The following is a 144179-nucleotide window of genomic DNA, read 5'->3' as shown; positions in this document are numbered from 1 at the left end:
CAATGGGAATCCCACACTCTGTAATTATAGTTATGCCGCCCTGTCGATAGGAGCCTCACACTTTATAACTATAGTTACTGGATCCTGTTGATGGAAGTCTCACATTCTATAGCTATAGTTACTGGGCCCTGTCGAATAGAGCCCCACTCTCTGAAACTGCAGTTATTGTGCCATGTGAGTGGGAATCCCACCCTCGGGAGATACAGTTACTGGGCCTGGTCGTTGGGAATCCCACGCTCTGTTACTACATTTAATGGGCCCTATCATTGGGAGACCCACACTCTGTCACTATATTTAATAGGCGCTATTGATGGGAGATCCACACTCTGTAAGTATATTTAAAGGGCTCTTTAGATGGGGCTCCCACACTCTGTAAGTATAGTTACTTGGCCTTGTCAATGGAAATCCCACTCTCTGTAACTATGCTGACTGGGCCCTGTTGATGGGAGTCTCTCACTCTGTAAGTATAGTTACTGGGCCCTGTCGATGGGAGTCCCACACTCTATATCTATTATTATTGGGACTGTAGATGGGTGTCTCAGCTCTGTAACTATAGTTACTGGCTCCTGTTTCACAGTCTGAGCTATAGTTAATGGGCCCTGTCTTGGAAGTCCCACATAGTGTAACTATAGTTACTTGTCCCTGTCGATGGGAATCCCACACCCTGTAGCTATCATAAAGGCAAGAAGTCACTTGTGGGAGTGGTGTACAGGCCACCACATGTTAACCATACTGTTGGACAGGAGACAAAGGAAGAAATAATGGCAGCTTGTCAGAAATGTAGGGCGATAATCATGGGGGATTTTAACCTACATATAGACTGGAAAAATCAGATGGGCAGTAGCAGCCTAGATGAGGAGTACATAGAATTTTTTCAGAATAATTTCTTGGAACAGTACGTTCTGGAGCCAACCAGAGAGCAGGCTATACTAAACCTGGTATTGTGCAACAAAATAGGGTTAATTAATGACCTCATAGTTAAGGTGCCCCTAGGCAGCAGTGATCATAATATGATTGAATTTTACATTTAGTTTGAGGGAGGGAAGAGTGGGTCCAAGACTAGTATTTTAGACTTAAATACAGGCAATTATGAGGGCATGAAAGTAGAGCTAGCTAAAGTAAACTGGAAAATTAGTTTAAGGGATAAGTCAATAGAGATGAAGTGACAGACATTTTAGGGGATATTTCAGAATACACAGAATAGATACATTTCAATGAGAAAGCAAAATTCCAAGGGTTGGGCCCGCCATCCATGGTAAACTAAAACAATTAAAGATAGTATCAAACTTAAAGAAAAAGCATATAATTGCGCAAAGGTGGGAGGCAGGTCAGAAGATTGGACAGAATATAAAAAACAGGAAAGAATGACTAAAAAATTGATAAGGAAGGTAAAATTAGAGTATGAAAGAAAGATAGCTAGAAATATAAAGACAGATAGTGAGAGTTTCTACAGAATTTTTAAAAAGAAAAGAGTTAACAAAGTGAGCATTGGTCCTATAGAAAGTGAGTCTGGTGAATTAATAATGGATAATAAGGAGATGGCAGATGAATTGAACAGATATTTTGCATTGGTCTTCACTAAAGAGGATACAAATAACATTAGGGTGGCACAGTGGTGCAGTGGTTAGCACCGCCGCCTCACAGCTCCAGCGGCCCGGGTTCAATTCTGGGTCCTGCCTGTGCAGAATTTGCAACCTCTCCCTGTGACTGGGTGCTCTGGTTTCCTCCCACAGCCAAAGACTTGCAGGTGATAGGTAAATTGGCCATTGTAAATTGCCCCTAGTGTAGGTAGGTGGTAGGGAATATGGGATTACTCTACGGTTAGTATAAATGGGTGGCTGTTGGTCGGCATAGACTCAGTGGGCCGAAGGCCCTGTTTCAGTGCTGTGTCTCTTAAAAAAAAAAATCCCAGAATTAGCTGTAAGTCAAGAAATGGAAGGGAGGGAGGAACTCAAGAAAATTATAATCACCAGGGAAGTCGTACTGAACAAATTGTTGAAGCTGCGGGCTGACAAGTCCCAGGGTCCTGATGGACTTCATCCTAGGGTGTAAAAGAAGTGGCTAGTGAGATAGTTGATCCGTTAGTTTTAATTTTCCAAAATTCCCTAGATTTGGGGAAGGTTCCGCTATACTGGAAAATAGCGAATTCAAAAAGGGAGGGAGACCGAAAGCAGGAAACTATAGGCCAGTTAGCTTAACATCTGTCTTAGAGAAAATGTTAGAAACTATTATTAATGATATTATAGCAGGGCACTTAGAAAAATTGAAAGGAAAGAGGCAGAGTCAACATGGTTTTGTGAAAGGGAAATCATGTTTAACCAATTTATAGGAGTCCTTTGAGGGAGTTACATGTGCTGTGGATGAAGGGGAACTGGTGGATGTATTGTATTTAGTTTTCCAGAAGGCATTTGATAAGGTGCCACATCAAAGGTTATTGCAGAAAATAAAAGCTCATGGTGTAGGGATAACATATTGGCATGGATAGAAGATTGGCCAGCTAACAGGAAACAGAGAGTAAGCATAAATGGGTCATTTTCTTGTTGACAAGATGTAATGAGTGGTGTGCCACAGGGATCTGTGCTGGGGCCTCAACTTTTTACAATTTATATAAATGACTTGGATGAAGGGACCGAAGATATGGTTGCTAAATTTGCTGACGACACAAAGATAGGTGGGAAAGTAACTTGTGAAGAGGATGTAAGGAGGCTACAAAAGGGTTTAGATAGGTTAAGTGAGTGGACAAAGATCTTGCAAATGGAGTATAATCTGGTATGTGTGAAATTGTCCATTTTGGCAGGAAGAATGAAAAAGAAGCATAATATCTAAATGGTGAGAGATTGCAGAGCTCTGAGTGATACAGAGGGATCTGGATGTCCTAGTGCATGAATTGAAAAAGGTTAGTATGCAGTTGCAGCACGTAACTAGGAAAACTAATAGAATGTTATCATTTATTTCGAGGGGAATTGAATACAAAAGTAGCAAGGTTATACTTCAGCTACTCAGGGCATTGATGAGATGACATCTGGAGTACTGTGTACAGTATTGATCTCCTTATTTAAGGAAGGATATAAATAAGTTGGAAGCAGTTCAGAGAAGGTTTACTAGACTAATACCTGGAATGGGCAGGCTATCTTATGAGGAAAGATTGGACAGGCTAGGCTTGTATCCGCTGGAATTTAGAAGAGTAAGAGGTGACTTGATTGAAACATATAAGATCCTGAGGGATCTTGACAGGGTGGATGTGGAAAGGATGTTTCCTCTTGTGGGAGAATCTAGAACTAGGGGTCACTGTTTAAAAATAAGGGGTCGCCCATTTAAGACAGAGATGAGGAGAAATTTTTTCTCTCTGAGGGTGGTGAGTCTTTGGAACTCTCTTCCTCAAAAGGCAGTGGGAGCAGAGACTTTGAATATTTATAAGGGAGAGGTAGATAGATTCTTGATAAGCAAAGGGGTGAAAGGTTATCGGGGTAGGTGGTAATGTGGAGTAATCAATTCAACCATGAACATTTGAATGCCAGATCAGGCTCGAGGGGCCGAGTGGCCTACTTCTGTTCCTAATTTGTATGTACGTATGGGCCCTGTTGATGGGAATCCCACTGCTGTAACTATATTTGAAGGGCCCTAACGATGGGAGATCCACACTCTGTAACTATAGTTACTGCGCCCTGTCAATGAGAGTCCCACACTCTCTAAATATATTTAATGGGCCCTTGTTGATGGGAGTGCAACACGCTATAACTATAGTTATTGGGTCTGTCGATAGGAGTGTAACTCTCTGTAACTATTGTTACTTGGCCTGTCAATGGGAGTCCCACACTCTGTAGCTATAGTTACTGACTCCTGTCGTGGGAGTCTCACACACTGTAACTATAGTTACTGGGCCCGCTCGATTGGAGTCCCATACTCTGTAAGTATATTTAATGGGCTATGTCGATGGGACTCTCACACTCAGTAACTTTAGTTACTGGGCCCTAACAATGGGAGTCACAAACTTTGTAGCTACAATTATTGGGCCCTGTCAATAGGAGACCCAAACTCAGTAACTATAGTTACCGAGCCCTGTCGATGGGAGTCCCACACTCTGTAACTGTAATTACTGGGCCCTGTCGATGGGCGTGCTACATTCTGTAACTATAGTTACTGAGCCCTGTCGATGGAAATCCTGCACTCTGCAACTATAATTACTGGGCCCTGTCGATGGGACTGCTACACTCTGCAACTATAGTTAATGGACCCTATCAATGGAAATCCTGCACTCTGTAAATATATTTAATGGGCCCTGTCGATGGAAGTCCCACATCCTAGAACTATAGTTATTGGGTCTGTTGATGGGAGTCTCATACTCCATAACTATTGTTATGACCAGGTGAGAAAGGTGTCTCGGGGTCTTTTACTGTCTTCACCTGGTCTTATTATAACAGGATTTAATTTTAAACACACTGTGTTTTTAGCTCCCCCTTGGTGAATCCTTGTTCACCACTTTCCAATTATAAGGCAAAGAAATCAGCATCAACATCTTTCTTGGGTTTAAAGAAGAAAAGTGAAATTTTATTAAAACTTAAATACTCGAATTAGGTTAATGCCTACGGATACACGCTGCGCCACACCCAAGCAGGCATACACAACACACACATGCAAATGGAGACAGAAAAGAGCGGAAGAAAAATAAAGGAAAAAGTTTGAGGCAATCTCTGAGGAGGGGTTTTTACTGTGCTTCGAGCATTCTGTGGTCCTTGATTGTAGGTAGACTTGCTTTTTGTTGGGTCTCAGTATTCTTCTTAAACCTTATTTACTATAGGATACTTTTCTGTCTTGGGGTTGATGTGTCTTCAATGGGTCTTCAGTTCTGTGAGAAACAGATGGGAGCAGACAGGAGAGAAATCTTTTCAGCCGAGAAGCAAACAGCAAAAACAAGGAGCTTGCTGAGTTTTAAAACTTTGTGGCAAGTTCAAATTCAAAAACTCCAACTGCCAGTTAGTCATGTGACTAAACTGCTCTGACCAGATATTCTGTGTATTGGGGAAGCAGGGACCGGGTCCTTTGTTCCAACACTGTCAGCCAGTATGCCAAAAAGGTTTTTTCGGTGAGGGGCCTGGAAATTCGTTGTGATAGGCCCTCTTTTCTTCCCAGTAGCAATTTTAAGTTTTAATGTTCATGTGGCAAAATAATGTGTGCCCCATTCTTAGCAGGTTGGGCCTGCATGACACCTCCGGACCAAGAGCAATGAAATGTGATTTGGAAAAAAAGGCGCATTTCATTATAAGGTTTGAGAGAAATATAAGATACAGAAAGAAAAACCATGCATTTCTCTCATTCATTTTCATTCATTCATCAATCTTAAAGCCTATTAAAATGGTCTTTCCTGGGTGCCAGTGCTGCTTTAATTTTCCCTTTTATTGGCATCTTAGAAGCCATGAGGTTCTTTGGCAAAGCTTTTCTTCAGTTTGCCCATCGCCATAACTGCCTAGGGTTTTTGTTCCTGTTGAGATCATGTTTTTCTTTCAGGAGAGTCAGGAGTGGATGGATCTATTCTGAACTCTCTGAGTCATGCAAAGACTTTTGACTTCAGAGGATGGGTGGTTCCCTTTTCATCTGACTGTGGGGGAGGATTCTTTGTTGATCTCCCCTTTGTTCTCTGGGACACTCCTACCTGCAGGTATGTGAGCAGACTTGACTGCCCTCTCCTGTGGCACTTTGACTAGGGGAAGCATTACCCTCACAGTTTCTGTGCCCCCTTGATGGTCCCTCTTTGTCTCTGCAGGTTCCTGTAAATGCTGTTAGCAACTCTGGTGGGATGCTTCTGGAGTCTGCATTTACATAGGAGGATGTGGGTCTAACTCTTCACATTTTTCAGGGTTGGCTGACCAGAAAGTAGGGGTTTTCATCCAGGATTCCTCCCAAACCTCCTTTAACCTGCCCTCTTGGTCACTTTTTCCCCTTCTCTTTCCAATCCTTTGCCAGCCGTGTGCCTGCCTGTCCTCTTTTGTTCTCGGTGGAGGTCCCTTACAGTTCACCAGCCCTCTGCTGGAGGGTCCTCCTAACACTGGTACAGGACTTAGGGGTGTAGGTTTCACTGTAGGTTAGGGTTTTCCCCTCAACCTGGTACATGTGGCAACTCCTGCAGTCGAGGCCTGCTACCCAACCCGAACCTGAAGGGACCCAATGACATGTGTCGTGTTTGGGTTGGGTCGGGTCGCAGTTCCGGGTCCAACATTCGGGCTCGGGTCGGGTCGGGCCGGATCGGACATGCTCTATCACCACCTCAGGTAAATGACTTTAATGCTAATTTACTTTTTGGACTTTAAAGGTGGTTTTGCTACAGTTATTTTAAGCGTGTGCAGGTAAGGAACAAAGTGAAAAACAAAAGGTAGGTTAACTGATGGTCGGGTCATGTCGAGTGCGGGAAAAAATGGAAGGACCCGGGGCCAGGTCGGGCTCAGGGTTGGATGGGGTTCTGTCGGGCTCAGGTTGGGTCTCATTTACAGACCCAAGCAAGCCTTTATCCTGCAGTACTCCACCACATCTTTGTGGAGTTTTGGCCTGTCTTATGCAGGCTTTGGTCTTTCATATACCAGCATGTACAGCCACTGTAGTCTCATGGGCCCTTCTTAATATTTCTCCCCAGTACCTCTGTGGCACCACTAACTGGTGAACTACTGTCCACTCCTTGTCCTCAGCTCTATGAGGAGAACTCCATTTCCTCATCAGTACCTCATTCTTTAAACCAATCAGGGACTCCCTCTGCTTCACTTTCAGACTGGGCAGCCTGTGCTAACTCTCGTAATACTGGGTCGGCTCGCTGAACCTCAGCTAGGGAAAATCCATTTAATTCATTCCCTAGGTCTCCTAACTTTCCAAAGAATGTCTTGGATAGGCAGACCTCATGGTGATTTGCCTGCAGTGCCAATGCAGTCTCCTCTGGGGGAGCTGGTTTGATCATGCCCTGATCCATTACACATTCAGGAAAACCGCAGGGGACCGTCTCCTGCTACCACCCTGTCTCTGTGACCTCCTGCGGTCTTTCTTTCACTACTGGCGGGGCTACCATCTTCACCCCCGCCAGATCATTACCTAGGAGCAGGTCAACCCCGTCCATAGGCAAATGAGGGACAATCCCTTCGGTCACCGGTCCTGAAACTAGGTCGCATTCCAGGTGCACCCTTTGTACAGGTACAGGCATACACTGCCCTCCAATACCATTCACCACCATTCTGGTGTTCACTGCACTCTCTGGGGGGAGGGTCAGGCCTTTTCCCAGTAAAAGGATCTAGTGGCCCCTGAGAATCACTATAGGCTTGCTTGCCCCCCTCGAGGGGTATGGGGTTACTTTCCCTTCTGACACGAAACACTGATAACCTTCAGGAATCCTATTAACTTTTCCTGCATTGGCTATTGTGAGCTCCCTGGGTTGCACTCTTATTGCAGTTAAAGCCACAGCTTGTTCTGTGCCTTCCATCAAGGTCCCGACTGCACTGAGCGGGTGTGCCCTGATTAACCCTACAGGTTTTCCCTTTAGTTTCCAGCGGTCAGCTTTTAAATGCCCTGCTTTATTACAATGGAAGCACACAGGTCTCCGGGTCTCACTCTTGGTCACAGCACTTTCCTTTTTGGCTGGAGGAGGGCCCCCTGTGTCTCCTGCTTTTCTTTCTCTCCCAGGACTGCCTGGGCTTCTATCACCTTCCCACCCTTTGTCCTTTTTGGATTTGTGGGGGTGATTAGGAAAGGTTCTCCCCTGGGAAATCAACTTAGAAATGAAAGCAAACTTATCGGCTAGAATGGCCGCTTCCTGGGCTCACTGAACCCGCTGCTCCTCTAAATGCATCTTTATGGAGAGTGGGAGAGAGTGTTTAAATTCCTCTAACAGAATTACTTCTCTGAGATTCTCATAACTGAGCTGTATTTTAAGACCCCTCAGCCACTGGTCAAAAGCCAGCTGCTTACTTCTTTCAAACTCCAGATAAGTTCGATTCGCTTGCATCTTGAGGGTTCTAAACTTTTGGCGATCGGCTTCAGGTACCAATTCATATGCCCCGAGGACAGAATTTTTTCAGTTCATAATTTGATGAACTCTCATCTGGCAACAAGGACTAAACCTCATGGGCTTTTCCAGTTAGATAGCTTTGTATTAAAAGGGACCAGATCTCAGCTGACCATTTTAGCTGCCTTGCCAATTTCTCAAAAGACACAAAAAAAGGTTCCACATCTTCCTAATTGAATTTTGGAATTAATTGAGTGAGTTTTAGCAATTCTGTACCCAGCCCTGAATTATGCTCCTCCATATTGGCCATGCTGTCACTGGGATTACTCTGTCGCCCTCTAGTTAACTCAAGCTGCTTCAGCTCTCTCTCCTTGGATACTTTTGGAATATTCTTTCTCTCTCTTTCTCCTCTCTTATTCCTTCTCCTGTCTTTCTTTTTCTTCATGTTGCTTTTGGAAGGCTCTCTTTCTCTTCCCATTCCTTCTAGAAGGCTCCGTCTTTCTCCCTCTCTCTTTCCCCAAATACAAGTTTCCTCTGTTCCAATTTTCTCTTTGCTAGCAGTACCCTGTCTGGGTCTGCTTCTAACCCTGTTTCTGCCTCTTCAGATTCAAGGGAAAAATGGTTCACCACTAGCCTTAGGAGTTCAGACTTCCCAGCCTTGCCACATACAGTTATCCTACACTGCTCAGCCATTTTCCTCAACTCCTCCATGGCCAGTGCTTTTAACTTATCCCAAGTTACTTCACCCTGGCTTGGAGAGCTACCAGCTTCAGTTGCAGAATGTTAGTATACAATCACACACAACCACAAGAAAACCTGTATTAATCTTGCTCTTTTTTGATTAGGAATAAACTGGCTTTCCACTTCCAATTTATCTCGTTTGTCTGTGGTAAAATCCCAGATGCTAGCAAATTTCTGTTACGACCAGTGTCTCGGGATCTTTTACTGTCTTCACCTGGTCTTATTGTAACAGGATTTAATTTTAAACACACTGTGTTTTTAGCTCCCCCTTGGTGAATCCTTGTTCATCACTTTCCAATTACAAGGCAAAGAAATCAGCATAAACAGCTTTCTTAGGTTTAAAGAAGAAAAGTGAAATTTTATTAAAACTTAAATTTAAACTCTAATTCGGTTAATGCCTACGGATACACGCTGTGCCTCACCCTAACATGGATACGCGATACGCACATGCAAATGAAGACAGAAAAGAGAAGAAAAATAAAGTAAAAAAGTTTGAGGCAATATCTGAAGAGGGGTTTTTACTGTGCTTTGATCTCATTGTAGTCCTTGATTGTAGGTAGTCTGGCTTTTTGTTGGGGCCCAGTATTTTTCTTATACCTTGTTTACTGTTGGAGACATTTCTCTCTTGGGGTTGATGTGTCTTCAATGGGTCTTCAGTTCCGTGAGAAAGAGATGGAAGCAGACAGGAGAGAAATCTTTTCAAGCGAGGAGCAAACAGCTTGCTGAGTTTTAAAACTCTGTGGCAAGTTCAAATTCAAAAACTCCAACTGCCAGTTAGTCATGTGACTGAACTGGTCTGACCAGGTCTTCTGTGTATTGGGGAAGCAGGGACCGGGTCCTTTGTTCCGACACCATCTGCCAGTATGCCAAAAAGGTCTTTCAGGTGAAGGGCCTGGCAATTCCTTGTGATAGGCCCTCTTTTCTTCCCAGCAGCAATTTTAAGTTTTAATGTCCATGTGCTGAAATAATGTGTGCCTCATTCTTGGCAGGTGGGGGCCTGCATGACATTATAGTTATTGGGTGTATCAATGGGAGTCCCACACTCTGAAGCTATAGTTACTGGGCCCTGCCGATGGGAATCCCACACTCTGTAACTATAGTTACTGGGCCCTGCCGATGGGAATCCCACACTCTGTAACTATAGTTACTGGGCCCTGTCGATGGGAGTGCGACAGTCTGTAACTATAATTACTGGGCCCTGTCGATCGATGGGAGTGCTACACACTAACTATAATTACTGGGCCCGATCGATGGAAATCCTGCACTCTGTAACTATAATTACTGGGCCCTGTCAATGGGCATGCTACACTCTGTAACTATAATTACTGGGCCCTGTCGATGGGAATCCTGCACTCTGTAACTATAGTTACTGGGCCCTGTCGATGGAAAACCTGCATTCTGTAACTATAGCTACTGGGCCCTGTCGATGGAAATCCTGCACTCTGTAACTATAGTTACTGGGCCCTGTTGATGGAAAACCTACACTCTGTAACTATAATTACTGGGCCCTGTTGATGGAAATCCTGCACTCTGTAACTATAGTTACTGGGCCCTGTCGATGGAAAACCTGCACTCTGTAACTATAGCTACTGGGCCCTGTCAATGGAAATCCTGCACTCTGTAACTATAATTACTGGGCCCTGTTGATGGAAATCCTGCACTCTGTAACTATAATTACTGGGCCCTGTCAATGGGAGTGCTACACTCTGTAAATATAATTACTGGGCCCTGTCAATGGGAGTGCTACACTCTGTAAATATAATTACTGGGCCTTATCGATGGAAATCCTGCACTCTGTAACTATAATTACTGGGCCCTGTCGATGGGAGTGCTACACTCTGTAACTATAATTACTGGGCCCTGTCAATGGGAGTGCTACACTCTGTAAATATAATTACTGGGCCTTATCGATGGAAATCCTGCACTCTGTAACTATAGTTACTGGGCTCTGTCAATGGGAATCCACACTCTGTAACTATATTTACCGGGTCCTGTCGATGGCGAATCCCACACTCTGTAATGATAGTTGCTGGGCCCTGTCGATGGTACTCCCACACTCTGTAACTATACTTTCTGGGTCCTGTCGATGGGAATCCCACACTCTGTAACTATAGTTACTGGACCCTGTCGATGGAAAACCTGCACTCTGTAACTATAGTTACTGGGCCCTGTCGATGGAAAACCTGCACTCTGTAACTATAGTTACTGGGCCCTGTCGATGGAAATCCTGCACTCTGTAACTATAATTACTGGGCCCTGTTGATGGAAAACCTGCACTCTGCAACTACAGTTACTGGGCCCTGTCGATGGGAGTGCGACAGTCTGTAACTATAATTACTGGGCCCTGTCAATGGAGGTGGCACAGTGGTTAGCACTGCAGCCTCACAGCTCCAACGGCCCGGGTTCGGTTCTGGGTACTGCCTGTGCGGAGTTTGCAAGTTCTCCCTGTGACTGCGTTGGTTTCCTCCCACAGCAAAAGACTTACAGGTTGATAGGTAAATTGGCCATTGTAAATTGCCCCTAGTGTAGGTAGGTGGGTGGTAGGAGAATGATGGGGATCTGGTAGGGAATATGGGGTTAATGTTGGATTAGTATAAATGGGTGGTTGTTCGGCACAGACTCGGTGGGCCGAAGGGCCTGTTTCAGTGCTGTATCTCTCTCTATGATGGGCATCCCACATTCTGTAACTATAGTTACTTGGCCCTGTCAATGGGAATCCCACACTCTGTAGCTTGAGTTACTGGGCCCTGTCGATGGGAGTCTCACACATTATAGCTATAGTTACTGGGCCCTGTCGATGGGAGTCCCATACTCTGTAACTAGCCCACTCAAGGGGTATGGGGTTACTTTCCCTTCTGACACAAAACCCTGATAACCTTCAGGAATCCTATTAACTTTTCCTGCACTGGCCATAGTAAGCTTCCCGGGTTGCACTCTTACTGCAGTTAAAGCCACAGCTTGTTCTGCTGTGCTTTGCATCAGGTTCCTGTCTTCATGGAGTGGGTGTGCCCTAACTCTACCAGTTTCCTCTTTAGTTTCCAGTCAGCTTTTAAATGCCCTGCCTTATTAGAATGGATGCACACAGGTCTCAGGGTCTCACTCTTGCTCACAGCATCTTCCGTTTTAGCTGGAGGTGGGCCCCCTGTGTCTCCTGCTTTCCTTTCTCTCCCAGGACTGCCTGGGCAGTGATCACCTTCCCACCCTTTGTCCTTTTCGGATTTGTGGGGTTGATTAGGAAAGTTTCTCCCCTGGGAAACTGACTTATAAATTAAAGCAAACTCATTAGCCATAATGGCCACTTGCCGTGCTCCCTGAACCTGCTGCTCCTCTGCATGGGTCTTTATTGAGAATGGGAGAGAGTGTTTAAATTCCTCTAACAGAATTACTTCTTTGAGAGTCTTATAGATGAGCTGTATTTTAAAGCCCTCAGCCACTGGTCAAAAGTCAGCAGCTTTCTTCTTTCAAACTCCAGAAAAGTTTGATTGGCTTGTTTTTTGAGGGTCTAAACTTTTGGCGATAAGCTTCGGGTACTAATTCATATGCCCCGAGGATAGCATTTTTGGTCAGTTAATAATTTGAAGAACTCTTATCTGGCAACAAGGAATAAACCTCGTGCTTTTCCAATTAGCTTGCTTTGTATTAAAAGAGACCAGGTCTCAGCTGACCATTTTAGCTGCCTTGCCAGTTTCTCAAGACACAAAAAACGCTTCCACATCTTCCTCATTGAATTTTGGAATTAATTGAGCGAGTTTTAGCAATTTTGTACCCAGCCCTGAACTGTGCTCCTCCATATTGGCCATTCTTTCGCTAGGGTTACTCTGTCGCCCCCTAGTTAACTCAAGCCACCTCAACTCTCTTTCTTGAATATTCTTTTTATTTCTCTCTCCTGCCTTTCATTCTCTTCACTTTCCTTTAGGAAGGCTTTCTCTTTCTCTCTCTCTCTTTCCTCAAACTCAAGTTTCCTCTGTTCCAGTTGCATCTTTGCTAACAATACCCTGTTGGATTCTGCTTCTAACCCTGTTTCTGCTTCTTCTGATTGAAGGGAAAAATGGTTGGCCGCTAATCTTAGGACTTCAGACTTCCTAGCCTTGCCACGTACAGTGATCCCACACTGCTCAGCCATTTTCCTCAACACCTCCATAGACAGTGCTTTTAACTTATCCCAAGTTATTTCACCCTGGCTTAGCTTAGCTTCAGTTGCAAACATGTTAGTATTCAAACACACTCAAGCACAAGAAAACCTGCATGGAAATTTGCTCTTTTTGATTGGGAACAATTTGTCTTCCAACTTCTAATTTCACTCGTACGCCTGTGGGTAAAATTCCGGATTCTAACACCCAAATTTCTGTTACGACCAGGTGAGAAAGGTGTTTATTGGTCTTTTACTGTCTTCACCTGGTCTTATTGTTACAGGGTTTTTTTTTAAACGCACTGTGTTTAATCTCCCCTCCCCCTTGGTGAATCCTTGTTCACCACTTTCCAATTATAAGGCACAGAAATGAACATAAACAGGCTTTCTTAGGTTTAAAGAAGAAAATTGAAATTTATTAAAACTTAAACTTTAATTCGGTTAATGCCTACGGATACACGCCACGCCCCATGCTAGCGTAGAGGCAGAAAAGAGCAGAAGAAAAAGAAAGTAGAGAGGTTTGAGGCAATATCAGAAGAGTTTCTTGTTACAGTGTTTTGAGCTCATTGTAGTCCTTTTGTGGGTAGTTCTTGCCTTTCGTTGGGGCCCAATATTCTTCTTAAACCTTGTTCACTGTAGGAGACTTTTCTCTCTTGGTTCATGTGTCTTCAGTGGGTCTTCTGTCCCATGAGAAAGAGACAGGAGCAGACAAGGGAGAGGTCTTTTCCAGTCCAGGAGCAAACAGCTTTCTGAGTTCAAATTCTCTGTGGCAAGTTCAAATTCAAAAAACTCCAACACTCAGTCAGTCATGTGACTAAACTGGTCTGACCAGTTGTTTGTGTATTCGGCCATCTTAGCAGTTAACCTTGAATGCTAGCCTCTCCACTTTCAATGTCTGGTAATCAAAAGTCCATTGTGGGTTAAATTGGGGGCAGGAAGTGGCCCCTTTGTCCGTTCTAAGTACTGTCTGTTAATCTGCAAATGTCTTTCCAGTCAGGGGCTTGGCAATTCCTTGTGATAGGCCCTCTTTTCTTCCCAGCATTAAGTTTTAATGATCATGTGGCGAAATAATGTGTGCCTCATTCTTGGTCTGCATGACATAAGTCATTGATATAAATTGTAAAAGGTTGAGGCCCCAGAGCAGTCTCCTGCGGGACTCCACCCGTCACATCCTGCCAATCAGAAAAGGACCCATTTATGCATACTCTCTGTTTTCTGCCAGCCAGCCAGTCTTAGAAACATAGAAAATTGGAGCAGCAGGCCATTTGGCCCTTGGAGCCTGCTCCGCCATTTATTATGATCATGGCTGATCATCCAACTCAGTAACCCATTCTCGCTTTCCCCCCATATCCTTTGATACCTTTCGCCCCAAGAGCTATATCTAATTCCGTCTTGAAAACATACAATGTTTTGGCCTCAACTGCTTTCTGTGGTACTGAATTCCACAGGCTCACCACTCTCTGGGTGAAGAAATTTATCCTCATCTCAGTCCTGAAAGGTTTACCTCGTATCCTTAGACTATGACCCCTGGTTCTGGACTCCCCCACCATCAGGAACATCCTTCTTGCATCTACCCTGTCAAGTCCTGTTAGAATTTTATAGGTTTCTATGAGATCCCCCCTCACTCTTCTGAACTCCAACGAATATAATCCTAACCGACTCAGTCTCTCTTCATACGTCAGTCCCACCATCCCAGGAATCAGTCTGGTAAGCCTTCACTGCACTCCCTCTATAGCAAGAACATCCTTCCTCAGATAAGGAGACCAAAACTGCACACAATATTCCAGGTGTGGCCTCACCAAAGCCCTGTATAATTGCAGCAAGACATCCTTGCTCCTGTACTTGAATCCTCTTGCTATGAAGACCGACATACCATTTGCTCTTTTTACCACCTGTTGCACCTGCATGCTTACTTTCAGCGACTGGTGTACGGGAACACCCAGGTCTCGCTGCATATTCCCCTCTGTTTATACCTATTCAGAAAATAACCTGCCTTGCTGTTTCTGCTACCAAAGTGGATAACCTCACATTTATCCACACTATACTGCATCTGCTTCTATCCATGCTAACATATTACTCCCTGCACCATGAGTTCCTACTTTGTGCAATAACCTTTTATGTGGATCCTTGTCAAATGCCTTCTGGAAATCCAAGTCCAGTACGTCAACGGGCTCCCCTTTATCCGCAGCACATGCCACTCCTTCAAAGAATTCCAACAAATTGGTTAAACATGAGTTCTCTTTCACAAAGCCATGCTGACTATTCCCAATTACCTTGAGTTTTTCTAAGCCCAGCTACAACCTTCTTAATGATCGATTCTAACACCTTCCCCATGACAGAAGTCAAGCTAACTGGCCTATAGTTACCAGTTTTCTGCCTCCCCCCTGCCCCCCTTCTTGAATAGAGGGGTTATATTTGCTAATTTGCTAGTCTGATGGAACCTTGCCAAAGTCTTGCTAATTTTGAAAATTAACACCAGCGCATCTACTACCTCATTAGCCACCTCTTTTAAGACCATAGGATGAAGTCCATCAGGACCTGGAGACTTGTCAGCCCACAGCTCCTTCGGTTTGGTCAGTACCACTTCCCTGGTGATTGTAATTTCACCAGGTTCCTCTCTTCCTTCCACCTCCTGATTTACAGCTATTGCCGGAATGTTTTTTGTATCCTCGATAGTGAAGACAGAAGCAAAATATTTGTTCATTGCATCTGCCATTTCCTTATTATCTACTATTAGCTCCCCATTCTCACTCACTTTATTTACTCTTTTCCTTTTTAAATACCTGTAGAAACTCTTGCTATCCATTTTTACATTTCTAGCTAGCTTCCTCTCATAATCTAATTTCTTTCGTCTGATTAACCTTTTTGTCATTCTCTGCCGTTCTTGATATTCTGACCAATCATCTGAACTGCCACTCATCTTTGCGCAATTATATGCCTTTTCCTTAAGTTTGATGCTTTCCTTAACTTCTTTAGACCACCAGATGGTGGGTCCTCCCCTTTGAATTTTTCTTTATAGTAGGAATATACTTATTCTGAGTATTCTGAAATATCCCCTTAAATGTCTGCCATTGCTTCTCTATTGATCTATCTCCAAGCCTAGTAACCCAGTTCACTTCAGCTAGCTCAGCTTAGTTGCCCACATAGTTGCTCTTATTCAAGTTTAAAATACTAATCTTAGACCCACTCTTCTCTCTTTCAAACTGGATGTAAAATTCAATCATATTGTGGTCACTGCTGCCTAGAGGTGCCTTTACTCTGAGGTCATTAATCCTATCACATTATACAATACCAAGTCTAATATAACCTGCTCTCTGGTTGGTTGCAGAATGTGCTGTTCTAAGAAACTATCTTGAAAACATTCTATGAACTCCTCATCCAGGCTACTATTGCCAATGTGATTTTTCCAGTTCATATGAAGATTATAATCACCCATGATTATTGCCATCCTTTTATCACAAGCACCAAATATTTCTTCTTGTATACTTCATCCTACATTATGATTACTGTTTGGGGGCCTGTAGACCACTCCCACTAGTGACTTCTTTCCCTTACTATCCCTCATCTCCACCCAAACCGATTCTACATCCTGATCTCCTGAACCAAGGTCATCTCTAACTACTGCACTAATGCCATCCTCCACCTTTACCTAGCTTCCTATTCTTCTTGAATGTCACATACCCCTCAATATTTAAGACCCAATCCTTGTCATTCTGCAGCCACATCTCCGTAATGGCTATCAGATCATATTTATTTACTTCAACATGCGCTATCAGTTCGTCTACTTTATTATGAATGCTACATGCAGATATAGAGCCTTTAGTTTTGTCTTTTTGTTATCTTTGTACCATCTAGTCTTGACTGATGGTGTGTTCTTAGGTTTTTTTCTCTCTGTACCTTCCTGCCATTCTCTGACCTTCATTTCCCATATTACTATTTTGCTCTCCTGCCTTGACTCGACCCCTTGAGTTGCTACATCCACCCAAGCTTGATCCCTCTCCCTGCTTGTTTATTTTAAAACTCTCTCTACTTCCCTAGTTATACGATTTGCAAGAACACTGGTCCCAGCATGATTCAGGTGCAGACCGTCCCAACGGTACAGCCCCCACTTTCCCCAGTACTGGTGCCAGTGCCCAACGAACCGAAACCCACTTCTCCCACACCAGTCTTTGAGCCACGTATTCATTTCACTAATCTTATGTGCCTTCTGCCAGGTTGTCGGGTAGATGCCAGTGTTTTAGCTGTACTGGAACAGCTTGTCTAAAGGGCGTGGCTAGTTCTGGAGCACAGGTCTTCAGCCCTATTGCTAGAATGTTGTCAGATCCCATTGCTTTTGTAGTATCCAGTATGCTCAATCATTGACTGATATTATGTGCAGTGGATCAAATTGGCTGACGATAAGCATCTGTGATGGTGCAGATTTCAGGAGAAGGCTGAGATTGATCATTCATTTTGCAGTTCTGACTGAAGATGGTTGCAAACACTTCAGCCTTGTCCTTACCACTCACGTGCTGGGCTCTGTGATCATTGAGGATGGGGATATTCCTGGAGCCTCCTCCTCCTCCCGTTACTTGCTTAATTGTCCACTACCATTCACAACTAGATTTGGCAGGACTGCAGAGATCTGCAGCATGTTGCATACATGTTGTCCTGAGTTGTAGCTTCACCAGGTTGGCACCTCATTTCTCAGTATAACTGGTGCAACTTCTGGCATACTCTTTACATTCCTCTTTGAACCAGGGTTGATCTGTTGATTTGATGTTAATGGTGGCGTGAGGATGTGTTGGACCATGAGGTTAGATTGTTGTGGAATCATGCTGCTGCTCATGGATGCTGTTTTTAACTCCTAGATCTGTTCTAAGTCTATCTCATTTAGTATGGTGGTTGTTTAGGATAAAAACACAATACTGTGCCTCCTGGCTTGCCAGAGTCATGTGACCTCTACCATGAGGCACACACTGCAGGCATCAGAGGACAGTTCAACAAAGATGCTGTACAAGCAAGACTGTTGTCTTGTGAGCTCAAAACATGATGCCAAAGAGGAGCTGTGATTGAGCGTTGAAGAGTTGTATAGAAGCACAGCTACTAAAAGAGGAACACAGGAATGTTCACCGCTGCTGAAAGCTGCTAAAAGCCACAGGAAACCACAGAAAAGGAACAAAGTAGCGTTGAAAGCATTGGGTAAGACACAAGAGCTGCAAATCTTCCTCTCCCAGGGCCGGTCGAAATGAAAGGTGATATGAAACAGAACTGGCAGTTTTTCCACTCGCAATGACAAAAATTATGAAATTGCGACAGATTTATTGAACAAACCAGAGCAGCTAAGAGTAGTTACACTTTTATCACTGTTGGAAGAGACTGTTACAAAAGGTATTCCACCCTAAATCTCTCCGGAGAATTAGAAAAAACAGACAGCAGAAATTTTGAAAGCCTTGAAGGCATGCTTTGAACCCCAAGTGAACATAACTTATTTAGTTTAGTTTAGTTATACAGCACTGAAACAGGCCCTTCGGCCCACCGAGTCTGTGCTGACCATCAACCACCCATTTATACTAATCCTACACTAATCCCATATTCCTACCACATCCCCACCTGTCCCTATATTTTCCCTACCACCTACCGATACCAGGGGCAATTTCTAATGGCCAATTTACCTATCAACCTGCAAGTCTTTGGCATGTGGGAGGAAACCAGAGCACCCAGAGGAAACCCACACAGACACAGGGAGAACTTGCAAACTCCACACAGGCAGTACCCGGAATTGAACCCGGGTCACTGGAGCTGTGAGGCTGCGGTGCTAACCACTGCGCCACTGTGCCACCCTGTATGTGTTCAATATTAGATCCCAAGGTGAAAAAGCGTCCATTGATTAATATGTGACTTGTCCTTTGTCCTTGATCTTTATGTCGTCATTGTCGACAGGAATAGTACCGGAAGACTGGAGGATAGCAAATGTTGTCCCCTTGTTCAAGAAGGGGAGTAGAGACAGCCCTGGTAATTATAGACCTGTGAGCCTTACTTCGGTTGTGGGTAAAATGTTGGAAAAGATTATAAGAGATAGGATTTATAATCATCTTGAAAAGAATAAGTTCATTAGCGATAGTCAGCACGGTTTTGTGAAGGGTAGGTCGTGCCTCACAAACCTTATTGAGTTTTTTGAGAAGGTGACCTAACAGGTGGATGAGGGTAAAGCCATGGATGTGGTGTATATGGATTTCAGTAAGGCGTTTGATAAGGTTCCCCACGGTAGGCTATTGCAGAAAATACGGAAGTATGGGATTGAAGGTGATTTAGTGCTTTGGATCAGAAATTGGCTAGCTGAAAGAAGACAGAGGGTGGTGGTTGATGGCAAATGTTCATCCTGGAGTTTAGTTACTAGTGGTGTACCGCAAGGATCTGTTTTGGGGCCACTGTTGTTTGTCATTTTTATAAATGACCTGGATGAGGGTGTAGAAGGGTGGGTTAGTAAATTTGCAGATGACACGAAGGTCGGTGGAGTTGTGGATAGTGCCGAAGGATGTTGTAGGTTAGAGGGACATAGATAGGCTGCAGAACTGGGCTGAGAGATGGCAAATGGAGTTTAATGCGGAAAAGTGTAAGGTGATTCACTTTGGAAGGAGTAACAGGAATGCAGAGTACTGGGCTAATGGGAAGATTCTTGGTAGTGTAGATGAGCAGAGATATCTTGGTGTCCAGGTACATAAATCCCTGAAAGTTGCCACCCAGGTTAATAGGGCTGTTAAGAAGGCATATGGTGTGTTAGCTTTTATTAGTAGGGGGATCGAGTTTCGGAGCCACGAGGTCATGCTGCAGCTGTACAAAACTCTGGTGCGGCCGCACCTGGAGTATTGCGTGCAGTTCTGGTCACCGCATTATAGGAAGGATGTGGAAGCTTTGGAAAGGGTGCAGAGGAGATTTACTAGGATGTTGCCTGGTATGGAGGGAAGGTCTTACGAGGAAAGGCTGAGGGCCTTGAGGTTGTTTTCGTTGGAGAAAAGGAGGAGGAGAGGTGACTTAATAGAGACATATAAGATAATCAGAGGGTTAGATAGGGTGGATAGTGAGAGTCTTTTTCCTCGGATGGTGATGGCAAACACGAGGGGACATAGCTTTAAGTTGAGGGGTGATAGATATAGGACAGATGTCAGAGGTAATTTCTTTACTCAGAGAGTAGTAGGGGCGTGGAACGCCCTGCCTGCAACAGTAGTAGACTCGCCAACTTTAAGGGCATTTTAGTGGTCATTGGATAGACATATACGATGAAAATGGAATAGTGTAGGTCAGATGGTTTCACAGGTCGGCGCAACATCGAGGGCCGAAGGGCCTGTACTGCACTGTAATGTTCTATGTTCTATTAACACAGCTCGCAGAATCCTCTGAATTTGCGCAACTAAAAGATGATCTAATTAAAGACAGGATTGTATTATTCATCAGGTATCCCACAGTGAGAGTACATCTACTGAGAGAGGAGAAACTTACTCTCAGGAAAGTGATCGACATGTGCAGAAGCACTGAGGTTGTAAATCAGCGGCTGGAGCATATTCACGGCAGAAAGGAGCAGGCCTTGCATTATGCTGATAGACATTCCAGGCCGAAAGGACAGAAAGATCACGGACAAAGGGCAGGATGCAAATACTGCGGAGGACATCACACAAAGGAAAAGAAGGCGTGTCCAGTGTGGGGAGAGCAGTGTTCTCACTGCAAGAAGCAGAATCATTCTGCACACAAGTGTTTGGCTGGAAGGAAGCACAACAAGCAGGTACAGAAATAAAAACAGAAAGTGATGGAAATACTCAGCAGGTCAGGCAGCATCTGTGGAGAACTGGCAAAGATTAGAAAAGAATTAGGTTTTAAGCAAGTGAAGGTGGGGTGGGGATCCATTTGGTTGGGAAGAGAACAAAAGGAAGGGTGTGTGATAGGCAGAGAGCAGGAGAGATTAAATAACAAAACTGTCATGGGACAAAGGCAAAGAGCATGTTAATGCTTGTGGTGAAAGACAAAGCATTAGTCCAGAGAGAGTGTTAATGGCAGAATAATGAGCAGCTCTGTTTACATGAAAAAACAGGCACATGGTTATAAAATAAAATAATTTAAAAAAGAAAAATATAAAAAAAGTCCAGTCACGCTCTGAATTCAATGTTCAGTCCGCAAGGCTGGAGAATGCCTAACCAAAAGATCAGGTGCTGCTCCTTGAGCTAGCGTTGCTGTTCACTGGAACTCTGCAGCAGGTCAAAGACAGAAATGTGGGCATGATAGCAGGTACAGATGGCCACTGGAGAGATATCAGCCGAAGATTCTGACGAATCACTACACAAAATACAACAGGTTGGTTCAGTCAGGTCGCTAGGTGATAAATGGTTTGTGACTGTTAGAATGATGACTGCAGAAGGAAAATATCAAGTCAGCATAAAGTGCCAGATAGACACCGGTGTGTCATGCAACATCATGACCTTCACAGACCTGTGCAAAGTGGCTCAACGTGGCGATCCAAAAACAAAGCCCTCAAAAGTAAGGTTGAGGCTAAATGATGGCACCATACTAGTGCCAAAAGGATAAGTTACTCTGAGAGCCCATTGCAATGACAAGAACGAAGATCTGGAGATCCAGATCATAGATGGCAAGCAAAAGCCACTCATCTCACCGTAGCAAGTCTAAAGCTTGGACTGGTAACCCTCAACGTGCAAAAAGAGATTTGCAACATGTCGCAGCGCACTAAACCATTGACCGCGGAACAGATCCTAGAGGAATACAAGGATATATTTACAGGTTTAGCGTGTCTTCCTGGAGAATATCATCTCGAAGTAGATGAGAGAGTAAGACCAATTCAACATCTGCCGAGAAAAGTTCCAGCTGCCCTCAAGGTCAACCTGAGAGACAAGTCAGAGCTGGAAAAGAAGGGAGTAATCAAGAAAGTGACAACCCCTACAGAATGGATTAGCAGCATGATAGCAGTGAAACAACCTGGAAAGCTGAGAGTATGCATCGGCCCAAAGGATCTAAATAAAGCTCTGAAGAGATCACACTACCCCATGTCAACCATCGAAGGAATTTTGTTACAACTTGCGATGGCAAAAATCCTCACTACCCTAGATGCGAAGGATGGTTACTGGCAAGTGAAGCTGGACGAAAGCAGCAGCTTTCTAACCACATTCTGGACGTAGTTTGGGAGATACAGATGGTTGCGCATGCCATTGGGCATTTCCAGAGGAGTATCAATGCAGACAGTATGAGATAGTGATCTTCCCGGAGTGGAAGCTATGGTGGATGATCTGCTAGTTTATGGATGCAGAGACCCAATGGAAGAAGCCATTGCTGACCATGATCAAATTCTAGTGCGACAGCTGGACGGAGCTCGCCAGATGAACCTGAAGCTGAACAAGAAAAAATTGCAATTAAAGATGCCCGACGTCAAGTACATAGGTCATGTACTGACAGCAAAATGTCTTCACCCAGAACCCAAAAAGGTGAGAGCAGTAGCAGCGATGCGGTGACCAACAGATGTTAAAGAGGTGCAACGATTTGCTGGATTCGTCAACTATTTAGCAAAATTCTTGCCCAATTTTTTGTTGGAGTGTGAACCATTATGCCAACTCACTGCCAAGGATGTGCAGTGGTATTGGGGCACAGAACAAGAAGAAGCGTTCACTAAAATCAAGCAGCTAGTTACAGCAACATCAGTGCTGAAATACTATGACATAAAAGATGAAGTTACCCTGCAGTGCGACGCCAGCGAGACAGGACCCTTATGCAGCAAGAACAACTGGTTGCATTTGCATCCAGGGCATTAACGCAAATGGGACGACGCTATGCTCAAATTGAGAAAGAGTGCCTGGCCATTGTCTTTGCTTTTGAACATTTTCATCAATACCTACTTGGAAGAGACAAAGTGACAGTCGAGTCCGACCACAAACCACCTCAAAGCATTTTCCTCAAGCTGCTACTATCTGCTCCAAAGCGTCTGCAAAGAATGTTACTCCAGTTACAGAGATATCATCTGGATGTGACATTCAAGCAAGGGAAACAGATGTACATCACTGATATGCTGTCGAGAGCAGCACTCCCTATGAAGAAAGTAGGGGATGCTATGACAGAATGTGAAATCTTCCAAAACCAACATGAAGCTGTAGCTTGACATGCTCTGGAAGTCATCAACTCAGCAGAGATATTGAATCTGACAAACACACACCTTGCTCAAATCAAGCGAACTATCCAACAATATCCAACTCTACAAGTGTTGCAAGAAGTAGTGATGAATGGATGGTCTGAAAGCATGAAGGTCATTCCTGTGGTCACAAGAATGTATTGAGCTTACAGAGATGAATTGACAGCCCAAGATGGCATCTTGTACAAAGGAAATAGAGTCATTATCCCGAAAGAGTTGAGAGGAGAGATGCTGAAGCGCATCCATGCAAGCCACCAGGGAATTGAGTCGAGTCTGATGAAGGCAAGAGAAGTGCTCTGATGACCAAACATGAGCAATGAAATCAAGGACCACATCAGCCAGTGCAGTGCGTACAATGAGTATCAAGCTACGCAAGCTAAAGAGCTGCTGATGACACATGACATCTCAGACAGACCTTGGATGAAGCTGGGAGTAGACCTCTTCACTCTCACAGGAACTGATTATCCTATCACAGGAGACAGGGGAGGTGGTGGTGTAGTGGTATTGTCACTAGACTAATAACCTAGAAACCTAGGATATTGCTCTGGGACAAGGGTTCGAGTCCCACCATGGCAGAAAATAAAATTTGAATTTAATCAATTCAATTAATACACATGGAATTAAAAGCTAATCTAATGATGGTGATTAAAATTATTGCTGCAAAAGCCCATCTGGTTCACTAATGTCCTTTAGGGAAGGAAATCTGCTGTCCTTACCTGGTCTGGCCTACATGTGACTCCAGACCCACAGCAATGTGGTTGACTTCTAAATGCCCTCTGAAATGGCCTAGCAAGCCACTCAGTTGTATCAAACTGCTAAAAAGTCAATAAGGAATAAAACCAGACAGACCAGCTGGCATCAATCTCTGCATGAGAAACAACAATGGCAAACCCAGCCCTGTCAACCCTGCAAAGTCCTCCTTACTAACATCTGGGGGCTTGTGCCAAAGTTAGGAGAGCTGTCCCACAGACTAGTCAAACAACAGCCTGACAGAGTCATACTCACCGAATCATACCTTACAGACAATGTCCCAGACACTGCCATCACCATCCCCAGGTATGTTGTGCCCCACCGGCAGGACAAACACAGCAGAGGTGGTAGCACAGTGGTATACTGTCAGGAGAGAGTGACCCTGAGAGGCTTCAACATTGCCTCTAGACCCCATGAAGTCTCAGGGCACCAGGTCAAACATGGGGAAGGAAACCTTCTGCTGATTACCACCTACTGCTCCCCTCAGCCTATGAATCAGTACTCTTCCATGTTGAACATCACTTGAAGGACGCACAGAGGGTAGCAAGGGCACAGAATGTATTCTGGGTGGAGAACTTAAATGTCCATCACAAAGAGTGGCTCGGTAGCACCACTACTGACCAAGTCCTAAAGGACATAGCTGCTAGACTGGGCCTGCGGCAGGTGGTGAGGGAATCAACAAGAGGGAAAAACATACTTGACCTCGTCCTCATCAATCTGCCTGCCACAGATGCATCTGTCCATGACAGTATTTGTAGAAGTGACCATTGCACAGTCCTTGTGGAGACGAAGTCCCGCCTTCACATTGAGGATACCCTCCATTGTGTTATGTGGCACTACCACCATACTAAATGGGATAGATTTCGAACAGATCGAGCAATGCAAAACTGGGCATCCATGAGGCACTGTGGGGCCACAGCGGAATTGTACTCAACCACAATCTGTAACCTCATGACCCAGCATATCCCCCACTCTACCATTACCATCAAGCCGGGGGACCAACCCTGGTTCAATGAAGAGTGCAGGAGGGCATGCCAGGAGCAGCACCAGGCATACCTCAAAATGAGGTGTCAACCTGGTGAAGCTACAACACAGGACTACTTGCGTGCCAAACAGCGTAAGCAACATGCGATAGACAGAGCTAAGCAATCCCATAACCAACAGATCAGATCTAAGCTCTGCAGTCCTGCCACATCCAGTCGTGAATGGTGGTGGATAATTAAACAACTAACTGGAGGAGGTGGCTCCACAAATATCCCCATCCTCAATGATGGGGGAGCCCAGCACATCAGTGCAAAAGATAAGGCTGAAGCATTTGCAACAGTCTTCTGCCAGAAGTGCCGAGCGAAGTCCCCAGCATCACAGATGCCAGTCTTCAGCCAATCCGATTCAGTCCATGTGATATCAAGAAACGACTGAAGGCACTGGATACTGCAAAGGCTATGGACCCTGACAACATTCCAGCAATAGTACTGAAGACATGTGCTCCAGAACTAGCCGCGCCCCTAGCAAGCTGTTCCGGTACAGCTACAACACTGGCATCTACCCGGCAATGTGGAAAATAGCCCAAGTATGTCCTGTACACAAAAGTAGGACAAATCCAACCTGGTCAATTACAGCCCCATCAGTCTACTCTCAATCATCAGTAAAGCGATGGAAGGTGTCATTGACAGTGCTATCAAGCAACACTTGCTGAGCAATAACCTGCACAGTGCCGCTCAGTTCAGAGGACTGCTACCCGACCCGATCCCGACAACATGTCGGGTTCGGGTCGGGTAGGGCCCATCTTCAGGGTCTGGCTTTCGGGCTTGGGTCGGGCTGGGCCGAGTCCAGGTTGGGCCGGGTCGGGCCGGACACACACGGTAACCAGCTCAGTGATGCTCAGTTTGGGTTCCGCCAGGGCCACTCAGCTCCTGACCTCATTACAGCCTTGGTACGAACATGGACAAAAGAGCTGAACTCAAGAGGTGAGGTGAGAGTGACTGCCCTTGAAATCAAGGCAGCATTTAACTGAGTATGGCATCAATGCTCCGGTTTCCTCCCACAGCCAAAGACTTGCAGGTTGATAGGTAAATTGGCCATTGTAAATTGCCCCTAGTGTAGGTAGATTATAGGGAATATGGGATTACTGTAGGGTTAAGTATAAATGGGTGGTTGTTGGTCGGCACAGACTCGGTGGGCCTGTTTTAGTGCTGTATCTCTAAATAAATAAATGAGCCCCAGCAAAACTGGAGTCAATGGGAATCGGGGGAAACTCTCAGCTGTTTGCTGTCATACGTAGCGCAAACGAAGATGTTAGTGGTTGTTGGAGATCAATCATCTCAGCTCCAGGACATCATTGCAGGAGTTCCTCAGGGTTGAGTCCTAGGCCCAACCATCTTCAGCTGCTTCATCAATGACTTTCCTTCAATCATAAGGTCAGAAGTGGGGATGTTCGCTGATGATTGCACAATGTTCAGTACCATTCGCGACTCCTCAGATACTGAAGCAGTACGTGTAGAGATGCAGCAATACCCGAACAATATCCAGGATTGGGCTGATAAATGGCAAGTAACATTCACGCTACACAAGTGCCAGGCAATGACCATCTCCAACAAGAGAGTATCTAACCATCTTCCCTTGACATTCAATGGCATTACGATCACTGAATCCCCAACTATTAACAACCTGGGGGTTACCATTGACCAGAACCTGAACTGGAGTAGCCATGTAAATACCAAGGCTACAAGAGCAGGTCAGAGGCTAGGAATCCTGTGGCAAACAACTCACGTGCTGACTCCCAAAGCCTGTCCACCATCTACAAGGCATAGGTCAGGAGTGTGATGGAATACTCTCCACTTGCCTGGATGGGTGCAGCTCCAACAACACTCCAGAAGCTCGACACCATCCAGGACAAAACAGCCCGCTTGATTGGCACCCCATCTACAGATATTCATTCCCTCCACCACCGACGCAAAGTGGCAGCAGTGTGTATCCTCTACAAGATGCACTGCACCAATGCACCAAGGCTCCTTCGACAGCACCTTCCAAATCGGTGGCCTCTACCAACTAGAAAGACAAGGGCAGCAAATGCATGGGAACCCACCACCTGCAAGTTCCCGTCCAAGTCACACACCATCCTGACTTGGGAACTATATCGCCGTTCCTTCACTGTCACTGGGTCAAAATCCTGGAACTCCCTTCTGAACAGCATTGAGAGTGTACCTACCTCACATGGACTGCAGCGATTCAACAAGGCAGCTCACCACCATCTTCTCAAGGGCAATTAGGGACGGGTAATAAATGCTGGCCTAGCCAGCGATGCCCACATCCCATGAATGAATAATAAAAAATATTTTTTTGAATACCTCTATCAAATCAACTCTCAGCCTTCTCTTCTCCAAGGTAAACAATCCTAACTTCTCCAATCTATCTTCATAACTGAAATTCCTCATCCCTGGAACCATTCTTGTGAATCTTTTCTGTACTCTCTCCAATGCCCTCATGCTTTTCCTCAAGCGCGGAGCTCAGAATTGGATGCAATACTCCAGCTGAGGCCGAGCTAGTGTCCTATACAAGTTCAACATAACTTCCTTGCTCTTGTACTCTATGCTCCTATTAATAAAGCTCAGGATACTGTATGCTTTATTAACTACTCTGTTAACCTGTCTCACCACCTTCAATGACGTATGCACATATACACCTAGGTCCCTCTGCTCCTGCACCCCCCTTAGAATTGTGCCCTTTATTCTATATTGTCTCTCCATGTTCTTCCAATCAAAATGAATCACCTCACATTTCTCTGCATTGAACTTCATCTGCCACCAATCTGCCTATTCCAGCAACTTGTCTATATCCTTTTGAAGTTCTACACTATCCTCCTCACAGTTCACAATGTTTCCAAGTTTCGTATCATCTGCAAACTTTGAAATTGTGCCCTGTTGACCAAGGTCTAGGTCATTAATATATACCAGAAAAAGCAAGGGTCCCAACACTGATCCCTGGGTAACTCCACTACAAACCTTCCTCCAGCCTGAAAAACATCCATTAACCACTACTCTTTGTTTCCTGTCACTCAGACATTTTTGCATCCATGTTGCTACCGTCCCTTTTATTCCATGAGCTATAAGTTTGCTCACAAGTCTGTTGTGTGGCACTGTATCAAATGCCTTTTGAAAGTCCATGTACACCACATCAACAACATTGCCCTCAACAAGCTTCTCTGTTACCTCCTCAAAAAACTTCAGCAAGTTAGTCAAACATGATTTTTCCTTACGAAATCCATGCTGGCTTTCCTTAATTAACTCACATTTGTCCATGTGACTATTGATTTTGTCCCGAATTATTTTTTCTAGAAGTTTTCCCACCACCGAAGTTAAACTGACTGGCCTGCTGATGCTGGGCTTATCTTTACACCCTTTTCTGAACAAGGGTGTAACGTTTGCAATTCTCCAGTCCTCTGGCACCACCCCTGAGTCTAAGGAAGACTGAAAAATTATGGCCAGTGCCTCTGCGATTTCCACCCTCACTTCCCTCACCATCCTTAGATGCATCTCATCCGGCCCTGGTGCTTTATCCACTTTAAGTTGAGAGATCCTATCTAATACTTCCTCTTCATCAATTTTAAACCCCTCCAGTGTCTGACTGACCTCTTTCAACATTGCCTGGATTGCATCTTCTTCCTTGGTAAAGACAGATGCAATGTATTCACTTAATACCTCAGCTATGGCCTCTGCCTCCATGTGTAATCTTTCTGCTCCCTAATCAGCCCCACTCCTCCTTTCACCACCCTTTTACTATTTATATGCCTATAGAAAACTTTGGGATTTCCTTTCATGCTAGCTACCAGTCTCCTCTCATGCTCTCTCTTTACTTCTCTTATTTGCTTTTTCACTTCCCCTTTGGACCTTCTATATTCAGCCTGGTTCTCAATAGTATTTTCTGATTGGCATCTGTCATAAGCACAGTTTTTCTTCTTTATCTTAATCTCTACCTCTTTTGTCATCCAGGGAGCTCTAGATTTGTTTGCTCTACTTTTCCCCTTCGAGGAAACATACCTTGACTGTGCCCAAACTATCTCTTCTTTGAAGGTAGCCCATTGTTCTTCTACCGGTTTTCCTGCCAGCTTTTTACTCCAATTTATTCGCCCCAGTTCCATTCTTACCCCATTGACGTTGGCCTTCCCCCAGTTAAATATTCTTACCCTGGATTGTTATTTGTCCTTTTCCATAGTCAGCCTAAACCATATGATACAATGATCACTATCCCCTAAATGCTCTCCTACTGATACTTGATCCATTTGGCCCACCTCATTCCCAAGAACCAGGTCTAGCAGTGCCTCCTTTCATGTTGGACTAGCAACGTACTGTTGTAGAAAATTTTCTGAACACACTCTAGGAACTCTTGCCCTTCACTGCCTTTTACACTACGATTATCCCAGTCTATGTTTTGGTAATTAAAGTCCCTCATTAAACCTACCCTATAGTTTTTGCACCTCTCTGTAATTTCCTTGCAAATTTGTTCCTCCACGTCCTTCCCACTAGCTGGTGGCCTATAGACAACACCAAACAATGTAACTGCACCTTTTTGTTCCTTAACTCTAGCCAAATTGATTCTGATCCTCGACCCTCTGGGACATCCTTTTTCTCCAGCACTGCAATGCTCTCCTTAATCAATACCGGCAGCACTCCCCCTTTTTTCCCTTTCCTATCTTTCCTGAACACCTTGTATCCAGGAATATTTAACATCCAGCCCTACCCTTCTTTGAGCCAGGTCTCTGTTATAGGCACAACATCATATTTCCACAAGGAAATCTGCGCCTGTGCTTACCAGTCTTATTAACCACACTCCATGCATTCACACACATGCACATTAACCCTGATTCAGACTTTATTACTTTCTCTCTTACTCTGACCCCACCTAATAACTGACTATTCCCTACTCTCGTGCTATCTATCTCCCCCAGTATTCTGTGCACCTTGGTATTCCTCTCTTGGTCAGGTTCCCACATCCTGACTAGTTACCAGTTTTGCTTCCCTCCAATCTGAGCTCCCTCTCAGGTTCCCATCCCCCTGACAATTTAGTTTAAACCCTCCCCAACAGCACTAGCAAATCCCCCGCAACCTGTCCATCTTGTACAGGTCCCGCCTGCCCCAGAACTGGTCCCAATGTCTCAAATCTGATGCCCTCCCTCCTACACCAGTTCTCCAGCCACATGTTCCATCGCTCAATTCACCTATTCCAATGCTCACTTGCACGTGGGACTGGGAGTAATCCTGAGATTACTGCTTTCGAGGTCCTGCTTTTTAATCTCCTTCCTAGCTCCCTAAAATCTGCTTTCAGGATCTCATCCCCCTTCTTACCAATGTCATTGGTACCAATGTGGACCACGACTTCTGACTGTTCACCCTCCCCCAGAAGAATGTCCTGCAGCCTCTCCGTGACATCCTTGACTCTGGCACCAGGGAGGCAACACACTATCTTGGAGGCACGTTTAGTGCCACAAAGACGCCTGTCTGTTCCTCTGACTAATGGTTCCCCTATCACTACTGCTCTTGCACTCCTCTTCCTCCCCTCTTGTGCAGCCGAGCCACCTGTGGTGCCACAAACTTGGCTCTGACTGCAGTCCTCTGAGGAACCATCACCCTCACCTGTATCCAAAATGGAAAACCGATTAGTGAGTGAGATCATATCAGGGGACTCCTGCACTACTTGCCTGGTTCGTTTAGACTGCCTGTGTTCACCCATTCCCCCTCTACCTGCATGCTCCTAATCCGCGGTGTGACTACCTCCCTAAATGTGCTACCACGTAGTCCTCCACCTCGTGGATGCACAACAGTGACTCGAGCCGCTGCTCGAGTTTTGAAATCCGGAGCTCAAGCTTCTGCAGCTGGTGACACTACCTGCAGATGTGTTTGTCTTGGACACATGGTGCGTCCATGACTTCCCACATGCCACAGGCTGTACATTCCACTCGGCCAAACTTTAATTTTACAGACTATCTATTACAAGTAGAATAGCTTACCAGTTACTCACCAAACAGCTCCCTCCACTGCACCGAAGCAAGAATCAAATACTGGAGGATTAAAAAAGTAGAAAAAAAAGAAAAATGGAGCACCTCCGCCCCCTTCACCGAGCTCGCCACTCACCAAACCCGAAGCTCCACACTCAGCTTGTAATCTGCATACTGTGAGTCTAATAAACCTTACCAATGATAATTAAGCTTTGCCAATACTAATAAACCTTACCACTATTAGTAAACCTTACAAATACTGATAAACCCTAATAATTCTTAATACAGTTTATGTCTTAAGTTGTCCTAATTTGAACTAATACACTCCCTGCTGGTCTCTCTCTCTCACTCTGTATTATAAATTATAAAATCTGTTTTAGTTTTTGGTTTATATACTAATAAATTGATCAAGTCTTATTTTATATTTGATTTCAATTAAATTAAAAGCTTATCTGTATACTCACCCTGGCTGCTTTCTGTTTTCCTGCTCGCTCTGTCAGCTGTGACGTCACTTTTCGATTTTTCCTCTGCTCCGCTCCTGCTGCGCTCTCTCTCTCGGTCTGTCTGTCTCTGGCCTCCTACTCTGTCCTTTTGGCGTGCTTTTTAAACCTGTGCTCCCGCTGTGCTCTCTCTCTTTCGGTCTGTCTGTCTCCGGCCTCCGACTCTGTCCTTTTGGCGTGCTTTTTAAACCTCCGCTCCCGCTGTGCTCTCTCTCTTGGTCTGTCTCTGGCCTCCTGTCGCTGGGACAAAATCCTGGAACTCCCTTCCTCACAGCACTGTGGGCATACCTACACCACATGGACTGCAGCGGTTCAAGAAGGCAACTCACCACCACCTTCTCAAGGGCAATTAGGGATGGGCAATAAATGCTGGCCTTGTCAGCGACGCCCATATCCCACGAACAAATAAAAAAAATACTATTCTGACTACTGGGAGGTTGATCAGCTGACTTCAACGACTACCGGTGAAATTGTAGAATGCCTGAAAGTAGTAACAGGTGTGAGTTACAAAATCAAGGTGAAACAGCAGAAAGCCAAATTTCATTTTGACAAAACTGCCAAATGATTGCCAGAATTGTGCATTGGAGAGCCAGTCTGGGTACAAACCTTCAATGCTGTCAACAACAGTCAGCCCAAGTGGCAACTTGGGACCTGTGTAGGGCAGTTGTCACCTCAATTGTATGCGGTGGAAGTGAACGACCAGATATACCCTCGCAATGGCAGACACATACGCACTACTAGAGAAGCTGTTCCTTCACTGCAGGCGGCGGATAAGGAAGATGTGAACTCACCATTTGCACAGACCACAGATCAACCATCAACCCCAGAGATCCACAGCACACCAACAACGGAAATGGAACAACAGTTACCGCAGCAACAAGTGACACGGGAACAACATACCATGGAGATGGAAAATCACCCAGATGAACAACCAACGACAACTCACATGCGCACCATTAAGAGACTGGGACGATTTAAAGTCTGTGTGCAATGCATATGCAGAGACTGACAAGAATAATGAACTGCTAATGCACGAGAACAGGTGTGTGCATAGTGGGTAACTTGGGCAACTCACAGTGTAAATGATAATACAAACAATTTTGTGGGGTTTTTTGTATGAAAAGGGGGATGTCTGGGATAGAAATGCAATACTGTACTAATGTGCCTCCTGGCTTGCTGTAGTCATGTGATCTCTGTTAGAGAAATCTCCGAGCCTGTTTGTGAAGACACTGAGACTAGGATGCTTTGATGGAGATTGTTTATTGCTTGTCACAGAGCTTAACTCTGCTCTCCAAACAACACCACCAGCCAATGCTGGCTGGCTGTTCTTTATATATACACACTTAAATACAATTAACTAATTAACACTCAACACCTGTTCACCCTATTATCTTGAACTACCAGGTATTTATCATCCATTGACAGAACTTCAGATCCTAACAGATTCCCCCTTTTTTCTTTAAATTAAATACGTATATATATGAAAAAGAAATAAAAAACAAATAATGACACATTTTTCTTCACATTATTTATCATTAACTTTCAACAGCACCAGCCATTAACATGCTGTATATTTCCCCCTTTAAAAAACTTGCTTAAAGAAAAAGCGATCTTATTGCAAAATTTTTTTCCACATTTTCCTAACTTATCAGAACACAAGACCGCCCTCTTCGAGGACATCCAACAATTTTTTCGTACAAGCACCTCTCTTAGTAAAACAATCCAAAAACTGATGACTTGCGTCAACCCATTTTATTTTGGAAATTTCTTTTCTTTCCAACATTTCTTTTATACTTGCGAGATCAATCCTCAACCTCTTTTCTGCGACACTTTTTGTTGAGTGGACATTGTCCCAGAAAGAATGGTTATCTATGTAGCATTCTATAGGAAAACTCTTCTCCGATTGTCCCTTATAGAGTTACTTTAAAATACTCAATAAATACATACCCATATCTATCGCTTCTATCAGTACATGTATCTCAGTGGCTAAGGTGCTTTTAACTATCCTTTTTATTTTCTTCGATTCCCAGGCTAATGGACAACATTTATCATTTCTTCCCACCAAAAATATAATGAACCCTGCTGCACTCGAATAACCATCGGGAAGATTAGCGTGTGAGGCGTCACTAAAAACGACCAATTTCATCTCTTCCGGGTCACCCAATGCTGGAAACCTGAGTGTATATTTGTCAAAACTCAATCTCTTCAATGTCTTATTTGCTTTCAGCACTTCCCCAAAGTAGAAAAAAAAACAGTCGCACGTTTCAGCATGGTGCTCAATTCTAATACATCATAGCAAGCATCCAGCCTAGTTTGTGTGCACAACCAGTGCAACTGCCCGATTAAGCTCCTTAACTGGTATGCTTCTTCCTTGGTCTTCCTTTTGTGAGGATTTATTGAGATCCTATTAACATTCTCTAGGTAAGACTGTTGATTTAGGGTTACCCCCAACTTAGTCTGCGCAATATTCAACCCTATATATTTAAAAGCTCCGGAAGCCCGACTTCCAATTTTAAATTCCTGCAGAACTTTACCACAAATTTCTCAAATGCCTCAGATCTTCCCCACAGAAAATTGTCCACATGCATCAAGAAAATGCCTGCTAGTTTTTCTTTATAGCACCAATAAAACATTGCCGGATCCACCTTTAGCTAAATACAACCAGCTTTTAGTAGGACGGACCGAACTGAAAAATACCACACCCTGGATGCATCATTTAGCCCATAAATTCACTTGTTTAGCCTCCATAATTTCCCCTTTATCTCCAGCTTCTTTTGGTGTCTTTAAAAATACTTCCCTTTGAAATTTCTCCTCTTGCAAAAATGCTACTTTGATGTCAATGAACTTACATTCCCATGAGTGTGTCGCTAAAAGGGCCAGGAAAATCCTCAAACTTGCTTTTCCTGCTGTTGGGGAGTGTACTCTAACTTCCTGGTCACCAAGTCGTCCCTCAAATTCCAGAGCTACAAGTCTGGCCTACGCTTTATACGTACCATCGGAAGTACTTTCTCTGTACAGATCCATCTATGGGACAATGCTGGTTGTCCTCTGTGTATACGCCAAACTCTCTCCAACTGTCAAGTTTGGCATCCTTTATCAACTTACCAGCTAACTTGTTCGTAGCCACTAGAGCTTCTCTATCGTAAGGGCTCCTACTTCTTGTGGCACCCCTTGCCTGCTCTCTGGTCTTTGCTCGAGTGAAACCATGTCCCCTACTAGAGTTCTTATCCGTTTCTGACTGCTACTACTCGACCTGTCCCTCCTAAGACCAGACTTCCTTTCACGAGTTCATGACCTTTTCCTTGGACTATGATCATCTTCAGGCCCACTGTCTGAACTTACACTACTTTTTCTGGCCTTCCACATTTTCACTTCCTTCTGCCAATCTATAGGTCTGATATCCTGTCCCTTGTCTTGCACATTCAACCAATGTTTGTATTTCCCTGTGGCCTTTCCTGCCCTTCCTAGAACGGTGACTTCCCTCCATTCACTAGTCCCTTCTGGCATATATGTCACTCTAGTTCCAACTTTTGGTAGTTGATCTTTGGGATAAATGGCCTTATCTGGATCTTCACTATCACATGGTCCACTCTCAGTCAGCCCATTATCTGCCACAATCTGTTGCTCGCAAAGGTCCGATATTGCAGCAAGTAATTAGGAAGGCTAATACTGTGTAAGCCTACATTGCAAGAGGATTTGAGTACAGCAGTAGAGAAGTCTTGCTTCAATTGTACAGAACCTTGGTTAGAGGGCACTTGGAATACTGTGTGCAGTTTTGGTCCCCTTACCTTAGGAAAGATATTATTGCCATAGAGGGAGTGCAACGAAGATTCACCAGACTTGTACCCGGGATGGCCTATGAAGAGATTGGGGAAACTGGGCCTGTATTCTCTACAGTTTTGAAGAATGAGAGGTAATCTCATTGAAACCTACAAAATACTTAAAGGGACAGACAGGGTAGATGCAGGGAAGATGTTTCCCCTGGTTAGGGAGTCTCGAACCAGCGAACACAATTTCAAAATAAGGGGGAAGCCACTTAGGACAGAGATGAGGAGAAATTTACTCAGAGGGTTGTGAATCTTTGGAATTCTCTACCCCAGAGGGCTGTGGAAGCTCAGTCATTGAGTATGTTTAAAGCAGAGATTGACAGATTTTTAAATTCAAATGGGAAAAAGGCATTGAAGTGGATGATCAGCCATGATCATATTGATTGGCGGAGCAGGCTTGATGGGCTGAATAGTCTATTCCTTCTCCTATGTGCATGTGAAGTACATAGTGCATCATCAGTGTCCATCATTTGTTAGTATTCTGTCAATGTATAATCAGTGCCAATAAGCTGCGAGAAATATACTCTAACAGTTTCGTTGCCATGTTGCAAAATCACCGTTTTGCCATCAGTGCCTATAGCCTTTCCTGGGCCTTTCTGCCCTTCTGTTTGTAATACACCATATCCCTGGTATCAAAATTCTTTTCTGATGGCCTGATCCGATGCCTCAAAACTCTCCTGATTTTTTTCTGAAACCTCCGCCTTAATAAATGCTCTTCTCCCTGCATGTATGGCTTTCAGATGTTCCACAAAAATTGAACTATAGTCCCCTCTAAAGTCAGGGGATGATCCCACATTACTGAAGGTATTTTCAGATTCCTGCCATAAACGAATTGATATCTGCTGTAGCCCCCAGCCATCAGATAGACACATGGCAACACGATCTTGTTGCTGTAACAGAAACTTGGCTTAAAGTGGGGCAAGAATGGCAGCTCAACATCCCTGGATATAGAGTTTTCAGGCAGGGTAGAGAAGGGGATAAAAAAGGAGGGAGTGCAGCATTATTGGTTAAGGAATCAATAACAGCTGTGAGGATGGATGTTACGCTAAATGAATCAACAAATGAGGCCATATGGATGGAGATCAGAAATAAAAATGGGGCAGTCACACTACTAGAAGTGTATGACAGTCCCCCAAATAGTGAGACGGAGATAGAGGAACAAATATGTTGGCAAATTTCTGAGTGTAAAAACTTTAGGGCAATAATAGTTGGGGATTTCAACTACCCTAATATCAACTGGGATACAAACAGTGTGAAGTGCACAGAGGGCATAAAATTCTTGAACTGCATTCAAGAGAACTTTTTTAGCCAGCACGTAACAAGCCCAACAAAAGGGGGTGTAATTCTAGATTTAGTCTTTGATAATGAAGCTGGGAAAGTGGATGAAGTAGCAGTGGGTGACCATTTTGGAGATAGTGACCATAATACTGTTAGTTTTAGCATAATCATGGAAGAGGACAAAGATAAAACAGGAGTTAAAGTTCTAAATTGGGGGAAGGCAAATTTTACAAAACTGAGAGGCGATCTGGTGAAAGTGGACTGGACATAGCTATTGGAAGGAAAATCAGTGGCAAACCAGTGGGAGGCATTCAAAAGCGAGATTCTACAGGCACAGTGTAGGCATGTCCCCACTAAGATAAAGGGTGTTGCGGCCAAATCTAGAGCCCCCTGGTTATCTAGAGGCTTACAGGGTACATTGAAGCAGACGATCACAAAATCTTAACACTTTAGAAAGCCTAGGGGAGTATAGAAAGTGCAGGGTTGAAGTAAAAAAGGAAATTAGAAAAGCAAAGAGAGAACATGAAAAATTATTGGCAGGTAAAATCAAGGAAAACCCAAAGATATGTTATCAGTACATTAAGAGCAAGAGGATAACTAAGGAAAGGGTAGGGCCTATCAGCGATGTACAAGGGAACTTACACGTGGATGCAGATGATGTGAGCAGGGTTCTTAATGAGTTTTTTTGCCTCTGTCTTCACAAAGGAAAGGGATGAAGCAGACATTGTAGTAAAAGAGGAGTGTGAAATATTAGATACGATTAGCATAATGAGAGAGGAAGGACTAGAGGGCCTGACATCCTTGAAAGTAGATAAATCACTAGGGCCAGATGGATTGCATCCCAGGTTGTTAAAGGAAGCCAGGGAGAAAATAGCGGATGCGCTGAGGATCATCTTCAAATCCTCACTGGATACGGGCGAGGTGCCAGAGGATTGGAGGGCTGCGAACGTTATATCATTGTTTAAAAGGGGTGCGAGGGATAGGCCAAATAATAAAAGGCCGGTCAGTCTGAACTCGGTGGTGGGTAAATTATTAGAATCAATTCTGAGAGACAGGATAAACACCTACTCAGAAAGGCACGGACTGATCAAGGATAGTCAGCATGGATTTGTTAAGGGAAGGCCATGTCTTACAAACTTAAATTGAATTCTTTGAGGACGTAACAAGGAGGATTGATGAGGGTAGTGCAGTGGATCTGGTCTACATGGATGTTAGTAAGGCATTTGACAAGGTCCTGCATGGCAGTCTGGTCAGTAAAATGATAGCCCATGGGATACAGGGGAATGTGGCAGGTTGGATCCAAAATTGGCTCAGTGACAGGAAACAAAGGGTAGTAGTCGACAGATGTTTTTGTGAATGGAAAGCTGTTGCCAGTGGCGTTCCACAGGGCTCAGTGTTGGGTTCCTTGCTATTTGTGGTATATATTAATGATTTGGACTTAAATGTAGGAGGCATGATTGGAAAATTTGCTGATGACACAAAAATTGGTTGTGTAGTTGATAGTGAAGAGGATAGCTGTAGACTCCAGAATGATATCAATGGTTTGGTTGATTGGGTGGAAAAGTGGCAAATGGAATTCAATCTAGAGAAGTGTGAGGTAATGCATTTGGGGAGGGCAAATAAAGTGTGGGAATACACAATAAACAGGAGGATATTAAGAGGGGTAGAAGAAGTGAGAGACCTTGGAGTGCATGTTCACAGGTCCCGGAAGGTGGCGGGACAGGTAGATAAAGTGGTGAAGGCATATAGAATGCTTTCATTTATTGGCCGAGGTGTAGAATACAAAAGCAGGGATGTAATGCTAGAACTGTATAAAATGCTGATTTGGCCATAGTTGGGAGTATTGCGTACAGTTCTGGTCACCACATTACAGGAAGGACATAGTTGCTCTGGGCGGCACAGTGGCGCAGTGGTTAGCACCGCAGCCTCACAGCTCCAGCGACCCGGGTTCAATTCTGGGCACTGCCTGTGTGGAGTTTGCAAGTTCTCCCTGTGTCTGCGTGGGATTCCTCCGGGTGCTCCGGTTTCCTCCCACATGCCAAAGACTTGCAGGTTGATAGGTTAATTGGCCATTATAAATTGCCCCTAGTATAGGTAGGTGGTAGGGAAATATAGGGACAGGTGGGGATGTGGTAGGAATATGTGATTAGTGTAGGATTAGTATAAAATGGGTGGTTGATGGTCGGCACAGACTCTGTGGGCCGAAGGGCCTGTTTCAGTGCTGTATCTCTAAACTAAACTAAGAGTACAGAGGAGATTTGCAAGAATGTTCATAAGAAGAACTAGGAGCAGGAGTAGGCCGTCCGGCCCCTCGAGCCTGCTCCGCCATTCAATAAGATCATGGCTGATCTTTTCGTGGACTCAGATCCACTTACCTGCGCTCCCACCGTATCCCTTAATTCCTTTATTGTTCAAAAAGATATCTACCTTAGCTTTAAAGACATTTACTGAAGAAGCGTCAACTACTTCACTGGGCAAGGAATTCCATAGATTAACAACCCTCTGGGTGAAGAAGTTCCTTCTTAATTCAGTCCTAAATCTGCTCCCTCTAATCTTGAGGCTATGCCCTCTTGTCCTAGCTTCACCTGCCAGTGGAAACATCCTCTCTACTTGTATCTTATCTATTCCCTTCATGATTTTATATGTTTCTATAAGATCCCCCCTCATTCTTCTGAACTCCAATGAATATAATCCCAATCTACTCAGTCTCTCCTCATAAGCCAACCCCCTCAACTCCGGAATCAACCTAGTGAACCTCCTCTGCACCCTCTCCAGTGCCAGTACATCCTTTCCCAAGTGAGGAGAGCAAAACTGCACACAGTACTCCAGATGCGGCCTCACCAGTACCTTATACAGCTGCAACATAACTTCTCTGCTTTTAAACTCAATCCCTTTAGCAATGAAGGACAAAATTCCATTTGCCTTCCTAATTACTTGCTGTACCTGCAGACCAACCTTCTGCGATTCATGCACAAGGACACCCAGGTCCCTCTGCATAGCAGCATGCTGCAACTTTTTACCATTCAAGTAATAATCCTTTTTACTGTTACTCCTACCGAAATGAATGACTTCACATTTATTAACATTGTATTCCATCTGCCAGACCTTTGCCCACTCACTCAATGTATCTATGTTCCTCTGCAAAGTTTCACAGTCATCTGCATACTTTGCTCTGCCACTCATCTTAGTGTCATCTGCAAACTTTGACGCCCTACACGTGGTCCACAACTCCAAATCATCTATATAAATTGCAAATAATTGCAGTCCCAACACCGATCCCTGAGGCAACCAGAATAGCACTCATTTATCCCCACTGTCTGCTTCCTGTTAGTCAACCAATCCTCTATCCATGCTAATACTTTACCCCTAACGCCATGCATCCTTATCTTATGCAGCAGCCTCTTGTGCGGCACCTTGTCGAAGGCCTTTTGGAAATCTAGGTACACCACATCCACTGGGTCCCCATTGTCCACCTTGCTCGTAATGTCATCATAGAATTCCAAAAGATTTGTAAAGCATGACCTGCCCTTCATGAACCCATGCTGCGTCTGCCCAACGGGACAATTTCTATCGAGATGCCCTGCTATTTCTTCCTTGATAATAGACTCAAGCATCTTCCCCACTACAGAGGTTAAGCTAACCGGTCTATAATTCCCCATCTTTTGTCTACCTCCCTTTTTAAACAGTGGCGTCACATCTGCTGTTTTCCAATCAGCTGGGACTACCCCAGAGTCCAGCGAATTTTGGAAAATTACCGCCAGTGCACCTGCTATTTCTCCCGCCATCTCTTTTAGTACCCTGGGATGCATTCCATCAGGGCCAGGAGACTTATCAATCCTTAGCTCCATTAGCTTGCCCAACACTACCTCTTCCGTAATAATGATTGTTTCCAGGTCCTCACCTACGTTCGTCTCTTTGTCAATTACTGGCATGTTATTAATGTCCTCCACTGTGAAGACCGATACAAAATACCTGTTCAATGCCTCGGCCATTTCATCATATCCCATAACTAAATTCCCCTTCTCATCCTCTAAAGGATCAACGTTTACTTTAGCCACTCTTTTTCGTTTTATATATTTATAGAAAGTTTTGCTATCTGTCTTCATATTCTGTGCTAGTTTTTTCTCATGTTCTATCTTACTTTTCTTTATAGCTCTTTTTGTAGCTTTCTGTTGACCTTTAAAGTTTTCCCAATCTTCTAGTTTCATGCTGCTTTTGGCCACTTTGTATGCCTTCTCTTTCAATTTGATAGCCTCCCTTATTTCCTTAGACACCCATGGCAGATTACCCCTTTTCTTCCAGTCCTTCCTTTTCACTGGAATATACTTTTGCTGAGCACTTTGAAAAATTGCTTTGAAAGTCCTCCACTGCTCGTCAAATGTCCCACCATAAAATCTTTGTTTCCAGTCTACTTTAGCTAAGTCCTCCCTCATTCTATTGTAGTCCCCCTTGTTCAAGCACAGGACCCTGGTATTGGATTTTATCTTCACACTCTCCATCTGTATTCTAAATTCAACCATACTGTGATCACTCCTTCCAAGAGGATCCCTAACTATGAGGTCATTAATTATTCCTGTCTCATTACACAGGACTAGATCTAGGATAGCTTGCTCCCTCGTCGGTTCCATTACATACTGTTCAAGAAAACTATCACGGATACATTCAACGAATTCCTCCTCAAGGCTACCCTGACTGAGCTGGTTCGACCAATCTAGACTAATGTAGATTAAAATCCCCCATGATAATTGCCGTACCCTTTTTACAGGCATTAGTTATTTCTTTGTTTATTGCCCGCCCCAATGTGATGTTATTATTTGGTGGCCTATAGACTACGCCTATCAATTACTTTTTCTTCTTAGAGTTTCTAATTTCCACCCAAATGGATTCAACCTCATTCTCCATAGAACCTATATCATCTCTCAGCACTGCCCTGATGTCGTCCTTGAGTATCAGAGCTACACCACCTCCCTTACCTTCCTGTCTGTCCTTCCGAATAGTCTGGTACCCCTGGATATTTAACTCCCAGTCGTGACCAACCTGTAACCATGTCTCCGTAATGGCTACCAAATCACATTTATTCGCGATGATTTGTGCCGTTAACTCATCAACCTTGTTACAAATGCTACGAGCATTCAGGTAAAGTGCCTTTATGCTAGCTTTCTTACCCTCATGATTCCCAACATCTCTAATAATAACTCCTGAGTTAACCTTCCTTTCTGCTTCTTTCATCGTCTGCCTTGAACTTAAACCCTCCTGCACACGTTAGCCTGCTGCTTACCTTTTTATTTATCATCATACTCCCTGTCGTTTTCCCTTTCCCTTCCCCCCGAGTCACTAGTTTAAAGACCTAGAGACCACTCTATTTATCCATTTCGCTAGAACACTGGTTCCAGATCGGTTCAGGTGGAGACCGTCCCATCGGTACAGATCCCCCCGGTTCCAAAACTGATGCCAATGCCCCATGAAATGGAACCCCTCTTTCCCACTCCACTCCCTTAGCCACGTGTTTACTTCCCTAATATTCTTATCCCTAAGCCAATTTGCACGTGGCTCGGGCAGTAATCCGGAGATTATGACCCTCGAGGACCTGTTCCTTAATTTCGCTCCTAGTGCTTTATAATCCCCAAACAGGTCCTCCATCCTAGCCTTGCCTATGTTGTTAGTCCCAGTGTGGACCACAACAACTGGATCCTCCCCCTCCTGCTCCAATATCCTTTCAAGCCGGTCAGAGATGTCCTGCACCCTGGCACCGGGCAGGCAACACACCATGCGGGACTCCCGATCCGGCTTGCAAAGGATACTATCTATCCCCCTAATTATAGAATCCCCTATAACTACCACTTGTCTTTTTGCTCCCCCCTCTTGAATGGCCTTCTGCACCATGGTCAGTTGGCTCATCCTCCCCGCAGCCCTTTTCCTCATCCACACAGGGAGCAAGTATCTCGTACCTGTTGGATAAGGTCAAAGGCTGAGGCTCCTCCACACCTGAACTCAGGATCCCCCTACCTGCCTCACTTGCAATCACACCCTGTTGTCCCTGATCACTAACTGAATTTGAATTACTTAATCTACCAGGTGTGACTGCCTCCTGAAACAAAACGTCCAGGTAACTCTCCCCCTCCCGGATGTGCCGCAGTGTTTGAAGCCAGGGTTGTTGCCAGGGCTTGAAGGTTGCAGCTATGAGGAAAGATTGGATACTACATCCGTACTAATAAAATGGTTTACCCCTGCTATTTTACACGGAATTTCCACTCTTTTTAGTGATTTCAATGTGTTGCCATCCCCAAACATGAAACAGGTAGAACTGTCATATTCTCTGACCTTATTTCAGTCTTCCTTACTTGAAGAATCCATGTAACAGCTTAATCAGTCCAGTCACATACATACATACAGTATACCTACTGTCTAGTACTGCGCAATTGAACAAATCTGCGACTAGGACACTCAGTACCGGACTGAAGCTTCTCATGACCAGTATAAGTCCTTCTGATTGATCAGTCGTGTCATCCTCGCTTTCCATATCATGCGCCATCTCAAAAACCGTGGTATTCCTTTTTGGACAATGCAACGCAGTGATACTTTGACTCACATCGGAAACACCTGTTGACCACCTCTTGGCTATTCCTGGGGTTCATCCTTCTGCCATAATTACCCAATTCCTGCCATCTGTTATAGTTGCCAAAAGGGTCTCTATCCTCATTCGTTTTGCGTGTTTCTCCTTTCGTACTGACATTTGGGCCCCATACTTGAACGGCCTTGAAATGCTGCTCGCATTGTATCCTCCACCTTCGGTGTCACCGCTGAAGAGCCCATCTGTGCTAAAGGCCTGCTCGGGTATAAAATTGAAACCCGACCCGGGCACAAGTCCTTTAATTTTTTTCGCACCCGACAGGACCCGAATATCACAATAAATTTAATTATATCAAACGTGTTATTGTGCTCTACCTTGTCCAAATGGTAATACTTGTGATCCTGTTCATCCGTTCCAGCAGCAGGCTATTCCTGCAGATGGAGTTGTGGGGAATCATGGGTGGGCCTGATCCCGGAAGCAGCATGCTCAGCCTGACCCGAGCCCAAATGCTGGACTCGGAATATAGACCCGACCCGAACCCGACATATGTAGTCGGGTTTGGGTCGGGGAACCAGGCTTTAATCTGCTCCATGAAAGCGGCCGGAAAGGAATGTTTTCCCAAAACATTTTCTAGGGCGTCAGACATCTGATCAAACAGCTTATCTTTTTCATTGAATCTAATTCTGTTTAATGCCAAGAGCCTATCCATGTTCGATATCCTAGCACAATCCAACAATTTGAAGGCAAGTACTGATCTAGGAATTTCCAAGCAGAGTCGCTGCAATCTTGCATATAGTCGGTTAAACTCCAGAATATATTCTTCTATGGAAGAACCATTCATTTTTTTAAATTTATCAAAGTCTGACCACACCTTATAGGCACACAATAAGTCTTCTTTCATATCCAAATGATGAGCCTCTAGCTCCGAGAACACTTTGCCCCGATCTTGCTTTTGGTGGGAAGTGAAAGTGCAAGAACCATTCCTTGCTTCCTTTTAGGTAAAAACGTAATCCATGTCCATATATTAACTACATTCTTCCATTGATCGTAAGGTTCGGCTTCACAAAACAGCAGCGGAAAATCATATCCTGACACCTCACACTTGGTTTCAGTCAACTTTCTTCAAAAAAATACCTCCAAATACAGCTTTCTCAAAAAAAAAACTCCAATTCTAATCTCCTATCTGAAAAAAAATTATCTTAAGTCTCCAATCTTCACTTTCAGGCAACCATCCTCTGCTACCAATGTTAGAGAAATGTCCAAGCCTGTTTGTGAAACAGATACTGAGACTAGGATGTTTTGGTGGAGATTGTTTATTACTTGTCACAGATCTTACTTCCACTTTCTAAACAACACCACCAGCCAATGCTGACTGGCTCTTTATATATATATATATATACATACACTTGAATACAATTAACTAATTAACACCTGTTCATCCTATTATCTTGGCCGACCAGTTATTTATCATCCATTAACAGAACTTCAGACCCTATCAGACCCTATCAACCTCTACCATGAGGCACTCAGTGCAGGCATCCATCAGAGGGCAGTTCAATAAAGACACAGTACAAGCAATACTGTTGTCCTGTGAGCTTGAAACAATGGTTATGCCACACCACACAATGGAGGGTGTCCTCAGTGTGAAGAGGGAACTTTGTTTCCAAAAGGACTGTGCAGTGGTCACTCCTGTTATGGACAGTTGCATCTGCAACAAGTAGATTTGTGAGGATCAGGTGACATTGGTTTTTGCCTCTTGTTGGTTTCTCATCACATGCCACTGGCCTAGTTGGGCAGATACGTCCTTCAGGATTGTCAACTCGGTTAGTAATGGTGCTACCAAGCCACTCTTGGTGATGGACAATAAAGGCTCCCACTCAGAGTGCATTCTCTCCTAGCTACCCTCAGTGCTTCTCTCAATTATTGTTCAAGATGGGGGAGTACTGATTCATCAGTTGAGGTGGTTATCAGCAGGAAGTTTCTGTGCCCATGTTTCACCTGATTCCGCGAGACTTCATGGGGTCCAGAGTCAATGCTAAGGACGCCCAAAGCCACTACCTTCTGACTGAATATTAGTGTATGCCAACTCTGGTGGGTGTATCCTGCCAACGGGACAGGATATACCCAAAGATGGTGAAGTCTGGGACATTGAATTTAAAGTGATTTTCTGGGTATGGTTATGTCAGGCTGTTAATTGTCTAGTCTGTGGGGCAGTTCTCCCAATGTTGGCACCAGTCCCCAGATGTTACTGAGAGCCAGTTCTGATGAAAGGTCACAGACCTGAAACGTTAACTCTCTTTCTCCACAGATGTTACCAGACCTGCGGACTATTTCCAGCACTTTCTATTTTAATGGAGAGCTGGGGCTGGTTATCAAACCCAAGCAGAGTTTCCCGCCGCTTGCGCGGGACTTTCCTTTCATCGTCGCCGCTTGATGACGTACCGATCGAGCCTGTGGATGAAGAGTGTAAGGGCCAAATAGCTGGGACATCGGGGATCAGGCCAGGAACTGTAGTTGTTTCCGGCCGGCGGAGCCCAGCGATTAGAAATGGATGAAGAGGCCAATTAATCAGGCAGCTGTGAGGGCGCCCTTAGTGACGAGGTCCTTGGTGATCGGGCGGCGCGGGCAACGAGTGGAGCGGAATGGGGGATCTGGATATCGAACATGAACCGGTGACGACGGTGAGGATAGGATACTGAACAGGGTGGGGTGGGGTGGGGGAAGGAGAGAGAGAGAGAGTGTGTGAGTGAAAGAAAGAAATGGACGGAGCATTAATCTTCTATCAGCGGGGACAGATACTGGAAATTAGCCCCCCCCCCCCTCTCCAATCGTCGTCCACTCATTCTTGTGTCAGGTATCTGGATGGTCCATCACGATGAGATTGGCGTCATCTGTCATGCATCCTGTCGTCAGCTATCTTGGCAGCAGCAATGTCAGGACTCGCGCAAGAAGAATGGTCCTAGCGCAAGATACTGGTGGAGGGCTTGTTCCTGTGGATACCTGTACCCTAGCCTGGCTCACCTCAGGACACCCTAAACCCTCTACAGCCCATGGAATATTTCATTTACAGGGTTACGGGCAAAGGGTGGGGACATGGGTTTAGCTGAGTTGCTCTTGCAAGGAGCCAGCACAGACTTGATGGGCTGAACAGCCGCCTCCTGTGCTGTAACCATCCTATGATTCTATTCCTACAGTGCAATAGGGTTTATGCATCAAAGGTATTTCATGCGCTGTAAATCACTTGGATGTAAAAGGCGCTGTGGAAATGCAAGGCTGTCTTTCCTTTTGATGTGTTGTCACTGGTATAATGTTAGAAATGTGGCCGCCAATTTGTGGGGAATAAGATCCCACACACCAATGTGATAATGACCAGATGATTTGTTGTTGATGTTGGTTTGACAAAATTTGGTCAAGATAGTGATGAAAAGTCCACTGCTCTTCCAGTAGTGCCCTGAGGTCTTTTACATCCACCTGATGTGGGCAGACATCTTGGGTCCTGTCGATATCAAAAAGGAGGAGGTGTTGGGTGTCTTGAAAAACATTAAGATAGACAAGTCCCCAGGGCCTGATGGGATCTTCCCCAGAATACTGAGGGAGGCAAGGGAGGAAATTGCTGGGGTCTTGACAGAAATCTTTGTATCCTTATTGGCTACAGGTGAGGTCCCAGAGGACTGGAGAATAGCCAATGTTGTTCCTTTGTTTAAGAAGGGTAGCAAGGATAATCCAGGAAATTATAGGCCGGTGAGCCTTATGTCAGTGGTATGGAAATTATTGGAGAGGATTCTTTGGGACAGGATTTACTCCCATTTGGAAACAAATGGACTTATTAGCGAGAGGCAGCATGGTTTTGTGAAAGGAAGGTCGTGTCTCACTAACTTGATTGAGTTTTTTGAGGAAGTGACGCAGATGATTGATGAAGGAAGGGCAGTGGATGTTGTCTACATGGACTTCAGTAAAGCCTTTGACAAGGTCCCTCATGGCAGACTGGTACAAAAGGTGAAGTCACACGGGAACGGAGGTGAGCTGGCAAGATGGATACAGAACTGGCTCGGTCATAGAAGACAGAGGAATGGAAGGGTGCTTTTCTGAATGGAGGGCTATGACTAGTGGTGTTCCGCAGGGATCAGTGCTGGGACCTTTGCTGTTTGTAGTATATATAAATGATTTGGAGGAAAATGTAGCTGGTCTGATTAGTAAGTTTGCGGATGACACAAAGGTTGGTGGAGTTGCGGATAATGATGAGGATTGTCAGAGGATACAGCAGGATATAGATCGGTTGGAGATTTGGGCGGAGAAATGGCAGATGGAGTTTAATCCGGACAAATGTGAGGTAATGCATTTGGGAAGGTCTAATACAGGTGGGAGGTATACAGTAAATAGCAGAACCCTTAGGAGTATTGACAGGCAGAGAGATCTGGGCGTACAGGTCCACAGGTCACTGAAAGTGGCAACGTAGGTGGATAAGGTAGTCAAGAAGGCATACGGCATGCTTGCCTTCATCGGTCGGGGCATAGAGTATAAAAATTGGCAAGTCATGCTGCAGCTATACAGAACCTTAGTTAGGCCACACTTAGAATATTGCATACAATTCTGGTAGCCACACTACCAGAAGGATGTGGAGGCTTTGGAGAGGGTACAGAAGAGGTTTACCAGGATGTTGCCTGGTCTGGAGGGCATTAGCTATGAGGAGAGGTTGGATAAACTCATATTGTTTTAGCTGGAACGACAGAGGTGGAGGGGCGACATGATAGAGGTTTACAAAGTTATGAGCGGCATGGACAGAGTGGATAGTCAGAAGCTTTTTCCCAGGGTGGAAGAGTCAGTTACTAGGGGACATAGGTTTAAGGTGCGAGGGGCAAAGTTTAGAGGGGATGTGCGAGGCAAGTTTTTTTACACAGAGGGTGGTGAGTGCCTGGAACTTGCTGCCGGGGGAGGTGGTGGAAGCAGGTACGATAGCGACGTTTAAGAGGCATCTTGACAAATACATGAATAGGATGGGAAAAGAGGGATACGGACCCCGGAAGTGCAGAAGGTTTTAGTTTAGACAGGCATCAAGATTGGCGCAGCCTTGGAGGGCCAAATGGCCTGTTCCTGTGCTGTACTGTTCTTTGTAAAACAACGCTTCTGATGTACAGCATTTCTTCAGAGGGAAACTTAAACATTTCTCCTTCAACTGAGGAGTTTCAGTTAAATCCTTTTGTCTTTTTCTCTGTTTTCAGAATATTCCCGGAGTGTATCCTGGAGATTCCATTGGGTTTGAATGGGGCCTTACACAACTTTTGGTATATCCAACATGGCATGACCGGACAAGTAATATAACATACTGATTATTTATAAAAATTCAAAGTTATGTATAATAATGAGAAATTGCTCATGTCTTATGCTAAATGTTAGTGTTTTGTCCTAATCATTTTTATCTGACAGCCTTTGGGTTTGGATTTTAAAGCCTAGTAGGAGACACTTCACATGCTCCCACATGTGATGGAGTAAATAAGGAGAAACTATTTCCAGTGGCAGGAGGACATAGATTTAAAGTGATTGACAAAGGAACCAGATGCGACATGAGGCAAAAAATGTATGCAAGAAGTTGTGATCTGGAACTAACTGCCTGAATGTGCTTCCATCACCCTTTCAATCGTAATTTTCAAAAGAGAATTGGAAAAACTCTTGAAAAAATTGGAGGACTATGTGAAAAGACTAGAGAAATGGGATGAATTAGAAAGCTGTTCAAGAATCAGCACAGGCAAAATGGGCCAAATGGCCTTGAGCACTGTATCATTCAATGATTCTATCCTGGCACAATTTACTCCAATTCCATTTCCCTACATCCTTTTTGTATTTTTCCTTGTTAATTGAAATGCGAATCTCTATCAATAGCCTATTCATTGACTGAATCAAAAAAGGAAAAAAATGGAAATAATATAAAATGCAGGAAGGCTGCAGGTCTTTCAGCTCCTGTTCAGAGAAAAGTCCATAGTGAAACAAATTAATGTTAGATGAGTGGATCTCCCTGTTGCAGTACAATGCGCTGTTTTAGGGCATCTGGTTTGGAAAGGATATTTAAGCCAGATTCACAACAGAGTTGGCGAACTCAAGTTATAAGACTTGAGATATTTGGAACTATTATTTCCTCTAGTCATAAAGAGATACAGCACTGAAACAGGCCCTTCGGCCCACCAAGTCTGTGCCGACCATCAACCACCCATTTATACTAATCCTACATTAATCCCATATTCCCTATCACATCTCTGCAATTCTCCTACCTACACTAGGGGCAATTTACAATGGCCAATTTACCTATCAACCTGCAAGTCTTAGGCTGTGGGAGGAAAGAGGATCACCTGGAGGAAACCCACGCGGTCACAGGGAGAACTTGCAAACTCCACATAGGCATACCCAGAACCGAACCCGGGTCGCTGAAGCTGTGAGGCTGCGGTGCTAACCACTGTGCCGCCCCAGCTTAGAAAGTTAGTGACCAAAGGGCATCAGAGGACTTGAAGTATTCAACACTCTAATGACCTTCACTACAGGAAACAGCTGAGACAACTACCAGTGGAAAATTGATTAAATATTGAAAAGGAGACACAGTGAGGCAGTGGGACTAGTAATGGATTGATAGAGGGCTGTGGAGAGAGAATGGGGCAGGGGGATTAGTTTGGCATCAGTGCAGGGCAATAGGGAGAGTGTGGGTCAATGGGATTAGTTTTGGGATTGATGGCAATGGGGAAAGAGTGAATGGTGGAATTAATATTGGATTGATACAGGGCTATGGGGAGAGAACGAGGCAGTGGGATTAGTTTGGGATTGATACAGGGCTATGGGGAGCGAGCGGGGCACTGGATTAGTTTGGGATGATACAGGGCTGTGGGGGGACAGTGGGATTAATATTGGATTGATACAAGGCTATGGGGAGAGTGGGATTAGTGTGGGATTGATACAGGGCTATGGGGAGAGAGACGGGCTGCGGGATTAGTTTGCGGATTGGTGCAGGTCTATGTGGAGAGACTGGGGCAGTGGGATTAGTTTGGGTATCGATACAGGGCTATGGTGAGAGAGGGATTAGTTTGGGATTGATACAGGATTACGGAGAGAGTGGGATTAGTTTGGGATTGATACAGAGCTGTGGGGCAGAGTGGGGAAGCGGGATTAGTTAGGGGATTGATACAGGGCTATGGGGAGAGAATGGGGCAATGGGATTAGTTTGGGATTGATCAGGGGTATGTGGAGCGAGCGGGGCAGTGGGATTAACATTGGATTGATACCGAGCTACACTGAGTTCAATAATTTCAGAGTGTGACTGGCCCCTCCTTTTTAAATTTTGCCTTTTTTTAGTTTTACTTTGTATTTTTTTTATTTCATTTTATTTTAGTTTGTTTCATCATTACACTTTGTTTACCATGTGCCTGCCCACTTTTTTTCATATTTTACTTTTGGCTAGGGCTTTCATTATTCTGTCATTTAACACCCTCTCTGTAATAACGCTTTGTATTTCACCACACCATTAACACTCTCTTTGTCTTTGTCCCATGACCTCCTTGCCAGTTATTCTCTGCAACCTTCTGTCCTATCAACACCTTCCTATTTGTTCTCTTTTGCTCGACCCCTGCTTTATTTGCTTAAAACCTATTACATTTCTAACCGTTGCCAGTTCTGATGAAAGGTCACTGACCTGAAATGTTAACTTTGCTTCTCTCTCCACAGATGCTGCCAGACCTGCTGAGTATTTCTTGCACTTTTTGGACTAATTTGGTGATCGATACAGGGCTATGAGAAGAACGTGGGGCAGTGGTATTAGTTTGGGGATTGTTACAGGGCTATGGGGAGCGCGCGGGGCAGTGGGATTAGTTTTGGGTTGATACAGGGTTATGGGGGGGATAATGAGGCTTTGGCCTTAGTTTGGGATAGCTCCAGGGCTATGGGCAGAGAGTGGGATTAGTTTGGGATTGATACAAGGCTATGGGGAGAGAGCAGGGCAGTGGGATTAGTTTGGGATTGATACAGGGCTATGGGGAGAGAGTGGGGCAAGGGATTAATATTGGATTAATACGAGGCTATAGGTAGAGCACAGGGCAGTGGGATTAGTTTGGGATTGATACAGGGTTATGGGAAGTGAGTGGGATTGATACAGGGCTACGGGGAGAGAGTGGGCCTGTGGGATTAGTTTGGGAATTGATGCAGGGCTATGAGGGGAGAGTGACACTGGGATTAATTTGGGTATCAATACAGGGCTATGGGGAGAGAATGAGGCAGTGGGGTTAGTTAAGGATTGATCGCGGGCTATGGGGAGAGATCGGGGCTGTGGGATTCGTTTGGGATTGCTGCAGGGCTATGGGGAGAGTGGGATTAGTTTGGAATTGATACAGGGCTATGGGGAGAGAGTGGGATTTGTTTGGGATTAATACAGGGCTATGGAGAGATAATGAGGCTGAGGGATTAGTTTGGGATTGATACAGGGCTATGGGGAGAGAATGAGGCTTGGGATTAGTTGGGGATTGATCCAGGGTTATGGGGAGAGATCGGGGCTGTGGGATTCGTTTGGGATTGCTGCAGGGCTATGGGGAGAGTGGGATTAGTTTGGAATTGATACAGGGCTATGGGGAGAGAGTGGGATTTGTTTGGGATTAATACAGGGCTATGGAGAGATAATGAGGCTGAGGGATTAGTTTGGGATTGATACAGGGCTATGGGGAGAGAATGAGGCAGTGGGGTTAGTTAAGGATTGATCGCGGGCTATGGGGAGAGATCGGGGCTGTGGGATTCGTTTGGGATTGATACAGGCCTGTGTGGAGAGTGCGGGGCAGTGAGATTGATATTGGATTGATACTGAGCTGTGGGTGGAGAGTGGCATTGCTGCGTTTGACGATGTGCATTGCTACGTTTGACGGTGTTCTTTGTGCAGACTGTGTACAGTTGTGCTGTCTTGAATTTACAAGCCCTTTTTCTTTTCAAACCCCAGAGAGCCCCCCTGGAAGCTCCTCAGGGATGCCCCACATTCAAATTGTCCACAACGATAAGGATGTTTACTCGCCAATTCTGCGTAAACTTTTCAATGAGTCACACGGCATCTTCATGACACTTCAGAAATCTGAGCAGGATTGCAAGTCCCGGAGAGCAGAGTGAGTAGAAACTGATTTCCAGATCTCTTTCTCTCTGAAATGTTGTCTATGGCCCCCTATCTTCAGGTAGTTCACTCTTTGCAACAAATTGATATGAATTAAGTGGAGATCCTTCTTCCCCCCTTGATGCATTGTGGGGTAGAGGGAAAGACAGATTTGCATTTCTGCAGCACTTATTGAGTTTCAAAGCACTTCACATGTAATACATTATGAAGCGTGGTGACTGTGCTATGGGAAAATGTGGAGGCCAGGTTGCCAGTGTGCAGGGGCCCATTGTAGCCCTCTAATTGCTGCCTTGACAGGCCGACTAATGGAAAACAATAATAAAAAACCTGAAATAAGTTAAACACCAAGAAGGAAAAAGTGAGGAAAGCACATGGACAGGATGGGGACTATTGCCCAAATCAGAGTTACACACGTACACAGAGCGTAAGGAATGAAAAAACTGGAAAATTACAAATACAAAATACTGAGGATGCTGGAATTCTGAAATAAAAAAAATTCTGAAAGTACTCCGTATTCCTGGTTTATTCTGTCATTATTATGGAAAGCTGAAAATGTTACTCCGTTATTTAAGAGTGGGAGAGAGAAGCTAGGTAACTACAAACCTGTCAACCTCATGTAAGTTGTGGGGGAGTTACTAGATAGTGAAAGTGACTGAGTACTTGAGCTGATCAGAGAGTTGACATGGATTTGTGAATGGTAGGTTGTGTCTGATTGAGTTTAGTTGAACTTTTTGAGAAGGCCATTAATAGGGAGTGCCTGTGGATGTTGTCCATATGGACTTCCAAATTATAAAGATCAGCACAAGAGATTATTAGCAAAAATGAAAGTGCATAGAATTATCAAGGAAACCTTGTGACACTGGTTAGAAATTAGTTGGGAGTTAGGAGACAGTTGAAATAAATGGTAGGTCCTCTGAATGGTGGGATGAGACTTTATTTTCTCCAGGGATCTGTACTCGGGCCTCATCTTTGCACCATATATATCAATGACTTGGATGAAGGAATAGAAAATTGTATATCCAAGTTTGCAGATGACTAAGTGGGTCGTTCAGTAATTATTACGGATGTGTGAAGGAAGTTACAATGGGGTGTAGACAGAGGAAGTGAGCAGAAGTGTGAGGCCTTTGGACCCAAGAAAAACAAATTGGAATATTTAAAAATTGTGATAAACTAGGAATTGTGGATAAGCAGAGAGGTTTGAGAGTCTGTGTACATAAATCATTAAAAGCTATGGGACAAGTAAAAAAAAAAAACAATGAAGAAAGCTATTGGCATGTTGGTCTTTATCTCGGAGGGCTGGAATACAAAGGGATGGAAGTTATGCTTCAGTTGTATCGAGCCTCAGACCTGGGTGAAGGTAGTACTTAGGATAGCACTGAGCCATTATAAGCAGCATGGCCCTAGTTTTATTTCTGGTCTCTCCTGAGGTATGTGATCTCTTTTCATGAGATTGATCCAGATGCGAAAGTCTGTTTAGCCTATCCTCATTCAACTGTTCAGAAAAATAACCACAGTCCCATTACTCGAGTCCAGTTCCACATGTTGATCCTTTCCTGACGCCGGTCCTAAATGTGCTTTTCAGCAGTTTCTATCTTGGCCCCTTATCCAAGTGTCTTGCTTTAATCTGGATTAATGGTCCAGATTTACCTTTTTCTGAACTCTTTTATATCATGCATGCTCTCATGAGCCCCTTGCTTGCCTGGAAATGCTCCAGCCAGTGTCGGCATCCCTGGGATGGGGGGTAGGAGTGCAGTTTGGTAAGGTTTTATTCCCATATGGTAACAGATAATTTTTGTTGCAGGTTAATCTATATTAGCAAGAACTATCGTTCTGTGATAAGAGCTTATCTGGAAGAACTGCACAGAGCTGCAGGAGCTGGTAAGCTGCAAGTCACAATGTGAAGATTTTACTGCAAAGAAATTCATTACACACCAGCCTCCCTAAGTATTGGGGATTTCAGAAAGCAATGTCACTCACCCCTTCTATGCTGTGGACTTATTAAATTGATTAAAAGGTGGGACATTTTCTTTCTGGTGTAGGCCTCATGGAAGGCGCTGTTCCTAGTGGCCTGCTCCCATCCCATACCGGGCGTCTTCACAATGGCTGTGGGTTCATACAGGGAGTGGTAGGAATAAGCTTGTCCACAGAGTACTTGAACCATACAGACCAGGAAATCCCCTAATTTGTGCTGAGTTAACTAATTGCAAGTGGTGTGGGTAGTTGGGGAGTGGTGGTGGGGTGAAAGTTGACCTCAACACCCTTGAATTATCCAGGTGTGAATCCTGCTTTCAGTTTGCTGTCCAGTGACTGTGTTTGTACACAGTGAAAGTTGTGGATTCGAAAAGTGCATTCAGCCCATTGAAATCCACCCCTCCAATTCCCAAACTCTCCCATTGTAACAGCCATCTATTCTATGTGGCAGTTATATTCCATTCAGTATCCCACTCTGGGTAAAGAGGATCTTCCTAAGAGCTGTTTTAAATTAGTTTTGCAAACTTAAATTTATGTTATTCGGTCCTTTCTTGGCTTAATTGATATTCAAGGTTTACTCAATACCATGTAATGTTTTATATCCTCCTTAGTATCATTTTTGTAACCTGTAGTGTTTGAGCTTCTCACATCTTTTTTCATAGCTCATTCAATAGAATCATCGTGCACAGCACCAAAAGAGACCATTCAGCCCATCGTGTCATCTGTTTTAAATATTTATTCTCTCATCTTAATGGGTGTGATGGTCTCTGCCTCAACCACTCCCTGTGGAAAAATATTCAATACTCCAACAACCCACTGTAGAAATAAATTTCTTCAAATCCCTTTCCTCACTCTTAGTGAGACTTGTACATTGATGATCCATGATCACTGATTCCCCACCCAGAGGAATGATCATTTCCTATTCAGTCTTAGCAAAAGTTTTCATAATTTTAAAAGCCACCTCTTATCCTTCTCTGCTCAGTGAAACAGTCTCAGCATCTTCAGTCTCTCATAACTATAAATTCACATCCCTGGTATCACCCTGGTGAATCTACACTGTTCACTATCTACAGCTTTAATGTCTTTTTTTATACGATGAGCCAACGCTGCACACAGTGCTATGGACTAACCAACATTTTGTATAAACTTATCATTACGTCCTTACTCTTGTACTCCATTAAATCTCTACTCTCATTCCTGTTTGACCTCACTTCTTCACATCAAAATGATTGCCATCTGCTTGCCCATTTCATTAACATCTGTTTACAGTCCTTCTCACTCTTTGTTAAGCTTCCTACTTCTGTACTGTCAGTAAATTTCAAGGATGGTACTCCACATATACCATCCAAACCTTCAATATATAATGAGATAAAATGAACCCAGCCGTGACTCCTGGGGTGCACCAGTTGATCCAAGCTGAACAACACCCATTCACCCTAACTTTGTTTCTTGTCCATCATCAACTTTCTATATTTCCTCTTAGAATCATAAAATCATACATCTACAACTTGCATTTATATAGTGCCTTTAACATAGCAAACATCCCAAGGTGCTGAACTAGAGTATTAACAATAAAAATGTTGACACTGAGCCACAGAAGATGACTTCAGGACAGATGACTAAAAGTTTTGTCAAAGAAGTAGGTTTTAAGGAACATTTTAAAGGAGGAGAGGGGAGGTAGAGAGGTTTATGGAGGGAATTCCAGAGCTCAGGGCCAAAGCAGCTGAAACAATACAATGCAGAAGGAAGCCATTCGGCCCATTGTGTCTGTCCCAGCTCTTTCAAAGAGCTATCCAGTTTGTCCCACCGCGCTGCTGTTTCCCCATAACCCTGTAGTTTTTTCCTTTCAAGTATTTATCCAGTTCCCTTTTGAAAGTTACTGTTGAAGCTGCTGCCTTCGCAGACAGTGATTTCCAATCATAACTCACTGTGTAATGAATAAAATTCTTTTAATCTTCCCCTAGATATTTCGTCAATAACCTTAAATGTCCTCTAGTTACCGATCCTTCTGGAATTTTAGTAATAAGCTTCTTGGGAGACAGCTTATCGAGCAGCTTCTGAAAATGCATACATACCACTGCATTCCCTTTGTGTCCAATCATATACTCCAAAAGCCATTTTCATCAAAGTTCATCCTATTGTACTCAGTTAGTCTTGTTGACTTTCTCTACACCCCCTACAGTGTCTACATTTTGCATTTCTGATGATTTTAGTGTACAGTATCTGCAGTAACATTTTTTTTATCACAGCTTTCTCTGAGGATCCTGCCACTTCGATGCAGTATGAGGCGCAGGTATGACAATACTTGAGCACTGTTTAGCTAATGTCCGGCTGGGCTGCAGATTAGGCTTTGGGGGAGGTGATTCCTGGTATGCTTATCTGTTGCTGACATTTTTCTTTTGGTTGCACTAGGATTGTAAATGAGTTATTTTCACGATGTGAGCAGCAGTGACATACTGCTGTTCGCTTCAAGGGTTTTATATTTAGAGATACAGCACTGAAACAGGCCCTTCGGCCCACCGAGTCTGTGCCGACCAACAACCACCCATTTATACTAACCCTACAGTAATCTCATATTCCCTATCACCTACCTACACTAGGGGCAATTTACAACGGCCAATTTACCTATCACCTGCAAGTCTTTGGCTGTGGGAGGAAACCGGAGCACCCAGCAGAAACCCACGCAGTCACAGGGAGAACTTGCAAACTCCGCACAGGCAGTACCCAAAATCGAACCCGGGTCCCTGGAGCTGTGAGGCTGCGGTGCTAATCACTGTGCCGCCCTAGATATTTAGAACATTCGTACTACAAGGTTACAACTGCTGGTCAGTAATTTGCTAATATAAGTTGCATGGTAGCAAAAACTTGTACTTATATGCAAAGACCTGGAACTTGCTGCCGAGGAGGGTGGTGGAAGCAGAGACAATCAATGACTTCAGAAGGAAATTAGGTGGTGACTTGCAGGGCCATGGGGATCGAGCAGGGGAGTGGGAGTGACTGAATAGCTCCATGGAGAGCCAGCACGGGCTGAATGGCTGCCTTCTGTGCCATAAATAACTCAATGACTCTGAATTAGGAGCTGGACCACTAGTTTGGCCAGAGGTGATATGTTTGCTTTTTGAAATTTTCCCTTTAATTTCCCTTGATTTTTTTTCTCCTTTTTCTAAAGGTGGGTGGGGCCTGGGTTCTGCTGGTGCTGACCACCTTTTGGTGTCTTCTCTCTGCCTGTTATTCAAGTGCAAGCCTTTACAGTAAGGCAGTTGAACTGTGGATGGATTTGCTTCCCATGTGCACATGTTTAGGAAGACGACTACCTCATAATTCACTGCAACAGATTCCTGATTTCTTTGCTTCAGGCTGTTTCTTCAGCCCCCTCTTTTTTTTAAACCAGTTCCCATGAAAGGAATCTTTTGGGACTCCCTCTTTGTTCAGCTACATTATTGCAAGCACAGTCGTCAACTCTCATCCACAGGTACTGTATTTACCTGAGGCTGGAATGGTAACCGAGTACTTCTCACTGCGCTAATCCAGGCTTTCGCCCTCCGGATTCATGGGTCAGCTGCTGAGAGAGTGGTGATTTCATCAGATTTTTAGCCTAAGTCTTTGAGAGTGACTTGAACTTCTAAGAATCTCTTAATTTACAGTAGTCTTCAGGGGAGGCTCATTCTGGGATCAGTACAGATGCTGCTTGAACCAAGTATGATAAAGAATAGATAAGCTAGTAAAAGTGCATGTTTGCCTCAAAACTGGAATATTTATTTGGTGAATAGAGCAGTGCAATTCAGAACAAACACTCCTATTGCACGTACAACATGGGTTAGATACTGAGTAAAGTTCCCTATACACTGTCCCATCAAACATTCCCAGGGCAGGTACAGCACAGGGTTAGATACAGAGTAAAGCTTCCTCTGGGGAGGCAATGGTGTAGTGGTATTGTCACTGGACTAGTAACCCAGAGACCCAGGGTGTTGCTCTGGGGACATGGGCTTGAATCCCACCATAGCAGAACGAATTAAAAGCTAGTCTAATGATGACCATGAAACCATTGTCGATTGTTGTAAAAACCCATCTGGTTCACTAATGTCCTTTAGGGAAGGAAATCTGCCGTCCTTACCTGGTCTGGCCTAGGTGTGACTCCAGACCCACAGCAATGTGGTTGACTCTTACATGCCCTCTGAAATGGCCTAGTAAGCCACTCAGTTGTATCTAACCGCTACGAAGTCAATAAAGAATGAAACCAGATGGACCACCCGTCATTGACCAAGGCACCGGAAATGACAACGGCAAACCCAGCCCTGTCGACTCTGCAAAGTCCTCCTTACTAGTATCTGGGGGCTTGTGCCAAAGTTGGGAGAGCTGTCCCACAGACTAGTCAAGCAACAACCTGACATAGGCATACTCACGGAATCATACCTTACAGGCAATGTCCCAGACACTGCCATCACCATCCCCGGCTATGTCCTGTCCTACCAGCAGGACAGACCCACCAGAGGCAGTGGTACAGTGGTCCATGGGCGGGAGGGAGTTGCCTTGGAAGTCCTCAACGTCGAATTCAAACCTCATGAAGTCTCATGTCATCAGGTCAAACACGGGCCATGTTTGAACCACGTTAAGCACCACTTGGAGGAAGTACTGAGGGTGGCAAGAGTGCAGAATGTACTCTGGGTGGGGGACTTCAATGTCCATCACCAAGAGTGGCTCAGTAACACCACTACTGACCGAGCTGGCTGAGTCCTAAAGGACATTGTTGCTAGACTGGGCGTGTGGCAGGTGGTGACGGAACCAATAAAAGGGAAAAACTTACTTGACCTCACCAATCTGTCTGCCACAGATGCTTCTGTCCATGACTGTATTGGTAGGAGTGACCAAGACCTGTCTTCACTTTGAGGATACCGTGTTGTATGGCACTACCACCATGCGAAATGGGATAGATTTCGAACAGATCTAGCAGTGCAGAACTGTGCATCCATGAGGCGCTGTGGGCCATCAGCAGCAGCAGAATTGTACTCAACCATAATCTGTAACCTCATGGCCCAGCATATCCCCCACTCTACCATTACCATCAAGCCGGGAGACCAATCCTGGTTCAATGAAAAGTACTGGAGGGCATGCCAGCAGCAGCACCAGGCATTCCTCAAAATGAGGTACCAAACTGTGTAAGCAGCATGCAAGAGCAGAGCTAAGCGATCCCATAAACAACGGATCCGATCTAAGCTCCGCAGTCCTGCCACATCCAGTCGTGCATGGTGGTGGACAATTAAAAAATTAACTGGAGGAGATGGCTCCACAAATATCCCCATCCTCAATGATGGGGGAGCCCAGCACATCAGTGAAGATGATAAGGCTGAAGCTTTTGCAACAATCTTCAGCCAGAAGTGCTGAGTTGATCAATCTCTGCCTCCTCCTGAAGTCCCCAGCATCTCGGATGCCAGACTTCAACCAATTCAATTCACTTCGTGTATTTTAGAATTAGAATTAGAACATTACAGCGCAGTACAGGCCCTTCGGCCCTCGATGTTGCGCCGACCTGTGAAACCATCTGACCTACACTATTCCATTTTCATCCATATGTTTATCCAATGACCACTTAAATGCCCTTAAAGTTGGCGAGTCTACTACTGTTGCAGGCAGGGCGTTCCACGCCCTTACTACTCTCTGAGTAAAGAAACTACCTCTGACATCTGTCCTATATCTATCACCCCTCAACTTAAAGCTATGTCCCCTCGTGTTTGCCATCACCATCCGAGGAAAAAGACTCTCACTATCCACCCTATCTAACCCTCTGATTATCTTATATGTCTCTATTAAGTCACCTCTCCTCCTCCTTCTCTCCAACGAAAACAACCTCAAGTCCCTCAGCCTTTCCTCGTAAGACCTTCCCTCCATACCAGGCAACATCCTAGTAAATCTCCTCTGCACCCTTTCCATAGCTTCCACATCCTTCCTATAATGCGGTGACCAGAACTGCACGCAATACTCCAGGTGCGGTCTCACCGGAGTTTTGTACAGCTGCAGCATAACCTCGTGGCTCCGAAACTCGATCCCCCTACTAATAAAAGCTAACACACCATATTCCTTCTTAACAGCCCTATTAACCTGGGTAGCAACCTTCAGGGATTTATGCACCTGGACACCAAGATCTCTCTGTTCATCTACACTACCAAGAATCTTCCCATTAGCCCAGTACTCTGCATTCCTGTTACTCCTTCCAAAGTGAATCACCTCGCACTTTTCCGCATTAAACTCCATTTGCCATCTCTCAGCCCAGCTCTGTAGCCTATCTATGTCCCTCTGTACCCTACAACATCCTTCGGCACTATCCACAACTCCACCGACCTTCGTGTCATCCGCAAATTTACTAACCCACCCTTCTACACCCTCTTCCAGGTGTGATATCAAGAAACGACTGGAGACGCTTGATACTGCAAAGGCTATGGGCCTTGACAATATTCCGGCAATAGTACTGAAGACCTGTGCTCCAGAACTTGCCGCGCCCCGAGCCTAGCTTTTCCAGTACAGCTACAACACTGGCATCTACCCGGCAATGTGGAAGATTGCCCAGGTATGTCCTGTACACAAAAAGCAGGACAATTCGAACCCGGACAGTTACCACCTCATCAGTCTACTCTCAATCATCAGTAAAGTGATGGAAGGTGTCATCGACAGTGCCATCAAGCGGCATTTGTTTAGCAATAACCTGCTCAGTGACGCTCAGTTTGGGTTCCGCCAGGGCCACTCAGCTCTTGACCTCATTGTAGCCTTGGTTCAAACATGGACAAAAGAGCTGAACTCGAGGTGAAGTGAGAGTGACTGCCCTTGAAATCAAGGCAGCATTTGACCGAATATGGCATCAAGGAGCCCTAGCTAAACTAGAGTCAGTGGGAATTGGGGAAAACTCTCCGCTGGTTGGAGTTATACCTAGCACAAAGGAAGATGGTTGTGGCTGTTGGAGGTCAATCATTTCAGCTCCAGGACATCACTGCAAGAGTTCCTCAGGGTCGTGTCCTAGACCCAACCATCTTCAGATGCTTCATCAATGGCCTTCCTTCAATCATAAGGTCAGAAGTGGGGATGTTTGCTGATGATTGCACAATGTTCAGCACCATTCGTGACTCCTCAGATACTGAAGCAGTCCGTGTAGAACTGCAGCAAGACCTGGACAATATCGAGGCTTGGGCTGATAAGTGGCAAGTAACATTTACGCCACACAAGTGCCAGGCAATGACCATCTCCAACAAGAGAGAATCTAACCACCTCCCCATGACATTTGAATGTATTATAATCACTGAATCCCCTACTATCAACATCCTCGGGGTTACCATTGACCAGAAACTGAACTGGAGTAGCCATATAAATACCGTGGCTAGAAGAGCAAGTCAGAGGCTAGGAATCCTTGAGGCGAGTAACTCACCTCCTGACTCCCCAAAGCCTGTCCACCATCTACAAGGCACAAGTCAGGAGTGTGATGGAATACTCTCCACTTGCCTGGAATGGGTGCAGCTCCAACAACAATCAAGAAGCTCGACACCATCCAGGACAAAGCAGCCCACTTGATTGGCACTCCCTTCACCACCGACGCACAGTGGCAGCAGTATGTACCATCTACAAGATGCACTGCAGCAACGCACCAAGTCTCCTTAGACAGCACCTTCCAAACCCGTGACCTCTACCAACTGGAAGGACAAGGGTAGCAAATGCATGGGAACACCTTCACCTGCAAGTTTCCTTCGAAATCATCCACCATCCTGACTTGGAACTATATCGCCGTTCCTTCACTGTCGCTGGGTCAAAATCCTGGAACTCCCTAACAGCACTGTGAGTTTACCTACCCCACATGGACTGCAGCGGTTCAACAAGGCAGCTCACCACCACCTTCTCAAGGGCAATTAGGGATGGGCAATAAATGGTGGCCTGGCCAGAGACGCCCACATCCCATGAATGAATATTAAAAAAAACGCTGCCCTATCAAACACACCCAGAGCATGTACAGCACAGGTCAGATTCCTAGCTCCCTCTTTACTGTTCTATAAAGCACTCCCAAGGCAGGAACAGCGTGGGGTTATATTATACTGTGGATGCATGCTCACTGGACTGAAACTGTCCGCATTAGCTAATGTAGGACTGTTCCAGCTAGGAGATGGAGGAGACTTGCATCTCTTTTGTCTGGACTGGGTCTGAGCCTAGATCTTGGATATCTAACCCATTGCAGTGCTCGGCCGCATGATTTCTTGAAATAGTTCTAAATTTTGGAGTAAAGTGCGATATGCTGATGGATGGTAACAGCAGGGTTTTCTCTCTTAATGGCAGGTTTCAATTCTGTCTGCGATGGAGCTGATCTGGAATCTCTGTGAGATCCTGTTCATTGAGGCATCTCAAGGTGAGGCTGAAAAGTTACATGTGTGACCCTGCAGTGCTTGTCTTTGTTCAATTGAACTTTCTTTGGGATTTATTTGTTTTTGGGATGTGGGTGACACTGACACTGGCAAGGTCCTATCTGTTGCCCCTTCTTACGACAATAGGAGTCAACCATGGTGTGGAGCTGGAGTCACTTGTATGTCGAACCGACACGCTCCTTTTCCCTGAATGATTCGAATAAACCAGTTGGGTTTATACAACAAGCTAATAGCTTCAGGGTCATTTTCTGGTGCCAGCCCACAATTTAGCAATTTTACTGAATTCAATTTCACAAGCTTACAGGTGGGATTTTGTTGTGAACTCAGTGAAACTGTTAACGTTTAAACAGGAGATATGAACCCCCCCAGACCCATTTAAAGAAATACATGACAAGATTTCATGTTTTAAGACTTTTACTGCAACAACTAAATTAAAAGTCAGCATTAATTAAACAGTACTTTGTAAGTTGCTAATGCACTAAATTATAGACAAAGGTATTTCCTTTAACTTATTAGGACACTTGAAACCCCACACATTTATACTTTACAGTGTACTCATTGAAACCATACCTTTGCAGTTAAAAGTCCCAAACTACTCCTAATTGCAATGAGTTGGATCTCCCTGTCCTTCTCAGTCAATGTCCTCGTCGCTCACTTCTTCCGAGCGCGTTCGACTTGGACTTCTGTGAATAAGGCAATCTCTTGTGACTCCCTTGGTCTTTTTACCTCCAAGAACCTCCACTTTCGAATTGGGTTCAAGTCTTAGTAACCTTTCACTCTCTCAGTATTCTGAGAGCAGATGTCTTCTCTCTCCTGAGGCTGCCACTGATGGTTTTTGTGTCTTCCGGTCTTCCTTACAGCCTCTAGACTTTTGAAAGCCTGTTAAATTTATCCAGAATCAAAAGTCAGTCCACAAGTCTGGCCACAGCAGAACCACTTGGGTCTATCTTTGTTTCCAGGTGTTAAAAAAATTTCAACTCGAGTTTGCACCTTCAGAGTCTTGGTTCCCTGTTTACAGTCTGAGTGTCTGGGAGAGAGAAATCCATTGTCCTTCAGATGTTACAACCTTGCATTCCGCTTTCAAAAGCGTCTTTAATCTGGGTTGCTTGTTCACGTGGTAATGAGGATTCCTATGTAGAGTTGGTATGAGGTCACATGTTCCCTTCGAATCCTTTTTCCATTACATTAAAAATCACAGTTTTTGAACTATCATGCTACAAAGTCCAGTGTTCATAACACATCCCCCTGAAAATAGAAAATTGGTTACCATAGTATTGATTTTGCAAACGCTTCCATTTTCATACGTATGAGTTGTTTTCCTCCATTATATCGTTCCTTTAAATCCTAGACAGAGTATCGACAATTACATTGTTCTTTCCTGTAACATGTACGATCTTCAGGGTAAATGATTGTAACATTAAACTCCATCAGAATCATGTGGCGTTCTTGGTCTTGAATTTCTCTACAAACCTGTTTTTGTACTTATTTAGATTTCTTGAGAAGGAACTGACTGGTCGTTCAATACTAGCATCATCCTGGAGTAATACTGCTCCTACACTATTGGCATCAATAGCCACTTTAAAGGGCTTGCTAAAATGTGTTGCTGCCAGGATGGGCTCATTTATTAAAATGGTCTTTAATTTGTCAAATACCATTTGACAGGATTCTGTCCATTCAGCCTTCACGTATCTCTTTAATAAATTTGTCAGTGGGGTAAATACTGTACTGAAGTTAGGAACAAACATCCAGTAGAACCCACACATCCCGAGGAATCGTAGTATCTCCTTTTCTAATCTTGGAGACTAGAAAGTCTATTATCGCCTGAACCTTAGCTTCTCTGGGCAACACTTGACCTTGACCCACGTCATGCCCCAGTTAGGAGACCTTAGACTTGGTAAACTTCACTACGTTTATTACCAAATTGGTTTTTTTTAACTTGTCAAACAGAGCCTTTTTATGTGTTCAACATGATCCTCCCAGTGTCACTGTATACCAAATGGTCATCAATGTACACAACACAATGCTTAGTCCAGCAATCACCTGGATAGTCAATCTTTGAAATGTAGCTGTTGCATTTTTCATACTAAACTGATGACCTTACACTGAAATAGGCCATCTGGGGTCATGGAGGCAGAAATTTCTTTACCTTGGTCTGTCAGTGGGACTTGCCAGTATGCTTTCAGCAGATCAGTCTTGCTAATAAAGACTGAATTCCCTACTCTATCAATACAATCCTCAAGTTGTGGGATTGGATAAAAGTCTGTTTTAGTTCCTGCATTGACTTTCTGATAATACAAAATCTTTTGGAACCGTCTGGCTTTGGTAGCCAGCACTACTAGAGAACTCCAGCTACTTTGTCTGGGTTCAATTATATTATTATTTAGCATATATTGAAACTCCTCTCAGACCTGAGGTTTAAATTGATAAGGGTTCTGTTTAATGGGTGTAGTTGTCCCTAAATCAACCCCTTGAATAGCCTGAGGAGTTTGACCTGGCGTAGCTTCACAAACTGCTTTAGACTCTTTTAACAGCTCAGTTAGGTCCCTTTTATATTCAGAAAGATAATGTAGAACCGTATGTAAACTTTCTAACACTTCTGTGTTTGCCAGTTTCACTGCAGGGTTTTCAATCTGAGAATTCTCAGTCTTTGCCTCTTCATCCAGTTCATTAAAAGTAACAATATCCTTAACCACCCCTTCTGTCACTTGGAATATATTTACTGGTTGATGAGGTTCACAGTCATAGTATTTTTTCATTATATTCACGTGACACACCCTTTGACTTTTCCATCTGCCAGGGGTACCAAACAAATAGTTCACCTTACTAAATTTCCTTGTCATGAAGTCAGGTCCACTGAACCAAGCTTTCAGTTGTTCCCCAGGCAAAGGCAACAAAACTAGCACCTTGTCTCCATGGTGAAAACATAGAAAATAGGAGCAGGAGTAGGCCATTCAGCCCTTCATGCCTGCTCCGCCATTCATTTATGATCATGGCTGATCATCCAACTCAGTAACTTGTTCCCGCTTTCCCCCCATATCCTTTGATCCCTTTCATCCCAAGAGCTATATCTAACTCCTTGAAAACATGCAATGTTTTGGCCTCAACTGCTTTCTGTGGTAGCAAATTACACAGGTCATCACTCTCTGGGTAAAGTAATTTCTCCTCATCTCAGTCCTGAAAGGTTTACCCTGTATCCTTAGACTATGACCCCTGGTTCTGGACTCCCTCACCATTGGGAACATCCTTCAAAGAACAGTACAGGAACAGGCCATTCGGCCCTCCAAGCCTGCGGCGATCTTGATGCCTGTCTAAACTAAAACCTTCTGCAATTCTGGGGTCCGTATCCCTCTATTCCCATCCTATTCATGTATTTGTCAAGATGCCTCTTAAACGTCGCTATCGTACCTGCTTCCACCACCTCCCCCGGCAGCAAATTCCAGGCACTCGCCACCCTCTGTAAAAAAAAAAAAAAAACTTGCCTCGCACATCCCCTCTAAACTTTGCCTGTCGCACCTTAAACCTATGTCACCTAGTAACTAACTCTTCCACCCTAGGGAAAAAGCTTCTGACTATCCACTCTGTCCATGCCACTCATAACTTTGTAAACCTCTATCATGTCGCCCCTCTACCTCTGTCGTTCCAGTGAAAACAATCCGAGTTTATCCAACCTCTCCTCATAGCTAATACCCTCCAGACCAGGCAATGTGCTGGTAAACCTCTTCTGTACCCTCTCCAAAACCTCCACGTACTTCTGGTAGTGTGGCGACCAGAATTGTACGCAATATTCCAAGTGTGGCCTAACTAAGGTTCTGTACAGCTGCAGCATGACTTACCAATTTTTATACTCAATGCCCCAACCGATGAAGGCAAGCATGCTGTATGCCTTCTTGACTACCTTATCCACCTGCGTTGCCACTTTCAGTGATCTGTGGACCTGTACGCCCAGATCTCTCTGCCTGTCAATACTCCTAAGGGCTCTGCCATTTACTGTATACTTCCCACCTGCGTTAGACCTTCCAAAATGCATTACCCGACATTTGTCAGGACATCAAGTCCTGTTAGAATTTTATAGGTTTCTATGAGATCCCCCCTCACTTCTGAATTCCAGCAAATATAATCTTAACCGACTTGATCTATCCTCATATGCCAGTCCCACCATCCCAGGAATCAGTCTGGTAAACCTTCGCTGCACTCTCTCTATAGCAAGAACATCCTTCCTCAGATAAGGAGACCAAAACTGCACACAGTATTCAAGGTTTGGACTCACCAAGGCCCTGTATAATTGCAGCAAGGCATCCCTGCTTCTGTACTCGAATCGTCTCGCTATGAAGGCCAACATACCATTTGCCTTTTTTACCGCCTGTTGGACCAGCATGCTTATCTTCAGCGACTGGAGTATGAGAACACCCAGGTCTCACTGCATATTTCCCCCTCTCAGTTTATGGTCGTTCAGATAATCTGCCTTCCTGTTTTTGCTACCAAAGTGGATAACCTCACATTTATCCACATTATACTGCATCTGCCATGCATTTGCCCACTCACTCAACTTGTCCAAATCACCCTGAAGCCTCTCTGCATCCTCCTCACAACTTACCCTCCCACCCATTTTTGTGTTGTCTGCAAATTTGGAGATATTACCTTTAGTTCCCTCATCTAAATCATTAATATATATTGTGAATAGCTGGGGTCCTAGCACCGATCCCTGCGGTACCCCACTAGTCACTGCCTGCCATTTGGAAAAAGACCTGTTTATTCCTACTCTTTGTTTCCTGTCTGCCAACCAACTTTCTATCCATCGCAATACACTACCCCCAATCCCATTCACTTTAATTTTACATGCTAATCTCTTACATGGGACTTTGTCGAAAGCCTTCTGAAAGTCCAAATAAACCACATCCACTGGCTCCCTTCATCAACTCTATTAGTTACATCCTCGAAGAATTCTGGTAGATTTGTCAAGCATGATTTCCCTTTCGTAAATCCATGCTGACTCTGTCCGATTCTACCACTGTTTTCCAAGTGCTCTGCTATAAAATCTTTGATAATGGACTCTAGAATTTTCCCCACTACTGATGTCAGGCTGACTGGTCGAAAATTCCCTGTTTACTCTCTACATCACCTTTTAAATAGTGGGGTTACATTAGCTACCCTCCAATCTGTAGGAACTGTTCCAGAGTCTATAGAATCTTGGAAGATGACCACCAAATAGCATCCACTATTTCTGGGGCCACTTCCTTAAGTACTCTGGGATGTAGATTATTAGGTCCTGGGGATTTATCGGCCTTCAATCCCATCAATTTCCCCAACACCATTTCTCTACTAATACTAATTTCCTTCAGTTCCTCTCTCTCACTAAACCCTGTGTTCCCCAGAATTTAGAGTCATAGAGTCGTACAGCTTAGAAACAGGCCCTTTGGCCCACCGCATCCATGCCGACCATAATGCCTATCTATACTAATCCCACCTGCCTGCATTAATTCCATATCCCTCTATGCCTTGCTCATTCAAGTACTTGTCCAGATGCCTCTTAAATGTCGCTACTGTTCCTGCCCCACCACCACCTCAGGCAGCTCATTCCAGATACCCACTATTCTTTGTGTGAAAAATTTACCCCTTTGATCCCCTTTAAATCTCCTCCCTTTCACCTGATATTTGGATCCTCCTTTGTGAAGACAGACCCAAAGTATGCATTTAGTTGGTCAGCTATTTCTTTGTTCCCCATAATAAATTTCCCTGTTTCTGACTGTAAGGGACCTACATTTGTCTTCAATCTTTTTCTCTTTACATACCTATAGAAACTTATACAGTCAGTTTTTATGTTCCCAGCAAGCTTACTTTCGTACTCCATTTTTCCCCCCTTAATCAATCCCTTGGTCCTCCTTTGCTAAATTCTAAATTGTTCCCAATCCTCAGGTCTGTTTTTTCTGGCAAATTTGTATGCCTCTTCCTTGGCTCTAATGCTATCTCTAATTTCCCTTGTAAGTCGTGGTTTGGCTACCTTCCCCGTTTTACTTTTGCGCCAGACAGGGATAAATAATTGTTGTAGTTCATCCATGCGCTCTTTGAATGTTTGCCATTACCTATCCACCGTCATGCCTTTAAGTAACGTTTCCCAATCCATCATAGTGAACTAGCACCTCATACCGTCGTAGTTTCCTGTATTAAGATTCAGGACCCTAGTCTCAGAATCAACTACGTCACTTTCCATCTTGATGAAGAATTCTATCATATTATGGTCACTCATCCCCAAGGGGTCTCTCACAACTAGATTGTCAACTATTCCTCTCTCATTACACAATACCCAGTCTAGGATGGCCTGTTCTCTAGTTGGTTCCTCAACGTATTGGTCCAGAAAACCATCCCATGTACACTCCATGATTTCCTCCTCTACGGTATTGACTAATTTAATTAGCCCAATCTATATGCAGATGAAATTCACCCATAATTACACATGTTCCTTTATCGCATGCGTCTCTAATTTCCTGTTTAATGCCAATCCCAACATCACCACTACAGCTTTGGGGTCTATATACAACCCCCACTAACGTTTTTTGCCCCTTAGTGTTTCGCAGCTCCACCCATACAAATTCCACGTCGTCAGAGCTAATATCCTTTCTCACTATTGCATTAATTTCCTCTTTAACCAGCAGTGCAACTCCACCGCCTTTTACTTTTTGTCTGTCCTTCCTAAATACTGAATATGCCTGGATGTTCATTTCTCATCCCTGGTCACCCTGCAGCCATGTCTCTGTAATCCCGACTATATTATACCCGTTTTCATCTATTTACGCAATTAATTCTTCCACTTTATTGCGAATGCTCTGCTCGTTGAGGCACAAAGCCTGAAGGCTTGTTTTTTTAACATTACTTGTCCCCTTCCCACTGTTTTTCACTGTGGCCCTGTTTGATTCTGACCCTTGATTTCTCTGCCTATCAGTTTTCTTATTCCCCTTACTGTCTTTTCTTCTTGTCTTTGATCCCCCCTCCTCTGACTCTCTGCAAGGGTTCCCATTCCCCTGCCATTTTAGTTTAAACCCTCCCCAACCACTCTAGCAAATACTCCCCCGAGGACATCAGTCCCGGTCCTGCCCAGGTGTAACCCATCCAGTTTGAACTGGTCCTACCTCCCCCAGAATCGATCCCAATGTCCCAGGAATCTAAAACCCTCCCCCTCACACCATCTCTTCAGCCATGTATTCATCCGATATATCCTGCTATTTCTACTCTGACTTGCACATGGCATTGGTAGTAATCCTGCGATCATTACCTTTTGAGGTCCTACTTTTCAGCTTACTTCCTAACTCCCTATATTCTGCTTTTAGGACCTGAGCTAAAAAAAACGACGTGCCTGAGCTGTTCTATCTGCTTGGGTTTTCATCACTTGCTGAAATCATTTGTGGCAAATAATAAAAATGGTATTTCCTTATCCCAATTGTGAGGATACTGTTTCGACCAGGTGAGAAAGGTGTTTAGGGAGTCTTTTACTGTCTTCGCCCGGTCTTATGGTAACAGGGTTTAATTTTCAAACACTGTGTTTTGAGCTTCCCCTTTGGTGAATCCTTGTTCACAGCTTTCCAATTATAAGGCAAAGAAATGAGCATAAACAGGCTTTCTTCGGTTTAAAGAAGGAAAGTGAAATTTTTAAAACTCACTTAAACTCTAATATGGTTCATGCCTACAGATATACGACACACCCAGCATGCGCATGCAATACACACATGTAAATAGGGACAGAAAAAAGGAGAGGAAAATATAGTAGAGAGGGATTTGAGGCTCATAAGAGTTTCTTGTTTACTGTGCTTTGAGCTCACTTGATTGCAGGTAGTCTTTCTGTTCGTCGGGGCCCAGTGTTCTTCTTAAACCTTGTTTACATAGGAGACTTTTCTCTCACATTGAGGTGCATGTGTTTTCACAAGGTTCTGTTCCGTGGGAAAGAGATGGAGGCAGGCAGGACTGGAGAGGAGGTTCTGTTCCAACTGGGAGCACATGGCTTTCTCCTTCCAAACACTTTTTTTCCCCAATTTAAAGCACTCTCAGTTCCAACCTCTGTAACACCCAGTTAGTCATGTGACTAAAACTGGTCTGACCACTTCTATCTATTGGGGAAATGATGACTGGATCCCCATTGTTCCAACACTGTCAGTTACTATGCAAATATTATTCCAGTCAGGGGCTTGCAATTTTAAGATTTGATGTTCATGTGGTGAAATCATGTGTGCCTCAGTCTTGGCAGGTGTTGGGTCTGCCTGACAATACTCAAAACATTATGCCTTAATCATACTCTTTAGGGTTTAGTGATACCTTGCCAAAGCACTTTGTGACCGCAGGTGATAAGCGTATGATTTGAGTAGTTTCACTCCCAAATTACACAAGACCTCTTGAAATACTCCTGATGGGAAATTTGATCTCTGGTCCAACTGAATTTTTTTTTGCCAATCCATATTTAGTGAAAAACTGAATTAACCTCTCAGTCACAACTTTTGCTGTGATCTCTTCCAAAGGTATTGCCTCTGGAAATCAAATGGACAAATTCATGATGGTTAGGAAAAAATGTGACCTCACTTAGTTGTGGGTAAGGGTCTGACACTATCTACAAGAAAACTACTAAATGGTTTGTCAAAAGCAAGTATTGGTATTAATGGGGCTGGCTTAATCGAAGGCTGTGGCTTCCCAACTACCTGACATGTATGACATGATCTGAAAAATTCAACCACATCTTTACGTAAGCCTGGCCAATGGAAATGCTGTCTTATCCTGGCCTGAGTCTTTTGAATACTCGCATGCCTTGCCATCGAAATCTCATGGGTAATTGTCAAAATTTCACTATGGTACCCAGGGGAACAACAACCTGATGAACTAGTGCCCAGTCTTCAGCACTGGCCATCTGGGGAGATCTCCACTTTCTCATTGGAATGTCGTTCTGAACATCATTGCACGTACGAACATATGAATTAGCAGGAGTAGGCCACTCGGCCCTTCGAGCCCACTTCGCCGTTCTACAAGATCATGGCTGATCTGATTGCAACCTCAATTCAGCATTCCCACCTACCTCCGATAACCTGTCACCCCCTGGCTTATCAAGAATCTATCAAAACCTCTGCCTTAGAAATATTCAATGACTCTGCTTCCACTGCCTTTTGAGGAAGAGAGTTCCAAAGACACTCAACCTTCTGAGGGAAAACAATTCTCCTCATCTGTCTTAAATAGGCGACTTATTTTTAAAATGTGACTCCTAGTTCTAGATTCTCCCACGAGAGGTAACAGCCTTTCCACATCCACCTTGTCAAGACCCCTCAGGATCTTATATGTTACAATCAAGGCACCACTTACTGTTCTAAACTCCAGCGGATACAAGCCTAGCCTGTCCAACCTTTCCTCAAAGACAGCCCGCTCATTCCAGGAATTAGTCTAGTAAAACTCCTCTGAACTGCTTCCAACGCATAAACATCCTTCCTTAAATAAGGAGACCAATACTGTACACAGTACTGCAGATGTGGTCTCACCAATGCCCTGTATAACTGAAGCATAACCTCCCAACTTTTGTATTTAATTCCCCTCACAATAAACAATAACGTTCTATTAGCTTTCCTAATTACTTGCTGAACCTGCATACTAACTTTTTGCGATTCATGCTCTAGGACACCCAGATCCCTTTGCATCTCGGAGCTCTGTAATCTCTCACCATTTAGATAATATGCTTTTTTAAAAATTCTGCCTGCCAAAATGGATAATTTCACATTTTCCCACATTATATTCCATTTGCCAGGTCTTCGCCCACTTACTTAACCTGTATATCTCTTTGTAGCCTCCTGATGTCCTCTTCACAACTTATTTTTTGACCTATCTTTGTGTCATCAGCTAATTGAGCAACCATTCATCCAACCATTCCTTCATCCAAGTCATTCATAAAAATTGTAAAACATTGAGGCCCCAGCATTGATCCCTGTGGCACACTACTCGTTACATCTTGCCAACCAGAATTAAACCATTTATGCCTACACTCTTTCCTGTTAGCTAGTCAATCTTCTATCCATGCTAATATGTTACCCACTACACGGTTAGCTTTTATTTTCCGCAATAATATTTGATGTGGCACCTTATCAAATACTTTCTGTAAAGTTAAGTACAGTATGTCCACTGGTTCCTCTTTATCCACAGCACATGTTACTTCTTCAAAGAACATAAATTGGTTTGACATGATTTCCTTTTCACAAAACCATGTTGACTCTGCCTGATTACCTTGAATTTTTCTAAGTGCCCTGCTATAACATCTTTAATAATAGCTTCGAACATTTTCCATATGACAGATGTTAAGCTAACTAGCCTGTAGTTTCCTGCTCTCTGTCTCCCTTTTTGAATAAAGGAGCTACATTTGCTATTTTCCAATCTAATGGAACCTTCCCCGAATCAAGGGAATTTTGGAAAATTAAAACCAACACATCAACTATCTCGCTAGTCACTTCTTTTAAGACCCTAGGATGAAGTCCATCGGGACCCGTTTGTCAGCCCGCAGCTCCAACAATTTCCTGGTGATTGTAATTTTCTTGATTTACAGCTATTTCTGGGATCTTATTTGTATCCTCTACAGTGCAGACCAATGCAAAATACATGTTCCATTCATCTGCCATTTCCTTATTTTCCATTATTAATCTCCCAGACTCGCGTTCCGTCGGACCAACGCTCACTTTGTTAACTTTTCTTTTTTAAATGTCTATAGACACTCTTACTATCTTTTTATATTTCTAGCTAGCTTTCCCTCGTGCTCTAATTTTTCCCTCCTTTTAATCTTTTAGTCATTCTTTGGTTTTTATATTCTGTCCGATCTTCTGACCTGCCACCCAGTTTTGTGCAATTATCTGCTTTTTCTTTAATTTTGATACTATCTTTAACTTTTTTAGTTAACAAGGATGGTGGCTTCTCCCCTTGGAATGTTTCTCGTTGGAATGTATCTATTCTGTGTATTCTGAAATATCCCCTTAAATGTTTGCCACTGCATATCTATTGACCTCAACCTAATTTGCCAGTTCACTTTAGCTAGCTGTGCTTTCATGCCCTCATAATTGCCCTTATTTAAGTTTAAAATACTGGTCTTGGACCCACTGTTCTCTCCCTCAAACTGAATATAAAATTCAATCATATTATGATCGCTGCTGCCTAGGGGCATCTTCACTATGAGGTCATTAATTAATCCTATCTTGTTGCACAATACCTGGTCTAGTATAGCCTGCTCTCTGGTTGGCTCCAGAATGTGCTGTTCTAACAAACTATCTCAAAAACATTCTATGAACTCCTCATCTAGGCTACCTTTGCCCATCTAATATTTCCAGTCTATATGTAGATTAAAATCCCCCATGATTATCGCCGTACCTTTCTGACAAGCACCTATTATTTCTTCATTTATACCCTGTCCTACTGTGTGGTTACTGTTAGGGGCCTGTACACCACTCCCACAGGTGACTTCTTGCCGTTATCATTTTTCATCTCTACCCAAACTGCTTCTACCTCCTAGTTTCCTGAGCTTGAGTCATCCCTCGCGATTGTGCTAATAGCATAATTAATTAACAGAGCTACCCCTCCACCTTTTCCTAGCTTCCTGTCCTTCCTAAGTGTCATGTACCCTTCAATATTCAGGTCCCTATCGATGTCATCCTGCAGCCATGTCTCTGTAATGGCTATCAGATCATACTTATTTATTTCTATTTGCACTCTGAGGTCATCTGTTTTATTTCGACGGCTACGTGCATTCAGATACGGGGTCTTTAGTTTTGTCCTTTTGATTATTTTTGTAACTTCTAGCCTTATTGGCATAGTCTGTTTATAATTTCCCATATTAATACCTTTCTTGCCTTGTCTCTGCTCTTTGATTTACCACATCTTCCCAAATTGGTACAAATAAAACATCACTGCTGTCTTTATGGCTGGCGTCACCAAGGGTCATGTCATCCAGGGGTCCTTAGGCTGGCATCTCAGTGCTCGAAAGGTTAACTGAGACAGCAGGAGCGGGTCTACTGGGTTAGAGGGGAAGACTTCAGAGCTCCTGCTCTCAATCACTGTGAATGGAGTGTGTGGATGTTGGCCAAGGTTAAGCAGATTATGATGTCCCGTGGTAGAATAGCTTGTGACTGCCACTGTCGGGCTCAAGTATGTAACATGCCACTGGATGACTGCTGGAGCCTGTGGGATCTGGACCCCAGCTGGAGCCTGTGGGATCTGTAGTTCAGTAGGAGCATGAACCTGCTGGAGCCTGTGGGACCTGTACTGCAGCAGGAGCATGAATCTGCTGGAGCCTGTGGGATCTGTAGCTAAGCAGGAGCATGAACCTGCTGGAGCCTGTGGGACTTGTACTCCAGCAGGAGTATGAACCTGCTGGAGCCTGTGAAACCTGTACTCCAGCAGGAGCATGAATCTGCTGGAGCCTGTGGGATCTGTACTCCAGCAGGAGCATGAATCTGCTGGAGCCTGTGGGATCTGTAGCTAAGCAGGAGCATGAACCTGCTGGAGCCTGTGGGACCTGTACGGCAGTAGGAAGTTGTGCCTTGGGCAGGGCTGCAGCAGTGGGTTGTGACTGAATTGTTTTAACTAGATGTTGTAACACTATGGTTTGTGGAAATACTAAGGCAGTAATATCTGATTGCAGCTGGTTCCCTTATGATGCACCTTCTGGACTGGATCAGACTGCACGTTTGCCAGGTGGATGCTATGTCTGATCAGGTCATGGCTTCGGATAACCCCGTGGAACACCTGTACTTCTGGAACGTGGTAAGTGATGACCTGGTGCTGCCAGGGTTCCTGGCTCACCACAGCTCTCAGTGGAGGTGATGGTGGATGGGGTGGTGATCCCCAAGAATCAGTTCCTAGTATTAAAGTGCTGTGCGTTTTGCTGAATCATGCAGGCCAGGCAAAGTTTAATTGTTAATAGTCTTAACTGTTTCAGTTAAGGGGTAAGTTAGGTTTCTTGCAGTTTTAAACAAGGGTATACTAACACTCTGAGAGTAGCTGTAGCTAGTTAATTCGGTAGTGAGCTTAAACTGGTTTCTGAGCTTTAGCAGAGCTGATAGCATTGATTTCAGAATATAAATTCAGGGGACTCTCAGTGCTGCTTGTCTGCTTTGAGTGCTGCTGGAGAGTACAGTGTGAAGAAGGGAGTTTGGTAATTGAGAGAGTTCGGTAAGGAGGGGAACTATAAGAAAATCAATTTGAGTGCACAGAGTATAAAATGAGGGAGGAGCTCCTTTCTTTCTTCCACCTTTTTTTCAGCCTCCAGTAGCTGCGCCTCTCTTCGGTACAGGGGAAGAAGTTGATTGGTGAGTAACTGGTAAGTTATTTTACTTCTCATCATAATTAAAAACTTTTAAAGTTACATTATGGCAGGTCAGCGTGGCCAAATGGAATGTACATTCTGCGGTATGTGAGAAGTCATGGACACACCAAGTGTCCTAGACAAACACATCAGCAGGAAGTGTCACCAGCTGCAGAAGCTTGAGCTCAGGCTTCGGAACTCAAGTGGCGGCTGGAATCACTGTTGTGCATCCATGAGGCAGAGGACTAAGTGGATAGCACGTTTAGGGAGATGCTCACACCACAGGTTAGGAGCGTGCAAGCAGAGAGAGAATGGGTGACTGCCAGTCAGTCTAAGAGAACCAGGCAGGCAGTGCAGGAGTCCCCTGAGTCTATCTTGCTTGCTAATCGGTTTTCCTTTTTGGATACTGGTGAGAGCGATGGTTCCTCACGGGAGTGCAGCCAGAGCAAAATCTGTGGCACCACAGGTGGCTCAGCTGCACAGGGGCGGGAGGAAGAAGAGTGGAAGAGCAATAGTGGTAGGGGATGCGATAGTCAGGGGATCAGACAGGTGTTTTTGCGGCAGTAAACGTGACTCCAGGATGGTGTGTTGCTTCCCTGGTGCCAGGGTCAAGGATGTCACGGAGCGGCTGCAGGACATCCTTCTGGGGAAGGGTGAACAGCCAGAGGTCGTGGTCCACATTGGTATCAATGACATAGGTAGGATGAGGTTCTGAAAGCAGATTTTAGGGAGTTAGGAAGGAAATTAAAAAGCAGGACCTCCAAAGCAGTAATCTCAGGATTAATCCCAGTGCCACATGCTGGTGTGCATAGGAATAGGAGGATTGATCGATTGAACACGTGGCTGGAGAATTGGTGTAGGAGGGAGGGCGCATATTTCTGAGGCATTGGGACCGGTTCTGGGGCAAGTGGGACCTGTACAAGATGGACGAGCTACACCTTAACAGGACCGGAACCAACATCCTTGCAGGGAGATTTGCTAGTGCTGTTGTTGTGTATTTAAACTAGCTTGTCAGGAGGATGAGAACCTGAGGGGTAGCTCAAATTGGAAGGAAGTAAAACTGGTAACAGGAGGTAGAAAAGTAGCAAGTGACATTAGAAGGCAGGTGAAACAAAGGCGAAGATCGCCTTGGCTTAGAATGCAGAATGTCAAGAAGACAAGGTTAAGGGCACTCTACCTGAATGCACGCAGCATTGGCAACAAGGTAGATGACTTAAAAAGGCCAAATAGAGGTAAATGGATATGATCTAATTGCCATAACAGAAACGTGGCTACATGACAACCAAGACTGGGAACTGAATATTCAAGGGTATTCAACATTTAGGAAGGACAGGCAAAAAGGAAAAGGAGGTGGCATTGTACCGATAATAAGGGATGAGATCAGAACATTAGTAAGGGAGGATCTCTGATCAGAAGAACAAAATGTGGAATTTGTTTGGGTGGAGCTAAGAAACCGCAAGGGGCAGCAAACATTGGTAGGAGTTGTTTATAGGCCACCAAACAGTAGTGGCAGTGTGGGGTGTGGCATTAATCAGGAGATTAGAGAATCATGTAGCATGTGTAATACAGTAATCATGGGTGACTTCAGTCTGCATATAGACTGAATAAACCTAATGAGCACTAATGTTGTGGAGGACGAGTCTCTGGAATGTGTTAGTTTTCTAGAGCAGTATGTTGAATATCCGACTAGAGAATAGGCTACTTTAGATCTAATATTATGTAATGAGAAAGGGATAATTAATAATCTTGTCAAAGAACCTTTAGGGATGAGTGACCATAATATGATAGAATTTTACATTATGTTTGAAATTGAGAGGTAGTTCAATCTGAAGTCAGGGTATTAAATTTGAACAAAGGAAATTATGAAGCTATGAGGGGCAAATTGGCTGACGCAGATTGGGAAAATACTTGAAAAGGTATGACAATACATAGGCAAAGGATAGTCTTTAAAGAAATATTGCATATTTACAGCAACTATACATTCCATCAAGGCACAAAAACCTCAAAAGTAAAGGTAGTCAACCGTGCCTAAGAAAGGAAGTTACGGATTGTACAAGATTAAAAGAAAAGGCCTATAAAGTTGCCAGAAAGAGTAGTAAACCTGAGGATTGGGAGGATTTTAGAATACAGCAAAGGAGGATGAAGAAACTGATTAAAGAAAAGAAGAATAGAATATGAATGTAAGCTAGCAAAATATATAAAAACGGACTGTAAAAGCTTCTATAGGTACGTAAAAAGGAAACATTTGGCTAAGACAAATGTGGGTCCATTACAGGCAGAGTCAGGAGAATTTATAATGGAATAGAGAAATTGCAGAGAAGCTAAACGATCACTTTGTGATGGGAATGAAACCGGACGGACCACCCGGCATCGACCTTGGCACCGGTCACTGTCGCTGGGTCAAAATCCTGGAACTCCCTTCCTAACAACAGTGCTGTGGGTGTACCTACCCCACATGGACTGCAGCGGTTCAAGAAGGCAGCTCACCACCACCTTCTCAAGGGCAATTAGGGATGGGCAATAAATGCTGGCCTGGCCAGCGATGCCTACATCCCATGAATGAATAAAAATAAACTTTGTGTCTGTCTTCACTGAGGAAGATACAAAAAGTCTCCCAGATTTAGAGATGCAAGGGATTAGAGGGAATGAGGAATTGAAGGAAATTGGTATTCGTAAGAAGGTTGTATTGGAGAAATTAATGGGGCTGAAGATTGATAAGTTCCCAGGACCTGATATTCTACATCCCAGCGTGTTGAAATAGGTAGCTATGGAGATAGTGGATGCATTGGTGATCATCTTCCAAAATTCTATAGATTCTGGAGCATTTCCTGCAAATTAGAATGTCACCCCACTATTTAAGAAGGGAGGGAGAGAGAAAACGGGGAATTACAGACCTGTTAGCCTTACATTAGTCATTGGGAAAATGCTAGAATCTATTCTAAAGGATGTGATAAATGGACACTTGGATAATAAGGATCTGATTGGACATAGTCAACATGGATTTATGAATGGGGAATCATGTTTGATGAACCTGTTGGAGTTTTTTGAGAATGTTACTAACAGGATTGATAAAGAGGAGTCGGTGGACGTAGTATACTTGGATTTTCAAAAGGCCTTTGATAAAGTCCGCCACAGGAGGTTGGTTAGCAACATTAAAGCACATGGGATAGGAGGTAATATACTGGCATGGATTAGGGATTGGTTAATGGGCAGAAAGCAGAGAGTTGGAATAAATGGGTCATTCTCGCGTTGGCAGGCTGTGACTAGTGGGTTACCGCAGGGATCAGTGCTGGGGCCCCAGCTGTTCACAATACGTATCAATGATTTGGATGTGGGAACCAAATGTAGTATTTCCAAGTTCACAGATGACACAAAACTGGGTGGGATTGTGTGTTGCGAGGAAGATGCAAAGCGGCTTCAAGGGGATTTGGACAGACTTAGTGAGTGGGCAAGAACATGGCAGTTGGAATATAATATGGAAAAATGTATTTCTTAAATGGTACGATATCAGAACGTGTAGATGTACAAAGGGACCTGGGAGTCCTTGTCAATAAGTCACTGAAAGCTAACATGCAGGTGTAGCAAGCAATTAAGAAGGCTAATGATATATTAGCCTTTATCGCAAGAGAATTTGCGGTGCGGTACTGGACCTATTCCTAGGGAATGAAGCTGGACTAGTGGTAAGTGTCAGTGAGGGAGCATTTCAGGATAGAGACCATAACTCTGTAAGATTTAAGGTAGTTGTGGAAAAGTTCAAAGATGGACCAGAAATAAAGCTACTGAATTGGAGGAAGGCTGATTTCAATATGATAAAACAGGACCTGACCAAAGTGGACTGGGAGCAGCTACTTGTAGGAAAGTCTACATCAGACCAGTGGGAGTCATTCAAAGAGGAAATATTGAGGGTTCAGGGCCACCATGAAGGGTAGGACTAACAAGTCCAGGGAACCCTGGATGTCAAGAGACATAGAGGATTGGATCAGGAAAAAAAGGCTTGTGGCAGATTCAGAGCGCTGAAAACAGCGGAGGCACTAGAGGGGGATAGAAAGTGTAGGGGGGTACTAAGAAAGGTAATTAGGAGAGCGAAGAGGGGACATGAAAATACACTGGCGGGCACAATAAAGGAAAATCCTAAGGTGTTTTATAAGTATATGAAGGGCAAGAGGATAACCAGGGAAAGAGTAGGGCCCATTAGGGACCAAAGTGGCAATCTGCGTGTGGAGCCAGAGGACATAGGTGAGGTTTTAAGTGATTACTTTTCATCTGTGTTTACTGGAGAAGGACGATGTAGGTGTAGAGGTGTAGGGGGATTGTGATATACTTGAACATATTAGCATTGAAAGGGAGGAAGTATTAGCTGTTTTGGCGGGCTTAAAGGTGGATAAATCCCCAGGCCCAGGTGAGATGTATCCCAGGCTGTTGTGTGAGGCAATGGAGGTGATAGCAGGGGCACTGACACAAGTTTTCAAATCTGCTCTGGCCACAGGAGAGGTGCCAGAGGATTGGAGGACAGCGAATGTGGTACCATTATTCAAGAAGGTTAGCAGGGATAAACCAGGTAATTACAGGCCAGTGAGTCTCACATCTGTGGTAGGAAAACTATTGGAAAAATTTCTGAGGGACAGGATTAATCTCCACTTGGAGAGGCAGGGATTAATCAGGGATAGTCAGCATGGTTTTGTCCGGGGAAGATTGTGTCTAACTAACTTGATTGAATTTTTCGAGGCGGTGACTAGATGTGTGGATGTAAAGCAGTTGATGTAGTCTACATGGACGTCAGTAAGGCTTTTGATAAGGTCCCGCATGGGAGATTGGACAAGAAGATAACAGCCCATGGGATCCAGGGCAATTTGGCAAATTGGATCCACAATTGGCTCAGTGACAGGAGGCAGAGGGTGATGGTCGAGGGCTGTTTTTGCGAGTGGAAGCCTGTGACCTGTGGTGTACTGCTGGGACCCTTGCTGTTTGTAGTGTGCATTAATGATTTAGATGTGAATATAGGAGGTATGATCAGTAAGTTCGCTGATGACATGAAAATTGGTGGTGTCGTAAATAGTGAGGAGGAAAGTCTTAGATTATAGGACAATATAGATGGGCTGGTAAGATGGGCAGAGCAGTGGCAAATGGAATTTAATCCTGAGAAGTGTGAGGTTAAGCAGTTTGAGAGGACTAACAAGGCAAGGGAATATACAATGGATGGTAGGACCTAGGAAGTACAGAGGGTCAGAGGGACCTTGGTGTACTTGTCCATCGATCACTGAAAACAGCATCACAGGTAGATAAGATGGTTAGGAAGGCATATGGGATACTTGCCTTTATTGGCCCGGCATAGAATGTAAGAGCAGGGATGTTATGATGGAGCTGTATAAAACACTACTTAGGCCACAGCTGGAGTACTGTGTACAGTTCTGGTCACCACACTATAGGAAGGATGTGATTGCACCGGAGAGGGTGCAGAGGAGATTCACCAGGATGTTGCCTGGGCTGGAGCAATTCAGCTATGAAGAGAGACTGAAAAGGCTAGGGTTTTCCTTAGAGCAGAGAAGGCTGAGGGGTGACATGATTGAGGTGTACAAAATTATGAGGGGATTGATAGGCTAGATAGGAAGAAACTTTTTCTCTTAGCGGAGAGGTCAGTAACCAGGGGACACAGATTTAAGGTTAAGGGCAGGAAGTTTAGAGGGGATTTGAGGAAAAAAACTTTCACCCAGAGGGTGGTTGGAATCTGGAATGCACTGCCTGAATGGGTGGTAGAGGCAGGAACCCTCACAGCATTTAAGAAATATCTAGATAAACACTTGAAATGCCATAGCATACAAGGCTACAAGCCAAGTGCTGGAAAATGGCATTAGAATAGTTAGGTGCTTGATGGCCGGCACAGACACGATGGGCTGAAGGGCCTGTTTCTGTGCTATGACTCTGAGTACAGGAGTAGCGAAGTGTTGCTTCAATTGTATAGAACCTTGGTTAGACCGCACCTGGAGTACTGTGTGCAGTTTTGGTCCCCTTACCTTAGGAAGGATATTATTGCTGTAGAGGGAGTGCAGCAAAGGTTCACCAGACTTGTTCCCAGGATGGCGAGATTGCCCTATGAAGAGAGATTGGGAAAACTGGGCCTGTATTCTCCAGAGTTTCAAAGGATGAGAGGTGATCTCTTTGGAACCTACAAAATAATTAGAGGGATAGACAGGGTTGATGCAGGTAAGATATTTCCCCTGGTTAGGGAGTCTCGAACCAGGGAACACAATTTCCAAGTAAGGGGAAAGCCACTTGGGACAGAGATGAGGAGAACTTTAGAACAAAAAAGAACAAAGAACAAAGATAATTACAGCACAGGAACAGGCCCTTCGGCCCTCCAAGCCTGCACCGATCCAGATCCTCTCTCTAAACATGTCGCCTATTTTCTAAGGTTCTGTATCTCTTTTCTTCCTGCCCATTCATGTATCTGTCTAGATACATCTTAAAAGACTCCATCGTGCCCGCGTCTACCACCTCCGCTGGCAACGCGTTCCAGGTGCCCACCACCCTCTGCGTAAAGAACTTTCCACGCATATCCCCCCTAAACATTTCCCCTTTCACTTTGAACTCGTGTCCTCTAGTAATTGAAACCCCCACTCTGGGAAAAAGCCTCTTGCTGTCCACCCTGTCTATACCTCTCATGATTTTGTCCACCTCAATCAGGTCCCCCCTCAACCTCCGTCTTTCTAATGAAAATAATCCTAATCTACTCAACCTCTCTTCATAGTTAGCGCCCTCCATACCAGGCAACATCCTGGTGAACCTCCTCTGCACCCTCTCCAAAGCATCCACATCCTTTTGATAATGTGGCGACCAGAACTGTACGCAGTATTCCAAATGTGGCCGAACCAAAGTCCTATACAACTGTAACATGACCTGCCAACTCTTGTACTCAATGCCCCGTCCGATGAAGGAAAGCATGCCGTATGCCTTCTTGACCACTCTATTTACCTGCGTTGCCACCTTCAGGGAACAGTGGACCTGAACACCCAAATCTCTCTGGACATCAATTTTCCCCAGGACTTTTCCATTTACTGTATAGTTCACTCTTGAATTGGATCTTCCAAAATGCATCACCTCGCATTTGCCCTGATTGAACTCCATCTGCCATTTCTCTGCCCAACTCTCTAATCTATCTATATTCTGCTGTATTCTCTGACAGTCCCCTTCACTATCTGCTACTCCACCAATCTTAGTGTCGTCTGCAAACTTGCTAATCAGTCCACCTATACTTTCCTCCAAATCATTAATGTATATCACAAACAACAGTGGTCCCAGCACGGATCCCTGTGGAACACCACTGGTCACACGTCTCCATTTTGAGAAACTCCCTTCTACTGCTACTCTCTGTCTCCTGTTGCCCAGCCAGTTCTTTATCCATCTAGCTAGTACACCTTGGACCCCAAGCGCCTTCACTTTCTCCATCAGCCTGCCATGGGGAACCTTATCAAACGCCTTACTGAAGTCCATGTATATGACATCGACAGCCCTTCCCTCATCAATCAACTTTGTCACTTCCTCAAAGAATTCTATTAAGTTGGTAAGACATGACCTTCCCTGCACAAAACCATGTTGCCTATCACTGATGAGCCCATTTTCTTCCAAATGGGAATAGATCCTATCCCTCAGTATCTTCTCCAGCAGCTTCCCTACCACTGACGTCAGGCTCACCGGTCTATAATTACCTGGATTATCCCTGCTACCCTTCTTAAACAAGGGGACAACATTAGCAATTCTCCAGTCCTCCGGGACCTCACCCGTGTTTAAGGATGCTGCAAAGATATCTGTTAAGGCCCCAGCTATTTCCTCTCTCGCTTCCCTCAGTAACCTGGGATAGATCCCATCCGGACCTGGGGACTTGTCCACCTTAATGCCCAGAGGAGAAATTTCTTTACTCAGAGGGTGGTGAATCTTTGGAATTCTCTACTCCAGAGGGCTGTGGAAGCTCAGTCATTGAGTATGTTTAAAGCAGAGATTGACAGATTTCTAAATACAAATGGCATAAGGAGATATGAGGATAGTGTGGGAAAAAGGCATTGAAGTGAAAGATCAGCCATGATCTTATTGAATGGCAGAGCAGGCTCGATGGGCTGAATGGTCTACTCCTCCTATGTTCCTATGACCCAGGTCCAACTCATGCTTTTGGTTCAGCTGGGAGGCTGCGTGTAGTGGCAGTGTCCTGGGATAGTGAGGGGAATGAATGAGCACGGCCTCCTTTTCCTGAGCAGTCTGGTCCCTGTGCTGGGAAGTGGGAGAGGATGTGGGGATTTTGGTAGTTAATAGTTTGGCTGTGATGTCCTCATAGTTGAAGAGCCTGCTGACACTGTCCAGTCTGCAGGCAGAAAGTGGTCATTTGGAATAGTGCACTTCCCTCTCTTCGGCCATGACAGCAGTTGGGCAGTGCCCCGGTGAGATACCTGCATGGAATTTCAGATAGCTCAATTCTGTATCACGAAATGTGAAATAATTGCAGTCTGGTGTTTCTGACTGAGCTGTGCTAATTCAGAGCAGTACCTGTAGCTTTATGGTGGGCAGTGGCAATCATAGTGGGTCAGGGGCTGGCTTTTAATCTGGGGGTTGGATGCTGGGGTTCAGCCTGGGGAGGGTGGGGGGATGGGTGGGGGGGGGAAGGCTGGAGAGCAGCCCTGGGGGTGGGGGGAGGAGTTGCACAGCAGCCCAGAGTGGGGGGGGAAGGGGGCTTGAGTGCAGTCTTGAGGGGGAGGGGCTGGGGCTGGGGTGAAGTCTTTGAGGGGAGGGGGCTGGGGTGCAGCTCCTGGTGGGGGCAGAGGGCTTGAGTGCAGTCTTGAGGGGGAGGGGTGGGCTGAGGTGGGGCTCTGGTGGGGAGAGGGCCGGGGTGCGGCTCTGGTGGGGGGCTGATGTGCTGTCCTGGGATCCAGTAGTGGGGAGGGGGCTGGTGCTGGTGTGAAGTACCTAGTTTCTCTGCGATGGAGAGATTCAGGGTCTGACTCTTGTGGCATTCTCCCTTGTATTTTTCCAGGTCATTGGCTGTGTGCTGCAAGGCCATTTGGGGGAGGCTCGAGAGATGTTGGCTAAGAAGGCCTTGACTCAACCTGCAGCCAGTTCCATGTACAGATGTATGGATGAACTGATGAGGAAGATGCCAGTTTTCATTGTACGCCACCAAGTTTGTTTTCTTGGTTTCCTTCCTGCCCTCTCCTTCTGTCGCTCTCTGTAGGCGCTGATTAACTCTTGCGTAAAGCTTCAAGGGTCCTTTTATACTCCATCCCAAGTAGCTATATTTTTTGCCAGTTTTCTCTCTTCCCTCGGGTGGTGACTGCTTGCTGAAGTATGTTTCTTCAAGCTCTGGCTTCTGTCTGATATCTCAAGTGGTCATTATTTATGTGTGAGCCTTAACTGTGAACATCAGCATTGCAGACCTGTTCCTGGCTTTTTTGCCACCTGCAGATGTGTATGCCAAACTGGGGCAGCTGGACACCGCCCAGAAACAGGTCCCTGCTGATTTATTCCCTGCAGCTCTCTGAGTTTGGGATGCTGAGACCAGTTGTCCCATCCCAACTGCTACTCTTTAGCTAAACTGAAATAACAGACCAGATAATCTGCAAGATTATACAATCCTCTTGGCCTTTTTGGGCACCCAGCACCTGCCTGGGTTAATGCAGTTTTATGTGTAGAATAAGTGACTGGCCCAAACTCACTTTACAAACAAACATTACTGCAACAGTCAAAGGTGACTTTCATCCCATCAGTCTGGACTGTTTTTCAGTCTCTGGCCAAGAGCTGACTGGGCAATGTCCAGACCAGTCTCCTCACCACCTCACTTGCTGATCCATGTTATGTCATCAAGAAGGGGAAAGTGCTGAGTAGAGGGAGGCAAGGAACATGAGTGGGTGAGTCAGTCTGCTGTGCTGCTAGGCAGTCCCCAGGAGTTATGAACAATGTGGGTGTCCAAGCTGGCGCCATGTCTCATCTGGCCCCCGGAGCCCAGACAGCCTGCTCCCTGCTGTGCTTATATTTCAGATTAAGTGCTTTGCCCTGTTTGAATTTTGTTGACTGATGGGGGCTTTTGGAAAGTGCTATTCTTGGCACAGTTTCCTCAGTGGTAGGTTATCCCTAAACAGGAATACTACACTCTTCGTATCAGTGACTTTAGATGTAGCTATGACACACCTGCAGAGCTCACAATAACAAAAGCTTTGGAGGGCACCTCTCTGCCCCCCCCCCCGCCCCCCCTCGCATCCTTCCCGGTCTTGTGGCTGGACTGGTGGAAGGTTAGGGAATTGGGCAGTTGCTTCCTTTCCATTTGGAATTGGAAATCATCACAGGGAAAGGAAGTGATGTCCCTGGCTCAGTTTGTTGTAGCTCAAGGCTGGTGCCATCCATCCTCTGATGCATTGTTCGAATGGTTGTTCTACTTTGTCAGCCTAGCTAGACTATTCCCCCCTGGCGAGCATCCCAGTCAAGACTGATCCTGTCCTCCTGGCTGCATTGATGACTAATCTGGAGTGGGCTGATTGTTTTTCCTCCTCCTCACAGCTCAAGCCGATTGTAGCACTCCTGCTGCCATCCTGGACAAGATTAGCTAACCCATCACTGGCTGGGGTTTCAATTTGGGCCTCAGACTCTGTGGTTTAATCCGACACAAACCGAATAACTTTTCCATTCACATGAATCCAGTGTTCAAGTTCTGATATGCTGTTCCTTGTCACTGTCTGATAACTTAATTATTAGGGCAAAGATATTTTCTGCGGAAATGTTCCGATCTGTGTTGTCAGTGTTGAACCATCTCATATTTTCTTGACTGTCTCCTTTCCCTCACCTTAGCATGGCAGTAATCAGACGTTAACAGAGTTTGAGTTGAAATGGCGTCATTGGCAAGAGGAGTGCCGGCGGTGCCTGAAAGAGGGAACTTTTGCATCCAATGGTGAACTGCTGCTAATCTGTCAGGTAAGAAAGAAAGTCACTGCTGAGCTCTGATTGAACCATATCCTGGCCTGTACAGTAGAGTGCTCTCTCAGACTGTTGGATCTCTCACTCTCGCTAGATATGTAATAGTGAATAGTGAAGCCAGCAAAACCACCTACTCCCAGCAACAAGCCATTTGTGGAGCTCTCTCAGACTGATAGAACGCAAGAATTTTTCAGAACAGGAAAGGCCATTTTAGGCTCATTGTGGCTGTCCCCCTTTCCCAAATCAATCCCATCATCTCAACAAATCCCTCACTTCTAACTTCTAACATAACCTAATTGATGCTTGACCAAATTGCACTGACCATTTCAACCCCCTCTCCTTTGGTGAAAACCTTTTCCCTAGATCCCTTTTGTGCCCCAAGTTCCTGAATTTTTACTATTTCCCCGCCCTGTTTTGAACTTTGTGACTGTCAGCAGTTAACCAGAGCCAGTCTCATCTTAACAACCATGAAAGTAATCTGAGGCGGATACAATGAGACTGCAAAGAGATATAAACAGGTTTAAGTGAGTGGGCCAGAATTTGGCAGGTGGACTATAATGTGGAGAAATGTGATGTTATGCATTTTGGTAGGAAAAACAGAAAAGCAGAATAGATTTTAAATGGTGAGAGACTGGGAAATGTTCATATTCAGAAGGACCTGGGTGTCCTTGTACACATCCCAAAGTTAACATGCAGGTACAGAAAGCAAATGGTATGTTAGCCTTTATTACAAAAGGATTAGAGTGTAAGAGTGAAGAGGACTTACTGAACTGTTTAGGGCCTTGCTGATACTTGGAGTACTTTTTACCTAAAGAAGGATATACTTTTCGTAGTGCAACAAAGGTTCTGTTGACTAGTTACTGGGTTGTGGGCATCTAGGCATATTTGCTGGAATGTGTAGCTGAGATAGAAAGTTAGCCAGGATCTTATTGAATATTGGTGCAGTTTCGCAGGGCCAAATGTTCCAGTCCTGCTTCTGTTCTTAAACATAGACTTCCGCTTAGATCTTAATTGTTAGATCTAGATTCTTAATTGTTAGATTCTTAGATCTCATACGTTTGTCTCAACACCACAAAACAACACCAAGTCATGTATTTACCCACCAAGAATATAGGCTTTTTTAAAAAACTGTACAGTTGTTCATAAAAAGTAGTACAGGTAGGGAGGCCATTGGGCCCATCCAGTTCATCCATGGAAACATTATGATCCTTACTTCAGCCTCTTGAATGATTGAAGAGTTTTTGCTTCCATTGCCCTACCCAGGGGCTATTCCAGGTGTGATCGCTCTGAAGAAGTCCTTGACTTGAACTTTTCTGTAATACATGCTTGTGTCCTAGTAGCTGTTTCGATAAGTGTTAATATTTTGCCATCAGAGCTTTTTCAAACTGGTTGGAACAGATGGAAGGGTGTCTCAGGAATGGTCTGAGCCACTCATTTCCATGTCTATGCACTTGTGCTTTCCACTGCATGGCAGTTAGCAGTGAGAGCCCTAACTGATCCCATTGCCACTTCACTCCTGACCACTATGTCAAGGCCAGTTGTCATACCTCTTACTGCTTTCATGGCTGAGCTCAGCTAATTGGTTTGTGAAATGTCTGTGATATCATTGTTGCAAGGGGCCCACCCAGTTTCTGTTTCCTCCTTAGATTCTAGCAGGTAATGAGGAAGCATTGTGTGAAAAGAAGGATATCTTGTCTACCTGGTACCACTTACTGGTCAGCAAGCTGCTGTACTGTCACCCTACTGTAAAACCTACTGACCTTTATCAATACGCAGAGGTAAGAAACCTTCCAGAGAATATGTGACTGCCCAGTTTACTCACCAAAATGCCATTCTCTTTCTGTTAACAATGTGGTCTTTAACTTGGTTAAGTGGAGGAATCCATTCAGACTCACTCCCTGAACCTGATACTGGATATTAAAATGGAAGCATACTTGGAGCAGTCAATGGATTGGGTGGGTTAAACACCAGCTTTTAACCTTGATTCCAGTTAAGACAAATTGTATTAAAGTTTCCAAACTTAAGAGAAAATGTTGAAGATACAGAGCATGTTGGTCTGGTATTGGGTGTATTCTATGATATTTGATGGGGACTGTGTAGAGGGAGATTTACTCTGTGTCTAACCCATGCTGTACCCCCTGGGATTGTTCGATGGGATAGGATTATGAAGTGCTTGATAGAGCAGTTGCTAATTTCCTGAAGTTGTCTGTTGTGTTCTGATACTCCGTAAGTTAATTGTAACGCACTTCGTGTTGCAGCTAAACATTCAGGGGATCTTTTTCTTAAATTGAGAAAGCTGCATGAATTGTCGAGGTCCATAGTGTGAGACAAGGTTAATACAAATAATGATATAATAGTTTTGCAAGTGCACTTCAGTTTGAGCAGGCCAGTTTTTAAGTGGCGCCCTCCTGGGTTGGCTGGTGCTTGTCAATATCCTGGTAGCATTGGAGTCACTTGTTGTCACTCCACTGGCTTAGACAAATGGCTCTGAATCTTCCTTTCTGGTTCCTCCTGAACTGGAGGTGCTACTTCCTAGACACTGCATGGTCACTGTGCACAAATCCAAGTTAGATTTTAGAAGGGAGTACAGCCTGAGGGAGGTGAAGAGTAATATAGTCCTGAGGTCTCAGGAAAGAGTGAACTAAGAGTAGGAATTGGTGTCAAATGTATTGATTTCATGAGAATTGAGGAAGTGTGTGTAGCACTGGGTATTTGGATTGAGCGAGGGATGAGACAAAATTTCGGAGGAACCCTGACCATAGTAGTTTAGATTAGAAGAAAGATGACAATGATTATGTTGCAGGAGAAGGGTTAAGATGTTAGGAATGAGTGAACAATGATCTATTGCATGCCAGCTTTCTCTTGAATGTTGTGACCTTACTGATGGTGATTCTCCTCCCTGTTGACTTGTACAGATCTGCCTGGATAATTTTAGTACGTACGGGAGTCAGCCTGATGCCCTGGACCGTATACTGTTGGCAGCGTTTGAGTTCAATATTCACCAGGTGTTGAAGGACTGCAGGTAAACGTGCAGCTACCTGCAACGTACAAATTGCACAAAGGGACAGTCAGATTGTTTCTCTTCTGCCTTCGGATAAAAAGATGTTAGTGACTGATTTTCTTCTGATTTCACTGTGAATGTGAAAAAGCAGTTTCCCCACAAATTATTTCCATTTTCTCCCTCTGCTATGCCCAAGCCACAAGAACAGGAGAGATCATGAGGCTCATTTTCTGAGGTAACTCCATCTTCTCACTGTGTCCCTCTACCTGTCTGACTTCCAGTCCTGGATAAGGAGAAATTTCATCCAACTAAATCTTGGGAAGACTGAAACATTGTTTTTGGTCCCAGCCATAGCAACCAACTCCATCCATCTCCAAGGTCATTATCTGGGACTGAAGCAGAACAGTTTGCAGCTTTGTCATCCTACTTGATCCAGAGAGTGAGCTTCCATCCCATATTTGCTCTTTCACCAAGACAGCCAGCCGCCTTCCATCTATGTAATGATACCCATCTCTGGCCCTGCCTCAGCTCATCTGTTGCTGAAACCCTCGTCCATGCCTTTGTTATCTTTAGAATTGATTATTCTGATGTTCTTCTAGCTAGCCTCCCATCTCCTCCCACCTTCCATAAACTTGAACTCCACCAAAACTCTGCCTCCCATATTCTAATTCGTATTAAGTCTCCTTCACCTACCACCCCTGTACTTGCTGGCCTACATTGTCTCCCAGTCCCGCGACACCTCAACTTTAACATTCCTGTTTTCAAAACTCTACGCAGTCGTTCCCTTCCCTACCTCTGTAACCTCCTGCAGCCCTCCAAGATATCTCTGTTCCTGCAATTCTGACGTCATTTGCATTTCCAATTTTAATCGCTCCCCCATTGGTGACTGTTCAGTTGTCAAGGCCCTAAGCTCTGGAATTTCCTTCCCAAACCTCTACACATCTCTACCTCTCTTTCCTTTAAGATGATCCTTAAAACCTACCACTTGACCAAGTTTCCTATCCTAATATCACCCTAAGTGGCTCGGTGTCAAATTTTGTTTAGTACCACTCCTGTGGAGCATCTTGAGACCTTTTACTACATTAAAGGTGCTATGTGAATGCAATTTGCTTTTGCTCCCAGCTACCCTCTTGTCTCCATATCCCCACCTATTCTCTTGTCATGACTTCCCTCTTGCCAAACCCAAGTTTGAGTGGTTGTCCTTACTCTGAGTCAGCTGTTGGATTATCTCACTCAGCAGTTAGTGGGATTGGTAGGCAGTGCACACTCTATTAAAATTCAATTTCTTTTTTCTGCTCATTTAAAAATATTAATGTTAGAGACTGAGTTATCACAGCATGTGGCAACATGCTTGATGCTGCTGATGCTCCTCCCAAGTTGTGTGCTCTCAGTTTCTGCTGTTTTAAGGAAACATGTTTTCCCATCCTGGTGTGCATCCTGTTTATTTATGCCAGTGTTTCCATACACTAATATTTCATGTGCCTCTCGTTACAGCATCGTCCTGAATAATTGGTGGTTTGTGGCTCATCTGGCAGATCTACTAGATCATTGCAACCTCCTACAGTCCCATAATCTTCAGTGAGTGTGTTTGTTTGATCAGGGTGGGCGTGTCTGCCCATAGTCCATCAATCCGTGCTGAGGGTTTCCTTGTATGATGATGCATTATATCGCTGGCACTTAAAGAAGCCCACCTCTCTGAGCTGTGCTGCTGACAGGTTGCTGCTCCATGTGCCTCTGGGTCTTCACTCACTGCTCCACAGTTCAGTGCTCCTCTTTTTCTTGCACTTTGGAAAAAGGATAAAGGGAATGATGTTCTGAGACAGTGTTATCATGGCTTCCATAGAGTGAGTGAAAATCTCAATGTTAATACTGGTGCACAGATTTTATTTGTTGATTTGTTGCTGGAGTGCAGAAAGTTGCCCCCATACCCCCAGATACATTTTGTTAATGCATAAAAACCCAGCAAGGAAAGTGTTCCAACCATGGCTAACGAAAGAAATCAAGAATTGCATTAGAGCAAAGGAAGAGACATATAAAGGTGCCGAACAAAATGGTAAGCCTGAGGATTGGGAGCATTTGGACAAGTTGAGTGAGTGGGCTAATGCATGGCAGATGCAATATAATGTGGATAAATGTGAGGTTATCCACTTTGATAGCAAAAACAGGAAGACAGATTATTATCTGAACGGCTATATACTGAGAGAGGGGAATGTGCAGCGAGACCTGGGTGTTCTCATACACCAGTCACTGAAGGTAAGCATGCAGGTGCAACAGGTGGTAAAAAAGGCAAATGGTACGTTGGCCTTCATAGTGAGAGGATTCGAGTACAGGAGCAGGGATGTCTTTCTGCAATTATACAGGGCCTTGGTGAGGCCACACCTGGAATATTGTGTGCAGTTTTGGTCTCCTTATCTGAGGAAGGATGCTCTTGCTATAGAGGGAGTGCAGCGAAGGTTTACCAGACTGATTCCTGGGATGGTGGGACTGACGTATGAGGAGAGATTGAGTCGGTTAGGATTATGTTCGCTGGAGTTCAGAAGAGTGAGGGTGGATCTCATAGAAACCTATAAAATTCTAACAGGACTTGACAGGGTAGATGCAGGTAGGGTGTTCCCAATGGTGGGGAGTCCAGAACCAGCGGTCGTAGTCTAAGGATACGGGGTAAACCTTTCAGGACTGAGATGAGGAGAAATTACTTCACCCAGAGAGTGGTAAGCCTGTGGAATTCACTACCACGGAAAGCAGTTGAGACCAAAACAATGTATGTTTTCAAAAAGGAGTTAGATATAGCTCCTGGGTCTAAAGGGATCAAAGGGTCTGGGGCGAAAGCGGGAACAGGCTCCTGAGTTGGATGATCAGCCATGATCATAATGAATGGCGGAGCAGGCTCGAAGGACCGAATGGCCTACTCCTGCTCCTATTTTCTATGTTTCTATTTCAGAATTCTGCGAACGAGGACCGAGCAAAATATTAACCAAGGGAAAATAGAATGAGAGTAAACTAGCAAGAAACATAAAAACTGACTGTAAAAGCTTCTATTAGTAAGTAAAAGGGAAAAGATCAGCAAAGACAAATGTGGGTCCATTATAAGCAAAGTCAGGAGAATTTATTGTGGGACATTGGGAAATGGCAGAGAAACTGAACAAATACTTTGTGTCTGTCTTCATGGAGGAAAATACTAAAAACCTCCCAGAAATAATGGAGAATCAAAGGACTGCAAGATATTTACATTAGTTAAAAAAAAGTACTAGGAAGAGGTGGCAGTAGAGATAGTGGAAAGATAGTCATCTATCAAAATTCCATAGACTCTGGAAAGGTTCCTGCAGATTGGAAGGTGACAAATGTGACCCTACTATTTAAGAAAGGAGGAAGAGAGCAAACGGGGAACTCAGACCTGTTGGCCTAACATCAGTTGTAGGGAAAATGCTAAAATCTATAATAAAGGATGTGACAACAGGATACTTAGAAAATAATGTCAGGATTTGGCAGAGTCAACGTGGATTTATGAAAACAAAATCATGTTTGACAAACCTGTTGGAGTTTTTTTGAGGATGTAACTAGCAGAATAGATAAGGGGGAACCCGTGAATGTGATATATTTAGATTTTCAGAAAGCTTTGACAAGGTTCCACATAAGAGGTTAGTAAATAAAATTAGAGCACGTGGGATTAGGGGGAATATACTGGCATGGATTGAGAACTGGTTAACAGATAGAAAACAGAGAGTTGGAATAAATGGGTCATTTTCGGAATGGCAGGCCGTGATTAGTGGGGTACCGCAAGGATCAGGGCTTGGGTCCAAGCTATTTACAATATCAATCAATGATTTGGATGTGGGAACCAAATGCAGTATTTCCAAGTTTGCAGGTGACACAAAACTAGGTGGAAGTGTGAGTTGTGAGGAGGATGCAAAGACACTTCAATGGGATTTGGAGAGGCGAAGTGAGTGGGCAAAACATTTGGCAGATGGAATACAATGTGGAGAAATGTGAGGTTATCCACCTTGGTAGGAAAAACAGAAAATGCAGAGTATTTCTTAAATGGTGACAGGCTGGAAAATATTGAACTTCAAAGGGACTTGGGTGTCCTTGTTCATGAGTCACTGAAAGCTAACATGCAGGTACAACAAGCAATTAAAAGGGCAAATAGTATGTTGGCCTTTATTACAAGAGGATTTGAGTACAGGAGTAAAGAAGTCTTACTGCAATAATATAGAGCCTTGGTGAGACCGCACCTGGAGTATTGTTTGCTGTTTTGGTCTCCTTGCCCAAGGAAAGATATACTTGCCATTGAGGGAGTGCAAAGAAGGTTCACTAAACTAATTCCTGGAATGAAGGGATTGTCATATGAGGAAAAATTAAATAGACGGGGCCTTTGCTGTCTTGCGTTTAGAAGAATGAGAGGTGAGCTCATTCAAACATACAAAATTCTTACTGGGCTTGACAGAGTAGATGTAGGAAGGATGTTTCCCCTGCTGGAGAGTCTAGATCCAGGGGACACAGGGTCAGAATAATGGGCAGGCCATTTAGGACTGAGATGAGGAGGAATTTCTTCATTTAGAGGGTGGTGAATCTTTGGAATTCTCTGCCCCAGAGGGCAGTGGAGGCTCTGTCATTGAGTATGCTCAAGACTGATATTGATAGATTTCTAGATATTAAAAACATCAAGGGTTACGGGGGATAGTGCAGGGAAATGGTGTTGAAGTAGAAGATCAGCCATGATCTCATTGAATGGTGGAGCAGGCTGAATGTCCTACTCCTCCTATTTCTTGAGCTCCTGCTATGTTGCACTGCTGCAAGGTTTTGATCTGGACCCAGGTCCCATCACTCTGTGATACACGGGGGGGGGGGCAGGTCTGGACCCAGGTCCCATCGCTCTGATCGGTGGGGCAGGTCTGGACCCAGGTCCCATCGCTCTGATCGGTGGGGCAGGTTTGGACCCAAGTCTCATTGCTCTGATAGGGGGACAGGTCTGGACTCGTGTTGTGTTGCTTTCTTGCTGTACGATATTCCTGACAGCTATCTGAGTGCAGGGTTTCGGATTTCGTTATTGGGTAATACTACAGAAGGCTTGAAAGGTAGCAATACAAGTGTGTTTAAAAAAAAAAACCTGTGACTTATCAAGATCTTTAGTGTATTTGTAGAATTGGGTCAGGCCTCAGCCCATTTTCTGAGCCTCTTTTCACTCTTGTTTGTCGGGGCAGCGGGTATTTCAGTAAATGCACTGGAGAGGTTGGCTCCACAATCGACTGCCAGCAGCCATCAGCCCCTCCCACTGTTGATCACCAGGCAAGATTCCCTCTCCACTTTGAGAGGGTGGCACTGCAGCTAGACCTGATCCTGTGCTCACTCAGCAGAGTTGTGTCCCATGTAAGAGGACTTCTCCCAAACCCGGGAGTGCGGAGACTCATTGTAGTCCCCTTCCTGTGGCTTTGGCTGAGATCAGTGACCTCATCTTAATCCAGGAATTGATCATAGGACCTTTTGGTCTGTATGGGTTTGTGCTACATCACTCAGTTCTTTACTTACAAGAGTACGATTGGGGGTGGACGGGTGGGAGGTAGCCCTGCATTAGTCATAGTTATTAATGGCACAGATGGAGGCCACTCGGCCCATCAAGTCCATGCCGGCTCTCCACAGAGCTATCCAGTCAGTCCTACACCCCTACTCAATCCTCAAAGCCCTGCAAGTCTGTTTCCTTCAAGTGGCCATCCAATTTCCTTTTGAAATCATTGTCACCACTTCCACCACCCACCTGGGCAGCGAGTTCCAGGTCATTACCACCCGCTGCATATTCCTCATATTCGTTGTAACATTTTAAACTGTTTGTTTATCGAAAAGCGGGGACCACTGTGGAGGCGAGAGAGCGGGGATAGAACACATGTATGAGGAGACAACACAGACTTCTGCAGGTCATGGCTTGTGTTCAGACCAAGCAAATGGATTGCATTTCTGAGGCTTGATGTTTCATGTGTTGGATCAAGGTTCTGAAGTTCATTCTACTCTTACCTTGTGTTTTTCTCGTTGCAGTTTTGGTTCAAACCTTCGTGAATTCCTCATTCTGGAATACGCCTCTGGGCTCTTCAACCACGACAGGTGGGTCACTGCTGGCTTTTAGTTTCAGTGAGATGTCACTATCTGAACCATGCTGACTATAATACCTGTGTGCCTTCTTATTAAAGGTTGGTGCAGGGATTCTCTGCTGTCCTCTGTGGGTTAATGTTGTGTCTTCTGTTGGATGATTTCAGCCTCTGGCAGCTGGCCATAGACTACTTTGACTACTGTCCGCAGTTTGGCCGCATTTACCTGGAGCTTTATATTGAGCGTGTACCTCTGAACACTGAACGCAAGGCACTGAAGGTGCTGAGAATATGTGAGCAACGACAAATGACAGAGCAAGGTGATGAGCTCCTTATTTAAAAGCAGAATTTGGTCGGAAGGTTGTGGGGGATGGTGGGGGTGGAATCTCCCAGTTGGTTTTCATTTGCCTGATGGATGATGAGGAAGCGGGACTATTTGTGTATTTTTTTGAGGGTGGGTGATGTTGGTGCTGGGAAATGGGTATCCTCGCACTTTGGACACTCTGTCCAAGTGCTCCCAGCTCATACAGGATTCTTCAGGCCAGCATTTGGGAAAGACATGTTCATTCTCCTGTACCTGCCCACCCTTATATTTCCTTTCCTGGTTAGTGCTTCAGTCAGCCCCAAAGCTTGCTCCAATCCCCGCTGTATACCTCCCCCCTCTCTTTTGTCGACACCAGCCAGCTGCCTCTTCCCCAGTACTCCTGCACCCCCTAACTACCACTTGACTTCCCCTCACAGCATCCACATACCCCCTGAGGCTCCCCTATCCCAGAACCTGACCTTCCACCATATTGTTCTTCCAGACCTTGCTACCACCTTCCCAGCGCAAACCCTCCCAAGTCACCCAGATTCTTACACCTCCTGTTCTGGCAGTCATGGCTCAGTGAGTAGTACTCTTGCCACTGAGTCAGAAGACTGTGGCCTGAAATCCCCCTGCCGAAATTTGAAGCCAAAATCCAAGCTGACAGTCCAGTGCAGTACAGAGTACGTACTATCAGAGGTGCCGTCTTTCAGTTGAGACCTTAAACTGAGGCTCTATCTGCTCCCAGCTGAATGGACAAGAGCCCTTGGCAGAATTTTGAAAAAAGGCAGGGGAGTTCTCCTGGTGGGCCATTTGTCTCTTATCTAGCATCCCTATAACAGATTATCTGGTCATTATCTCATTCATACTTGTGGGAGCTTGCTGCAAATTGGCTGTTGTGTTTCCTACATTACAACAGTGACTACACTGCAAAAGAAGTATTTAATTATATCCTATTTTCCCCACTATCTTCTCATGTACTGTATATAACATTCAGATGTTAAATTGAATAATACACAAAGTTTTGAATAATCAAGCATCCACAAAAATATTGCATAATATTGCATAATTTGAAGGAGTATTTTGCAATAAAAAACATTGTGACTTGTTGAATTTCTGAATCAGTGGCCCTGATGCAATGTATCACACAGCAGGAGATGGCACATTCTCTGACTCGCAACAAGCAGCAGCATGGGTAATCTGCGTTGTATGTGGTGCCTCTGTCACACTTCATATAAAACAGCAGCAAACACTACAGCCCAATAAACTGTGTATACAGAAAGGGGAAGAAAGCCAGGTACTTCCTGATGGTTTTTGGCCTGCCTAATCAGAGCTTTATAAAGGTTCAGCATAGCTTCCCTGCTTTTGTACTCAATACCTCTATTTATGAAGCCCAAGATCCCATATGCTTTGCTAACTACTCTCTCAATATGTCCTGCCACCTACAATGATCTATGCACATGAACCCCCAGGTCCCTCTGTCCCTGCACAGTCTTTGGAACTGTCATTAAGTCTATATTGCCTCGCCCAATCTTTTCTGCCAAAATACATCACCTCACACTTTGTATTAAATTCCACTTGCCCATTCTGCTAGCCAATCAATGTCCTGTTGCAGTCAGTTGGTATCAAAGAACAAAGAACAATACAGCACAGGAACAGGCCATTCGGCCCTCCAAGCCTGCGCCGATCTTGATGCCTGTCTAAACTAAAACCTTCTGCACTTCTGGGGTCCGTATCTCTCTATTCCCATCCTGTTCATGTATTTGTCAAGATGCCTCTCAAACGTGTCTATTGTACCTGCTTCCACCACCTCCCCCAGCAGCAAGTTCCAGGCACTCACCACCCTCTGTTTTAAAAAAAACTTGCCTCGCACATCCCCTCTAAATTTTGCCCCTCGCACCTTAAACCTATGTCCCCTAGTAACTGACTCTTCCACCCTGGGAAAAAGCTTCTGACTATCCACTCTGTCCATGCCACTCATAACTTTGTAAACCTCTATCATGTCGCCCCTCCACCTCCGTCGTTCCAGTGAAAGCAATCCGTGTTTATCCAACCTCTCCTCATAGCTAATACCCTCCAGACCAGGCAACATCCTGGTAACCCTCTTCTGTACCCTCTCCAAAGCCTCCACATCCTTCTGGTCATGTGGCGACCAGAATTGTATGCAATATTCTAAGTGTGGCCTAACTAAGGTTCTGTACAGCTGCAGCATGACTTGTAAATTTTAAATTCTATGCCCCGACCGATGAAGGTAAGTATGCCGTATGCCTTCTTGACGAGCTTATCCACCTGCATTGCCACTTTCAGTGATCTGTGGACCTGTACGCCCGGATCTCTCTGCCTGTCAATACTCCTAAGGGTTCTGCCATTTACTGTATACTTCCCACCTGCATTAGATCTTCCAAACTGCATTACCCGACATTTGTCCGGATTAAACTCCATCTGCCATTTCTCCGCCCAAGTATCCAACCGATCTATATCCTGCTGTATCCTCTGACAATCCACATCATTATTCGCAACTCCACCAACCTTTGTGTCGTCCGCAAACTTACTAATCAGACCAGCTACATTTTCCTCCAAATCATTTATTTAAAACACTCTCACTCCTTTATGCATCTTATTATTCTTTTCTACCTCTATATGCTGGTGCGCACCCCCCTGCCAATTTAGTTTAAACCCTCCCCGCCTGCACTAATAAACCTCCCCGCGAGGACATTGGTTCTAGTTTTGTTGATGTGCAACCCCAAAGGCCAAATTTCCATTTCCTAGCTCCGAGCTTTTCACACCATTCAGTAAATATTCGGATCCATTTTTGTTCTGTCCAAAATGGATGACCTCACTTTTCCCCATCCTGACCTCCCAGCTGCCACAGATTTGCCCATTCACTTATCAATGTCCCTTTGCAACCATCAGCTTCCATCTATGCTGTTTACTGTGTCGCTTAGCTTGTCGTCAACAAACTTGGGTATATAGCTCTCTCTTCCTTCATCCAAGTCATTTATAAATATAGTGAGTTGCTGAGGCACCAGTACAGATCCTTGTGGGACATCACTAGTCAGCTCCTGCCAATTTAATTACATAGCCATTATCCACACTGTCTGCTACCTTTCAACCAATTCCCTACCCAAGCCATTAGTTTGCCTTTTGTTACACGTGCTTGCATTTTTAATTCTGTTATGTAATGTGTGCATGTGTGGCTCTTCCTGCAGTGAGGAGCATCTGTAAGATCATGGCGATGAAAGCTATGCGCAACAACCGGCTGGGATCGGCATTGTCCTGGAGCGTACGAGCAAAAGACTCGTTCTTCGCAACTCTTATCTCAGACAGGTCTGTGAATGTAAACTAGCAGGCCGGCAGCAGTCTCTCTATTTGCATTTTCAGTTTTACACACCCCTCACACCACCCCCCCCCCCACCCCTCGGAAGGCTCTCAGGAGTGCCTGCGACCAACTGGTACTTGCTTAAGAAGCCCTAGACAGCAAGTATTGGCAGACTGTTCGACTGTGGGAGTTGTCACAAACCTTGTTCCTCTGCTGCGTAATATCCACAAGGTGCCGGAGACTCTGGTACTTCACCAGAGTGTTGGCAGCCTATTTGGGCATGAGAACCATCAACCAACTTGATCTTCTGTTACTTGATGTCGACGTGCGCACACTCTGCAACAGGATTCATTGAAGATGATCAGGAGTGACTGTCCTGACTGACCTTCACCTCCACCCAATGTGGCACTGAGGCCATTTGCAGCAATCAAACACTGAGCACTGCCATTACCTACTGGGATGGTTGGGGGAAGCCCTATTCTAGATCTTTATCCCAGTAGTTTGAAATTAGCTGGAGCCTGCAATTTCTAGATTTGGCAATTTTGGATATGGTTCTGGTGTGGGACTAACGTTGTGTAACATTGTTGCCAAGGGAGGGTGAACTGGAAGTCCTGCTTTCTAGAATATAATAGAGGGGAAAACAGATATTAATCATGTGAATTGAGCTCCTGGATATGTGGGCCATGAGCTATTCATTTCAGGACTGCTTGAGTCTGTGCTGATGCAACCAGGTTTGTGGGCAAATTATTGGAGAGGATTCTGAGAGACAGGATTTATGATTATTTGGAAAAGCATGGTTTGATTAGAGACAGTCAGCATGGCTTTGTGAGGGGCAGGTCATGCCTCACAAGCCTTATTGAATTCTTTGAAGATGTGACAAAACACATTGATGAAGGAAGAGCAGTGGATGTGGTGTATATGGATTTTAGCAAGGCGTTTGATAAGGTTCCCCATGGTAGGCTCATTCAGAAAGTGAGGAGGCATGGGATACAGGGAAAGTTGGCTGTCTAGATACAAAATTGGTTGGCCCATAGAAGTCAGAGGGTGGTAGTAGATGGAAAGTATTCAGCATGGAGCTCGGTGACCAATGATGTTCCACAAGGATCTGTTCTGGGAATCCTGCTCTTTGTGATTTTTATAAATGACTTGGATGAGGAAGTGGAAGGCTGGGTTAGCAAGTTTGCCGACGACACAAAGGTTGCTGGAGTTGTGGATAGTGTGGAAGGCTGTTGTAGGTTGCAACGGGACATTGACAGGATGCAGAGCTGGGCTGAGAAGTGGCAGATGGAGTTCAACCTGGAAAAGTGTGAAGTGATTCATTTTGGAAGGTCGAATTTGAATGCAGAATACAGGCTTAAAGACAGGATTCTTGGTAGTGTGGAGGAACAGAGGGATCTTGGGGTCCATGTCCATAGATCGCTCAAAGTTGCCACCCAAGTTGATAGGGTTGTTAAGAAGGCGTATGGTGTGTTGGCTTTCATTAACAGGGGGATTGAGTTTAAGAGCCGCGAGGTTATGCTGCAGCTCTATAAAGCCCTGGTTAGACCACACTTGGAATATTGTGTTCAGTTCTGGTCGCCTCATTATAGGAAGGATGTGGAAGCTTTAGAGAGGGTGCACAGGAGATTTACCAGGATGCTGCCTGGACTGGAGGGCATGTCTTACGAAGAAAGATTGAGGGAGCTAAGGCTTTTCTCATTGGAGCGAAGAAGGATGAGAGGTGACTTGATAGAGGGGTACAAGATGATGAGAGGCATAGATAGAGTGGATAGTCAGAGACTTTTTCCCAGGGTGGAAAGGGCTATCACCAGGGGGCATAATTTTAAGGTGATTGGAGGAAGGTTTCGGGGAGATGTCAGAGGTAGGTTCTTTACACAGAGAGTGGTGGGTGCGTGGAATGTGCTGCCAGCGGTGGTAGTAGAAGCAGATACATTAGGGGCATTTAAGCGACTCTTGGATAGGTACATGGATGATAGTAGAATGAAGGGTAGGTAGTTAGTTTGATCTTAGAGTAGGTTAAAGGTTCGGCACAACATCGTGGGCCGAAGGGCCTGTACTGTGCTGTACTGTTCTATGTAATGGGCAGCCTACAGATATAGATACCCAACTATGCTGTTTACTGGATGTGCGTTCCACCCTCAGGAGCAATGGGACACTGATTCTGAAGTCCCTTGTTCCTCCGACAGTATGTTGGCGGTACTCAAAGTAAGAGATGTTGGTGCTGAGGGAGTGGAACACCTTTTTATTTAGGGACCCAGATCAGCAACATACACTCCCAGGACCAGGACATCAATGTGCCTTGCCTCATTTTTCAGAGAATGTGGCAGTGTGGTATTTTACCATTTCCCACATAAACTGTCCAGTTTCCCCGTCCTCCCCTTGACATTCAGTTCGGGCAGTTTTGTTCCATGGGCTGGTGCAGTAGGAATTTATTTAACTCTGACCACCAGTTGAGAGAGTAAACCTGCTTGCTAGCTGGAGTGATTGCTGTGCTATTCTGTGCTTATAAAGACATTGGTTCATTGTGCAGGTTATTGCAGGATTACTCTGTTAAAGGAAGCTTTTCTGACTTCGACCTGATCAGCAACCTGGGATCGTCCATGCTGCTGAGTGACCGGCTGACCTTTCTTGGTAGGTAGACCTAATTATCTAGTTTCTCAGTATACCCCAGTGCTCCTTGGGGAGTAGGGTCAGTTTTATTATGGTTTGCAGTTGTGTCGCATCTTCTTGTATATTTGAAACATCGGAACTGCCTCAGACGCTGATTTTGTAGGGCTCTAATTGAATGTAGGATTGATACAGGGCTGTGGGCCTTGGCCTTTTTGAGTCTCTGTGTGAAAGACATGACCCCAAGGCTCAACAAGCTTGGCTGTTTACTGTGGAACAGAGACAGCTGAGGCATGACTTATTGGATGTTGTTCAGGTAATGAAAGGGTTAAGTAGGGTAGATGGAGAGAAAATGTTTCCACTTGTGAGGGAGTCCAATACTAAAGGCTATAAATATAAAATAGTCACTAATAAATCCAATTGGGAATTTCAGGGGAAACGTCTTTACTCAGAGTAATGAGACTGTGGAACTCACTACCACAGGAGTAATTGAGGCAAATAGCATAGATGAATTTAAGGAGAAGCTAAATAAACACATGAGGGAGAAAGGGGAAAAAAAAGATATTTTGCTCTGGTTGGATGAAGAGGGATGGGAGGAGGCTCATGTAGCACATAAACACTGGAGTGGAGCTGTTGGGCAGAATGCTGTGTTTCTGTGTTGTACATTCTAGGCAGTTTAATGTTCTGTGGTTTCCTGTTGACAGGGAAGTATTGTGAATTCCACAAGCTGTACGGAGAGATGCAGTTTGCAAAGGCTGCCAACCTTCTGCTTTCGCTGATGACTGCCCGCATCGCTCCACGTTCCTTCTGGATGACACTGCTCCTGGACGCTCTTCCCTTGATGGAGCAGAAGGAGGTCTGACCATGGCTCGATGCTGGAATGTATCAGTGACTCCATTAATTTTCCCATATTCAGCATAGATCAGTTGGGAGCACAGGGGATGTGCGCCTCCCCCCATACACCCCCTCCCAATGTTAGCCTGCCTCTTGTAGCAAGAGAGTTTCCCAGTCTGCACTCGCCTCTAGTTATTGGAACGTTGTTGAGAGCTGGCGAGTCTAAAAGTTCCAAGTGTGGTGCACAGGTGTGATTGGGGTGGGGTGGGGGAGGCTGCGACACATGTTTCTGGTCCCACACTGTGTAGTTGACTCTTGATGCCCTCAGGGTAACACATACTGCCTTGTCAGTGTCGCCCAAATCTCAGGAACTTTTATTAATGTGTTTGATTGAGCAGTGTAGAAGGCTGTTTACTCTGTATCTAACCCCCATGCTCTACCTGTCCTGGGAGTGTTTGATGGGGACAGTGTAGAGGGAGCTTTACTCTGTATCTAACCCCCGTACTGTACCTGTCCTGGGAGTGTTTGATGGGGACAGTGTAGAGGGAGATTTACTCTGTATCTAACCCCGTGCTGTACCTGTCCTGGGAGTGTTTGATCGGACAGTGTAGAGGGAGATTTACTCTGTATCTAACCCCGTGCTGTACCTGTCCTGGGAGTGTTTGATCGGACAGTGTAGAGGGAGCCTTACTCTGTATCTAACCCCCTTTTTTCAAAGTGGCCTTTTTACCCCAGGCCCGTTTTATTTTGCTTGAGGGGGCCTTTATTCCCCAGGCCTCCTTTATGTACATTTTTAAATAATTTTTTAAAAACAGATAAATAAAACAGAACTCAAATTAAAATGCCATTCTCGGCATTGATGATGCACTTCAGCCCCTGCAGTGCCCACTGGTCGTGGAAGGCCTCAAGAGAACCAGTGGTCACCATATGTTCCTTCTCCAGGGACACCCAGGCGTGAATGTAACCTCGGAAGAGAAGCAGGCAATCAGGGTAGACGGACCCCCCGACGGCCTGCAGCCTGGACCTGTGAATTGCCACCTCGGCCAAGCCCAGGAGCAGACCAATGAGGCGTTCCTCCTCCCGGCCCATGCCCCCCAACACTGGGTGTCCAAAGATCAGGAGTGTGGGGCTGAAGTGCAACCAAAACCTGAGGAGCAGCCCCTTTAAATACTCGAACAGGGGCTGCAACCTTGCACTCTCCATATAAACACACACTCTTCCAGGCCGCAGAAATTACAGCCGGGAGAGCACCCTGACTGGATGCAACCATGTTCCAGACTCTGAATAGATCCCGGTAAAAGACAGACAACTCCCTCAGAGAGGCGCGGCTAACATTCTCCGCTGGGAGTTGCATGTCGTCTTGAAGGCAGTGCCCCTGGCGGAAAATGTACGTTGCCAGCGCACACCATCTGGGAGGATGCTCAACGTACAGGTATCTCTGCAGGGTCCGAAGGCGGAGAGTCGCATCCTGGGTGCAGACGCACACCAGCGACTGGCCGTCCTCCTCAATCAGGAGACTCAGGACTGTGGCAGAGTCCCAGTGTTTCCTCTTGCCCCAAAAGAAATTGACGAGCTTCTCTGGATCTTGGTGGCAAATGCAGGGGGCGGGACCAAAGTGACAAACCCATACCACAGCATCGAGGCCACCATAGGTTTATGACCAGCGCTCGGCCCCTGTAGGAAAGCACTCGGAGCAGTCCTGTCCAGTGCCCCAGCCGAGTGGTGACTTTCACCTCCAATGCCTGCCAGTTTGCCAGCCAGGCTTCCTCAGCGAGGCTAAGGTGGACTCCCAGATAGAGGAGGTGCGTGGTGCTCCACGCAAAAGGTGTCAACTCAAGTAGGGAGTCCACCCACCACTGACCCACCAGGAGTGCGGAACATTTCTCCCAATTGACACACGTGGAGGACATGGTAGAAAAGGTCTGCTGGCACTCGCGCATCCTCTGCAGGTCAACGGGATTTGTGACCGTGAGGAGCACAACACCAGCATAAGCCGAGAGAACAACTCGCATGCTGGCTCGCACAGAGCCAATCCCGTCAACCTCCTGCGAAGCTCCACGCAGATGGTGTACAATTGGCCGGACATGGGGCACTCCTTGATGCACTCCTCTCCCAAAGCGAAGGGGCGCCGTCAAGGACCCGTTAACTTTGACCAGGCACTCTGCGGCAGCGTATAAAAGTTGGATTCGGACCACAAAATGCGCACAGAGTCCCGAAAAGGTAGTCGTGATCCACGCTGTCGAGCACCTTCTCCTGATCGAGGGAGAGAAAGGCAATCGTCAGACCAGTCCTCTGGGAAATATGGATCAGGTCCTATACCAGGTGGATGTTGTCCTGGATGGACCGGCTCGGGACCGTGTAGGACTAGTTGGGGTGGATCACGTGGGCCAGCACGGAGCCCAGGCAAAGATCTTATAATCTGTGCTGAGGAGGGAGACCGGATGCCAGTCCTTAAGCAAGTGGAGATCTCCTTTCTTAGGGAGTAGGACGATGACTGCCCTGCGCAAAGAGGGGGGCATCTCCCCTTTCGCCAGGCTTTCCCCCAGAACCCGCACTTAATCGCCCCTCAGGACATCCCAGAATGCCTGAAGGAACTCCACAGTCAGTCCGTCCAGCCTTGGGGATTTGCCCCTCGAGAACTGGTGGAGGGAGCCGGTCAGCTCAGCCGATGTGAGCGGAGCCTCCAGTCCTTTGGCGCATTCCGGGCTGACCTTCGGCAGGTCCTCCCACAAAACTCTGCGCACGTCCTCACTGGACGGATCCAGAGAGAACAACGTAATATAATAGATAAGGAACAAAAGGCCCATTCCCTGCGGAACCGTGATGGAGGATCCGTCCCTGCCACATGGACCCCCTGCCATTTTTCCAGCGAGTAGAAGAAGGGTGAAGCGCGGTCCAAATCCTTCAAGATCTGGATCCACGACCTCACTTACGTGCCTCAGGACTCTGAGTTGCAGGTCGCCTAGCACGCTCTTCTCTTCGTATGCCTGCCCCAGGGCCGGGTCCACAACGGCATGACCGAGACGGGACTCTAAGTCAAGCACCTCCCTCTCTAGGCGCCCGATCTCGGCTTCCTGCCTCTTGGTCGACCCCTTTGTGTACTCCTGACAGTAGACACAGATGCGAGTCTTGCCCACATCCCACCATAGCTGCAAGGAGGGAAAGCTCCCCAGCTTCCTTCTCCAGTCGGCCCAGAATCAATGGAACGAGTCCCGGAATCACTCGTCCTCCAGCAGCCGCTTGTTAAAGTGCCAGTACGCAGACCCCGCCCTCGTGCGGAGTGGAGTGAACTCCTCACACCAGGTGGTGGTCCGAGCACGGCACCAGCTGCATGGAGGCCACCAAGACGTGGGAGACATACGCCTGCAGTTCATTCGGGATCCTTCTCCTCCAGACCTCCAGGTGAAGACGCTGGAGTCGGGATGGAGATTCCACCAGATGTCCACCAAGTTGAGGGAGCTGATCAGTCCCCTCAACTTTTCCACTGATGCTTGGCCGTGCTGGGGTCCGGAGTGATCCCTCACTCGAGGGTACAGTTAAAATCCCCCCCCAGGATAATGTACTCGCCACTATGATAGAGTTCAAGAGAGCAGACACTTCTTCAAAGAACTGCACTTACAACATGCCAGGCCTGGGCGCATACCGTTCACAAACTGGAGCGGCATGCCAACCTGGTGAACGGCGAGGTAGCAAGTGGCCTGGCACAAGCTCCTTGACCCCCAAGATCTCTGACTGAAAAGTCAGGGCCAACAAGATAGCCACCCCACTAGAAATAGGGGTGAGGTGACTCATGTAGACCCCACCCTACCACTCCAAGAGCCAGGTGGCTTTGTCTCCCGGAATGGTGTGGGTTTCCTGCAGAAAGCTCACCGCATATCTCCCTTCCCTGAGGACTGAGAGATTGTGAAATCTGTGGAGAGATCCCCTGTTGCCGTTGATGTTGAGGCTGGCTATGATTATCTTCATGTCAAAAGTACTTAGAAACCCGTCACCAACACCACAGTGTGAGGAGGGAGCGGAAGTGCACCTCGCCTTCCACTCCTCCAGCAACCCATTGAGGAACACTTTAAACTGGTGCCTCTCAACCAGTTTCACGCCCACGCTCTTCTCCGCCTTCTTGAGGGCGGCACGGACGGACTGGATGATCAGTTCTAAACTCGACCACTGGCCAAAGGCCAGCTGAACTTTATTGTGGCAACTCCTGCATGCCGCGAGGAAGTCCCAGAGTTCCGCCGTGGGGATGAGAGGAGTTTCTCTCTGGGCGGCACGAGGGAGTCCACCGCCTAACTGGCGATGGATTCAAGGTCGTCCTCCGTGCCCCACATCGAGTCCCCATCCTCCATCGTCATCGCCAAGGGCCGACACACCCAGCACACATTATGGGGCGGACGTCCCGGCCATGCTAGCTGGTCCTGCCTCCGTCATGAAAAAGGAAGCATTTGTAAGGGCTGGTAGGCTCGGAACACTTGAGGAATATAAAGACAGTAGGAAGGAACTTAAGCAAGGAGTTAGGAGGGCTAAAAGGGGTAATGAAAAGTCATTGGCAAACAGGATTAAGGAAAATCCCAAGGCTTTTTATACATATATAAATAGCAAGAGGGTAACTCAGGGACAGAGATGGGAATCTATGTGTGGAGCCAGAGGAAATGGGCGAGCTGCTAAATGAGTACTTTGCATCAGTATTCACCAAAGAGAAGGACTTGGTGGATGATGAGCCTAGGGAAGGGAGTGCAGATAGTCTCAGTCATCTCAGTATCAAAAAGGAGGAGGTGTTGGGTGTCTTGCAAAGCATTAAGGTAGATAAGTCCCCAGGGCCTGATGGGATCTACCCTAGAATACTGAGGGAGGCAAGGGAAGAAATTGCTGGGGCCTTGACAGAAATCTTTGCATCCTCATTGGCTGCAGGTGAGGTCCCAGAGGACTGGAGAATAGCCAATGTTGTTCCTTTGTTTAAGAAGGGTGGCGAGGATAATCCAGGAAATTATAGGCCGGTGAGCCTTATGTCAGTGGTAGGGAAACTATTAGAGAGGATTATTCGGGACAGGATTTACTCCCATTTGGAAACAAACGAACTTATTAGTGAGAGACAGCATGGTTTTGTGAAGTGGAGGTCGTGTCTTACTAATTTGATTGAGTTTTTTGAGGAAGTGACGAAGATGATTGATGAAGGAAGGGCAGTGGATGTTATCGATTTGGACTTTAGTAAAGCCTTTGACAAGGTCCCGCATGGCAGATTGGTACAAAAGGTGAAGTCACATGGGATCAGAGGTGAGCTGGCAAGATGGATACAGAACTGGCTCAGTCATAGAAGACAGAGGGTATCAGTGGATGGGTGTTTTTCTGAATGGAGGGATGTGACTAGTTGTGTTCCGCAGGGATCAGTGCTGGGACCTTTGCTGTTTGTAGTATATATAAATGATTTGGAGGAAAATGTAGCTGGTCTGATTAGTAAGCTTGCGGACGACACAAAGGTTGGTGGAGTTGCGGATAATATTGAGGATTGTCAGAGGATACAGCAGGATATAGATCGGAGAAATGGCAGATGGAGTTTAATCCGGACAAATGTGAGGTAATGCATTTTGGAAGGTCTAATACAGGTGGGAGGTATACAGTAAATGGCAGAACCCTTAGGAGTATTGACAGGCAGAGAGATCTGGGCGTACAGGTCCACAGGTTACTGAAAGTGACAACGCAGGTGGATAAGGTAGTCAAGAAGGCATATGGCATGCTTGCCTTTATCGGCCGGGGCATAGAGTATAAAAATTGGCAAGTCATGTTGCAGCTGTACAGAACCTTAGTTAGGCCACACTTAGAATATTGCGTGCAATTCTGGTCGCCACACTACCAGAAGGACGTGGAGGCTTTGGAGCGGGTACAGAGGAGGTTTACCAGGATGTTGCCTGGTCTGGAGGGCATTAGATATGAGGAGAGGTTGGAAAAACCCGGATTGTTTTCATTGAAACGACGGAGGTGGAGGGGCGACATGATAGAGGTTTACAAAGTTATGAGTGGCATGGACAGAGTGGATAGTCAGAAGCTTTTTCCCAGGGTGGAAGAGTCAATTACTAGGGGACATAGGTTTAAGGTGCGAGGGGCAAAGTTTAGAGGGGATGCGCGAGGCAAGTTTTTTACACAGAGGGTGGTGAGTGCCTGGAACTTGCTGCCAGGGGAGGTGGTGGAAGCAGATACGATAGCGACGTTTAAGAGACATCTTGACAAATATATGAATAGGAAGGGAATAGAGGGATACGGTCCCCGGAAGTGCAGAAGGTGTTAGTTTCGGCAGGCATCAAGATCGGTGCAGGCTTGGAGGGCCGAATGGCCTGTTCCTGTGCTGTACTGTTCTTTGTTCTTTGATCCCACCCCCAGGATCGATGGCGGAGGAGTCCTCTCTGGGTTCTTCTGTGGAACTGGAGCCTATGGGTGCCAGGGCTTCAGGACCCCCCTCCACCTCCGTCCCCAGGCTAATGAGTGGCCCAGGGGAGATGGAAGTTCCCAACACCGGAAATCCAGCCAGAGCAGGGACTGGGGGCAGAGAGAGGAGGCCATCTCCCACCCCGCCAGTGCCCACAGGTCTAGCAGATGGGGCAGCATTTTCACCCATAACTGGGTCAGGTATATCCTGTTTGGGAGTGGATTTTGGCTGGGAGGGCCGACCCTTCGGGGCTTCGCCCTCCCCTCCACGCAGGGCACCCGACCCTGTGGCAGATGGGAAGGCTTCTCCAGGAGCATCCGAAGGCTCCCCCACCACAAGCAGGGCTCCATTTGCTCCTTCGGGAAGGGCCTCATGTACAGGGGTCTTCCCTTGCCCTTCATCCTGAGGGGTGGAGAGTTTCTGCCCAGGCTTTACAGCCTTGATGGTGGTGGTGGCAAGGGGAACCTGGGTATCCGAACCAGGAGACAGCTCCCCTCCAACAGGTGTGCCCTGCACCTCAGGGCCCTGTGTTACCTCCGTTGAGGGGTGCTTTCTCTTTTTCCCACTGGGGCGCGGAGGCTCAGAGACCTCTGTCATCAGAGGCTTCTGCATCCTCCTTTTGCTTGGTTACCCTGGGCCTGAGCCCAGTCCTGGGGCAGCTGGATTCCCCAGGAGCGGGCCTTGGGCTGAGCTCAGGCTCGGGTTGTACCATGGTGTCCGGGGGACGTGCCTCTCGTTGTTTATTTTTTCTCCGAGTCTTTCTTCCATTCAGATGGGCATCCCCTCCCTGCCGGAGGCCACGAAAACCAGAGCCTCCGGAACTGACTGAGCGGTGTCTGTTGGAGGTGTAGGGGGAGTGGGAGGAGGTGCAGCGGCACCACCCTGGGCTGCCAAGGTGCAGTCGGCTGCCAGGAGGTTGGGGCAGTTCTTATGAACGTGCCCTGCTCACTTGCAGGCATGGCACCATGCCCCGAGGTCCAGAAGACTCGGTAGGCCACCTCCTGGAACTCAACATTAAATTGGCCCTCCAAGACCACCTCCCGCGCCAGCTGCATAAATAGCTGGTGGCGGAAGGAGTAGACATGCTGGAGGCTGTTGTCCCGAAGACCGAGCGGGACTGGGGTGATCCCCGACCTCACCTCCCCCAGGTAGTGCAGGTGGGGGAGGAGGAGCTCACTGGGAATGAAGGGTGAGACGTTTGACATTATCCGCTGTGCGGTGGCCCCAGAAGCTCCACTATCAGGAAAGTCCCCCACACAGTGAGCCCCTCAGGACCAGAGACACCGCCCACTCAGTCTTCAGGAAGGACACAATGAGTAGTGTAAACCAGAAGCCTGGTTCCCGGGTGTGAGGGTGTTGCAGAATGAGGTGCTGTCTTCCTTTCTGGAGTAGATCAGTGTGTTTGGTACCATAAGCCTGTTTGCTCACTGCTTCTTTGTTTCTCTTGGTCAGGTGATCTTTTCCACAGATCAGACATATGCACTCATGCACTGCCTGGAGGATGTGACAGCAGATGATGCTGAGCATGAAAAGGAGATGAGAGCTGTGGGGGTAAGAGTTGACTCTGTTAGATCTGGACAGTGACATGTCTCCCAGCAGCTAACAGCCTGTCTGTAATGGAGGCATCAGTGAGTGAGTCCTGATAGAGATGTACGAACAGGAGGAGGGCAGTCAGTCTCTTGAGCCTCTTCTACTACTCCGTTAGATCATGGCTGATCTGTATCTTAAATCTATCCACCTGCTTTGGTTCTGCAACCCTAAATACCCTTGCCTAATAAAAATCATTTATGTCAGTCTTGAAATTTTCAATTGACCTCAGACTCAGCTTTTTGGGGGAGAGGGAGTCCCAGATTTTCACCATCCTTTGTGTGAGGAAGTGCTTCCTGACATCACCCCTGAGCGACTTTGCATCACCTTTAAGGTTAAGATCCCTTGTTCTGCCCTCCCACCAGAGGAAATAGTTTCTCTCGATCTACCCTTTTATCATCAGTTAAGTCATCCCTTAATCTTCTATATTTAAGGAATACAAGCCTGGTCAATGCAACCTGTCCTCCATAATTTAACCCTCCAATTGCTGTCATTCTGCTGAATCTGTGATGCACTCCCTCCAGGGCAAATACCCACTTCCTGAGGTTCTGATATTTAAATTAGGGGCTGGGGGTGGAGGAAGAGGAGGTGGTGGTGCTGGGGAGGGAGTGGACGGCAGGCAGCAGGTGAGTCCCTCCACAGAGGACTGGAGGTTAATTCTGACCTGTTGCTGTGACCTCTCAATCTGATGATTTATTGTTTTGCTCTGTTCTAGGGTGAGGACGAAGTGGAGACTGCGCAACTGGGCCTCCTCCGATTGGCTTTCACTCGCAATCTGGCAAAAGCCATCGTCCAAGAAGGAACACACCATGGATCCTGAAAGTGGGCTGGAATTGCAACTTGAGTCCGTGACCTGCTGGCCTGGGCTTGTAAATAAAGGATTTTTCATGATTTTGAGTTCTGTGCAGGAATTGCAAATTAAAATGTTTTTGTACCTAAAGGCATTGGTTGGTATTTGGTTGCTCTGACCAGCTGTAGGCTGAATTGCAGCTTGAGGTAGCCAGTGTGTAATGAGCTGCTCAGTTATAAGCTCTGCAATCTGCCAGTCTCACCCTCACCTCCTGAAGGCGCTGACTCGCTGAGGGTGCAGTGTCGCTTGGTGGTTGAACCAGCAGTCCCTTGGTACCTCAGCTGACAGGCTACAGGGTCCAGCAGTAGTGACTCCATCATTAGCTAGCCTGAGTTTAATTAACTAGAGCAACTGGAAATGAAGCCCCAAGACCTCTTGCTGCAAAAGCTACTTTACAACGACTGAGGGGACTGTTCCTTCATCTGGGGAATGTGGCAGATGAGAGACTTGGCTCAGCCCACCCTGGTGCAATGCTACAGGGCAGCCTGTGGGCTCTGTTGGTGATTGGAATGGAGCAGGATCTATTTCATCACTGCAGCAGGGCCTTTGACATATCAGAGCTTGCTGCAGTTTCTCCTCCCTCATGCTGTCTCGTGTTCTTGCTTGAAACTGGATCACTGCCTGAACCTTTCCCCAGTGCGGGGACAGTGTGGGCTCTGTCCTTTTCCAGTGCGGGGACAGTGTGGGCTCTGTCCTTTTCCAGTGCGGGGCATGGTGTCCTCTGCCAATGTTGTTGGGATTCAGGGTGAGAGTGTCAATTAACCCTTTATCCCCTTTTCCCAAATTCTGAAATGATTTGAGGTGATAACCCTTATGGGTGACTGGTTGTATTTTATTCAGTATAAGTGAGACTTGTCACATGCTAATGTCTGAACAGCAATATTAAAGCACAGCAGCATTATCATTCCACACTGCGGAGAAGTGTGATCTCCACATAATTACTCCGTGATCACGCCAGCCAATGTGGCATGCACATATGTGGTCTCTGTGCCAGCCCTGTTCTTCTGTGAGAGTCTGTCTGCGGGATGGTCTCTTTCTCTCCCTGCCCAAGGGATCCTGTGTATGCATACAACCTGATACAACTGGGTGGCCCCAGACTTATTTGCTGATCACAGTGATGTAAGTGTTCATATTTCAGTAATACCTGACCTTGCATCACCCCTATGGTCTCTGCCCTAAAAGCAGGGCTGGCTAACTTTCCTTGCCTAATGATTGGCAGCCTGATTGTCAAACCCATGTTGGCTTGGTTCTTTTGTACATACTGCTAATGGACAGTACAGGAGCACCTTTGTAAGCCTGCGAATCTGACACACGAGGTGGTTGGGCATCGTGCTCTATATTCCACTTTTAAAATCTCCATTTGTAATCTAATGTGGCAGTTTCCCCTGTTCTATCAGTTGGAGACTTTCCCTGGCTTGCTGTATCGTTCAGGCCCCATATAATATTAAGTGTGTGCAGTTTGCTTGACCTGCCCTGCTAGGTCTTTGATATTAAGTTGAGTTAAGGCTCCTGTGCTGTTTCTTCATGATACTCTAGGCCATTCCACAGAATCCTTACATTATCTGCGATGCTTTCTATATCTAGACTATTAATCCCGGCCAGACAGCCCACTCCTGCCAGGATCCCATCCTGTACTTTCTGCTGCTGCACTCAGCACTATGATTGTTATGAGTTAAGGGTGAGGGTTTGCTGGGGGTGTAGTATTTTTCATAATGGGACACCGCAGGGTCCTCCTTTCCCATAGTCTGGCTACTTCTTCCCCAAAAAGTCCCAATAAACTGTTAGAGTGAATGCTGATACAATTTGTTATATTTTCCCCCCCAAACCACACAAATTGAGAGTGGCCAAATTTAGAAGGGCTGGGATGGTCTCGTAATGTAAGTCGTTCTAGAGGACTGTCGGCCGGAATAACTGAAAGACCATTTGTGGGCCCCAGGCTTAAAACTGGGGTATCATTTTCAAGTGTCGCGTGCTGAGGGGGCGGGGGATGCTCAGCTCTCTCCCTGTGTGAGGGGGTGGTCTCTGTCCTCTCCCACTGTGGTGGGGTGGGGTGGGCGTTGGGTGGTGGCTCTGTGACAGTGTGGGGGCCGGAACATAAGGAATAGGAGCAGAGGTAGACCATTCAGCCCCTCCAGCCTATTCTGCCATTTAATCAAAGTGAATCTAAAAGGCATATAAATGGTGAAAGAGTGATAAATGGAGGAGTGGGGGCAGATTTGGACATAAAAGGGAATTTATGCATTGAGGCAGAGGGCATAGCTGAGGTACTAAATGAGTACTTTGCATCGGTCTTCATGGAAGAAGATGCTGCCAAAGTCATAGTGAAAAGGGGGGTTGTTGAGACACCGAATGGGCTAAAAATTGGTAGAGGAGGTATTAAATAGATTGGCTGTATTTAGCATTGAGCAAGGTACTGAGGACACAATCTTCACTGCCTCCGGAGAATCCTTGGCATCAGGTGGCAGGACCGTATCTCCAACACAGAAGTCCTTGAGGCGGCCAACATCCCCAGCTCATACACACTACTGAGTCAGCGGCGCTTGAGATAGCTTGGCCATGTGAGCTGCTTGGAAGATGGCAGGATCCCCAAAGACACATTGTACAGCGAGCTCGCCACTGGTATCAGACGCACCGGCCGTCCGTGTCTCCTCTTTAAAGACGTCTGCAAACGCGGCAGAAAGTCCTGTGACGTTGATGAGGTAACAGTGAGGGTGAATGAGGGTAATGAAGTTAATGTGTTGTATATAAACTTCCAAAAGGCATTTGATAAAGTGCCATGTAACAGGCTTGTCAACAAAATTAGATTCCATGGACTACAAGGGACAGTAGCAACATGGATATGAAATTGGCTGAGTGACAGGAAACAGTAGTGGTGAATGATTTGGATGATTCTATGAAGTGTGTAGGCCTGTGTTCAGCCAACCATTCCCAAGTGTTTATAGAAGGGGCCTTTATTGCTAATAGGAGGAGAACAGGAAAGGGCCTGTCTAATCACTTCCAATTGGTGTGATAAAAATCAACTGCTGATTGGAGCCTCCTTTGCCAAAATAGCATTTTATCTAAAGAATGCTGTAAACTGACTTCGTTATTTCTGCTTGAGATTAAAATTATATTTCAGTTCCAAAAATAAATTACTTCAAATTTATCTGCTTGTTATGAAGGCTGGGATCTGTTGTCCAATTACCCTCAGAATCCTGTGTGGCCAGACAACATGGACTCGATGAGCTGAATGTCCTCCTCTACTGTAAATTACTCTATAAATCATGAAGACATTTACACTCACACTAAAAATATTACCAACTTGACAGGACAATCTGTTAATTTTTGTGACACATAGATTCTATTGTAAAGTGAAACTGTTGGAATGTTGGCCAGATATTGCTGCATTGCCTCAGTTTTTTTTCAGGTAGTCAAGAAGGCATACGGCATGCTTGCCTTCATTGGCAAGTCATGCTGCAGCTGTACAGAACCTTGGTTAGGCCACACTTAGAATATTACGTACAATTCTGGTCGCCACACTACCAGAAGGACATGGAGGCTTTGGAGAGGGTACAGAAGAGGTTTACCAGGATGTTGCCTAGTCTGGAGGGTATTAGCTATGAGGAGAGGTTGGATAAACTCGGATTGTTTTCACTGGAACGACGGAGGTGGAAGGGCGACATGATAGAGGTTTACAAAGTTATGAGTGGCATGGACAGAATGGATAGTCAGAAGCTTTTTCCCAGGGTGGAAGAGTCAGTTACTAGGGGACATAGGTTTAAGGTGCGAGGGGCAAAGTTTAGAGGCAAGTTTTTTACACAGAGGGTGGTGAGTGCCTGGAACTTGCTGCCGGGGGAGGTGGTGGAAGCAAGTACGATAGCAATGTTTAAGAGGCATCTTGACAAATACATGAATAGGATGGGAATAGAGGGATACGGTCCCCGGAAGTGCAGAAGGTTTTAGTTTAGACAGGCATCGGAGGGCCGAATGGCCTGTTCCTATGCTGTACTGTTCTTTGTTCGTTTTTTGAACTGGAGGAATGTATATAGTGAGGTTACCTCGGGGTTGGTGTTGGGACCCCTTCTTGATCTGTATTAATGACCTAGACCTGGGTGTACAATTTCAAAATTTGCAGATGACACAAAACTTTGAAGAACTGTGAGTGATAAACTTCAAGAGGACATAGACAGGCTGGTGTAATGGGCAGACAAGTAGCAGATGAAATTTAATGCAGAGAAGAGTGAAGTGATACATTTTGGTCGGAAGAATGAGAAATGATATAAAATAAAGAGTACAATTCTAAAGGGGGTGCAGGAGCAGAGAAACGTAGGAGCAGGAGTAGGCCATTCAGCCCATCGAGCTTGTTCCGCCATTCAGTACGATCATGGCTGATGATTGCTTTCAATGCCTTTTTCCCCACACTATCCCCATATCCCTTTATGTCATTGCTATTTAGAAATCTGTCAATCTCTGCTTTAAACATACACAATGACTGAGCTTCCACAGCCCTGTGAGGCAGAGAATTCCAAAGATTTTCAACCCTCTGAGTAAAGACATTTCTCCTCATCTCTGTCCCAAGTGGCTTCCCCCTTATTTTGAAATTGTGTCCCCTGGTTCTAGACTCCCCAACCAGGGGAAACATCTTAGCTGCATCTACCCTGTCTATCCCTTTTAAGTATTTTGTAGGATTCAATGAGATCACCTCTCATTCTTTGAAACTCTAGAGAATACAGGACCAATCCATAGGACACTCCTGCCATCCTAGGAACAAGTCTGGTGAACCTTTGTTGCACTCCCTCAATGGAAATAATATCCTTCTTAAGGTAAGGGGATCAAAACTGCGCACTGTACTCCAGGTGCGATCTAGCCACGGTTCCTGTACTCAAATCCTCTTGCAATAAAGGCTAACAATATTAGCCTTCTTAATTGCTTGCTGCACTTGCATGTCAACTTTCAGTGATTTATTGACATGGACACCCAGGTCCTTTTGTACATCTACACCTTCTAATATCTTACCATTTAAGAAATACTCTGCACATCTATTCCTCCTTACAAGATGGATAGCCTTACATTTTTCCACATTATATTCCATCTACCACGTTCTTGCCCACTCACTAAGTCTAATCCAAATCCCCTTGAAGCCGCTTTGCATCTTCCTCACAACACACATTCCCATCTAATTTTGTGTCATCTGTGAACTTGGAAATACTACATTTAATCCCCACGTCCAAATCATTGTGAACAGCTGCGGCCCAAGTAGTGATCCTGCAGTATCCCACTAGACACAGCCTGCCAACGCGGGAATGACCCATTTATTCCTACTGTCAGTTTTCTGCCTGTTAACCAATCCTTAATCCATGCCAGTATATTACCTCCTATCCCATGTGCTTTAATTTTGCTAACCAACCTCCTGTGGGGGACTTTATCAAAAACTTCTGAGAATTCAAGTATACCATGTCCACCGACTACTCTTTATCAATTCTGTTAGTCACATCCTCAACAGGTTCGTCAAACATGATTTCCCATTCATAAATCCATGTTGACTGTGCCCAATCAGATCATTATTATCCAAGTGTCTTTTAGAATAGATTCTAACATTTTCCCTCCTACTGATGTAAGGCTAACAGGTCTGTAGTACCCCGTTTTCTCTCTCCCCTCCTTCTTAAATAATGGGGTGACATTTGCGACCTTCCAATCTTCAGGAACCGTTCCAGAATCTATAGAATTTTGGAAGATGATCACCAATGCATCCACTATCTCCATAGCTACCTCTTTTAACACTCTAATGTAGAATATCAGGTCCTGGGAACTTATCAATCTTCAGCCCCATTAATTTCTCCAATAAAACGTTCTTACTAATACTAATTTTCTTCAATTCCTCATTCCCCCTAATCCCTGGGATTACACATTCTGGGAGATTTCTTGTATCTTCCTCAGTGAAGACAGACACAAAGTAATTATTTAGCTTCTCTGCCATTTCTCTATTCCCCATTATAAATTCTCTTGACTCTGCCTGTAATGCACCCACATTTGACTTAGCCAAACATTTCCTTTTTATGTACCTACAGAAGCTTTTACAGTCCGTTTTTATGTTTTTTGCTAGTTTACATTCATATCCTATTTACTCTTTCTATATCATTTTCTTCGTCCTCCTTTGCTGTATTCTAAAATCCTCCCAATCCTCAGGCTTACTACTATTTCTGGCAACTTTGTAGGCCTTTTATTTTAATCTTATACAATCCTTAACTTCCTTTGTTACTTTTGGGATTTTTGTGCCTTGAAGGAATGTATAGTTGCTGTAAATTATGTAATATTTCTTTGAAGACTCTCCATTGTCTATGTACTGTCATACCTTTTAATGTAGTTTCCCAATCCACCTCAGCCAATTTCAACCAATCTTCATAATTTTCTTTGTTCAAATTTAACACCCTGGCTTCAGATTGAACTACCTCTCACTTTCAAACATAATGTAAAATTCTATCATATTGTGGTCACTCATCCCTAAAGGTTCTTTTACAAGATTATTAATTAGCTCTTTCTCATTACATAATACTAGATCTAACATATCCTGTTCTCTAGTCGATTCCTCAACATACTGCTCTAAAAAAACATCTCTAACACACTCCAGAAACTCGTCCTCCACAGCATTAGTGCTTATTAGGTTTACCCAGTCTATGTGCAGATTGAAGTCACCCATGATTACTATATTACCCATGCTACATGCTTCTATAATCTCCTGATTAATGCCACACCCCACACTGCCACTACTGTTTGGTGGCCTATAAACAACTCCTATCAATGTTTGCTGCCCCTTGCTGTTTCTTAGCTCCACCCAAACAGATTCCACATTTTGTTCTTCCGATCTGAGATCCTCCCTTACTAATGTACTGCTCCCATCCCTTATAATCAGTGCAACACCACCTTCTTTTCCTTTTTTCCTGTCCTTGCTAAATGTCAAATATCCTTGAATATTCAGTTCCCAGTCTTGGTCACCCTGTATCCATGTTTCCATTATGGCAATTAGATCATACCCATTTACCTCTATTTGTGCCTTTAAATCATCTACCTTGTTGCGAATGCTGCGTGCATTCAGGTAGAGTGCCTGGGCAGCTTACAGCTATCCCCGGTGAAGACATTGCCCACCTCACCACCCAACCAACTGGAAGACCAGCGAAAGGACTGCCTTAAAGAAACATCGGCAGTGACTGGTTCCTTCTGACCTTCCTCTCCTTCAGCCTCTTTCCCCTTGCCATAACCTCCAGCAAATTAATTGTGGGATCATTTGGTTTTTTCTCTTCTTTGTCTCAACTCTATTTTATTCAACAGCGGGTGCGACTCTTCTACCTCATGGCTTCACAGTCCTCTGCGGTGGTGGGGCCTTCCTATGCTGTTAGCAGCTGCTACAGCCGCTCCTGTATCCCATCACCATTTAAAATACTGACAACAAAGCATGAGGTGAAGAAGTACACCCACCCAACTATATCTACAGAGGCATTAAGGCAATGACTGAGGTTGTCAGCCCCTCGGCATTATCACAGCCTCAAAGATGTATGGGAAGGCAGTATTTTTCCTGAAGACCAAGTGGGCAGTGTCCCTCGCCCTGAATAAGGGGCTCATTGTGGGCAGGCCTTTCCTGCCAGTGGACTCTCTGGAGGTGACTGCACAGTGTGAGATTCTATCAAACATCCTGCCCTTTATTCCCAATGAGCTCCTCCTCCCCCAACTGAACCAGCTGGGGAGGTGAGGTCAGGGATCATCCCAGTCCCGCTCAGTCTTCGGGAAGGCAGCATCCGACATGTCTTCAAAACTGGTTGAGGCGCCGGGTTAAAGAGTTCCTCAATGGGTTGCTGGGGGAGTGGAAGGCTAGGTGCACTTCTGCTCCCTCCTCACAGTGAGGTGTTGGTGACGGGATCAAAGTACTTTTGACATGAAGATAACCATAGACAGCCTCAACATCAATGCAGCAGGGGGTCTGTCTGCAGATTTCAGAATCTCTCAGTCCTCAGGGAAGGGAGGTTTGCGGTGAGCTTTCTGCAGGAAACCCACACCGTTCCGGGAGACGAAGCGACCAGGATGCTGGAGTGGCAGGGTGAGGTCTACATGAGTCACCTCACCCCTATTTATCATTGGGTGGCTATCATATTGGCCCTGACTTTTCAGTGGAGATCTTGGGGGTCAAGGAGCTTGTGCCAGGTTGCTTGCTCCACCTCGCCATTCGCCTGGGTAGCATGCCGCTCCACTTTGTGAACGTGTACGCACCCAGGCCCGGCGCGTTGCAAGCGCGCTTCTTTAAAGAAGTGTCCGCTCTCTTGAGCTCCATCGATAGCGGCGAGTGCATCAACCTCGGGGGGGGGGGGGGGGGTGGGGGCGATTTTAACTGTACCCTCGAGGTGGGGAATCGCTCCGGTCCCCAGCACGCCCAAGCGTCAGTGGAGAAGTTGAGGGAACTGATCAGCTCCCTCAACTTTGTGGATGTCTGGTGGAATCTCCATCCCGACACCAGCATCTGGAGGGGGAGGGTCCCGAATCGACCGCCTCTACATTTTGCAGTTGTACGTCTCCTGTGTCTCGGCCTCCATGCGGCTGGTGTCGTGCTCGGACCAGCATGTGGTGTGGGCGGAGTTCACTCTGCTCTGCATGCGGGCGGGGTCCGCGTACTGGCACTTTAACAACCAGCTGCTGGAGGACGAGTGGTCCGTCGTTTCTGGGCCGACTGGAGAAGGAAGCAGGGGGCTTCCCTTCCTTGAGGCTGTGGTGGGATGTGGGCAAGACTCACATCCATGTCTTCTGTCAGGAGTATGTGAAGGGGTCGACCAAGAGGTGGGAAGCCTAGAACGGGCGCCTGGAGAGGTAGGCTTACAAAGAGAAGGACTGCTGAGGGACCTGAAGCTTGTAGGTTGCAAATCCAGATCGTTGAACTGCTGGCCAACGATGGATCCTCCGTCATGGATCTGGAGGGAATGGGCCTCTTGCTCCATCACCTATTACAGTGCGTTGTTCTCTCCAGATCTGTCCGAAGGTCAGCCCGGTGGGTGCTGAAGGACTGGAAGCTCTGCTCATGTTGTTGGAGCTGACCGACGCCCTCCACCAGCACTCAAGGTGTAAATCCTCAGAGCTGGGCAGGCTGACCGTGGAGTTCTTCAGGATGTTCTGGGACGTCCTGGGAGGCGATTACGTGTGGGAAAGCCTGGCAGCTGGGGAGATGCACTTCGCGTGGTACAGGGTGGTTACTGTCCTGCTGCTGAAGAGGGGCAATCTCCGCTTGCTTAAGAACTGGCGCCCGGTCTCCTTCCTGAGCACGGATTCCAAGATCTTTGTGCGGGCCGGGCATGCTTACGCCAATGACGTGCTCCTCACAATCACTGATCCTGTTGACTTGCAGAGGATGCGCGACTGCCAGCAGATCTTTTCTGCCATGTCCTCTGCGAGGGTCAATTGGGAGAAATCTTCCAGACTCCTTGTTGGTCAGTGGCGGGTGGACTCCCTGCCGGAGGAATTGACACCTTTTGCATGGAGCACCTTGCACCTCCTCTATCTGGGAGTCCATCTGAGCCCCGCTGCGGAAGCCTGGTCGGCAAACTGGCAAGAGTTGGAAGCAAAAGTCACCACTCGGCTGGGGCGCTGGACAGGACTGCTCAGAGTGCTTTCCTACAGGGGCCGAGCGCTGGTCATAAACCAACTGGTGGCCTCAACGCCATGGTACTGGTTGGTCACTTTGGTCCCACCCCCTGCATTTGCCACCAAGATCCGGCAGAAGCTCGTTGATTTCTTCTGGGGCAAGAGGAAACACTGGGTCTCTGCTGCGGTCCTGAGTCTCCCGATTAAGGAGGGTGGCCAGTCGTTGGTGTGCGCCCACACCCAGGCTGCGATTCTCCGTCTTCGGACCCTGCAGAGATACCTGTATGTCGAGTGTCCTCCCAGATGGTGTGCGCTGGTGATGTATTTTTTCCACCGGGGCACTTCCTTCAAGATGACACGCAGCTCCAAGCGGAGAACGTTAGCCGCGCCTCTCTGAGGGAGTTGCCCATCTTTTACCGGGATCTATTCCAAGTCTGGAACATGGTTACGTCTAGTCAGGGAGCTCAGCCAGCGGCGGAGGAGAGAGCCTCGGCTGTCCGGGAGGCCGGCTCTGGGGGCAGACCGACCGAGTAGCTGAAGCCCCCAGGACACCCCTCACTGCGGGTGATGAGGGGGCTCGGGAGTGCCGTGCGGTCCTGGCTGGGCTGACCCCCGCTTGGCTGGAACTGCTCATTGGACCCAGGATCCGTACCCCTCCTCGGGAGCCGGTCCCGCACAACCTGAGCCACCTCTCAGAAATGCCCTCCGTGCCATTCCACAAGGCGCGGAGGGGTTTCCTGTACAGGCTGCTCCTGCACACTCTCCACTTCCTCACCCTCGTCTGCTGCCCGGACATGCCGTGGCCGTCCATGTTGCCATCTGGCGGCGAGCGGAAACCCTGGTGGGGGTCTCTGTATATGGGAGTTCTCCCCCTTTACATCGGGGACCTGGGGTGGAGGGTGCTGCACAGGCAGTCCCGTGCAATAGACTTTTAAGGAAGTTCACGGTCTCCCAGGCCACCTGTAATTTCCACGGCCTGGACAAGTCCATGTTCCATGTATATATGGAGTGTGCCAGGTTGAGTATTTTGTGGGGGGCGGGGTGGGCCATGGTGCTGCTCCTCATGTTTTGGTTGCATTTCAACCCCACGCTCCTGATCTTTGGGAACCCAGTGCAGAGGGGCGTGGGCCGGGAGGAGGATCTCGTCAGTCTGCTCCTGGGCCTGGCCAAGGTGGCAATTCACAAGTCCAGGCTGCGGGCCGTCGAGGGGTCTGTCCGCTCTGATTGCCTGCCCCACTTCTGAGGTTACGTTTGCGCCCGGGTGTCCCTGGAGAGGGAGCACGTGGTGTCTGCTGGTTCGCTTGAGGTGGGCACCGCAGGGGCTGGAGGGCATCATAGATGCTGAAAAGGACATTTTAATTTGACATTTGTTTATCCACCTGTTTTTAATAAGTTATTCATTTAAAGTACATATAAAGGGGGCCTGAGGAATAAAGGCCACCTCGACAAAAATAAAAGGGGTCTTGGGTATAAAGGCTTGAAAAAATAACGGAACTGGTTGCTGGCTGATTGGGACTGCTTGTGCAACAATGAGCAACCTGCCTGTGCTGCAGACAGTTGCAGGTTGTGCAGCTGAGGTGTAAGTGCTGAGGAGAGAGCGAAGCTTTAAAAAAAAAACTTTACAGAGAACAGATATGCAGGCAAATCTCAGACAGGTATAAAAATAATAGGGTAATAATAGTAGGGGATTTCAACTTCCCCAATATCAACTGGGATAGTCTGAGTGCAAAAGGGAAAGAGGATAACATTGAAAGGGAGGAAGTAGTAGATGCTTTAGCAGGCTTAAAAGTGGATAAATCCCCAGATGAGATGTATCCCAGGCTGTTGTGTGAGGCAAGGGAGATGATAGCAGGGGCACTGACACAAATTTTCAAATCCTCTCTGGTCACGGGAGAGGTGCCAGAGGACTGGAGGACAGCAAATGTGGTACCATTATTCAAGAAAGGTAGTAGGGATAAACCAGGTAATTACAGGCCAGTGAGTCTAACATCAGTGGTTGGGAAACGATTGGAAAAAATTCTGAGGGACAGGATTAATCTCTACTTGGAGAGGCAGGGATTAATCAGGATAGTCAGCATGGCTTTGTCGGGGGAGATCGTGTCTAACTAACTTGATTGAATTTTTCGAGGAGGTGACTAGATGTGTAGATGAGGGTAAAACAGTTAATGTAGTCTACATGGACTTCAGTAAGGCTTTTGATAAGGTCCCGCATGGGAGATTGGTTAAGAAGGTAAGAGCCCATGGGATCCAGGGCAATTTGGCAAATTGGATCCAAAATTGGCTCAGTGGCAGGAGGCAGAGGGTAATGGTCGAGGGTTGTTTTTGCGAGTGGAAGCCTGTGACCAGTGGTGTACCACAGGGATCAGTGCTGGGACCCTTGCTGTTTGTAGTGTACATTAATGATTTAGATGTGAATTTAGGAGGTATGATCAGTAAGTTCGCAGATGACACGAAAGTTGGTGGTGTTGTAAATAGCGAGGAGGAAAGCCTTAGATTACAGGATATAGATAGGCTGGTAAGATGGGCGGAGCAGTGGCAAATGGAATTTAATCCTGAGAAGTGTGAGGTGATGCATTTTGGGAGGACTAACAAGGCAAGGGAATATACAATGGATGGTAGGACCCTAGGAAGTACAGAGGTTCAGAGGGACCTTGGTGTACTTGTCCATAGATCACTGAAGGCAGCAGCACAGGTAGATAAGGTGGTTAGGAAGGCATATGGGATACTTGCCTTTTTTAGCCGAGGCATAGAATATAAGAGCAGGGAGGTTATGATGGAGCTGTATAAAACGCTTTGGGCCACAGCTGGAGTACTGTGTACAGTTCTGGTCACCACACTATAGAAAGGATGTGATTACGCTGGAGAGGGTGCAGAGGAGATTCACCAGGATGTTGCCTGGGCTGGAGCATTTCAGCTATGAAGAGAGACTGAAAAGGCTAGGGTTGTTTTCCTTAGAACAGAGAAGGCTGAGGGGGGACATGATTGAGGTGTACAAAATTATGAGGGGCATTGATAGGGTAGATAGGAAGAGACTTTTTCCCTTAGCGGAGGGGGTCAATAACCAGGGGGCATAGATTTAAGGTAGGGGGCAGGAGGTTTAGAGGGGATTTGAGGAAAGATTTTTTCACCCAGAGGGTGGTTGGAATCTGGAACGCACTGCCTGAAGAGGTGGTGGAGGCAGGAACCCTCACAACATTTAAGAAGTATTTAGATGAGCACTTGAAACGCCATAGCATACAAGGCTATGGGCCAAGTGTTGGAAAACGGGACTAGAATAGTTAGGTGCTTGATGCCCGCACAAACACGATGGGCCAAAGGGCCTGTTTCTGTGCTGTATAACTCTATGAGAACAAAAAGACTTCTAAGACACAAGGCTGTGTTAGGAAATGGGTGGTTGAGCACCAGACTTCTATTTGATGTGGACTGTTGGGGGGAGGTGGAAGAGGCTGAAAGAACAAGGGGTGGGGGCTGTACAATTCTTCAGGGAGCTGTGCAGTTGCATTAAACACACAGCTAAGCTCCCTCCCCACCCCAATTGCCCAGCCTGAGTCAGCTGAAGCTGCCTGGCTAAAGAGACAGAAGGAGACAGCTTTCAGCAGACCCAGGTGAAGACGCCTCCCCCAACCAGACCAGAAGTGCTAACAATGACTGTTTATAAAAACAGGTTCAGTACAGAGTAAAACTCCCTCAGCATTGTCCATTATTGTTTCTCCACCAACCTCACAAAAGTGCCTCATATTGCATCAATGTGACTTTTCCCATTTTCCACTGCAGTCAGAAAGTACCCACTTGTTCTGGACACCTCTCTGAGCTAAACGATTACTGTATGAAGCAATGCAATCCCACATTCCTAACCATAGGAACAGGAGGCCATTCAGCCCCTTTAGCCTGTTCCGCTTTTCAATTAGATTATGGCTGACCTGTATCTTAGCTTCATCTACCCGCCTTTATTCCGTGACCCTCGATACCCTTGTCTAACAAAAATCTATCATTTAGTTAAGTTTTCAATGGACCCCTTGGCTAAACAGCTTTTTAGGAAGATTTCCACTACCCTTTGTGTGAAGAACTTCCTGATTCATGTCTGAATGACCTTGCTCTAATTTGAAGGCTAAGTCCCCTTGTTCTGGACTCCCCCACCAGGAAAAATAGTTACCATCTACTCTGTCAATGACAACTTGCATTCATATAGCACTATTAAGGTAATAATACATCCCAAGGTGCTTTACAAGCGTGAAATAAAATTTGGCACTGAGCCACATTGATCATAACACTCAATTAGATCGCCCCTAAATCTTCCATACACAGCAGAATACAAGACTGCAACCTGTCCTCAATTTAAACATTTCAGCCCTGATATTCTGCTGAATCTGCACTGCACCCTCTCCAAGGCAATGTATCCTTTGAGTTGAATTGCATAACTTCCACCCGTTTGTACTTCAGCCCCCTTCAGATAAAGGCCAACATTCCATTCACCTTTTAAGTTATTTTTTGTACCTGGCCACGAGCTCTTAGTTCTTGGATCTTTACATCTCTGCTGCTCCAGTTCCTAGCTTCCCACCATTTAGAAAATACACTGGTCTAATTTTCTCAGGTCTAAAATGCACGTCCTCCCACTTTCCCACATTAAATTCTGCTACAGTTTTGTCCATTCACTTAATCCATCAACGTCCCTTTGCAATTTTATGCTCCCATTTACACTATTTACTGTGCAGCCTAACTTAGTGTCAACAAACTTTCTTCCTTCATGGAAATATTATAGATATAGTGAGTAGTTGAGACCCAGTACAGATCCTTGTGGGGCATCTGTAGTCACATCCTGCCAGTTGGAGTACATACCCATTATCCCACTGTCAGTCTCCTACCTCCAAATCAATTCCCTATCCAATCCATTAGGTTGACTCCAATTCCATGTGCTCTCATTTCTGTTCCCAGTCTGTTGAATGCTTTCCAGAAGCTCATAAAATAGCATCCATAGATTTGGTAGGAAGACTCCAGAAATCAGAAAGATACAATGAAGTTAAACTTTATTTAAATCATGAAAATAACACAGCTTAAATATTTACAAATTGCAATTTCTGAATTCTGAGTTGGAGCTGAAGACGCACTGGACACAGAGCGAAGCGTTCAGGAATAAAATCGTTTTTTTGCCTTTGAACAATAAATACATTATATAAAGCAGCAGCAGCAACACATGACAGCAGTGGGAGGAGTCACATCTCAATTAGCCAAATGCTGTGCTAAACTGGCAGCTTGTACCGAGTGTTTCACTCTGAGTGTTGGAGTGACTGGGGAAAAGGAGATTGAAGCACAGCTATTCACAGTTAGTGCACACTCAGTCCCTCAACAATGATGGAATGCTGGCAAACCCATGAGCTCGAGGGCAACAGACAACACAAGCCACCATGAGAAGGAGACTGAATATTGGAGACACACAGTAGGTCAGTGAGTGTCTGATCACAGCTGGAACTGCTAGGCATGGCGATGCCAGTAAGACGTTCAACTACACTGAGAGTGGAGAAGAGGGTGCAATTCACAGTGTCTCAGCCAGGAGAAGGGGGAATGTGATTAGTTTAAACCACAGTAAATAGATTGGAAGGATTAATATGGCAGCTCTATAAAGATGGTAAAATGCTGCATGAGACAGGAGATTAACATGAAGGCATTGTGAGCTCCCACTAACAGATAGCCGAGCAGTGGAAAGCTGTGTCAGAGTGGGTCAGTCCCACAGCTGCAGTGGTCCACAGGGCGACACAGGGCTTGGCTCTGGGTCTCGGACCTGACTGCTGCTCACTGGGTCACTTCTGCAGCTCCTGGTGGATGTGGCCCAGACCCCTCCTCCGAGCAACAGCCAATCAGACAGCTGCAGACCCGATAGCCAATCATAAAGCAAGACACCGATGGCGCACATCCAATGGCCAATCACACAGCTGGATATTTGCACTCACAGCTGAGTGAGGGAATGAAGTGCAAAATTCAAAATTAAATAAAAACTTCATTTAGTGATATCCATTAGAGGAAGATGATTTCTGAAATGGGGTCACCACTGGACTGTGATGATGGACCAACTGCAGACGGAGTTCATCAATATTCACTGGCACTGGGGCATCAGGAACAAAAAGAGGAAGGAATTTTAACAGGAAGGAAAGTAGAGATCGGAGGTGATGGAGAGGGACAGTGTAATAATGGGAGCGATTTGAATATGAGGTGTAAGTTGACAGGCTCCCGTCCCGACCCCTGGTCAGTACCTGCAGTATCAGCTGATGGAGAACACTGATACAATCCCAAGCCTGTGTTTCAGGTCCAGAGCCACGGCTGCTCTGCTAATTCTAGTTTCTCTGTATTGCTAATGTTTGCTCCTCCTCTGCTGCAGCCTGAACTCCTCACTGGGGACAATACAGTCTGTTCAATACTGGGGAGACTGAATGCAGCCTGGACTCCTCACTGGGGACAATACAGTCTGTTCAATACTGGGGAGACTGAATGCAGCCTGAACTCCTCACTGGGGACAATACAATCTGTTCAATACTGGGGAGACTGAATGCAGCCTGGACTCCTCACTGGGGACAATACAGTCTGTTCAATACTGGGGAGACTGAATGCAGCCTGGACTCCTCACTGGGGACAATACAGTCTGTTCAATACTGGGGAGACTGAATGCAGCCTGAACTCCTCACTGGGGACAATACAGTCTGTTCAATACTGGGGAGACTGAATGCAGCCTGGGTGATGGCTTTGCGGCAGACCTCCATTCAGCCCGCAAGTACAACCCTGAGCTTCCAGGCACTTGTCATTTTAATTCTCTGTCCCAAACTGACTTTTCTGACCTCGGCCTGATCGAATGAAGCTCAACAGAAGCTCAAGGAACGGCACCTCAGCCTTCTGGACAAAACAGAGGTCAACAACTTCAGATCCGAACCCACTTTTTCAGAATTAGCCTTTGGTGATGATTCAGCTGTTTATTTATCCCATAACTATCTCCTTTTGCCTTGGAACGTCATCCCTTTTGGTATTTAATCTCTCCTGCCTTCTGCCCTATTGCAGACCTTCCCCTTCATTCTTCTCCCCTCCCCAACCTACCTCTGCACTTGTTTAAAATCTGTTATGTCACTAACTTTTTGATGCAACGTCATCGAACTGAAAGGTTTGTTTCGCTTGCCACAGATGCTGTCTGACCTGCTGAGTGTTCCCAGCATTTTCTCATTTTATTCCACAGTCCCATGGCTGCCACTCTTCCTCAGGGGCCTCCCAAGGCAGTGATTGTCACAGCTGAGTCCTACCCTGTCCTCACCCGGGGTCCAGACACTCACACTTCCAGCTGGAGGTACCGGGTAGCAGTCAGGAAAAGGAACCTGAGTAGCACCGAGAATTGTAACCAGCAATCCATCTGTGTTCAGCAAACTCAACCAGAGCCAGGATCTAACCCGGTATGTACAGTTCAACCAGACGCCCAGTGAAGTTTCCGGCTGATCGCTGCTGCACGAATTAACCCATTCACAACAGCAGAGTTGGTACAAGGAGCCCCCTGTTGATGTAGTTGTAGATATGCAATCAAATGGCAAAGTCAGACTCCGAGCTCTGCTACAGATCTCGACCTCTACCCCATCTTGCAGTTTGTTCCTTCATCAATTCCAGCCACTTTAAGCAAAACAGATGGCACAGCGTTTCAGTGTGTCGGCTCAAGTGCTTCAAACGTCTGGAGGTGGTTGGTGTACTTGGAGGCTCTGACTGACAGTGAAGGGTCAGAGACTTCCCCATTTCTCAGCCGGGGGGAACTGGTCCACCTCAGCCATCTCCGAGCAGGGCTGCTGTCCCATTGTAAAAGTCAACTTGTACCTCAGTCTGACCTTCTCCTACAAATACAAACATACAAGAGGAGCCAAGGAGAAACAGCACCCACACAACGCCTGACATTCTCAACCAGAGAGAATGATACCAGCACCTGGTGTTATAAAGACCAGGGGGGAAAAGGAGGAGGGGGGGAAAAGGAGGAGGGGGGGAAAAGGAGGAGGGGGGGAAAAGGAGGAGGGGGGGAAAAGGAGGAGGGGGGGAAAAGGAGGAGGGGGGGAAAAGGAGGAGGGGGGGAAAAGGAGGAGGGGGGGAAAAACAAAAGGAGGAGGGGGGGAAAAGGAGGAGGGGGGGAAAAACAAAAGGAGGAGGGGGGGAACCACAAAAGGAGGAGGGGGGGAACCACAAAAGGAGGAGGGGGGGAACCACAAAAGGAGGAGGGGGGGAACCACAAAAGGAGGAGGGGGGGAACCACAAAAGGAGGAGGGGGGGAACCACAAAAGGAGGAGGGGGGGAACCACAAAAGGAGGAGGGGGGGAACCACAAAAGGAGGAGGGGGGGAACCACAAAAGGAGGAGGGGGGGAACCACAAAGGGGGGTGGGTGTGAAGGAGGGGGGTGGGTGTGAAGGAGGGGGGTGGGTGTGAAGGAAGGGGGTGGGTGTGAAGGAGGGGGGTGGGTGTGAAGGAGGGGGGTGGGTGTGAAGGAGGGGGGTGGGTGTGAAGGAGGGGGGTGGGTGTGAAGGAGGGGGGTGGGTGTGAAGGAGGGGGGTGGGTGTGAAGGAGGGGGGTGGGTGTGAAGGAGGGGGGTGGGTGTGAAGGAGGGGGGTGGGTGTGAAGGAGGGGGGTGGGTGTGAAGGAGGGGGGTGGGTGTGAAGGAGGGGGGTGGGTGTGAAGGAGGGGGGTGGGTGTGAAGGAGGGCGGGTGAAGGAGGGCGGGTGAAGGAGGGCGGGTGAAGGAGGATACAGTGGGGGGGAGGAGGAGGATACAGTGGGGGGGAGGAGGAGGATACAGTGGGGAGGAGGAGGATACAGTGGGGAGGAGGAGGATACAGTGGGGAGGAGGAGGATACAGTGGGGAGGAGGAGGATACAGTGGGGAGGTACGAGCAGGGGAGACAGAGAGAATATGTGGTGGATAAAAAGCATCTGAGAAGTGAGAATGTCGTCAGAAAAGGAGAGAACAGGGGATGGGGAGCATGTGGTGGGGACGGTACCAAATAGGCACACAAACCCGCACACACTCAAATTCATATACACACACAGACATACAGACAAACCCACACACACTCAAATACACATCGATTTAATGCTGTGCCTTACCTTCAGAGGGTTTGCCAGTAACATGACCTGGGTGATGGAGGCTGGAGGCAGGACAGGATTGAATGGAGCCAGGTCAGTCCCAGACGGAGGCTGTAATTTCACTTTCATTGTCTGAGGATCAACAGAACACACTCAGTGCTCATGTTGTAGACCCCGGTTTAATCCTGTGCTGAATGTGGGTCCCACAGGGAGCACAGGCGAGCCTCAGGGGCATGTCTGATATTTAAACACTGGTGCCTATTAATTCTCACCGATTCCAACTTACTGTTACTCCCCCACTTCAGTGCTCTGACTTCGGATTTTTCTAAACCCCTAGCTCACAAATTCCAACATAGAATCATAGATAGATAACAAGGTTGTGAGAAATAGAAACGCAAACAGGACTGGGATCATGGTCTTGTTTGATTTAAAGGACCCAAGGCCAGAATGACATCTCATATTCCGAACTTGAAGTCCTTGTGCTTTCACTTTGAGTTAACACAAAGTTTACAGTGCAGAAACAGGCCATTCGGCTCAACAGGTCCATACAGTGTTTATATTCCACCCCAGCCTCCTCCCATTCCTCTACATCCAACCCTATCAACATAACCTTTTATTTCTTTTTCCCTCATGTTTATCCAGCTTCCTGTTAATATGTATTTGCCTCAACTACTCCTTGTGGTAGTGCGTTCCACATCTTACCACTGTTTGGGAAAAGAAGTTTCTTCTGAATTCCCTAGTTTTCTACAAGGTGCTAACTAGGTTATAAAAGAGGGAAGAGAGATTTTTTTAGACCATGGATGGGCTGCTGAGAGCTGTTGCTTGCAATTCCTGCCCCATGTGGGAACTTCAGGACACTTCATGTGTCTTGGGGAACCACATGTGTCGGAAGTGTCTCCAGCTGCTTGAGCTCGAGCTCAGGAATTCCGAGTTTGAGGGGCAGCTGCAGTCATTGCAGAGCATCAGGAAGCAGGAGAGTTTCCTGGATCGTACATTCCAGGAAGTGGTCACTCCACAGGCAGAGAGAGTTCAGAATAGTAGATGGGTGGCCATCCGGAAGAGTAGAAAGAAGCAGGAGGTACAAGAGTATTCTGGGTGCGTGCCACTCTCAAACCAGTATTCAGCTTTGGAGACTGCTGGGTGTGACGACACCTTGAAGGACTGTAGTCCAGACCATGGCACCAATGGGATAAGGGACTGCACAGGAGGGCAGCAAAGAGTAGCAATGCAGTTGTTATAAGAGATTCCATAGTTAGGAGGACAGACAGGTATTTCTGTAACTGTCATCATGAATCCTGCATGGTGTGTTGCCTCCCTGGTGCCAGGGTAAAGGACATCACAGGGAGGGTACAGATTATTTTGCAGGGGGAAGGAGTGAGCCAAAAGTTGTGGCACATGTCGGTAACAACAACATAGAGAGAGCGGGTATTGAGGTCAGATTTTCAGAAGCTGGGGAGGAAGTTAAAAAATAGGACCTCTGGATTACTCCCAGTACCACATGCTAGCGAGAGTAGAAATAGGAAGTTAGGGAGGATCGATGCATGGCTTCAGGCATGGTGCAGGATGGAGCGCTTCAGATTCTTGGGACATTGGGACCAGTTCTGGGGCAGGAGGCACCTATTCAAAAGGGACAGGTCGCACCTCAACAGAACTGGAATCAATGTCCTGGTGGGGAGGTTCACTAGTGTGGTTGGGGAGGGTTTTTTTTTAAAAAAGAGATACAGCACTGAAACAGGCCCTTCGGCCCACCGAGTCTGTGCTGACCATCAACCACCCATTTATACTAATCCTACACTAATCCCATATTCCTACCACATCCCTACCTGTCCCTATATTCCCCTACCACCTACCTGTACTAGGGGCAATTTTATAATGGCCAATTTACCTATCAACCTGCAAGTCTTTTGGCTTGTGGGAGGAAACCGGAGCACCTGGAGAAAACCCACGCAGACACAGGGAGAACTTGCAAACTCCACACAGGCAGTACCCAGAATTGAACCCGGGTCGCTGGAGCTGTGAGGCTGCGGTGCGAACCACTGTGCCACAATTGACAGGGGGATGGGCACCATCATATAGAAGGAGAAAAGAGGAATAAGGTGCGTAAAATGGAAATCATGTTTAACCAATTTATTGGAGTTATTTGAGGGAGTTACATGTGCTGTGGATGAAGGGGAACCGGTGGATGTACAGTACTTAGATTTCCAGAATACATTTGATAAGGTGCCACATCAAAGGTTATTGCAGAAAATAAAAGCTCATGGTGTAGGGGCTAACATATTGGCATGGATGGAAGATTGGTTAGCCTTCAGGAAACAGAGAGTAGGCATAAATGGGTCATTTTATGGTTGGCAAGATGTACGAGTGGTGTGCCACAGGGATCTGTGCTGGGGCCTCAACTTTTTACAATTTATATAAATGAGTTAGATGAAGGGACTGAAGGTATGGTTGCTAAATTTGCTGATGACACAAAGATAGGTAGGAAAGTAGCTTGTGAAGAGGACATAAGGAGGCTACAAAATAGATAGGTTAAATGATTGGGCAAAGACCTGGCAAATGGAGTATAATGTGGGAAAATGTGAAATTGTCCATTTCGGCAGGAAGAATAAAAAAGAAGCATATTATCTAAATGGTGAGAGATTGCAGAGCTCTGAAATGGAGAGGGATCTGGGTGTCCTAGTGAATGAATCGCAAAAGGTTAGTATGCAGGTACAGCAAGTAATTGGGAAAACTAATAGAATGTTATCGTTTATCGCCAGGGGAATTGAATACAAAAGTTAGGGAGGCTATGTTTCAGCTATACAGAGCATTGGTGAGACCACATCTGGAGTACTCTGTGCAGTACTGGTCTCTTTATTTAAGGAAGGATGTAAATGCATTGGAAGCAGTTCAGAGAAGGTTTACTAGACTAATACCTGGAATGGGTTGTCTTACAAGGAAACATTGGACAGGCTAGGCTTGTATCTGCTGAAGTTTAGAAGAGTAGGAGGTGACTTGATTGAAACATATAAGATCCTGAGGGGTCTTGACAGGGTGGATATGGAAAGGATGTTTCCTTTTGTGGGAGAATCTAGAACTAGGGCTCACTGTTTAAAAATAAGGGTTCGCCCATTTAAGACAGAGATGAGGAGAAATCTTTTCTCTCAGAGGGTCGTGAGTCTTTGGAATTCTCTTCCTCAAAAGGCAGTGGAAGCAGAGTCTTTGAATATTTTTAAGGCAGAGGTAGATAGATTCTTGATAAGCAAGAGGGTGAAAGGTTATCGGGGGTAGGTGGAAATGTGGAGTAATCAGTTCAGCCATGAACTTATTGAATGGCGGAGCAGGATCGAGGGGCTGAGTGGCCTCCTCCTGCTCCTAATTCGTATGTAAAGGACTAAGAGCATTGGATAGTAATTGAGGAAGAAGTAGATAGGAACAGACTAAGAAGAGAGATGAGGAATACAAAGACAGGCTTACAATGCATGTAAGTAAATGCACAAAGCATGGTGAATAAGGTTGGTGAGCTACAAATGCAAATAGCCATGTGGGAATACGATGTACTGGCAATAACAGGAACGTGGCTTAATAATGGTGAGAACTGCGCTTAATATTCAAGGATATAAAGTGTTCAGAAAAGATAGGGAAGGAAAAAAGTGGCTGTACTGATTAGGGAAGTCATTGTTGTGTTGGAAAGAGATGTCCTTGAGGGGGCAAAGACAGAATCAATTTGGTTTAAGTAGAGAAGCAAAATTGGGATGATCACACTACTGGGGGATACTCTGTAGGCCTCCAGATATTGGGATCGATACAGAGAGATAGAGGATCAAATCTGCCAGGAAATCACAGATGTGGAAGAACTATAGAGTGGTGATATTGGGGGAATTTAATTCCCCAAACATCAATTAGAATAAGGTTAGAGTAAAGGGAAAGGAGGGGCAGGAATTTCTGAAATGTGTACAGGAGAACTTCCCTAACCAGTATGTTCTCAGTCAAACAAGGAAGGAGACATCGCTGGATCTGGTGCTGGGGAATGAGGTGGACCAAGTGGAGCAAGAGTCCGTGGGGACACTTGGGTAACAGTGATCATTATATAAGGTTTAGAATAGTAATGGAGAAAAGCAAGGAAAAATCTAAAGTAGAACTTCTAAATTGGAAGAGGGCTAACTTCAATGGGATGAAATGGGATGTAGCCAAGGTAAAATGGAACCAAAGTTTGACAGGAGAAATTGTAATGCAACAATGGGTGATCTTTGAGGAGGAGAGGTTTCAGGTAGAGGCTTTCCAACTTTCCAACAGGGGTGAAAAGTCAGGGAACCAAAGCCAGGGCTCCTTAGGTGATGAGGGAGATAAAGAATATGATAAAACAAAAAAAGATGGTGTATGATGCATGTCAGGTGAATTCTTCAAGCGAGAACCAGGGTCAAATACAATAAGTTGAGAAGAGAAGTGAAGAGAAAAACAAGACTGGCAAAGAGAGAATTTGATAATAGAATGGCAGTTAATATAAAAGGGAACCCAAAAATCTTCTACCGGCATGAAAATAGTAAGCAGGTAGTTAGAGGTGGGGTGGGGCCTATTAGGGACAAAGAGGCGCAGGACAAGGGTAGAATACTACATGAGTACTTTGTATCGGTGTTTACTAAGGAAACGGATGCTGACAAAATATCGGTAGAAGCGAAAATGGGATAGCAATGGATAAGGTGAAAATTAATGGGCAGGATCTACTGGGAAGGCTGACTATGCTTAGAGTGGATAAGACACCTGTCTGGATGGTTTACATTCCAGGTTGCTAAGAGAAATTGGGATGGAAATAGCGGAAATGCTTGCCATAATCTTCAAATCTTCCCTCGGGGGGAGGTGCCAGAGACTGGAGAATGGTAAATGTAACAGCCTTGTAAAAAAAGGGTATAGGGACATTCCTAATAACGACAGGTTGGTCAGTTTAACATCAATGGTGGGTAAGGTTTTAGAAACAATAATCAGGGGGAAAAAATCAACAGGCATTTGAACAAAGAACAGTACAGCACAGGAACAGGCCATTCGGCCCTCCAAGCCTGCGCCGATCTTGATGCCTGTCTAAACTAAAACCTTCTGCACTTCCGGGGACTGTATCCCTCTATTCTCATCCTATTCATGTATTTGTCAAGATGCCTCATAAACGTCGCTATCGTATCTGCTTCCACCACCTTCCCCGGCAGCAAGTTCCAGGCACTCACCACCCTCTGTGTAAAAAACTTGCCTCGCACATCCCCTCTACAGTTTGCCCCTCGCACCTTAAACCTACATCCCCTAGTAACTGACTCTTCCACCCTGGGAAAAAGCTTCTGACTATCTACTCTGTCCATGCCACTCAGAACTTTGTAAACCTCTATCATGTTGCCCCTCCACCTCCGTCGTTCCAGTGAAAACAATCCGAGTTTATCCAATCTCTCCTCATAGCTAATGTCCTCCAGACCAGGCAACATCCTGGTAAACCTCTTCTGTACCCTCTCCAAAGCCTCAACGTCCTACTGGTAGTGTGGCGACCAGAATTGCACGCAATATTCTAAGTGTGGCCTAACTAAAGTTCTGCAAAGCTGCAGCATGACTTGCCAATTTTTATCCTCTATGCCCCAACCGATAAAGGCAAGCATGCCGTATGCCTTCTTGACTACATTATCCACCTGCGTTGCGACTTTCAGTGACCTGTGGACCTGTACGCCCAGATCTCTCTGCCTGTCAATACTCCTAAGGGATCTGCCATTTACTGTATACTTCCCACCTGTATTAGATCTTCCAAAATGCATTACCTCACATTTGTTCGGATTAAACTCCATCTGCCATTTCTCCGATCTATATCCTGCTGTATCCTCTGACAATCCTCATCACTATCCGCAACTCCACCAACCTTTGTGTCGTCCGCAAACTTACTAATCAGACCAACTACATTTTCCTCCAAATCATTTATATATACTACAAACAGCAAAGGTCCCAGCACTGAACCCTGCGGAACATCACTAGTCACAGCCCTCCATTCAGAAAAGCACCCTTCCACTGCTACCCTCTGTCTTCTATGACCGAGCCAGTTCTGTATCCATCTTGCCAGCTCACCTCTGATCCCATGTGACTTCACCTTTTGTACCAGTCTGCCATGAGGTACCTTGTCAAAGGCTTTACTCAAGTCCATATAGACAACATCCACTGCCCTTCCTTCATCAATCATCTTCATCACTTCCTCAAAAAGCTCAATCAAGTTAGTGAGACACGACCTCCACTTCACAAAACCATGCTGCCTCTCGCTAATAAGTCCATTTGTTTCCAAATGGGAGTAAATCCTGTCCCGAAGAATCCTCTCTAATAATTTTCCTACCACTGACGTAAAGCTCACCGGCCTATAATTTCCTGGATTATCCTTGCTACCCTTCTTAAACAAAGGAACGACATTGGCTATTCTCCAATCCTCTGCGACCTCACCTGTAGCCAATGAGGATACAAAGATTTCTGTCAAGGCCCCAGCAATTTCTTCCCTTGCCTCCCTCAGTATTCTGGGGTAGATCCCATCAGGCCCTGGGGACTTATCTACCTTAATGCTTTGCAAGTCGCCCAACACCTCCTCCTTTTTGATAATGACATGACCCAGACTATCTACATTCCCTTCCCTAGACTCATCATCCACCAAGTCCTTCTCTTTGTTAAATACTGTTGCAAAGTACTCATTTAGTTGCTTGCCCATTTCCTCTGGCTCCACACATAGATTCCCTCCTCTGTCCTTGAGTGGGCCAACCCTTTCCCTGGTTACCCTCTTGCTCTTTATATACGTATTAAAAGCCTTGGGATTCTCCTTAATCCTGTTTGCCAATGACTTTTCATGACCCCTTTTAGCCCTCCTGACTCCTTGCTTAAGTTCCTTCCTACTGTCCTTATATTCCTCAAGGGCTTCATCTATTCCCAGCCTTCTAGCCCTTACGAATGCTTCCTTTTTCTTTTTGACTAGGCTCACAATATCCCTCGTTATCCAAGGTTCCCGAAACTTGCCAAACTTATCCTTCTTCCTCACAGGAACATGCCTATCCTGGATTCTAATCAACTGACATTTGAAAGACTCCCACATGTCAGATGTTGATTTACCCTCAAACAGCCGCCCCCAATCTAAATTCTTCAGTTCCTGCCTAATATTGTTATAATTAGCCTTCCCCCAATTTAGCACCTTCACCAGAGGACTACTCTTATCCTTATCCACAAGTACCTTAAAACGTACGGAATTATGGTCACTGTTCCCGAAATGCTCCCCCACTGAAACTTCGACCACTTGGCCGGGCTCATTCCCCAATCCCAGGTCCAGTACGGCCCCATCCCTAGTTGGACTATCTACATATTGTTTCAAGAAGCCCTCCTGGATGCTCCTTACAAATTCTGCCCCATCCAAGCCCCTAGTGAGTCCCTGTCAATATAGGGGAAGTTAAAATCACCCACCACTACAACCCTGTTACCTTTACATCTTTCCAAAATCTGTCTACATATCTGCTCCTCTACCTCCCGCTGGCTGTTGGGAGGCCTGTAGTAAATCCCCAACATCGTGACTGCACCCTTCCTATTCCTGAGCTCCACCCCTATTGCCTCGCTGCATGACCCCTCCGAGGTGTCCTCCCGCAGTACAACTGTGATATTCTCCTTAACCAGTAATGCAACTCCCCCACCCCTTTTACATCCCCCTCTATCCCGCCTGAAGCTTCTAAATCCCGGAACATTTACCTGCCAATCCTGTCCTTCCCTCAACCAAGTCTCTGTAATAGCAACAACATCATAGTTCCAAGTACTAATCCAAGCTCTAAGTTCATCTGCCTTACCTCTTATACTTCTCGCATTGAAACAAATGCACTTCAGACCACCAGTCCCGCTGTGCTCAGCAACATCTCCCTGCCTGCTCTTCCTCTTAGTCTTACTGGCCTTATTTACTAGTTCCCCCTCATTTATTTCACCTACTGTCCTATGGTCTGGTTCCCACCCCCCGCCACACTAGTTTAAACCCTCCTGAGTGAAGAAGAAAGAAGTTTGACTTAATTAATGAGAACCAGCACAGATTTGTAAAAGACAGATCGTGTTTGACTTATTGAACTTTTTGATCAAGTAAATGAGAAGGGAAAGCAATAGTTGTTGTCTAGTTGGAGACGGTGGCGTAGTGGTAATGTCGCCAGACTAGTATTCCAGAGGCCTGGGCTGATGCCCTGGGGACACAGGTTCAAATCCCACCTCAGCAGCTGGTGAAATTTAAATTCAATTAATTAAAAATCTTGAACTGAAAGTTAGTCTCAGTAATGGTGCCATGATACTATCATTGATTGTCGTAAAAACCCATCCTAAATGTCCTTTAGGGAAGGAAATCTGCCATCCTTACCTGGTCTGGCCTACATGCGACTCCAGACCCACAGCAATGTGGTTGACTCTTAACTGACCACTGAAATGGTCTAGCAAGCCACTCAGTTCAAGGGCAATTAGGGATGAGCAACAAATTCTCACATCAAGAAAGAATAAATAAAATGGATTTTCAGACAGCGTTTGACAAAGTACCACATAAAAGGTTGCATAACAAAATTGAGGTTCAGGAATCGGACAGCGTCAGCTTGGATAAAAAATTGGATTAAGGATACCAAATTTGGAGGTGTGGTAAACAGTGAGGATGATACCAATCAACTGCAACAGGACATAGATAGGCTAGCAGAATAGGTAGACAAGTGGCAGATGGAATTTAAGTGAGAGGTGATGCATTTTGGCAGAAGGGATAGGGAGATACAATATTGACTTAATGGCACAGTTCTAAAGAGTGTACAGGGACACAGGACCTAGGAGTCCATGTGCATCGATCTTTGAAGGTGGCAGGACATATTGAGAGAGTAGTTAGCAAAGTGTATGGGATCTTGGGCTTCATAAATAGAGATACTGGGTACAAAAGCAGGGAAGTTATGCTGAACCTTTATAAAGCTCTGGTTAGGCCACAAATGGAATATTGCATCCAGTTCTGGTCACCACACTTTAGAAAGGATGTGAGGGTCTTTGAGAGGGTGCAGAGGAGATTTACCAGAATGGCTCCAGGGATGGGGGACTTTTAGTTAGTTTGGAGAAGCTGGGGTTGTTCTCCTTGGAGCAAAGGAGATTGAGAGGAGATTTGATCGAGGTGTACAAAATTATGACAGGTTTAGATGAGGTGGACAAAGAAAAGCTGTTCCCCGAGAAGAGACTCGGCAGCTAGAGCGGACATGGCAAGAATCGGGAGCACTGGGGAGAGGATAAATTGAGGTCCAGGCTCAGGGCCTACCTCTTACCGGAGGACAGACCCGGCAGCAGCAGTAGAACAGGGCATGCCCGAGTTTGAAAAAGTAAGAAAAAAAAATCAAACAGTGACATGACAGGAAAGACAGGTGTTGATTGACTGGTGAGTATTGTAGCTTTATTTCCCTTTCTCCAAAGTTACAGAGTTAGTCTAAAGAGCTGAGAAATTAAAAAATTAAGGGTTAAGTAAAACATTGAGTTAACTTCACTACATTTAAGTGACGTCAACAGAAGGGAAGTGAGCAGCTGGTAAGTCTTTTTTTTTTTAAGTAGTAAGGTTTATTATCTAATAGATAGCAGAATGGCAGTGCAGCTCCAACCTCTTAGGTGCACATCCTGTGCTATGTGGGAACTCCGTGATGCTTATGAGACTTGTGCGCCAGGTTATAGCTCAGGGAATAAAAGGGATGGTAGCAATATGGATACAGAATTGGCTGAATGAAAGGAAACAGAGGGTAGTGAATAATGCATGTTTTTCAGACTGGAGGAAGGTTTGTAGTGGAGTTCCCCAGGGGTCAGTGTTGGGACCCTTGCTTTTCCTGATATATATTAATGACTTTGACCTTGGTCTACAGGGCACAACTTCAAAATTTGTGGATGACACAAAACTTAGAAGCATTGTGAACAGTGAGGAGGATAGTGTAGAACTGCAAAAGGACATAGACAGGTTGGTGGAATGGGCAGACGAATGGTAGATCTAATTTAATGCACAGAAGTGTGAAGTGATTCATTTTGGTAGGAAGAACATGGAGAGAAAATATAGAATAAAGGGTACAATTCTAAAGGGGGTGCAGGAGCAGAGGGACCTGGGTATATATGTGCATAAGTCATTGAAGGTGGCAGATTATTACAGCATACAGCATCCGAAACTTCATTAATAGGGACATAGAGGACAAAAACAAGGAGGTTATGTTAAACTTATATAGAACAGTGGTTTGGCCTCAATTGAAGTATTGTGTCCAGTTCTGGGCACCACACTTTAAGAAAGATGAGAAGGCATTAGCGAGAGAGTAGAAAAGATTCACGAGAATGATTCCAGGGATGAGGAATAAAAACAAGAAATGCTGGAATCACTCAGCAGGTCTGGCAGCATCTGTGGAAAGAGAAGCAGAGTTAACGTTTCAGGTCAGTGACCCTTCATCGGAACTGGTCCAGCATCCGCAGTATTTTGCTTTTATTCCAGGGATGAGGAACTTCAGTTACGTGGATAGATTGGAGAAGTTGGGACTCTTTTCCTTGGAGAAGAGAAGGCTGAGAGGAGATTGGATAGAGGTATTCAAAACCATGAGGGGTCTGGACAGAATAGATAGGGAAAAACTGTTCCCATTGGTGGCAGGATCGAGAACAAGAGGTCACAGATTTAAGGTAATTGGCAAAAGAAGCAATGGCAACATGGGGGAAAAACTATTTTCATGCAGCGAGTGGTTAGGATCTGGAATACACTGCCTGAGAGTGCAGTGGAGGCAGGTTCAATCGAGGCAAAAGGGAATTAGATTGTTATCTGAAAAGGAAGAATGTGCAGGGTTACGGGGAGAAGGCCGGGGAGTGGCACTAGGTAAATTACTTTTTCGGAGAGCTAGCGCAGATATGACGTGCTGAATGGCCTCCCTCTATGCTGTAACAATTCTGTGATTCTGCTTTCCTGTGTCCTGGATAACCGTATGTGTCGTCAGTTGCAGCAGCTTGAGCTCCGGGTTTTGGAACTTGAACAGCAGCTGGCGACACTGCGGTGCATTCATGAGGATGAGAGCTATGTGGATAGCACATTTATAGATGTGGTCACCCTGCAGGTTAAGAGTATGCAGGGAGAGGGGGAATGGGTGACCACCAGACAGTCAAAGAGGAACAGGCAGATACTGCAGGAATCCCTTGAGTGCATCTCACTCTTCAACAGGTATTCAATTCTGAATACGGAGGAAGGTGATGGTTTTTCTAGGGAGTGCATCCAGAGCCAAGTCCATGGCACCACGGGTGGCTCAGCTGCACAGCGGGGGGAAAACTGGAACAGCAATAGTAATAGGAGGTTCGATTGTTAGGGGAACAGACAGGGATGTGATATGTATCCCGTACAGTGAAGACAGATGCAAAGAGGTTTGCCTCCCTGGTGCCAGGTTCAAAGATGTCATTGAGCGGCTGCAGAGCACTCAGGGGGTGGGATGGGGGAGGGATAACAGCCAGCAGGCATGGTCTACATTGGTACTAATAACATAGGTAGGAACAGGGATGTGGTCCTGCAGTCAGAATCTAGGGAGTTGGGTAGGGAATTAGCAAGTAGGACCTTAAAAGTAGTAATCTCTGGATTACTCCCAGTACCATGCACAAGTAAGTATAGAAATAGGAGGATAGTGCAGATGGATGTGTGGCTGAAAAGATGGTGCAGGAGGGAGGGCTTTAGATTCCTGAGACACTGGGACCAGTTCTGGAGAAGGGGACCCTGTACAGGCCAGACTAGTTGCACCTAAACAGAGCTGGGTCAAATTTCCTTGTGAGGCGATTTGCTAGTGCTATTGGGAAGAGTTTAAACCAACTTGGCAGAGGTGTGGGAACCAGGAGATAATACAAGAGAGGAATATCAAGAAAAAGCGTACAATTCAGCGAAGAGTAGTGGCAGGTCAGAAGATTGGACAGAATATAAAAAACAGCAAAGAATAATGAGAGAGAAATTAGAGTACGAGAGAAAGCTAGCCAGAAATATAAAAATGGATAGTGAGAGTTTCTACAGGTATTTAAAAAGGAAAAGAGTAAGTAAAGTGAGTGTTGGTCTTCTAGAGAGAGAGAATGGGGAGTTAATAATGGAAAATCAGGAAATGGCAGAGGAACTGAACAAACCTCTTTGCATCTGTCTTCACTGTAAGGGATACATATCACATCCCAGAAATAATTGTGAATCAAGAGTTGAAAGGCATGGAAGAACGACAACAGCAAACCAGCCCCATCGACCCTGCAAAGTCCTCCTCACCAACATCTGGGGGCTTGTGCCAAAGTTGGGAGAGCTGTCCCACAGACTAGTCAAGCAACAGCCTGACATAGTCATACTCACGGAATCATACCTTACAGACAATGTCCCAGACACTGCCATCACCATCCCCGGGTATGTCCTGTCACACCGGCAGGACAGACCCACCAGAGGTGGTGGCACAGTGGTATACAGTAGGGAGGGAGTTGCCCTGGGAGGCCTCAACATCGACTCCGGACCCCATGAAGTCTCATGGCATCAGGTTAAACATGGGCAAGGAAACCTCCTGCTGATTACCACCTACTACCCTCCCTCAGCCGATGAGTCAGTACTCCTCCATGTTGAACGCCACTTGGAGGAAGCACTGAGGGTGGCAAGGGCGCAGAATGTACTCTGGGTGGGGGACTTCAATGCCCATCACCAAGAGTGGCTCGGTAGCACCACTACTGACCGAGCTGGCCGAGTCCTAAAGGACATAGCTGCTAGGGCAGGTGGTGATGGAAGCAACGAGAGGGAAAAACATACTTGACCTCTTCCTCACCAACCTGCCTGCTGCAGATGCATCTGTCCATGACAGTATTGGTAGGAGTGACCACCGCACAGTCCTTGTGGAGACCAAGTCCCGCCTTCACATTGAGGATACACTCCATCGTGTTGTGTGGCACGACTACCATGCTAAATGGGATAGATTTCGAACAGATCTAGCAATGCAAAACTGGGCATCCATGAGGTGCTGTGGGCCATCGGCAGCAGCAGAATTGTACTCAACCACAATCTGTAACCTCATGGCCCGGCATATCTCCCACTCTACCATTACCATCAAGCCAGGAGACCAACCCTGGTTCAATGAAGAGTGCCGGAAGGCATGTCAGGACAAGCACCAGACATACCTCAAAATGAGATGTCAACCTGGTGAAGCTACAACAGAGGCCTACTTGCATGCCAAACTGTGGAAGCAGCATGCGACAGAGCTGAGCAATCCCATAACCATTGGATCAGATCCAAACTCTGCAGTCCTGCCACATCCAGCCATGAATGGTGGTGGAGAATTAAACAACTAACTGGAGGAGGTGGCTCCACAAATATCCCCATCCTCAATGATGCGGGAGCCCAGCACATCAGTGCGAAAGATAATGCTGAAGCATTTGCAACAATCTTCAGCCAGAAGTGCCGAGTTGATGATCCATCTCGGCCTCCTCCTGAAGTCTCCAGCATCACAGATGCCAGACTTCAGCCAATTCGATTCACTCCGCGTGATATCAAGAAACGACTGAAGGCACTGGATACTGCAAAGGCTATGGGCCCTGACAATATTCCAGCAATTATACTGAAGACCTGTGCTCCAGAACTTGCCGCGCCCCTAGCCAAGCTGTTCCAGTACAGCTACAACACTGGCAACTACCCTGTCATGTGGAAAATTGCCCAGGTATGTCCTGTACACAAAAAGCAGGACAAGTCCAACTTGGCCAATTACCGTCCCATCAGCCTACTCTCAATCATCAGTAAAGTGATGGAAGGCGTCATCAACAGTGCCATCAAGCAGCACTTGCTGAGCAATAACCTGCACAGTGCCGCTCAGTTCAGAGGACTGCTACCCGACCCGATCCC

The 144179-nt window shown here is 45.7% G+C and overlaps 2 protein-coding genes across 3 annotated transcripts in view; one reads left to right on the top strand and one right to left on the bottom strand.

Annotated features, from left to right (window-relative positions):
• The first annotated feature begins 45402 nt into the window (after positions 1-45402).
• On the top strand, positions 45403-111748 carry nup85 (nucleoporin 85). Of its 2 annotated transcripts, XM_068057802.1 has the most exons (19): positions 45404-45608; positions 48147-48237; positions 51884-52043; positions 53850-53926; positions 56269-56312; positions 62327-62396; positions 75050-75171; positions 84729-84863; positions 86534-86656; positions 88306-88437; positions 89575-89681; positions 91155-91238; positions 95688-95753; positions 95906-96057; positions 99251-99368; positions 101891-101991; positions 102672-102823; positions 110669-110767; positions 111519-111748. In XM_068057802.1, exons 1-19 carry the CDS (start codon positions 45570-45572, stop codon positions 111621-111623), a joined length of 1977 nt encoding a protein of 658 aa, XP_067913903.1. In that variant the 5' UTR covers positions 45404-45569; the 3' UTR covers positions 111624-111748. The 2 variants fall into 2 exon arrangements, with proteins under 2 accessions (XP_067913904.1, XP_067913903.1); XM_068057803.1 differs by lacking the exon at positions 102672-102823 and having other exon boundaries at positions 45403-45608; positions 111519-111607.
• Positions 111749-126257: 14509 nt separating this feature from the next.
• Positions 126258-144179, bottom strand: part of LOC137384174 (ADP-ribosylation factor-binding protein GGA3-like) — a 132721-nt gene continuing 114799 nt past the window's right edge. Inside the window, exons 16-17 of the mRNA XM_068057801.1 lie at positions 130355-130465; positions 126258-129100 (exon numbers count right to left, since the gene is read on the bottom strand). Of these exons, the coding sequence (XP_067913902.1) occupies positions 128990-129100; positions 130355-130465 (222 nt within the window). The 3' untranslated portion in view covers positions 126258-128989. The remainder of the gene's footprint in view (positions 129101-130354; positions 130466-144179) is intronic.

Source organism: Heterodontus francisci, chromosome 26 (genome assembly GCF_036365525.1).
Source record: "Heterodontus francisci isolate sHetFra1 chromosome 26, sHetFra1.hap1, whole genome shotgun sequence".
Classification (NCBI taxonomy): domain Eukaryota; kingdom Metazoa; phylum Chordata; class Chondrichthyes; order Heterodontiformes; family Heterodontidae; genus Heterodontus; species Heterodontus francisci.
This window is presented reverse-complemented; position numbering and strand designations above follow the sequence as displayed.

What these genes read in the sequence shown, in the direction of transcription:
- nup85 (XM_068057802.1), top strand. Translation starts at nt 45,570, where the DNA reads ATGGGGGATCTGGATATCGAACATGAACCGGTGACGACG. An exon ending in AACATGAACCGGTGACGACG is followed by an intron (nt 45,609 to 48,146) that starts GTGAGGATAGGA and finishes CTCTGTTTTCAG; the next exon opens with AATATTCCCGGAGTGTATCC. An exon ending in AGGAGATGAGAGCTGTGGGG is followed by an intron (nt 110,768 to 111,518) that starts GTAAGAGTTGAC and finishes GCTCTGTTCTAG; the next exon opens with GGTGAGGACGAAGTGGAGAC.